Source organism: Cupressus sempervirens, chromosome 8 (genome assembly GCF_028749045.1).
Source record: "Cupressus sempervirens isolate cs-2001-9-10 chromosome 8, ASM2874904v1, whole genome shotgun sequence".
NCBI classification, from domain to species: domain Eukaryota; kingdom Viridiplantae; phylum Streptophyta; class Pinopsida; order Cupressales; family Cupressaceae; genus Cupressus; species Cupressus sempervirens.
The window spans coordinates 492,108,782-492,252,960 of record NC_143125.1 but is presented as its reverse complement, the minus strand read 5'-3'; positions in this window follow the sequence as shown (position 1 = coordinate 492,252,960).

The window sequence follows — 144,179 nt, the reverse complement described above, 5'->3', positions numbered from 1 at the left end:
TCCTATGAAGAAAAGCAAGAATTACTTAAAAGGGTTGCTGCTTTGAAAAAGAAAAATGAGGTAGCAGCTAGTGCTTGGTTGCCTAAAATTGTGGGTCAAGTACAATAGCTTAAAATACAAGAGAAAGAGTTGTTATAGGATCAAGATCTAAACAAAGAGGGTCCTATGATACAACAAATCAAGAGTTATAAGACCTTAGATGTTAAACAAGATGTAGAATGTGCTATTGGCATTCAAGATAAGGGAAAACAAAAGAAAGTTGGTATTAGGATAAATGAACCAACAAAGCCCATCCATATCCATGATGCTTGCTCACCTTTCAATGTTGAGTCAGAAAAAAGAAGAAAGGAGAAGGAAGCTTTGGCTAGGAAATTGGAAATTGCAAAAAATGAGGTAGCCATAGCTAAGATGAATAAGAAAATTAAGTTTCTAGAAAACACTAAGAAGTAGTCTGTATTTTCCCCTGAAGATAAGGATAGAACAAATATTGCAAATCAGAATAATACTAAATTGTCTACTTCCTTCTTATCTTCTTCATCACAAAAAATGAATCCCAGTAAATCTACTATAGATCCTAGTACGAGTAATGCTTTTAATAATAAAGAAAGAAATGTTGTTAATGCTTCTAAGGTTGATTTACAAAGAAGATCTATTTAGTTAGAAGGCTATAGGAAAATATGCTTTGAAGGAATTCCCAATTTTCCTAATCCTATCCCACAAGAAATGAGGAAAAGATTGCCCAAATTTGCTAGAAATAATGTGATTACTTGTGAGGACCACTTGAGAAATTTTCTTGACATGATGAGTGATTATGAGGTTGAGGCTGAAGATGTTATCATGAAATTATTTATTTAGTCATTAACTAAATATGCTAGAGAATGGTTTAAGAGGCTTCTTGAGTCATTCATTGTAGATTGGAAAGATATTGAGTATTTATTTACAGAACAATATGGTGATAAAAAAACCCAAGTTATATTCTAAGCGAGTTCAATAACATTAAGAATGTAAGAAATGATAAGATAGAGCAAGGAACAAGAAACAATCCAAGTAAGTTAGGTGTGAAAAAATGTTACCATGAGATAAGCAAAATCCAAGAGCATACACCAAGATGGTTCAAAATTGAAGACAAGGATTTATAAGGGGAAAGCAAAGAAAACCCCTTGTGAGGATTATGAATGAAGGCAAATGCCTAGAGAAGAGAGAGAGTGTGTGTTGGAGCAAAATAGCTCAATACAATAACATCAAAGTGATAAGAGTCAAGAAGAAAGAAGGAGGAGCATCTCTTATAAAGAGATGAGAAAGGAGTTGCATGTGTAACTCCCATTTCTATGAATGCCACATTCATAATAGGTGTATGCAAAGTGTCACAATCCTCTTAAGGAGGATAATCTAAATTCATTAATAAAGGAATAAAAAAGAGTTGTCCTCACATGTGGAATAAAGGACAAATAATGACATGTCCTCCACATGTGTACAATAGGAAAAACTACATTTAGGGATCCTTGGAATATCCCAATTAATACATCCAAGGGAAGATTAACCTTTCTAACACCCCCCCTTAATCTTTACTTGGGGAGTTTACATCAACGGGTTGTAAACCCAAATTTTTACAATGGAATTGAAATCTCTCTTTAGAAAGTGGTTTGGTTAAAATATCAGCCACTTGATCTTCACCTTTACAATAAAGAAGAGTAATTTGCTTGTCTTCAACTTGTTCTCGAATAAAGTGATGTTGAAGTGAAATATGTTTGGTCCTTGCATGAAAAACTAGATTCTTTGCCAAGGAAATAGCACTTTGATTGTCGCAATGTAGAGGGGTAGGTGATTGTTGAGGTAGACCCAAATCGTCAAGAAGTCTTCTAATCCATAACGCTTCCTTAGCTGCATTGGTACAACCTTTGTATTCAACTTCAATTGAGCAAAGGGAAATAGAGTGTTCTTTTTTGCTTTTTCAAGAAATTGCACCTGAACCAACAAAGAAACAATAGCCACAAGTGGATTTCCCATCATTGGGATCTCCACCTAGATCGGAATTAGTATAGCCATGTAAAATAAATTCAAAATTGGCATCATAGAATAATTCCATATTAATAGTTCCTTTAATGTACCTTAAAATTTGTTTAGCAACTTTAAAATGAGTTTGTTGAAGTTTAGACATAAATCGAGAAACTAAACCAACACTATAAGCAATATCAGGTCTAGTAAGAGTTAAATAATTTAAACTTCCTACCAATTGTCTATACAAAGTTTCATCAACAAAAGGAGTATTCATATCAGCCATTAATTTAGTTCCTAATTCACGTGGAATTGAAACATGGTTAGAATCATTCATCTTAAATTTTTCTAAAAGATCATGAGCATACTTGCTTTGAGAAAGAAAGATACCCTTAGGAGTTTGCCAAATTTGCATACCTAAGAAGTAATGTAAAATACCTAAATCAGTCATCTGAAATTTCTATTTAAGTTGAAACTTGATATCAGAAATCAAAGCATCTGAACTAGAAGTGAGAATTAGATCATCTACATAAACAATAACAATGATAATATCATCGTTAGTATGTTTAATATACAAATTAGGATCATTCTTACTTCTAGAAAAACCTTGAGAAATAAAGAAAGAATTAATTTTAGAATACCATTCTCTAGGTGATTGTTTAAGACCATAAATAGATTTTTTCAATTTGCAAACCAAATTTTCACTACCTTTCTTAACAAATCCAGGAGGTTGAGCCATATAGATTTATTCATGTAAATCACCATTTAAGAAGGCACTTTTAACATCCATTTGATGAATGGGCCAATTCATTTTAGATGCTAAAGCAAGAACTAACTTGATAGTAGGCATTTTAGCAACAGGAGCAAAAGTTTCATTATAGTCTAAACCTTCAATTTGTGAAAAACCTCTAGCAACTAATCTAGCCTTAAATTTACTAATTTCATTATTAGTATTCAATTTTGTTTTGTATAACCATTTACATGAAACTATATTCTTGCCATGAGGTAACTTGACTAAGTCCCAAGTTTGATTAGCAATTAAAGAATCATATTCCTCTTGCATGGCTTTTTGCCAATGAGGGTGAGAGTTAGCTTGATCAAAAGACTTAGGATCATTAGAATTCATAATAGTAGTCATCAAAGCATAATTACAATAATTAATCCTTCTATGTTTAATTCCACCAAATCTAGAAATGTAGTCATCACCTTCATTGATTAAGTTTTGAGCCCATTTAGGTTTATGTTTAGTTGCAATGGAATTATCACTAGAGGAAGAATCATTAGTAATAAAAGTATCATTAGTAGCTACTTGAATCTCATTACTTGTAGGAGCAGAAATAATATGTGGTACTTGAGTTGAAGGGTTAAGAGGAGGAGTAGGGTTAAGAGAAGGAGGTTGGTCCTCCACCAACACAATTTTAGTGCCACTGAATTCTACATCATGTGTAGTAGAACAGTCATGGACTCCATTTTCTACAATACAAACATCTCTAGCAACTTGAACTTTGTTAGTAGTGGAATCATAAACATGATAACCTTTAGTATTTTCATCATAACCAACAAACATATAAGGAGATGACTTAGCATCTAATTTATGCCTTTTCTGTTTAGGAGTATGAACATAAGCAATAGATCCAAAAATCCGCAAATGATGTAAGTCAGGTTTCCTACCAGACCAAGCCTCTTTTGGAGTAATATCCTTGAGAGCTTTGGTAGGAGTCCTATTAAGAAAATAAGTTGCACAAAACATGGCTTCAACCCAAAATTTATAATGCAGATTCTTAGCATGCAACATGCTTCTAGCCATTTCAACAATGGTCCGATGCTTTCTTTCCACCACACCATTTTGTTGTGGTGTATAAGGAATAGTAAGCTCATGTTTAATTCCACATGATTTCAAATAAGAGTGGAAAGCATTATTCACATATTCCTTTCCATTATCAGTTTTGAGAATTTTAAGTTTAAAACCAAATTTCCTTTCAACATATAACTAAAATTCAATGAATATATCAAGAACTTGATCCTTGCTATGCAAAAAATAGATCCAAGTTCGTCTAGAAAAATCATCAACAAAGGTAAATGCATATCGAGAACCTTGGATGGAGTTATTCTCCATGGGGCCCAAAAGATCACTGTGGACAAGATGCAACTTATGAGTTGCCCGCCATGATTTTCCACTTGGAAAGGGCTCCCTATGCATCTTACCACTCATACAACCTGTACAAGTAATCTTAGAAGGAATAATGTGAGGCAAGCCATCAACCATATTATTTTTTTGCATGAAGGTAATATAATCCGAATTTAAATGGCCAAGTCTTTCATGCCATATATTGAAATCAATAGAAGTATGTAAAGAATATCGTGAACTAGAAAATTCATGGAATTTAAATAAGTTGTCATTATCCATTTTAGCATGAGCAATCACTTGTTTAGTTTGAGGATCTATGACATAACATGTATCTTTATAGAATTCAACTTTATAGTCCTAACATAACTATGAAACAGAAAGAAAATTAGTTTTTAGATCAGGTACATACAATACATCATGCAATTTACCATTAGGAATAGTTACATCACCTAAACCTTCAACTTTACAAGTCTGATTATTAGCTAACTGAATAGGAATGTTAGCAATATCAGGTTGCAGAGAATCAAAAATTTCTTTATGAGAAGTTACATGTTGTGATGCACCATTGTCAACAATCCATTCTAAAGGTCTGCAAAGATTAAAGTTACAATTAAAAGCATGACAAGAATTAGAACCAGTAGAGTTACCCTTTTTATGATTTGATTTTTGATTATGGTTACTAATATTCATAGGTTTTTTTATCATTTTTCTTTTTAAAACAGTTATTGACAACATGACCATCTTTTCCACAATAAGAACAATGAGGTTTGGAATTGGAATGATTCCTTTGATTATTAGTATTACGATTGTTATTATGATGATTGTTATTATTGTTATATTTCGCATGAATTTTATTGTTGGAATTATTAGAATTAGTATTATATTGTTTGTTGTTATTATTATTATTATTATTGGAACAAAAATTATTATTTGAATTTCGAGACACAAATGCATGTTCAGTTGATTTAAGGGTACCAAACTGAATTAGCTTAGCTTCTTCCTGTCTTAATAAAGTTTCAAAAATAACATAAGTTAACTGAGTAGTTAAAGTAGGAATAGCAAGTTGTGCATGAATATTAGTTATAAACTGTTGAAACTGTCTAGGAAGACACTTTTTAAGAATAAGATGAATTAAATGAATGTCCTCTAACTGAACACCTAAAGCAATAATTTGGCTTTTAAGAGAATCAAATTTTAATAGAAATTCATCCATACTCTTAAAATTTGTATACCTGAGATCTTCAAGTTGATCCTGCAACTGTATTTTGCAGTATTCATCTCCACTGTCATACTTGGTTTGCAAGATTGACCATGCATCATGAGCTTTAGAACAATGAGCAACTAACACATATAGATCTGGAATAATGGAAATACCCATTAAACCTAAAGCTTCTTCATTTTTTAGTTTTCCAAGTATTTTTTTCATCTTGGGTAGCCGTTGAACCATGTTTAACAGAAGGATCAGTGGCTATCTCGAAGAGGTGTTTAAAATGAAAAATGAATGAAATATGAGTTTTCAAGGAATGATAATTAGAATGACTAAGTTTTATTTTTGGAATTAAGGTTGACATTTTTATGAAAAAAAAATGCGATGATGGAATTATGAATAAGTTTCTGAAAAAAAAATGATATAACTCTGCAACAAAACATTAGCACAAGGATTAATTTAAAATAATAATAAAAAACTGCAAGCAGATGTTAGAAAAAAATGATTAGTCTCAACCAAAAAAAATGTTATATAATGATTAAAAGGAATTTCTTAAAATGGAATGTAATGAGTTATAATAATGACAAGAACTTTATGCTTAACTTGCTAAAGGTAAAAAAAAATTAAGAGATGACAACCTTAAATAGAATTTTTGTTTTAAAAAAATAGTAATTATTTTTCTTAAAGAAAAAATAATATCATGCAAAGTAACTAAAAAAAAATTTTTTTTTAGCAAAGAAAGAGAGACGCAAGAGATTTATACATTTCTCTTTTTAAAAAAAATTAAAAAAACAAAAAAAAATGTTTCTTATAATGTTTTAGCAACAAGTTACTTGGTAACGTGTTCCTTAATTTTTAATGCTAAATACAAGAGAGGCTCTTGTAACTATAATGTGAAACTTGTCTATGTGTTTACAGCTCGAGATGACAATAGGGACAAAAATAGCGCGTACAAGAACTGAAGTAATAAGCAAAACAACCTAATAATTTTAAAGGCACTGACAAACTATTAGTAGATGCCTGATTAGGTGAAATCAGCAGGCCACTCAAAATAAGGTACTTACGCAGAGATACCTGCAGAGATTGGGAATGATACCCTTGACAAAAGTCACTTACTGCAGAAAATGTTATGCCTAATTACCAAAAAATGTTGCATGCACCAACTCAGGCAGGAGCGTTACTCTGCATCTGCTAGATGGATTCAGACTTTGAAATAGTTGATACGTTTTTGCAATGTTTCATTGAGCTAAACGGCAGGCGAGGAGGGAAGAAAGAGCTATGGAAATCAAAATCTTAAGGAGTTGGAATGTTCAAATAATTTTCCTAAGAAGTTTGATAATAAAGTATCAAAAGTAATCACTGTAAGTAATAAGAATCATCAAGGTATCTCTGATATGCATCATGAGAAGAAGGATATGACTATTGATGATTCCTTATGTTCCTCTATAAATATGCTAAATGTTCTATCACAAATCATTGTTAACATTCCCTTGTCTAAATTGTTAAGGATCCTTGAACACATAAATAAAGCCATAGCATGGTTGGGAAATACTGATTTAAAGATAGCAATAAAACTCATGATTCCAAACAAGGAAGAAAAGAAAGGCAAAAAGATAAAGAAACTAAAGTAGTTGTGTCTCAGATTCCTTAGATGTTTTTGGATAACTCTATTAATGAATATTTGGGAAGTGTTGATCCATTTTTCTTGAGTATCATTGTAAATGGTAAAACATTAAAAAATTGCATGATTGATTTTACTGCTTCCAACACTATTATGCCTTTTGAAATAATGAAGGAACTAGGTTTGAAATTTGATACTAGTAAGGGAAGATGTTGTGCCATGGATAAAAGAGAAGTGATAGTCATAGGTACTATTAATGCTTTACCCTATAGATTGATAGCCTATCCAAACAAAGAACTTACTATGAGTGTGTTGGTTGTTGATATTCCACCTTAGTATGGTATGTTATTATCTAGAAAATGGAGTTCTGCCATGGAAGGAAGTTTACAATGTGATCTATCATTTGCTACTTTTAACATTGATGGGAATTTGGTAAAAGTAAATAGAGAACTAAAAAGTTTATATATGATAGAAGAAGATATTGAGGATGATATGACAAACTTTGTGGATATATATGTTAATGCATTTAGGGAAGAAGCTTTGAATTTGAAGAAGGAGAAGAATAATTCTCAAATTGAAGTAGAAGTTGGTACAAAAATAGATAAGGGAGATTTATGGACCATTTTCTTTGATGGTTCTTGTTGCAAAGATGGAGCATGTGCAGGTATTTTGTTGATATCTCTAGTAGGGGTAACATAAAAATTCTCTTTTACTTTAAGTTTCCCTTGTACCAAAAATATAGAAGAATATAAGTCTTTACTATTAGACCTTAGACTAGCTTATAAGCATGGGATAAAATGTTTACATGTTATAGGAGATTATGAATTGGTTTTATCTCAAGTGAGGAATGCTTATGTTTCACAGAATAAAAGATTAAAATAGTACATAAATGTTGTATGGGATATGATTGAATGTTTTGATGCCTTTGGGATAATTTGGAAGGATGGAACTAACAACAAAATGGAAAACTTGCTAGCTAATATAGCAATAAAACCTAATGATATCACATTCGCTGGTGTGTCCAAAGTTGAGACTCAAACTAGACCCTATGTTCCTGATAATGTCTAGAATTAGCAAGTGCTTGAAGATGATAATGATATTTTGAGGTTTTTGAACTATGAGAATATGTTGTCAAGATAAGAAATTGATTGTGCAACTTATGTAGAAAATATAAATGGAAAGGATCATGTTTTTGGACATGAAGTTGTTCAGTTGAAGACAAATAAAATCCCAAAGGGTCTAGCCATTTTTAAAATTATTTTTTATAACCAGGATAGGTCACAAATTAATACTAGTGAATATAATGCCGAAGATCTAGAGGAGGTAAAATTAGGAACTCAAGAAACACCTAAAAAGGTATATATTGGTAAGAAATTGCCTCCTCAAATTAGGGAAGATCCAATAGATCTACTAAGGAAGTATAAACATGTGTTTGCATGGTCATATGATGACTTCAAAGCTTATAGGGAAGATCTATTTCAACATGAGATCCCCTTGAAACCAAACTAAGCCATTTAGACAAAAATAGAGGCCAATAAATCCTACCCTGGCCTCCAAGATGCAAGAGGAATTAATCAAGTCAAGAGATGCTAGGATTATAAAGCCTATCAGGCATTCCTCTTGGGTATCCAATTTAGTCCCTATTAGGAAGAAAAATGGAGACATAAGGTTATATGTTGATTTCAAGAACCTTAATATATCCTCATTGAAAGATAATTATGGATTGCCAAATATGGAAGCCATGTTGCAAAGGGTCACTAGTTCTAAACTAATGTCTATGATGGATGGATTTTTAGGCTATAATCAAGTGGTTGTTAAAGAATTAGAATAGTTCAAGACTACCTTTACTACTCCATGGGGTACTTATGTTTATGTTAGGATTCCTTTTGGGCTTACTAATCTTGGAGCTTCTTTTCAAAGGGCTATGGATGTGGCTTTTGCTGATATTATTGAAAAATTTCTAGTTGTGTATCAAGATGACCTCACTGCTTATTCCAAGGATGAAAAAAATCATTGCATGCACCTTGAAAAGGTATTTATCAGAGCCCTTAAATATGGAATATCTTTAAATCCAAGGAAATGTATCTTTGGTGTTACTGAAGGAAAGTTGTTAGGACATTTAGTTGGCAAGCATGGAGTAAGGATTGAGCTTGAAAGGGTAGAAGCAATAGACAAAATTTAGAAACCCAAAAATGCTAAAGGCATTCAGTCATTCTTTAGATAGATCAACTTTCTTAGGAGATTTGTGACAAATTTTGCAGAAATTAGTAGGCCTATATCAAGGATGCTAAAGAAAGGATCTAAGATAAAATGGGATGGTGAACCTAGTATTGCATTTTAGAAAATTAAGCAAGCTATTAAATATGCCCCTGTTCTCAAAGCTCCAAATTATGATAAACCAATGCATATATTTTATTTTGCCTCATTTCACACTGTTGCTATATTATTGTTACAAAAAAATGAAGAAGGTTATGAGTAGCCCATTGCATTCTTCAGCAAGTCTTTGCAAGCAACATAACTTAGGTATGACACCAAAGAAAAATAGGCATATGCACTGGTGAAAGGAGTCAAGGATTTTAGATGTCACTTAATAGGAGCTATTGTCATCACCTTTGTTCCTATTGCTGCTATGAAGGGCATTTTTTCACAACAAGAGGTATTTGGCAAGAGGTATAGATGGATTACTAGGATACAAGAGTTTAATATTCATATTTAGATTACCAAATTAGTTAGGGATCAAGGTTTGGCCAAATTGATGACAGAAGCCAATCTAGAGGCAAACCAAATTAATCAACTTGATGATACTTGCAAGGATAATCTTTGTAATATGGATACCTTTGATTGGTACAAAGATGTAATTTATTATTTGAAAAAAATCTCCATTAGAGCTAATAAATAACCAAAAAAGATCCCTCAAGTTGCAGGCCATAATGTATGTTATAGTGCAGGGTCAATTGTGGTGGAGAAGTATGGAAGGTGTACTTTTAAAGTGTGTGGATGAGATTGAGTCTAAAATAATTTTGAAAGATACGCATGAAGGTTTTTGTGGGGGTCATTATATGGCTAAAACTACTGCTCATAAAATTCTTAGGGCTAGTTTTTGGTGGCCAACGCTTTTTAGAGATACTCACGAGTTTGTAAAAGTTTGTGATGCTTGTCAAAGGTTTAGTGGAAAGTTAAAATTCTTTGGGAATTTTCCATTGAGACCAATTGAGGTACAGGCACCATTTCAACAATGGGGAATTGATTTTATAAGTGAGATCAAAAATAAATCTAGTGGTGGATATTCATGCATCTTAGTAGCCATTAATTATTTCACCAAATGGGTTGAGGCAGTCCCTACTAAGAATGCAACAAGTAAGGTAGTGATTAATTTCATTCTAAATCATATTGTGACCAGATTTGGATGCCTGGAGAGAATTATAACTGATAATGCTATGTGTTTTAGATCAAAGGAATATAATTTTTTTTGTAACAATTATGGCATTACAACGTACACATCATACCCCTATCATCCCCAAGGAACCTGTTAGGTAGAATCAAGCAAAAAGAGTATATTAAAAATCATCAAGAGGATTTTAGGAGAAAATAAGAAAGCTTGTGATTCAAAATTTCCACTAGCTCTATGGACTGATAGGGTTACTATGAAAAAGGCCATTGGATGTGCTCCAATTGACCTAGTTTATGGTATATAGGCTAGACTTCCATAGAATAACCTAAAAGAGATGTATAAATTTGTTCAGTTATATAAAGATGATATTATTGATGCAATGCAACTCAGAATGGATGATATATTGCAACTAGAGCATGCAAGGAGAGAGTATTCTATTCAAAATGCCAAGTTACAATCACAAATGAAGCATTTATATGACAAAAGAGCCATTGGGAGGAAATTTGAAATAGGTGACATAGTACTGATGTGGAATGCTAGAGTTGAAGATAAAGGAAAGCATGGTAAATTTTACCCCATCTGGCTTGACCCATATAATATTTGTGATACAAATGAAGAAGATTCATATTTCTTGAGAAATCTAACTATAGATATTCTAGAATTTCCAGTTCATGGACAATTCTTGAAGAGATACATTTCTTAAGGTATTTTCTTTTCCATGAATAGTAGTTTAGGGTCTCTTGTACATTTTGTAAATTCTTGGTCTTTGTTCATTTTCTTGTATATAGTCTTCCTGTGTTTTGTTGTTCACCTATGGTGGTTGGTTTGTAGGGAGTCTAGTTGGTTTGCTTCTCCCAGAAATTCTTAGCCCTCATTTGAATCTACATAATTCAATGTCCCCAGGATGAGTTGCTATTGGTTTGATTTTTTGCATGATGAAATTTCCCTAAGATAAGTACTAAAAAATTAGATTGAATCCATCATTGGTAACTAGGGTTTCTTGTTCAGTCTTAAATATTTTGTTTGCCTTTGAAAAATCTTGTTAAACCCTATGTCTCAGTGCTTTTAAAGTCTTGGGTACAAAATCTTTTAAACTTTGGTGAATATTCTTTTTCAAAAATTTTCCATGCCCCGAGCAGTCTTGTTCTCTTATGTCTCTCACTATCTGATTTTGACAAAATCTACAGCTATCACTACTTCACTATGGTGAGTTGTGCACTTCTTATGTATAGTGAGCTAGCAAGTGTCGCAAAACTAAAGAATGACACCATAAAATGGAGATGCGGTAGTCAGAAAATATGTTGCGACTGAAAGTTCAACCACATGCATTTTGTTAGAACTATTAGAGTAGGAAAAGAAACCCAATAAAAGGCAAGCAGAGGATATCATAAAAATATTGATTTTTTTAAATGAGTCACTACTTCACTAATTGAAAAAAACTAAGCATCTTGCCATCAGTGACATAGTGAGTACCCAAAGAATGTATTACATAGCATCCATTAAACTCCCTAGTGATCATTAAGAGTTCCAAGAGGCATAATAAATGATGGTATCATTGTTGTGTCAGAACCAAAAAGTGGATAATTGTGGTGTGACATGCTTGTACTTTCTAGTGTCAAGACTTTTTAAGTCACTGGAGCTCGCTACCTCACTATCAAAAAATTTAGGCATCTTGTTGTTGGTGACATAGTGAGTTGCCTTGAAATGAACAAACAATGGGACCCAAGCAATATGGAAAGGTGACTGGGATTAAAATATGATTTTATTTTTCCAACTGTGTATGATTTATCACGTCATCAGTAACCTGGACCCACACCCCATTCATAAAACACATGAGATTTTCTAATCATTAGATCAAAATGGAATCAACCATCCTCTCTATTTTTCTATGGAAAGATGTGCATTGTTTACTCTATGCAAGATAGCAAATAGGGGATCCACTACTCCTTAAGATGTTCATGCAATTTCCATGCCATCAGATCAAGTTCACATCAACTATTCTTGCTATCTCACTATGAAGACTTGCTCAGAGATTATGTAAAGCGAGATAGCGAACAATGGACCCACCACTATTCTTAGAAGCATTGCAATAATGTGTCTACCATAGGATCAAGATTGAATCAAAGGCTATTGCTACTTTGCTATAGTAAGATGCTTGTTCTTTATGTATATCAAGGTAGTGGCCTATTGACATGTGTCCTTAGTTTTGAATGGGTCAAGACGAAAATGCGATCAGAGAAGGAGTTGTATACATGGCTAGTTCTCATTAGATTGACTAGCCAACTTGTCAAGTGGAATGCTAGTCACCTTTTTCCATATCCCTTGGGTGTAGGATTTCTAAAGATTGATTGTGTAGATTTAAACACAAAAGGTGGTGTCATTGTCAATATTTATTAGATATGAAAGCTTCACATGTGTAAAAAAATAGAGTATACACAAAAGATTTTCTCAGCTCCACCTTGTGCGAACAAAGATTTTGAGTCTTTTCTAAGTAGAAGCAATTAATAAGAAGATGGTTTTGATTTTGGAAAGTGTGTGAAGTAGTTTTTTCAAGGAGAAGTTGTAGAGTTACATAAAATAATAAGAAACAATTTCAAGTTAGTAACTATACTGTAATTTCTATTGTGCTCTAGTCCTATAAAGTATATTCAAAAAATACCTCCAATGGACTCAGTAAATCCTAGGTTATGGATAGTAGAGGGATTGCTTGATGAAGGTAACTGGGTTTGGGATGTTAATACCTCATGAACTAGTTTAATTTTTTTCAAAAGTTGGTTTGTAGAGAAGAAGTTATTTGCTCCACATGCTAGTGTATGGAACTTTGATCGAGGAAGACTAGTAGTCCCGAGTATTTTTATGGATTATGATCTCCTTAAGACTATGGTAAAGAGCTATGATCAAGCCACTAAGGTAGTGAGAAGGGAAAAGGGTGAACTTGGAAAAACTAGAACATTGTTAGCAATAACATCTCTAAAGAATTTTTCAAGAAAGTATTCTCTAATGCCATGGTAGTAGAGATGTATAGGGCTCTGTGCAAAGTTTTCGGAGAGGGTGAAGAAGATTTTATACCCATGAGTTTCATGTGTATAATTGCTCTAAATTTTTGATAATGCATATCTTTTTGTTTCAGGAAGTGACACATTTTGGTAGAGGAATGGTTTTGAATACAAATACGAATAAGGAAGCAAAAAATGCCCATTTTGTTATATTTGACAACCACAGCATGTCCAAGCTCAGCTACTTCATATTAAGTGACAATCCCATGAATCTAAAATGTTAATATAACCAGAGAAGCGTAAAAGGTAAAAGTGACTCTCACAATATAGTATAATGATGGTGAAACCCATGGGTTGAGGTTAGTTTGCAATCATCATAACAGATTTCATCATTGGTGGGATTAGCAATTGCATACATGGAGAAATTAGAGCAGTAGCCAAATTAGTGTAAAGAGATGTAATAGAAAGGGACTCACAAAAGAATATTTGATTTGCATGTCTTTCTATTATTTATAGTTTTGTCTTTTCTAATAGGTGTATGAAAATCTCTTGTGTATAGGATGCCTGTAAATCACATTTGTTAGGGTTCTGGCAACTCATGCCTATATAAGTGAGTTTTCAAGGCATTGTGAGGGTTTGAAAATTTTGTATGTTCTTTTAGTCTTTCAAGAAAATAGATTCAGTCCAGTCTTATGTAGTGTTTTTGAGTTTATTTTTAGTGATGTACTCTTCTGATGACAAATAGAAATGCAAAACCAATATGATCTTCTGGGTTCTTTATTGAGCTCCTATTGGTTATAGTATTAGTCAACAAAAAGGATAATAAAAAGGGGTCTTTACACTAAATATGTGTCACCATTTTCTATCTCCTTTTCATGAGTTTATCAATTTTGAGATCATTTGGATAATGTTCATTTGATTGAATACATTTTGGATGGGGTGTGTATTGGTTATATTATTTCTTTTAATTCAATGAATTATTTAAATGCTTCAATAAGTTAGTAGAAATCATGAGTTATGATGAGGATATCATGTAAGAATGGATATAGGTGATTATAGTTGATAGATTCAATTAAAGTTAATTGAACAAGGTCTCCTACCAATAAGTGATTTTTTATGCCCAATGGATAAGGGATTGGTCTTATAAATTAGAGACGATTGAGAATAAATTCTTCCTCTACATGTTAAAACTATTATAATTTCAAAATCATTCATATTATATTTTGTACAATGTTGTAATGCTGGTCATCATTCATTTACATTTAGCTTTCTAAGTCATAGGTAGCTACTTGTCCTAGAAAAACTTGTAAATTCTAGGAGAATTAAAACCATATATGCTTATAGGGCATGCTTATAAAGGATGAAAATTAGAATAAAACTAAGATAGTTGTAATACATTAGTTTGAATTAGAGTTATCCCTGGGTATACCCACCTTGGTTTAGTAGAGCCTAAAGAGTAAGAAACCATCCTTGGTTTCATTGAAGTTGGGTCTAGATGATCTACATGCATAATTGATTATAGGAATTGGCTAATCTTTATTTTATTTGAGTATTATCATTATGGTATTGAATATTTTGTTGATTTAGTAGTTTTAAACACCAATAGAGGGCACTAATGGAGAGGCCATGGTTGTAATGATGATGAATTCACTTAGGTGGAGATGATGGAGGAATTGCAAAGGTCTAAGCTATCACTATTTGATGGTCAGGGAATAGTGCTCAAGGTAGAGACCTAGTTACTAGTTATGGGTCATTTTTTCTCCTTGATACCATATAGGAAAAGCTCATTTTTTTATCACCTAGTTGAGAGAACATGGTTCTATTTGGTGGGGTGTGGAGAGTGAGAAGCTCCATATTGATGAGGTAGATCTCACTTGGGAGATCTTTGAAGAGAGGTTCAAGGAGTAATTCCTATTGCCACAATACCATGAGGCTCATATTGATAAATTCCATGAGCTTAAGCAATGCTTTATGATAGTGGATCAGTATGAGAAGAAGTTTCTTAGCTTGAGGTAGTATTCAAGCTATCAATATGATGAGGCACTCCTCACTCATCATTTTGTTAGAGGCCTTAGGGATTTTATCATTGAAGATGTTTGTATTCATCAACCTACAATGCTTGTACTTTTCATAGAGAAGGAAAGAATTATTGAGAGTAATGTGACCAGAGGTTCAGTAGTAAACTAGGTTCTTAGAACCAAAGAACATAGAACTTAGGGCAAGATGCACAATTTACTTAGTCTTTAACGAAGGGCCAGGCCTTGTTAGCACCCTCTTAGGGTGGTTATCACCATAAGAATAAGAATAGTTTTTGGAACAAGGGTGGATAGTATTTAAGTAGCTCCGAAAAGAAAGGTGATGACAAGAGTTGTGGGCATAAATCTAAGTAGGATCACCCTCCTTAGAATGGTTAGCAGAACTCTAGCAGGGGTAGTGCACCATATCCTAGTGCTGCACAGGGTGGTCATGGAATGGGTTCCATCTTTGTGGGAAACTATTATTCTTATGGCCGGCCTAGTCATAAATCTTTTGGGTGTCCTATTAGATCATCTTTAGGACCTAGTAAGAGTGTAGATAGATTGCAGCCTACTATGGGAGATGCAGGATGGAGCCATCAAGTCTTTGCAATGATTGACAACTGTCAAGCTAAGCATCAAGGCACCATAGTCAAGGCTATAGGTACATTTCATGGTATTTCATCTACAATATTATTTGACTTTGGTGCTTTATATTCTTTTATCTCACCATCTCTTATTCAGCGATGTGGGCTAGTGGTAACACATTAGGTTGATAGGTGGTAGGTTGAGTTAGCCACCCGATCTAAAGTGGTTGTAGACTCCTTGGTTAGAGGTTGTGTGTTGAGTTTGGGTACCTTCACCACCATAGTAGATCTTTGTATCCTACCTCTAGGATTGTATGATATTTTTTTGTGCATGGACATATATTTTTGATGTAAGTTAGTATAGTGTGTCAATGACATAGGTGAGTAGGTGGAAATTGTAGGGGTTCAAAGACCAGTCTCACTGCAGATGATCTTATCTAATCGGCTAAATTGGAGTTTATGGAAGGGTTGTTAGTCATTTGTTGCTTCTAGTAGTGATCTTGAGGGGGCCAAGAGCCATACACTGACACTTGATCACCACCCACTCCTTCATGAGTATGCAGATGTGTTTCTTGATGAGATACCTAGTATGCCACAACAACATGACATTGATTTTTAGATTGATCTTGTACCAGGAGTGGAGATGATTTCATGAGCTCATTACCACATGACTAATTAGGAGTTGAGTGAACTTAGATTTTAGTTGGAGGAATTTTTTTCCAAGGTCCATATTCATCCAAGTGTATTCATGTGGGGTGCACCAATTATTTTTGTAAAGAAGAAAGATGGATCATTGTGTTTATGCATTGCCTACTAGTAGTTGAATAAGGTGATGGTGCAAAACTAGTATCCTTTGTCAATGATAGATGACTTGTTCAATTAGATGAAGGGAGCATGAGTGTTCTCAAAGATTAATTTTAAGTAAAGATACCATCAACTTTGTATCCATGAGGCTAACATTCATTGGACAACTTTTCATACACAATATGGGAATTATGAGTTCATTCTTGTACCCTTTGGGTTAACCAATGCACCATTAGTGTTCATGTGTTTGATGAATGGGATATTTCAAATGTACCTCAATCAATGTTTCATTGTATTGTTGGATGACATATTGATTTATTCTAAGATTGTGGAGGAACATGAGGTCAATTTATGCCAGCTATTACAGTGTTTACAAGATGATTAGTTGTATGGAAACTTTGGTAAAGGGGGATTCTTCTAGTCAGAGGTAAATTATTTGGAGCATATCATCATTGGTGATGGTATTGTAGTGGATCTAGAGAAAATCTAAGCTATCATGGATTAATCAATACCAACTAATATCTTAGAAGTTTGTAGTTTCATGGGATTGGTGGATTACTATAGTCACTTCATAAAAGATTTCTCTTCAGTAGTTCATCCCATCACTTCTCTTCAATGGAAAGGGAAGAAGTATGTTTGGTCAAATCGTTGTGAGTAGCATTTAATTCTCTTAAGGAGTGTTTGACCAGTGCACTAGTCCTTGCAGTGCCTAATCCTATAGGTAATTTCATGGTTTGTATAGATTCTTCATTGGAAGGTGTGGGTGTGGTGTTGATGTAGGATGGTTACATGATTGCATATGAGTTTAGAAAACTCAAGGACCATGAGCTTAACTACCTCACTCATGATTTGGAACCTACAACCATAATGCATGCTCTTGTTTTTTGGAGGCATTTCCTTTTAGGAAACAGGTTTGAGTTGCATAGCGATCATAGGATCTTGTAGTATATCTTTACTCAACCAAACCTAAATGTACAACAGCATTGCTGGATGGAGTTCCTATGTGAATATGATTTTGATTTTCACTACATTAAGGGGAAAGAGAATGTCATAATAGATTCTTTGAGTAGGAGGTGACATGAGATATCAACGTTGTCATTGAGAGTGGATTTGCAAGGCCATATCTTGGAGGCTTTACCTAGTGACACTTGGTATTAGGAGGTGAGGGTGATGATTGAGTTTCGATGTACCTTTGAGGGGAGATTTTTAGGTTATTTTCTTAAGTTTGATGGACTATTGCAACACTTGGGGCATATCCATGTACCTATGTTAGGTGATCTTTGTACCTTGGCTTTGTCAAAAGCACATCAAGCACCATATTCCACACATCCTAGCATCAACAAGATGTATACCGATCTTAAAAAATTGCATTTTTGGGTAGGGATGAGACACAATGTTTCTAATTTTGTTGCTTGATGTCTCGAGTGCTAGAGAGTCAAGGCAAAGCATAAGCATCTAACGAGTCTTGTTCAGCCACATGATATCCTTGAGTGGAAATGGTATATAATATCTATTTATTTTATCATGGGGTTGCCTATGTCATTACAATGAAGTGATTATATCATAGTGAAAGTGGAAAAGTTGTCCAAGGTAGCACATTTTTCACCCATAAGGACATCCTACACAACTTCTTCTATAGCATATGTTTTCTTGGTAGATATTGTTCATTTTAATGGAATCCCTCATCGGATTATTTTCGATAGAGATCTAGCTTTTACTTCAACACTATGGATGTCTCTCCAAAATGCTTTGGGTGTGCAACTCAATTTTGGTTTGACTTGTCACCTAGAGATTGATGGTCAAATAGAGATAGTTAACCAGGTTTTGGAGGATATGCTCCAAATGTATGTGATGGATAGGTAAGTGAAGTGGGATGATTATTTATACCTTGTTAAGTTTTCCTACAACAATGGATATCATAGTTCTCTTGGCATGTTACCTTTTTAGGTCTTGTATGATAGACCATGTCATACCCCTTTGAGTTGGGATCATTTGGAGGACCAATTTCTTCTAGGTCTAGAGATGCTTTAGGAAATGGAGTAGTAGATTATTCATATTAGGGAGCATTTAGTTACTACTCAAGATAGGCAAAAGAAGTATGTAGATGCCCATAAGTTGCATCATCACTTTTTTGTTGGTGACACGGTGTTTTTGAGAGTGCATTCTAGGAAGAGCCCCATCCGCTATGGGAAAGGCTTTAAGTTGGTGCCATGTTTTGTCAGACCATTTGAGATCCTTGAGATGATTGGTCCTATTTCTTATCAACTAGTGTTTTTACCAAGCCTATCATGCATCCATGAATTTTTAATGTTTCTATTTTACGATAGTATATTCCTAATGTGACCCATGTTCTTGATTGGGATGCTTTATAGGTGGAGAATGAGAAACTTGATTTGGAGCCCATTTGTATCCTTCAGCATTGCAGGCTAACCTTGAGAGGTTAGGGCATAGAGTAGGTAAGGGTCCAGTGGGACCCGAGTGATAAGACTTCTGTGACTTGGGAAGATGCAACACAATTGAGAGATTTGTACCCCTATCTTTTTGTAGGCTTCTAGGAGTAAGCTTATGCCTAGTGGGGGAGGATGTAGTGTCTCTCATGTTTGTGGTATGTACCTTATTTATTTTGATATGAGAGATACTTGTACTTATGTTATTTGTATTTTGAGATGATCAAAGGGTCAAATGTTATACCTTGATTTCTAGTATCTTAGATGTTAGATCTTTATGTTGTTTAGTTGATCATATTTGCATGTTGATGCCATTTTGAGATGGTAGTATGTTTTATGATGATATGTGGTTATCTAGTATTTGGACATATTTTTTATTATGTTATATGTTGTATTTGTTGGCACTCAAAATTGTAGCCTGAATTTTGAGCATTGTTGAGAAAATTGAGCCCTATAAACTCTTTTTGATGCCTATGTACTCATCAATACCTTTGAAACCCATGAGGATTTTAATTTTTCTAAAAAATTCCATTCAGCATCTCCACATGTTCTATGAAGTTAAACTGACATTCCAAACTATTTTGTGAAGTCCTATTTTGAGCATTTGTCAAATCTGTATTTTTCACCTAAGTGTCAAACAGTAACAAGAGGCCATGTTTGCATCTGAATATCTCGCACCCAAATTTTTTTGTGATTCACCACTTTGGGAATGTCTAGTGTCCATACTTAAAATCCTATGTTTCAAATTTTGAGTCATTTTCAGTATGTTTGACTAGGTTTTGAATCCCTCAAAGTTGGTCAGTTATTGTTTTCATGCTGATGCACTTTGCACATAATTCTACAAAGCCTTGTTTGACGAGTTATATCTTTGACCTAGTTGACCAAAATGCTAAATTTCCTTTTGTATTGAATTGTAGATGTCAAAAAAAATTTAGGTTTCAAGTTTCAGCTTATGACGAATCTGTTTGATCAGTTTTCAAACGCGATTCCAAACGCAATTTTTATCTTTTTATTGGTGTCAGCATTTGCAAAATTTGTTGGAACCCCTATTCGTGAAGTTATAACTCCTAATCTATGATTGGTCAAGTCAAATGGATTGTACCCCTATATTGTCCTCTAAAAATACTTTAAGTGTGCCTAGTTTGAAGTCATGATGAATCCATATGCATACTTTTCCAGGTCAATTCCATTTGCAAAAAACACTCTTCTGACATTGTTTCCAGTCTACAAATTTGAGTAGCCCACTTTGACTTTTTCCATTTGTGCCCTGTTATTCATCATAAGCCCAAATCCTAGATTTATACTCTCCCCATGATACTGAAGCAATGCCCCAGTTTTTGTGCCCCCAAGTATCTGCTTTACCTAATTTTCAAAGCCAAATCTGAATGCATTTTATTGTTTTCTGATATGTTTACTTGTAGGTAGTTATAAAGGGTCAACTTTGATGGTCAATATCTTTTGACCCCAAATTTTTCATGAGACAAGATTTGAGGTGGTACAAGTATGCATAGTAGAGATTCAGTGTGACAGATTTTAGAGCTCGGTCAGATGTTTGGATCAGTTTTTAAGACCAGTCAAGGGACCTCCTGGTGCAAAAATGATAGGCTATAAGAAAGTGAACAAATGGGTTTTTAATGACAAATGATTGATCAAACTTGTTTCAAAATAGCATCAAATAGTGAATAGATCAATTTTCTAGTTTGATCATTTGAAAACAAAATTTTTTTAGTCACACCCGTCTTGGGGCCCGACTAAATTTCATTTGATTGATAAGGCATGCTTGAGTTTTCAGAGTGACTAAAATGGGCTAAAATGATTTTGGTGTATTAAAGTATTGCAATGCAAAGGTGGTTTATGAGGAAGCCAATCAAGTTATGAATGATACTGTTGGAAGCATCTAGATTGTTGCTTCCTTCTGTGTGGAAGATATGGTTATCAATCTATACAATGAAAAGTGTACCAACCTAGTACAAAGTGGAGTCAAGCAGACATGTGTAGTAGGATATGGTTTTGGATTGTCAAATTTTGTGATGTTCACTCAATATTCATTTAGTTTTTCGTTGGGGGCTCATTGGGATGGAAAAAAAACTTTTGATAAAGCTCTTTCAATGGTAGCCATAGGAGTCTCTCAATTAGCTAGCCTTGCTCCTGACCTTGCGAAAGTCAAAGCCTTTGTTAATACAGTGTTTAAAATTCTTGACCGCAAATCTATGTTAAATGCAAGGGATCCATATGGGAAAACAACAAGGCAAATAATGTTGTGGTTTGTAAAGGGATTAATATCCCATGTCTTAAGCATGATAAATGCTTAAAATAGCAAGCATAATCCAAGGAAAAACTTGTGGTAAGAAAAGACTAGAACAAAAGTATTAAAAAGAAGCCCCTAATCTTATAAAAATGTAGTCAAATGGAGGCACTATCATGGAAACAGTCATAGCAAGCCACTGCTAAAAGCAAGAGAAGCCAGCTAATAAGAAGGGACTCCATGCAATCTAAGAATAGGGGAACTAATTGGAAAAACAACTCGCAGCATAGAGTTGGCATTGGGAGGTAGTGAGGACTCCATTTGAAGGACAAAATCTATAGGAGAAGCCTGGTAAAGAGGTGTAAATTCAATGGTAAGCCATGAGAAAGCAATTAAAATATCAGACAAAAAAATAAAAAGTAAGAAGCATTGACCATGTAGCATGTGCAAGCAGAATTCCAAGCCTTTTGCCCACAATTTGAATGAGCATGCAGGTATCAAAAGAAAGCCATTCATGCCATTTGAAAAGGGAATAAGCAATGGTCAAAAGTTAAAGCCCCTCAAGAATAAAGCAAGGCATCCACAGTTGCATGTAGGGTGTAGGACAAGAGGATCAGACTACACACGTACTTCTCTATAAAGTTTTTTATGATCAAACTGAGCAAGGAATTACAAAATTTCTCCTAACACTCATTAAATATTTTGACATTCATAAGAAACCTCAAAGTTATTTAGCAGATCTGGTGGAAATGACATACATTATATTGCATCTCATGGAAGCTCTCAAAGAGGCAGATGGAACTTTGGGGGTTCTTAAGAAATCTAGAAGAGGCAGGAAGAAGAAAAAGTTGGCTGATAACCAACAAGAACAAGTGCCTATACAATCCAAAGACAATGGGATCTCATCTCACACCAGTGAAATTGAAAGTGAGAGGAGATTGTAGCATATTCAAAGGATGACAAGCAGTCCCTAGTCATCCACAAAGCCCAAGGGTCACATGAGAAAGTTGTCCAAAAGTCTAATTAGCACTACAATTAAATATAAATCACCCACATTACTTAGAATCTGCAGCAGGACACCCACATTATACCTTGTCTACTTTGCAAAGGAGAATCTACTAGAAGCCCTAGTTCATTCCGATTTAAAAGGAAACAAGTCTCCATGCTTCAACAATGAAGAAAGTCAATGGAGATTGTGCATACATAAAAGATAAGTCCCACGTGTGAAAAGGAAAGCCGTCCATTAAAGAATCATCCCACTAGTCTAAAAATAGCTACCCATGCCTTCAAAGAATAGTGAGCTCATGTAGAAGAGTTTCCAGTGTAGAGAGGGGTAGCATTATCCCACATTTGCCAAACAAGGAGGCTTTTAAGAGTATAAATATAATAGTGCTTCATATGCATTGTGTCTTAAGACACGAGCTCTTTTGAAAAGGAAGTGCATGCAGGTGGGCCTGAATGACGACAGATGGACCTAGTCAATTCATAAATTTTGACCAAGAAAGTGTGCAAACAATAGGATGACATCAACAGATGGAAAGGGTCACTGGAGAAGTCTAAAATCTGGCAATTCACTATCTCGCCATTGAAAAATGTGAGGTTTTCTAATGGCGACATAGTGACCTACCAAAAAAACCTCAAAATTTGGTGAGGTGTTGTTAAAGTAGCATGGGACCCACATAGTGCCATCAGCAAACCATTGAATAACAAGTGGTTGCTAGAAAATGTGTAGTGATTGAGATGCTGACATAGAATCTGGGCTATGAGATGGCACCACATGGATGATTTGATGATCATCACTATCTCGCCAAGTGAAGATGCTCACTAGTTAGCCATAGCAATGATATGGAGTTTGTGACCAACCACAAGGTGCCACATGGCACAAATTTTGAGGTAGGATGATGTGGAAATTAGTTTGCAACAATGCACTAGATCGTGCCATGTGGCATATCCAATGGATGTCACTATATCACCAAAGGAAAGGTGTAGGGAAGATAACATGGTGACATAGCGAGAAGATGACACATGTCACTAACACAGTGGTAGGGTGGAAAAATCTCATGTTGATGTGTATCACCAGGCTAGTCAATAGGTTTGACCCGAATAGAAAATGGTGGGGAATTTGGGAAATTTTAAATTTTAATATTTTTTAATTTTTCCCTCATTTGAAGTCTAAACTCACGTACATCTCTTTTAGTTTGATATAGTCCAAACTTTATAAAAATTCAAATATTTGTGAAATAATGCCATGGAGCCATGAATGGAGACCTAATCTTCAGAGGGCCATATCTGGGGTGATTTTTGTAAAAAATGGGCACTTCAATATACCACCAAAACCAGAACAAGACAAATTTTCTGAATTTGAGGTTGGCTTTTGCACAAGTGCTCACCAATTTGAGCTATAAGACAATTTTTGAATTTTGGGGCATTCTTAATGAAATGAGCAAATTTCAACATTGGTCATCAGAATTGGTTAGAGGGCAGTTATGAAGACTATTTGAAGCCAAAATGTGGAAAAAATGACCTTGAAAAGATTTTGTATTGCATTTTGGAGGCCTTTTAACTGATTTTTGGCTTGACCATGATTTAAAATCTGGCATCAAAAGCAGTTATGATGATTAACCAAATATCTGAGATTCTTTATGCCTTGTAGAGCTAGAATGATGGGATTTGATTTTAAGTAACAAAGAGAAGGTAGAGAGAGGCTTTTGATCTTCTTGGGAAGGAATTCTGATTGTACACATGTTAGTTGCAGATTTAATTTGGGAATTAACTCTTCTCCTATATCAATCTCATTCCTTCTCATTGTAAGGGTTCCAATCTTTTGAAGAAAATTGGCACACTATTGCGATACCATGGTTTTGGTTCCAGTCTTGATGCATTCCCAATACTGAGACACCATATTTTTAAGTAGAATTCTCTTGTATGAATAGTAGTAGAAGGATAATAAAGATAGTTTAGATCTATTAGGTATTTCCATGTTTTTATTTTCATGCATATGACTGCATTAATTTTAAGGAAATAAATGTAAAGAGCAGTAGATGATTGAGTTTCAGTTTAAATCTTGTCTCCATTCTCTGTGAGTTGTGATGTTTTATGGTCTTGGAACAAAGAGTCTAGATCATAGTTATAGTCCTTTAAGGCTATATGTTGTTTCATTGTTGCTGATAATTCAAGGGATTGTGTAAATGCTTCAGAGATTCAATAGGGTTGAAGGTTTGTTGAGAAGGATATCATGTAAGAATTAGGTTTAAGCTAAACATTGATGTCTATTTACAAGTCGAATAGATAAATAATATATCTAAAGATACAAATAGGTATTAGCTATCCACATGTGTGCATTTGATTCTTGGATTTTCCCAATGGTTAAGGCACTGACTAGCTACAAGGTCACTTAGTTCTTGTTGTTGCATATTCGGGGTTTTACTGAATTCAACATTGTTAATCAAATGTTCTTTCCCTTTCACGTTGAAGGACCTAAGTGTTTAACCCTCACTCAACTTATGTGATTCATAGATTTGCATTTAGCTACTATAGATCTATGTCATTTCATGAGTTATTAGGAGATATAAGGGGTTTTCATCTACTTAATAGATTCAAGGATATGTTTTTGCACTAGTACGATATCAATTGAATCTAAGGTCTACCTGCCTAGGTTTAGCAGAGCCTGAAGTAGAAGGATCAAGCCTTATAGTTAGCCTTGTGTCTAAAGTGATATGTTGAGAATGGGAGTTAGCTACCCCTAGATATGTCATATTCTTGTGGGGATAATTGAAAACCCTCCAGTGTTTTTAAACACCAACAAGATTTATTGCTATAGTGATTTACTTCATTCCTTTTTATTATGCTTCATGTGAACTTAAGTGATGTAAATGGATTATTTTATTATATTTTAATAAATTATTAAATTAGGTATTTAATTCATTTATTGATTTGACTATGTTATTATATGCAATTTTACTTGATCATGTGTTTAGTGTGTAAGATTTATATCCCTGGTAGTGGCACCTAAAGATAGTGATTTAGATGTTCATATTTTTACCAATGTTGTCCCTATATGGTTGATGTATCTCATTTAAATGTTAAATTAAAACTTCTAATGATTTGATTAATTTTGAAAACATTTTTGTTATGCAACTCCACGACTGAGTATGCTTTTGCATTTAGTGGTTCCAATTGTCACGAAAGTTGTTAAGGAAATTTCTACAATTTTGGATTTTCAGGCTTTAATTTGTATTGAATTTAATTTTTGGCAGCTTTTCCATAGATGAATTCCAATTTCTTGGAATAACCTATTTTCATTTGGGTTTATTCATGGTCTAACTAGTCCTATTTATTTACCCCAATTGATTATTCACTCAAAAAGTGAATAAGTGGTGAAAGAGAAAATTAATTCCTCACTTTTCACTTTTGCAATTTATAAAATTGAGAGCCTTTTCGAGAATCCTCTTCTAGAGGATCATGTTTCTATTTTTTGTGAGAGTTGGGAGCATGGGATCTTCATGAGGTTAGTTGTGTTGGATTGAGCTTGGGGAGACCATGTTGTGCCATGATTTTTGGTAGCTACTACGGGTTATTTATTTTATTGTCTTGTTTCCTATTTCAACCCCTTTTGCTATTAGGTATGGTTCTCTAGTTTTCATGTTTCAACTCAGTTTCTATATCTAAAATTTGCTAGCTATTTGTTAGGAGCTTGAGAAGCAGTGTTCCCCTCCATTTATGTTTGTTGGTTTTGCCTAGTTAGTTGGCTATAAATATTTTCCTTGTTTTTGGGATGAGGGTTTGGGATTTCATGTTGTTTTGATGGCCATTTTTGCATACGATGTCTAAACCTAAATTTTATTGGATTTTCATGGTTTTTGTGCCCCACGACCAAATGGGTTTTGTTTTTGAAGTTTTCTAATTTTGGGGTTTTACCTCATTTTGCATGTCACCCTATTTTTTTGGGTTTTCTTCACATGATGTTGGTCATGGACTTGGATCAACTATTGGGATGCCAATTAGATCATTGTTGCACTTTTATGTTGCATTGTGATGTGTGCCACATCCATCCTTCTAAATCTATTTCAGTTGAGTGTTTTATTTGCATTGTATTCTCAACCAGTCCTTATGTTATGATCTTGTGATGGTGGTACACCACATACGAGCATGTATGCATGCATTTGTTAGGTGACTTGCGAGGGTCAATCTTCCATGGTAAATTTGGGAGTTATGATCATTTAGGGTTGGGTTGGGAATATGGATGCCTATAGGCACTCATCATTGGATGAGCATGGGTAGGGTAGGGTAGCATATGGAGGGGGCTTCTATCTTGCAACCTAGTGATCACTATGCCTAGAGAGTTGGCAGAGGAAGTTTTAATCAAGTGATAACTAAATAAAACATTGGGTGGTAATAAAACTTTAGGTAACAAAAATATTTTGTGCTATAGCCTTCTATTGAGGAGTTGAATCTGCACAATTTGAGCTTGGGCTTTCCAATGCCAAGCAACTCTCCATGATGTCAACTCCTACATAGCAACCCATTAATTATTTGACCAAGACCTATAGTAATTGCATTGTCTCATGATCTTGGTTTTAGTCATCATTACCATTTAGCATGAATGTTAGCCATAGATATTGTGCTTTATGTATGATGGTTGTTGGATCATTATCTCCATCAGTACATCAGGAGTGGACCTATGGGTTTCACATGGTTGGGATGCATAGCAACCTTCATCAGTACTGGGGACCAATGTACAGAGCAGTCTATTATCCTAGTGCAACTAGTCCTTGTTATTTCACTTGGTACTTCAAGTTCTAGAGTATGTTATCTTGTGATTTATACTTTCATTTGAATGCTTGGATATCATGTTTAGGTATTGTTAGTTTATTTTATGCATTTTGATATTATGATGTTTAACATATGATTATTTAGCGAGTTTTGATAGTTGGAATATCTAATGCTTTAATTTTTAGCATGTTAGATTTCCTTGTTCATATGATGTAGTATGTTTGAGTAGTGATGTCCTTATAAGATAGCTTTGAATGAACTAGTCAGTAGTTTGGGATTTTATGTGTGGGGGATGGCTAGGACCTTTGAGGTCTCATGGTGCTATTATGGTTGGGAGGAACCATGCATGAATTTGGTATCCTTGTACATTGTGATGTTGCTTTTGTATATTGCAATGTTTCTTTATATACATTCTTTTACTACTCTATTTTAGATCGTTACATGTAGTTCCTTCTTGCAGTTATGGTATTTAAGTATCTAAACCTTAATTTGTAGATCTGGTACTCCGTGGTGTGGAGGAAATTCATGTTCTATCTTTTTACCCTAATGTTTTCTAGCTTGCTGATTTTTATCCTCATATGAAATTATACTTTCTCGTGTGAGAATGCAAAAGTTTGTGTGGTGTGCTAAGTTGCCTTGCGTGGTTCATAGTGTTTCCTCAAGGAAACTCCACACTAGTTATCGGTGTTTTGGATGCTAGGCCAAGCATTTCCTTACATTATTTGGTGCATTTCCTCTTGCGAAAGCTAGATCCTTGCATGGTGTATTGTACTTCCTCATGCAAAAAATAGGGGACATCTCCACTAGTTTTTAGGGAACACAATTTTGTGTTTTAAGTACCCTTCGGCTTTTCTTAATTTTCCATGCTTTGATAAATTTGAGATTCTTTTTTCAATTGTCATCTTGGGTTTTGTTTTTGTTTAAGTGTGTCAATTTGGTAGTGGAATTTGGAGATTCATTGGTTTTTGGGCTTGTGATTAAGTCTTCTATTGCAATCTTTGTGATCCTCGTATGTTGAGTGTTGAGTACATCCATACTTGTTTTAATTTTAATTTCTTTTATCTTGGCTTGTATTGAATATTTGTTCCAAGGATCTTTGAGTGAGGCATTACTGTATAGGTGGCCACTTTTTTTCTAAAATCAATAATTTATGAACTTTGACAAGAATTTTAAGATAGTTATGCTCAAAATTTTAATATATGACAAAAATAAAAGTACTAGTCCTTTGAATCTAGTTTCTAAACTACTAATTTTTTTTCCAAAATGGTTTAGTTTTAGGTTGTTAGAAAAAGGGGGCCATAGAAAGTGGTATTATTTTTTTTCAAAAAAATATAACATAGTGCAAAGTGTGGCCCCTCAAAAATTTTAACTTTTTTTTTTGAAATTCTTTAATCACTCTAGTCAAAGTTACCTAACACCATGTATTTTATCCCAATGTTTTTGGTAATTTTATAATGTGTATTTTTTTAATGAATTTTTTTAATTGGACACATCCCAAAACTATGAAATATTGGTGTGCTCTCCTAGAAATGATTGAAAACTAATCTAAAATCAAAACTTCTTTTTTTCAAGGCTTGTAGAACGGAGTATAGTTTCTAAAAAACTAAGTTGTTGCAAAATTTGATCAGTGAGCTAAAATCTACATCCTAATTAGTAGAAGTTGGTTTTTGATAAAAAAAAATGGACATACATTCAAAAGAAATTATAGTTGAAAGGTTGAAATAGTTTAAATTTGAAATAAATTATATGGTTATATAGCTAACACAGAGATCTGCAATGTCATGTAATGTAATTTTATTGATGCTCAACCACAAGGAAACTTGAGGAGAGCACACAAGAAAAATAAATCATTTTTTGTATGTTTCCTATAAAACATGTCGTAGACCAGTTTAGAGACTCCAAACATTTTAGTTGGATCCCAAAGGAAAATCCAAGCCATAGGAATGGTAGAATCCAAAGCTTTAAATAGTGTGTGTGCACTATTTAAATCATTTTCAAATTTAGGCTTACATATTGTGTATGCGCTATAGTGCTCACACACTTTGTAAGCCTAAATTTCAATAGAGAGGGAAGGAGAGAGGGTAGATAATGAGAGAGAGTAGAGGATTGGGAGAGAGTAGGGGATGGGAGGGAGGGAGGGAGGGAGAGAGATGGAGATGGAGAGAGAAGGGGATAGGAGAAGGTGGGATATGGAGAGAGGGATGGAGAAAAGGAGAGAGAGAGAGAGAGAGAGAGAGAGAGAGAGAGAGAGAGAGAGAGAGAGAGAGAGAGATAGTATGGGATGGGAGAGGGAGAGAGTGAGAGAGAGGGAGAGTAGGGGATGGGACAGGGAGAGATTGAGAGAGAAGGATAGTAGGGGATGGGAGAGGGTGTGATAGGGAGTGAGAGAGAGATATGTGTGTCAGAAATATATAGTAAAAGAGAGGAGTGCAAGAGAGATTTAGCTAGAGAAATATGGAGATGAAGATCAAGATAGATACATGAATATACATACATACATACATACATACATACATATATATATATACATATATATATATATATGTATATATATATACATATATATATGTATATATATGTACATATATATACATATATATATATATACGTACATCTATATATACATATATATATATATATATGTATATATATGTACATATATGTACATATATGTATATGTACATATATATACATATATATATGTATATATAGATATAGATAGATAAATATAAATATAAATAAATAAATATATGTATATATATATATATATATATATAGAGAGAGAGAGAGAGAGAGAGAGATCACATAATTTATTGGTATGTATCCTCAAATTCAAATAAGTCAAAGATTTTTTGAGATGGATAAACCTTTTTATGTGAAGATAAATCACACATGAAAAACATGTTGTTGTAGGATACATATTGAATTTTCTAACTATTTTGATTCTTTTGGGCATATATCTGTGTGTTTTTATATTCTAATTTTTTTTTTCAGGATTGCCATGAATGAGCCACCTAAATATTCAAAGGAATTGATATCCAAAATTTTATGTGAAATAGGGGATGGTCAATAATTTTACAAGATGTCATGTTGTGATGGTAGGTGCTTATTTTGTGGTTCTTTGTAGAATTATTCAACTTGTGAACATATATACAATACACATGCAATTAGAAATGAAATAGTAAATTATAGAAAATATAAGACAATGACATATGCTCTAAAAGATGAGAAATATGATAAAAGATGTGATTTAGTCATTGCAAAGATTCCATTGTATGAGTTCATGAAGATTTTTCATGAAAAGATTATTTACAAGTATGCAAGGCATACACATAGAGCTTGATGGTGGAATTTCCAATTCAAGTTGTGCAAGGATACATTTCCACTAGATACCATTGTTTTAGCTATAGAATTCATAAAGAACTACATACTACAACCACAAAATGATGTGCAAGAAAAGTATTATACTTCTCAATAGGTTTCCAATTTTTTTCACATAAGATTCATGCATTCACCTACAAGTACAAAGGATGATAGGAAGATCTTGAAGGAGTACCATTTTTACATCAGCAATGATTGATCAAATTCTACAAAGTTTGTACATGGTTGTTTTCAATTATTTAATGGATATTTAGATAATAGGGGCATACCATATCACCAACATATTATTTGGTTAGACAATTACATACTCAATTCAAGAATGCACAGATGTTCTATGGTTGAGCAGGATGAATATGCTATCTAGAATTTAATATACATGTAATTTCATAGAGGTTGGTCATGAGGAGAGCATGATGGTGTAGGAACAAATGCCAAAATAGATTTATCTTGTGAAGAACTAAAGTACAAAGATGGAAAAAAATTGATATATGCAAAATCCATGATCCAATGGTGTAACACTACAATGGGTCCAGGTAAGGAAGGTGACTCTACAGTTCATAGATTTTTTTGGTTGATAGATAATACTAACATTGCACCATATGAGGATTGTTACACACTAACAATATCAAGTCAGTTACACTCTTTTATAAGCTTTGATATATGTTCATGGAGCATCCACACATGAAAAAATGGCATGGTATTGTCCATCACGTGTAGAGGAAAATTGGGATGACTATGATTCGACTGAGTGGGTGGACAAATGGGATATATGGGTTTTGGACCCAACTGACACCCATCCACCACAAGCACTGGAAATTGTAGAAATGAATTCATCCATTGCCTTTGACCACTTTTTCGATCTAGTGCAACCTATTAATATATATATATATATATATATATATATATATATATATATCTTTGTAAATTCAGTATGTAACTTTATAGCTTTTACCTAAGTATTTGCTGAATTAATGATCACATTTTGTACATTTATCATTCGAGGCCATATTTTTGTTGTTATTTCACCTAAAGACAATGAAGAAAGTAGATATTATTATTTGTGTCATTATGTTCAGGCCAAAATAAATGGATTACTTGGTTATATATGGTGAAGGTTTAGAGTACCATATAGGTGTTGTGGTTGTAATTGGCACATGGCATAGACAATATTCTATGAAGAAGTCTAACTTGTGGTTATTTGAGGATTGGAAAATAGAGAGGAAGATTCTTTATTATTCAAACCTTGTTATCACATCAAATATCCACTTAATAAAATATGGTGGAAAACCACATAATAAGACTCTTTAGGTTGGCAAATTAGACCACAATGCAATACTTGAGACATTAAAATGTAGAGAAAATATAGTTGGTTCATTAGATTGAATATAATTACAAAAAAATGGAATCGTAAGATAAAATTATGTTAGGTTTGGGAAATTAAGGTATTTGGTTACCTAATAGGTCATAGGAATCCCAACTAGTGTCCTAGAATGGTTCTAGATGGACCCATTTGATCAAAAGATGTAAAGAGCAAAAAATGTTCAAAAGTTGGAAAGTTGCTTAAAATGTTGCTTGAGAAACTTTTTATAATTTTTGAAAAAAGTTAAAAATGATAGTTTGGGAATTTTTAACTACCCATGGTCAAATATTTGATCTTGGGGACGAATATTTTGGAAGGTTAGAAGGTTTTCAGCATGGAGAAGCACTCAATTCCTAGGTTGGTCAAAAGTTTCTCAATAGGTTAAAAGTTGTTAGGGATGGGAAACTAAGGTATTTGGTTACCTAATAGGTCCTAGGAATCTTAACTAGGATCCTATAATAGTCCTAAATGCACCCATTTGACGAAAAGATGTAAAGAGCAAAAAATGCTCAAAAGTTACAAAGTTGCTTGAGCAACTTTTGCATTTTTTGCAAAAAGTTGCAAATGGAGGTTTTGGAAGTTGTAACTACCTATGCTCAGATATATGAGCATGGTAAACATATTTTAGAAGATTAGAAGGTTTCTAGTCAGATTTCACACTCCTTTCCAACCAAGTTGCATTTTGAGCAACTTTTACAATTTCACACAAAAAGTGCAACTTTTGCAAAGTTAACTAGATTTTACTTCAAGGACTTGGAAATGGTTCCAAATTATTTTTAAAAAGTTAAAAAATTCTAATCCTAAGATATCTTGGCCAAAAACTCTAAAAGAACCAATTTTTCTTAATTAGCAACTTTTGCTCATATCTTGCACAAAGTGGCCTAAGCATACATATCTTGCTCATATCTCTCTCACCATTCATCATGGTATCATTTTTTTTGCTTTGTTAGATCTAAGTGGTTGGGTAAATGATTTAGTGCATCCTATAACAACCAATTCAATGGGATACATGATGATCACTTTAACATACTTTAAATAAATTCCATACTCAGACATCTCATGATGCAAAACAAAATACTTTCCAATACAAGTTTACTAGTACTTCACTATTTGCATAGTCTGATTTCTATTTGAGAGTATATTTATCATAACTTTTGTTTCTGATATTTTCTTTCCAAAATATTTGGAGGAATTTTTAAAATCTAGGCTTATTAAAAAAAATCCAAACCTTAGTAAAATCCAATACACCAATTAAAACGTATGATCTCTGTACAAAGACACATTTTCACTTTCATTAAATAGAACAAAACTAGTAACCCTTCCTAGGAAATCCCATATCCTTCACAATATGAAACAAAATGATCCTATAAAATATTCATATCAATTATTCTTAAGTATATTTTCCATGTCTATAATCCATTCATTCTTCCAATCTATAAATCATTACATGCAAGAAAATTGAAGATATAAAAAACCCATTTTCCACTAAAATAGTCATTACTTTCATAAATCTTATAGAAAATGATTCAAACCAAAATTAAATGAATTTATATTAACATATATTTCTAATGAATCCAATTTTTAGGTAGTAATTCTTCCATATATGTCAATACCAAGTGTTGAAACATGACTGTTGTCAAGGAATCCAAAATTTGTAAATAACCACGTTCACTAAAATATGCATAAATTCTTCATAACTGAATGAAATTAATCCAAACAAAAATAATAAGAAATAGTATCCATCCTAATATCCAAATATATAGATTTTACATGGTCTCTAGGTTACACACGGTTATACAAGACCTAGAACCAACACAAAAATTAAAAAACCAATCAAAACAACAATATAGAAAAGCCTCCAAAACAAATCCAAAGTGTTGCCTTCTTCTCCTTCTTCTCAATAATTTATTTGGAATTACCATTAAAATGATTTTATGGTTGTTTTTTGTGGTTTATAACTTCCCAACTACCCTATTACATGCTTTTAACCCTTTTTTGCACTTTTTTGACAACTTTACATTTATTTCATTTAGGCATTACCATTGATTCCATTACATGGAATATAACATAAAAACATGTGGATTTACATTAGATAATTAAAATATTTTTTGGGATCATCTCCAATATCTTTATGCTAGGTGCTCTTGCACCATACTCCTAAGCTTCAAAATTTTCCATGTCCCATGGAAATGCTCTGGTGAGAATTTGTAAACAAATTTGTTGCCTCTTTGTCTTCATCACTTGATCAATACCTCCTCCACTTTCTCTATTCCTTTTAAATTATTCCTATTAATTGAGTTTAATTTGGTTTCTTTCAATGTTTCTTCCACAATTTCCTAGTCCAATTGTCCATGCTGCTACACAACTTTTGTCCTTCACTTGGGAGTCCCCTCATGCATCTCTCCCCATGAATGTTGGTGATGCACATGACCATCTCCTATGGTATTTTGTAGACATTTTTGTCCACCTAATGTAGCTAAATGAACTGACACCAATCTACAACCAAAAACTTGCATAACAAGAATCATAACAAACCCAACCACTGCATGGTGTAGATTTCTTTTGATCTACATGCTCAAAATCTTCTGAGCTCTAATACCAATCTAATGCATAGCATCCTATAAATCATCCAATTCAATGGGATACATGTTGATCCCTTCAACATCCTTTAAATAAATTCTATAATTAGACATCTCATGAGGCAAAAAAAAAAAATTCAAATACGAGTTTACCAATACTTCACCATTTACATTGTCTGATTTCTATTTGAGAGTATATTATTCATAACTTTTTTTTTTATAGTTTCTTGCGAATAACTTTAGAAGAATTTTTAAAAGATATTCCTAGTAAAATATAACCAAATATTAGTAAAATCCAAAGCACCAATTAAAATTTATGGTCTTTATACCAAGACACATTTTCACTTTCATAAAATCGAAGCAAAACTAGTAACCCTTCCTAGGGCATCCCATATCTTTTACAATACAAAACCAAATGATCCCAAAAAAAATTTATATTATTTATTCTTTAGTATATATTCCACATCCATAATACATTCATTCTTCTGATCGATAAATCATTACATGCATGCAAATCTATATCTGCAACTCCATTGAAGATTAAAAAAAATCCAATTTCCAGTCAAACATTCATTACAATCTTATTGAAAATGATTCAAACCAGAAGTAAATGAATTAAGATTACCATATATTTCCAATGCATCCATTTAGAGGTAGTAACTCTTCCATATGTGTTAGTAACAAGTGTTGCAACATGACTTCTATCAAGGAATCCAAAATTTGTAGATAAACACTTTCACTAAAATATGCATAACTTCTTCAAAACTAAATGAAATTAATCCAAACCAAAAGAAGAAGGAATATTATTCATCCTAATATCTAAATATACATATTTTATATAGTTTCCAAGCTACACATGGCCATAAAAGACATGGAACCAACACAAAAATTAAAAAATCAATTGAAACAACAATATAGAATAGCCTCCAAAATAGATCCAAAGTATTTTCTTCTTCTCCTTCTCACTCATTTATTTGGAATGACAATTACAATTATTTTATAGTGGTTTTTGCTGATTTATGACTACCCAAAAACCCTATTACATAATTTTAACCCTTTTTGTACATTTTTTGATAAGTTCACATTTATTGCCTTTAGGAATTACCATTAATTCCATTACATGGAATATAACATAAAACATATGGAATTACATTAGATAATTAAAATATTTCTTGGGATTATCTCTAATATCTTTATGACTAGGTGCTCCTACAACAGTAAACCCTAGTTTGAAGCTCATCTTGTCCCATTGACTACTCAAACATTCTCAGGCACACCAAACTAAATTGACCCTAAGAGTCATTAAATTCCATAGGGAAAAGTTCTTTGACAGGGCATATCTTAGAGCTTGTGCAAGGTATGGATGCAATTCTAGGTTCTCCAAGATTGTGTTCCTAACACCTATAGTAACTTATCTCTCTTTTTAGAGATTGGATTCCTTTTTGATTTTGTGGTCACATCTCATGTGATGATGAAACTTGTAGTGTTGGCTAGTACAAAGTTGCCAAAAAATGAATCTCTCTAACTATTCATCATGGGATCAAACTGTGTCTTCTATTAGCTCTAGGTGGAAAGGTAAAACATAGTCCTAAGCTCATCCCATCCTATGGACCTCTCGAACATTCTTGAGCATGCTGAACTGATTTAACCCTAAGAGTCACTAAATGCCATAGGGTAGTGATATTTGATGGGGCATATCTTGGAGATCATGCAAGGTATGGATGAAATTTTAGGCACTATACGATCATGTTTATACCACCTAAAACAACCTCTCTCTCTTTTTAGAGATTGGATTTCATTTTTATTTTGTGGCCCCATCTCGGGTGATGCTGAAACTTGTAGTGTTGGCTAGTACAAAGTTTCTAACTGGTGAATCTCTCTAACCATTCATCATAGAATTAAATTGTCTATTCTATTAGCTCTGGGTGGCTAGGTAAACTCTAGTGCTAAGCTCATCCCACTTTGTTTACTGGTCAAACATTCTTAGGTATGCCAAACCAAATTGACCCAAAGGGTCATTAAATGCCATAGGGAAAAAATATTTGATGGGGCTTATCTCGAAGCTCATGTGAGGCATGGTGCAATTCTAGGTGCTACAAGATTGTGTTATTGACACCTATAACAACCTATCTCTCTTTTTGGAGATTGGATTCTACTGTGATTTTGCAGCCCATCTTAGGTGATGCTAAATCATGTAGTGTTGGTTAGTATAGAGTTTCCAATTGGTGAATCTCTCTAGCTATTCATCATGGGATCAAACTATCTATTATGTTAGCTTTAGGTGGTCAGGTAAACCCTAGTCCCAAGCTTTTCCCATCCCATGGATTTCTTGAACATTCTTAGGTATGCCAAACCAAATTGACCCTAAGAGTCAGGGTAGAAATATTTTATAGGGAATATCTCAAAGCTCATGTGAGGTGTTGATACAATTCTAGGTGCTACATGATAGTTTTACCGAAACCTACAATAACCTCTCTTAGTTTTTGGAGATTGAATTTTTTTTTGGTTTTGTGGTGCCATCTTGGGTGATGCTAAAACTTGTAATTTTTTCTAGTACAAATTTTTCAACTTTTTAATCTCTCTAATTATAAAATAGGGGATCAAACTATATGCTCCATTAGCTCAGGTTGGCCATGTAAACCTTGTGGTGCAGGGAACCTAGGTGGTAACTGGATATTTCATCTCATCCAATGATGGAGAATCATGATATAAGGTAAAGGTGTGATCATACACCTCATTTTGAATATGTTATTTTGGTATGGTAATAAGGCAATCCTTTTTTTTAAGGCAAACGAACTTGAGGTCACCTATAAACCCAAGTTGCTTTAGTCCTAAGGATTTTTTGTTTTTTGTTGTTTTTTCTTAATAATTTGACTCAAGAATGGTTTTGAGAGTCATTACACCTTATATAGGTCCTATGTGTTACCAAAAACAACTTGGTTAAGTTTTAGGAAAATTTAGTGCAAAAATTACATTTTGCAAAAAAAGTTGCTGACAACTTTTTGGCAATTTTATCAATTTTTTTTGGAAAACATTGAAATTAACCTTGTAACTAATCAAAACAACTAGTAATTAGTTGGAATGAATTTAAAATGATTAGAATACACTCTATGAGGTTAGAGGAGACATAAAGTGTATGTTCAAAAATTTTTTAATACCAAATATATAGATTATCTGAGAAATTGCCTACTGTATGGACTTGTATGGATTGGGAGGCCAAATCTAGTTGGATGTTTTGAACTTTTTTTGTCTATATTAATGCAAATTTTGTTTCAAGTTGATTGATTAATTTTCAAGAAAGTTAGAACATTTTCTTTCAAATTAGGTTTCAAAACCCTTAAATTGAGGGTTCCAAGCAAGATGTTGCCCTAACCTGCATTTCTATGGTTGGTTTTCAATAGCCTTCTAGGATTTTTAAAGTTAGGGTAGGTATATTAAGATTCCTAAGTTCAATACTTTTCTTAGATGATCTAAGGGGTTAATGAACATACCCTAGTGTGAAAATATGGTGTTTTTAATCCTTAAAATGTTGATTTTGTGAACAGGGCTTGGAGTTGGGTTATAAAACTTGGAAAAAAAAAATTTACATGTTGGGAAATGTGTAATAAGACAATCTGTAATAGAAATTCAATCCTAAGAACCCATTATTTCATATTCCAAGTGTTCGAGGCTTGCATATGTTGAAAAGTGTTGGAGTAGGTTGGGGAGTTGAAGCTTTAGGGGTTTGTGTAACTCTAAAAAGGGTATCCAAATACCTTTTTTCTTCTAGGTTCAATTGAGAAAAACAAAGTCATTGTCCCAAAATGACAAAAAGGGCTATAAGGGCAATTAGGCATTTTGAGAGAATTTTTTGCAAAATACATGTTAGGAGAGTAAACCAATTGTGGAAACCTCATCATTAGATGTTACTTGAAGTATATAAGGTATTAGTTTTAAGAAAGAAGTTGATTAGGATCCATTTCTCAAATTTGCTCATTTTTTTCTCATTTCTTCCCAAGTCTTGAATAGTGAAAGTGATCAAGTAGTTTTGTGAAGTTGGGTAGAAGTTTGTTTAGTGTTGTAACCAATTTGGAAAGAGTCTTTGAAGACACTTACAAGGGTGGGAATGGTAGTTTTCCTTAAAAGTGTTCTTTTTGGGAATCCACTAGCTTTGGTGTAAGCACTCTACATCATTTTGGATGGAAATTACATTAAAATTAAATACATTAAATTCTTAAAACATAAACAAGAAAAAAAAGAAATATATTATGATAACCAATAATGTCTTAAGTCTAATAATGTCATGGATCAAATATATGTCATACATCAAATATCAAATATCATATATACATAAAATGTATGTTGAATATGTCCACTAGCCTAAAATCCAAGATATATGTCCACTAATGCCTATACATCTATGTCTATCGCTATATCTTCTCCTTCCCATGAGGGGAAGGAAACAAATCCCTAGAGGTCTTTAGTCATTGTGTGGAGGGAGATGATGGGGTCTTCCTCACACACTCACTCGTCCTCTTGTTTAGGCTCCTCTCTAACTAGAGTTGATACAAGCAAAGTATATATGAATCAATAATTTTATACTTTGAAATCAAATATATGTACACACAAAATTAATTATTTTTTTTACCCCCATCAAATAGTCACTTTGTACATCCACCTCAAAGGTTCATAGATGATTGGTAGTAACAAGGCCCTATAACAATTCAATCAATATAATCACTCAATAATACTTATAAATACCATTTGAAATTTCAATACTAACTATTATAAATAACAACTAAAACTATGCAAAGTCTTTCATACCTTAGTCAATGGCTCTAAACTAGCCATTGCTGCAACAACTCCATGATCGATGGACTGACAAAGATGAGGAGTCTTAGAAATCAAAAAATGTGAATCATATAATAAAATTTACATGAAATATGTAACATAAAATAAATATAATAAAATGTATTAAATTAACATGAAACAAATGTACCTCTACGAAACTCATATCATGCCTAGGCTTAAAGTCCCTTGTGAATGTTGATTGTCTAACAGAGAACTAATGCATATGGATAAAAATATTTTTTCAATCCTTCATATGATTACTTAATAAATATTTTTATTAATTTATATGATTAAATCGATATAGCTCTTGACTTGTTGATGGGTCATAAAATGGGGCTAGGAAATTTGTATAGGGCCATCAAAACTCTTACCCTAAACTTTGAACAAAGTTAAGACATGCTAATTAATTCTTCATTCACTATACAAACAAAACGTGGTCAAATTAGTTTATTATAATTGTAATTTATCTATGTGTCAATATCAAATGTATCACTTAAGAACTCATCAGTGACTATCCCATCATCCATAATATCTCCAACATGATTGCAAAATGTCCTTAAGGATCCACATGATTTGTACATGTGATAACAATGCAAAGAAGGCTCCTCCTCAACTAATGGAGTGGCACAATGAATGAGAGCCCATCTCAAAGAATTGATAGTCCATGGAGTATTGGTCTCTACAGATTCCTTCACAACTAAAGGAATAATCACATGCTCACCATGTGGCTTGAAAATAGGTGCCCTAACTATATTAGGGTCATGACATGCCCCTGACCTTTCAAATAATAACCCCCACCTCTACCTTGAGAATCTAAAATATCAAAATAATCAAGGATCTCCCCATGGACAAATTCACAATACAATTTCTTTAAGAAATATATAGGAACCTCATGATTTTTACAAGGAGGGACATTAAAGACCATCCAACATCTATCCCAAATGTTATTTCTAATATCATCATGTATGGACCAATGGATGTAGAACTTTTTAGTTGTATGTTTAACATTGTCTTGTTCTCCAAGCTTTCTAAACAATTCACATATGCTACTTTTTTCCATGTCCCTTTTTCTTACATCTTTTATAGGATAATTTTTTTACATTATATCTTCTTTGTTCTTCTCTCTTAACACACAAAATATCCAACTAACCACTAACAAAAGCTACATGGCTCATAATGGACTCAAGGGAGGATGTCAATTGTGCTCTCATAAGATTAGTTTTTCCACAATCTTTCAACCTACCAATGATTGCTTCTAATTCATTTTTCCTTCTTTCTATTTCATTCTTTATATTGTCTTAGGTGCTAGGAGTAGGTCTTTCAATCGGTGGAAGTTGTGGAATTTCTTGCTCTTATTGTGGAGGGTTTTAATTTTGATCTTGTGGAGGGTTTTGATTTTGATCTTATGGAGGATTTTCATTTTGATCTTGTTGATCAGGTTGAGGATTTGGTAGTTTATTATTCATATTTCTTAATAAGAAACCAATTTAATTTTAAATAAATAAACAAATTTGAAGCAAAAGTAAAAGGAGATACAAAAAAATGCAAAAGGAAGAGTAGAAAACATGCTTGACAATCCCAATCTCGATCTCTAGTGACACAGAGGCATTTTGAGGAGGACAATGAGCCAATTCTTCAAATTCCATAAACTATGTACATGTTGTTGATGAGAAAGAAGACATTAGCACAAATAAATAAGGGAAAATGTAATAGGCCATGGGTTTGCAACCCATTTATAGAGTTTTTTAAAAGCATTCATGCACTATGGTGTATAGACACTTTCAATTGGACTCCACAATTCTAGGGCTTGTGGAGCCCAAGCCAAAGTGCATGCACACTTTTACAAATTTAGAGATTTTAGTTATGTGTCATCTTTCTGGGACCACAACTTGGTGCATTCACCCAGAGAGATCAAGAGTTTCCTTAATATGTTTTTCTTGCAAAGCACTTACACCACCAAAAAGGAGAGTGTCATTTTCAAACAAGGAGTGGATAACTGATATTAAAGATCTATTAATTGAATTCCTTTCAAAAAACCAATAATGTGTTGGAAAGTGGTAATACTACTAAAAGCCTCAACCATCAGAATGAAAGAAGGAGATAAATGATCTTCTTAATGAACCCCTTGAGAAGACTTAAACTACCCAACTAGAGATACATTAATTTTAATTGAGAAATTTAGCCTAGCTATACAATCCTTAATCCATTTATAACATTTATGCGCAAACTCAAATTTTTTAAGGACTCTAATTAGAAAGCACTAGTTTAACCTATCATAAGCCTTCATCATATCTAATTTTATAACAAAAAAAGAGTTTTCTTTTTCTTGATATAGTGGAGGTCTTCATGACAAACTATTTCCCCTTTTGTGGTTTCCTTACTCTGTAAAAACCCACCATGTTTAGGAGAAATAATTGTAGAAAGAATGGGTTGAAGCCTTAAGTAAATGGCTTTCGTGAAAATATTATATATAGTATTGCACAAGAAAATGGGTCTAAAATCTAAAAAATATTGAGGTTACCCAATCTTAGGAATAACAATTATGGTTGAATTAAAGTTTCTAATCATAAAAGCATTCTTTCTACATTCTTCTATAGCCAAAATAATATCTCAGATGATGATATCCCACCATTTTTTATAAAACAAAGTAGTGAACCTGACCAAACCATGATCTTTATTAGAGCTTAAAGAATTGGCAACCATGTAGACTTCTTCTATTAAAAATTAGTATGTTCAAGTTCTTTCTCATGCATTTCTTGCATTTGTATGTATTGTTATTTTGTGATTTTGAGGGTTGGTAAATGGTGTTTTAATCCAATGCAATACTATACGATTGAGATTTTAACATTGCACCCTATAAAATCTATGTGCTTATGTTCTTGTAAAAATAAGATTATGGTTTATTTAACTTATTAAAGTATTCCTTCATAAATTACATATGAATCTTAATGAAATTTTTAGTTGAATTCAATAATATGTTTAAAACCTAGAAACAAAAAAAAATGGAACTATTTAAACATACTCTAATTTAACCTTCCAACTATCATCTTGATCAATAATGTATATTCAAAACTCAAACCCTAAATAATTGTAACCTAATTGTGAAACCTTGAGACTTGAAACTTATAAATTTTCTCATCACATTAACCTATCTACAACTCTTTTAGTGGTAGCACTTAGATAACTTAGCTATAACTATCTTTAAATATAAAGTTCCTAGTTTTTTTTTGCCCTATTTTTGGGGCATAACATTAAAACTTCCCACCTAGTCATAACTAGCATTCAACTAATACTTTTTTCTCATATAACTCTTAAGCTTCTTAATATTCCACTTCATTGACCTTGTACAACAATCTCTCAGTCAAGCTTGGTATTTTACTCAATTTCTTGACTTCTCTTTTAAACATCAATTGAATTATCTTCTCCACTTCATATAGTGATTAAAAAACACATTATTTTGTTAATGACAAAGTGATCAAGTTCCCCTTGTAATTCCCTCATAGTCACTCCTTATCACACTTCAACTTCACTAGTTCATATAATTATCTCTCTTTTCAAATGCTCTCCATCAATCAACTGATATGACATTAAACCTTGTTAGTATATGTCCTACCAAAAAGGATTTGCTTCAATGACAACAATTTTTTTTATTCCAATTGATTGTATTTTCAACAATTTCCCTTTTGTTCATCAATGACCACATGTCAAATTACCTTTCAAATGTAAAATATGTCACTTGATTTTTCACTATCAGCTCCCTCTATAGTTTTTAATAGATATTTATTAATATCCTTAGTTTAATTATGATTCTCATCCATTCCTTCACAAATATGCTTATACTTTTTTAGCTCCCTCTATGGGTGTGAGCACCAAGTTGGTGTACAAAAAGGTGGATACCCCCTCCCCCAATCCCTCCCCCCCTCCAAAAAAAAAAGAAAAAAAAAAACAAAAGAACTTTTTTCAATAACCTAAATGGTTTATTCAAAAGTGAAATACCGGCTAGGCTTGGTATCCATGCCTAGCCATTATACTTTTAAAAACCAGATTGGGTTTTCTAAAACCTAATCTAGTTTTTTGAATTATCTAAGTTAATAAGCCAATCAGGTTTTACAAAACTTGATTGAGTTTTGTAAAGTATAAATTGTGAATATTGTCTACATTTGAGGGCATTTTTATACCCTCAAATGACAACAATATGTGGGATTATTGAGGAGAACACCAAAACCATATTAGGTTTAGCATACAAAATTATTTTTGATTGCATTTCCATCCATGACACCCCACAAATGAGGTAATTCTTCATTCTATTCATCATCTATTTATTTATTTTATCAAATTTTGTAATGTGGTTTTGTAACTTATAAGTTTTGTAATTTTTTAAAATTTTTTTTAATATAGATGCATCAAGGAATCCAAGAAAAGGGGAAGCGAAGAAAAATCAACTCTTGCACAATCAAACCCTTCACCCATCATGACACAACTACAAGATACAACACCCATTGTGACACAACCACAAAACCTTTCACCCATATTGACACAACCACAAAACCCTCCACTCAATGTTCTCATTCAACAACCAACACCTCCTATAAACCATATGTGCATATAGTTTCATCATTTAACTACTATATAAGAGGACCTCATAAACCATCTCTCACAAAATAGTGCTAACATTCCCCAAATGGTCAATAAGTTGTAGTCATCTACACTTTCTCACCACTTAACCCTAACAAATACACTTGAACAAATTGCCCAAAATGCAAATGAGGTGTCTAGGGAGGTTACAAAATGGGGTACATGGAGGGTTAGGTTTCATGCACTTTATGACAATAGGTTCTTATATCAGGAAGTGAAAGTTAAAGACATAAATAAATGTACAATATGTTCTTTTTTCACTAATCCTATATCTGGCAACTCCCTATTACATACAACCTAAAATTTTCCTATTCAATGGTGCACTCATGCTAGGATGAGATGATGTTTTTGGGATAGGTGGTATATGGTATTTGGCCTATCACCATGTAATAATTATGAGATTCCTTTATATTTTTGAGAAAGCTATATTATGAGTTCATCCTTGGTGAGAAGTCAAATTACTTTGACATCTATTAGTTCTAGGGTAGAGAGAGAGGCTAAGGATAGTGATGAATGGTGCTCCCCCTAAAACCATAAACTCATAACAAGAGCAAAGAAACAACAATAAATGCGAGAACAAAATATGGACTTCTTATTTTTGCCACAAATGTAGAATTAAAGAATTCACAAGTACAAAATGCTAACCCGCATGGACACCTTCATTATAGTAATTTGCAAGACTAAGATGTGAACTACCACCCAAAGCTTTCCTAGAAAATGTTTGGGTCATTCTTAAATAAGCAATTTTATGCTGCCCAAGAAGGTTCTAGACATTGAAACTTAATACCTAGGGGTGAGGGACCCTAAAATTACATATAGAGCTGGCCAAATACATCTTTGAAAATTATTTTAGATATATCAACTAGCCAAACTTTGAAAGGCCGTAACTCATGAATTGTTGCTTTGATTTTCTATTATAACCACTTTTCAACAATGCTAGCTCTTGATCTATAGGCTCAAAATCATACAAGTGCCCTTCTGTCAAGTTTTTGGACCTCATCTAGGCACTCTAAGGCCTCCAAGAGTGAGCTTTAAGATTTTTTTGCAAATATTTCCACCAAAAATCTGCAATAACTTCTCTAATACTTAAGCTAGAGAAGTGAGATTTTTATGGTAGGCTTATAACTCTAAAGTGAACCTTCATGTAGAAAATGAGAATATTCCAATCTTGTATGAAAAACTTACTAAAAATAACAAGTTTCCATTAATAGTAACTGCCCTATCTACTAGTCCTTATTAAAATAGAAAAGACTAAAATGAAAATATTTCTGGGTGATGCAAGATTGCTCTTATAATCGGGATGTTCTTGCATCAAATCCCTAAGGTAATTTGGGAATTGAATCCATCATGTCTGACATGTTCAAAGGAAAACCAAGATGATTAACCTCATCCCTTACTGTCCATGATGAATCCTTTAATGGCCTCCCTTTACATTTGACTAGGTATTCCTCATAAGTTTTGTTCCTTGTACTTTTACCAAAACAACTATTCAATATCTCCTCAATCTACTTTGTAGCTAAACTAGCTACTAAAATACTCCACTGCACTTCCACAACTTCATCTTCATCACCTCCTTCATAATACTCTATCAAATTTGAAGTATTCAATATTGGTTTCATAAGCATTTCCTAAATCATGCCTTTTCACTATCTTACATAGTCCAAACTTCTTCATCTTGAGCTTATTATATTTACCCACTAAAAAATGCTCTTTTATTATCTAATCTAAAATTCCTTATACTTCATTTTCACATTTTCCTTAGCTTTATACTATGCATTCATCTATATGATGTGTTTCCTCACCTCCTCATTGATTTTCTTAAAATGTTTAACAAATTGTTCTACTTCATCACTACTTATCTCTCCTTTATCCAACTGGCTCAATTCAAAAGCATTTCTGGGACTACTCCCATATACTATCTAGAATGGTGATTTACTAGTATCTCTATTCATAAAATTATTATATGAAAATTATATCTATGACAAAATCATATCCCATCCTTTTGGCCTATCTCAAACCAAACATCTCAACAAGTTTCCACAACTGCGATTCACAAATTCTATCGATCCATTAGTCTGCGGATGATGTGATGAACTCAACTTCAAATTTTTGTTCAAATTATTCCATAATGTATGTGAGAAATACACAAAAAATTTGGTATCTTGATCTGAAACTATACACTTTGGAAGACCATGTAGTGTCTCCAGTTCTCTAAAAAATAACTATGCTACATGAACAATGTTAGTAGTCTTCTTACAAGGAATACAATATGACATCTTTGAAAACCTATCAACCACCACAAAAATAGAGTCATGCTGAAATGTCCCTTTTATCTAATTTTATATGATATTTCAAGCCTCTAATCAGATCTTTAAGATCAAACAACCAATATTTCAAAGATCTACCAATTTCTCAATAAACCCCAAATCGGGTATGCCGAAAATAGTGCCAAAAACTTCATAACTTCATATATTATTAATAAATTTGAAAGTGGAAATTTTTACAAAAATTTGAGCAGCATAAAAACCTATAAAATGAAATTTCTAGATCTGTATAACATGCACACAATAGCTCCCAAATGGAGGACAAAAACAATGCTCATCGAGCTCCCGAAAATAGCACAAAATAGCCTAGAATCACCATAAAAACTTAATAATCTATCACAAAAGTATATCCAAATAAATATATTCAGCTCTATTTTAAAATTTAAAAGTCTGATATAAAACAGCAACCCAAATTGATATGAAATACTCAACCGGAAACACCAAACTCTTACAAAAAATACACTTGAAAACTCACAAATGTGCACTGTTCAGCACAAAGGCAAACTCTGTATGAGCATGCACATGGAATGGATTCAAATTACTATCCTTAGCCTTCCTAGAAACCTGCAAACTCCCATCTTGGGATCTCCTTCTTCATAGGTTTGGTAGCCTCTGAAGAGCAACAAAGCAATGCGCAAAAATCAAGTTCTGAAATCAGTCCAAAATGCCTCCAAACTCCTTAAAAGAGGGAATAACCCTAACTCACATCCAAGAGGGGTTAATTAAAAATATTTTAAAAATAATTTTCATTTATTAGTCCATTAGCTTCCAAAGATTATTCCCTTTTTCCAAAACTTCACCTTTTTGGGCCTGCCTACCTTTGAAAAGATTATTATTTTTAATTATTTGAAAAGGGGACATGACAAGTCCTCCCCTTCCAAATATTGCTTATCCTTAAGAAATGGCTAAACAATAAACCAATCAATCCACCTGGATCCCAAATGTAGTCATGAACTATACTATTGTCAATTAACACAAGCTCTTGTAATATCCTCTGCAATATAACCAAGAGGAAACCATAATCAAACTAACAATTACTGCTCAACCAAAATCCAAAGTCACAACTTCCACAATCAGAAACCCATGAGAAACAAACTCTTAGAACATCAAAATCCAAGTAAAGTGGATAAATTTTTTTTCCAACATAGTAAATACCATCAACACATCCCACTGGCCTATACGAAATGTACAATCCAACTCTGCAACAATGGTGAATGCTCCTGAATGAAATTGTACCATGTATGAAGAATCCACACACTGTACAATTCCTGTAGTCAACACAACTCTACAGATCACTGGCCACTATCTCATAACCATAACTCCCATGCACCCCTGATGGTGAAAAACCATCACAAGATAAACAGCAAGAATTGGAACCCAAACCAAATTTTCCTGCCATCAACTCCTCAACACAAGGATCAAATGCTAACTGATGTACATACCTTGCAATATAATGTTGATAAAAAAAACCAACCTCAGTTAACAGCTCACCATGAACAAGTGATACAACCCACTGTGACTGATCACCAGCTAAGTTAGGAGATGTCATAGCCAAAGGAGTAGAATCAATAACAACACCCACTGAAGCATCACTCCAAAACTCCTGATCTAAGTCATGTATTATCAAGCTATCAACTACAAAACCTAGCGCCATGTCATGCCCATCACAACTCTCATCCTGAGGCATTAAACCATCCCATAACTAATGATAAGCACTAGGAACCAAAGTACATCTTTGTATCATCATCTCATCAACATGGTCATCAAAGGTAAATTTATGAGCACACCTCACAATGTAATGCTGATAGAATGCACCAATCTTAGTCAGTGGCTCAGATTGCAATCCAAATGTAACTAACTGCAATCGATCACTAACCAAGTTGGAACTGACTACTACCTCTAAAGTCATTGTCAAGGGAGTAGTATTACTAGTAGGAACCATGCGAACTATCGGCTCACCAAAATCACACATGGTCTTTGATACAACATCTCTAGTCTTCATGCCATTAGTGCTAGAGGTCACCACCATGTTAGGCATACCACAACAATCTGCTGTAGCACCCAACTCAACTAAACCCGACTCTAGTGGGGATGAACTCAATATGCCAATGTTAGTATCAAGGATGGATGCATCCCCATCTCCACTACCTTTGACAATCTTGACCATGGACATCCTCGAATCATCAGACACCACAGCTTGTGACTGTATAGAATCTAGTAAAGACTGTAGTTGCTCTAACTCCATGGTCACCTTAGCCAAATGAAATTGTGACTCCTTGAAATCCAACTGTGTACTCTCAAGAATCTTAGAAGTCACCTCAAGCTTCTCAATAAGCTCACTCACCTCATCTTCCTTGGCCAAAAATGCATCATATGTTGTACTACCCCACTCCATAAGATAATCTCTGTCGACTACCAACTGCATATAATTCTATCTCAAAATCTAAATAGCCTCCCATAAAGAGTGGATCTCTATCAAGGAAAGATAATTGCCTTCCTGATCATCATTAGTAGGAGAACCCCATCCATAAACTGCTAACAACTGATCAGCAGCATCAATATGTTGGCAAGTGATAGCAAGGTCTCGATCACTAACTCTCAACTGACTAGACACATGATGGCACTGGCTTGACTATCTCCTACAAACCTCCTTTGATGCACTATCTAAAGGAGTATCCTCAAAGTTTCTAGTCTCTAGAGTATTACCATCCATATCATGTGAATCAACTCTAAAGCTCATATCAAGATGCAGAGTATCAAAAACTGTAGCACTGCTGTCCAACTCCTCTATATCCAAGGAAACTAAGTCTACAAAACTGCCCACTGCATCCTCCTGGATGTCATCAATGCCAATATGATCCTGGGACTCATTTGTAGACACTGCCAAATATGAAAGATCATCAACACATTCTAGTAAGTATGGTCGACTGGATATATGAACAAAGCCCAACACCAGTGTATAAAAACTAATACCAACATTGAACAAGCTACTAGCACAAGAAAAGAAAACACCGTGCAATCTGCTAATCAAATCCATGATAGCACCCAAACAAACACTGCTACCAAAAAGTGTTAAAGATCTCTAGTCAACTGAATCCCAAATGCCAATATAACAATCTCGAGTCCATATCTATAAACTAGAATCAGCTGGTAACACAAGCAAAATCCTCACTTGAGTAATATGACCAATACCAACTAACTCCACATACTTGTCATGATGAGATAATGAAGTCACAATACTATCTTTGTTCACTTTTAGTTGGCTGGAAAAATCATGTGAAGTACTACTAGCCTTAACCTCATGTAACGAAGCATCTAACTATGCCTGGTACTCTTTCTCAGCAAAGTCATGAATGCTCAATGTCTACTCATCTCTACCAGGTTTCTCACCATCATAAACAACAACATCCTCATAATCATCATCTGAACCCACTATGTTGTAGTCACTACCTGTTGTAACTATACCATCCTGAATACCTATGATATCACCCTTTAATGACCTGTATACAATTGTCTCAATTTGAGTATCAAGTTGACCATTACTATCAATCTACATAATATCCTTTCTCACTACCTCCTATGGCAGAGTAGAATCTGAGACCTCTATCTGGCTATAAGCTAGTTTCTCAAACTCCTCATGCAAATTCTTGGTAATTATGTCATCTACCCTGTGAGAAAATCTGCCAAATAGAAATCTAGTCAACTTATCCACCTTAGCTGGGTCGGACAACATTTCATTCATCATACGGTGGTGCTCAACCAACTGTTCAGACATGTCATGGCTTATTTTCCTAAGTTTATCTCGAATGTCTAAATAACCATCCTTTCTACTGTTCTAACTCTGGATATCAATTGTCCAAGATTGTGTCCTCTGAGACTCTGTACTATACCTGTCCATTCTGGATAAAGTAGAGTGTAACCCCAATAGATTATAACTTCTTCAAACACCAAGAAGTAAAATGCAATTTATTAGAAGTAGCATGCATCCATAGATTTTGACATGCAACTGATTAGAAGCAACATGCAACCACCAAATTCACCAAGAACTAACATGAAAATGATTAGAAGTAGCATGCAACTATAGATTTTGACATGCAGCTGATTAGAAGCAACATGCAACCACCAAATTCACCAAGAACTAACATGCAAATGATTAGAAGTAGCATGCAACCATAAATTTTGACATGCAAGATTTGGGTAGTTGTCAAAACTGACATGCAAACTTCTACAAACCCTCAGGCTGGCAAGATCATAGCTTTGATACCACTGAAATGTCACTTTTCTCTGATTTTATATGATATTTCAAGCCTCTAATCAGATCTTTAAGATCAAACAACTAATATTTCAAAGATCTACCAATTTCTCAATAAACCCCAAATTGGGTATGCAGAAAATAGTGCCAAAAACTTCATAGCTTCACATATTATTAATAAATCTGAAAGTGAACATTTTTAAAGAAATTTTAGCAGCATAACATCCTATAAAATTACATTTCTAGATCTGTATAACATGCACACAATAGCTCCCAAACGGAGGACAAAAACAATGCTCATCGGGCTCCCGAAAATAGCACAAAATAGCCGAGAATCACCACAAAAACTTAATAATCTATCACAAAAGTATAATCATATCCAAATACATATATTTAGCTCTATTTTAATATTTAAAAATTTTATATACATCGGAAACCCAAACTGATATGAAATACTCAATCGAAAACACCAAACTCTTACAAAAAATACACTCGAAAACTCACAAATGTGCACTGTTCAGCACAAAGGCAAACTTTGTATGAGCATGCACATGGAATGGCTTCAAAATCCCATCCTTAGCCTTCCTAAAAACCTACAAACTCCCATTCTTGGGTCTCCTTCTTCATAGTTTTGGCAGCCTCTGAAGAGCAACAAAGCAATGCGCAAAAATCAAGTTCTGGAATCAGCCCAAAATGCCTCCAAACTCCTTAAAAGAGGGTATAACCCTATCTCACATACAATAGGGGTTAATTAAACATATTTTAATAATAATTTTCATTTATTAGTCCATTAGCTTCCAAATATTATTCCCTTTTTTCGAAACTTCACCTTTTTGGGCCTGCCTGCCTTAGAAAAGATTATTATTTTTAATTATTTGAAAAGGGGACATGACACATGCCCACATTACATCCTTAGTAATCTAAGAAAAAAATCCATGCTGACATCCTCCCACAGCTTCTTTGGTATAGGTAATAGATGATACAACCCTACATTTTTCTTCACTCCTTTCATCATCTGACATACTCTGCAACTTTCTACAAACTTCTTCACATCTTATTGTAATTGTGGCCAATAATAATTCTTAGCAACCAAAGCAATAGTTTTATCTCTGCAAAAGTGTCCAACCAATCCTCCACTATGCTTCTCCTTGATGAGATTCTCTCTCATTGAACTTCTAGGAATGCACAACTAGCTTCCTTTCAACAACATACTTTCCTAGATCATGAAATCCAATCACTTTGTCCTATCAAGTGTAACAAATTTTGTACAAGCCTTCCACATTTTTCCAAAATTAGGATCATCTAGACATAAAGTAATGAGTTCCTTAAACCCAACCACCTCTATCTATATTTTTGTCAGCAAAAGCTGTCTTCTATTAAGAGCATCTACAACTTTGTTAGACTTTCTACTCTTTTGTTTCAAAATAAATGTATAACTATAAAAAAAATCAATCCACTTCAAATTAATTTGGTTTAATTTTCCTTGACTATTTAAATATTGCAAAGCTTGATGATTAATATCAAAAAAAAAATCCTTAGGAAGAAGATAGTGTGCCACCAACTCCTTTACAAAACTGCACTTCTTCAGGTTTATTAGCAACCTTTCTTTCCTCAAATTATCAAACACCTTGTGAATATGGATGAAATGCTCTTCCAATGTCTTACTAAAAATCAAAATATCATCTAGATAAACAATCAAAAACTTACCCAAGAACTCCTTCAATACCTCATTCATAGGCCACATATTAGGATTAAACTCAAACAAAAATAATAGTTACATGAAAATATAACCAATACCAAAAAATAGTTAATTGCATAAAAGAGAACACATGACACCATGATTTAATGTGGTTCACCCAATCCTTGGGCTGCATCCACCAACAACGAGTCTAAAATTATTATGATCCAGAGATTACAACTTGATTACAATTTGTAATCCCTTACAACTCAATACCACAATAAGAACCAATTTTTGCATCACATCTTATGAAAACCCCTAACCCTAAGCCCTTGTATACAAGCTTTTTTCTACTTACAAAATTAGGGCTAGAATAATACAAAAATAGTAGCTGACACCTTTCACAATATAGGAAATTTTTGGCTTCAAGGGTACTATCCCCCAAAACCCCCTTGATCCCACCTTGTACTATGATAGGGAGCACACCTAGGGTGCTACCCCAGGACCTCACAGGGGTGCTACCCCTTGAATCCATCTTTGGGTTGCTATCCCTTAGCCCCTATAGAAATATTCTAGAGGAAAACTATGTCAAAGAAACCTCTATGTCTAATTAGGCTCCACATCAAAACACCACATCAAAGTGTTTGGTGCATTTGTTAGCCCAAAAGGCAAGACTAACCACTTGTATAGTCCTTTTTTCTTGAAAGCAATCTTCCACTCATCATCTTCTTTGATGTGAATCTAATGGTATCCACTCTTCAAATCAATCTTTGTGAAATACTCAACTCCACTTAAATAGTCTGTAATATCATCCATCCTTGGCAATGGAAATCTATATGTGATTGTGATCTTGTTGATAGCATGAGACTCTATACACATCCTCCATTCTCCATTCTTCTTTGGTGCTAATACTAATCATACAACACATGGGCTCAGACTATCTTGAATCAACCCCTTTTGCAACAACTCATGAACTTGCCTATTCAACTCATCACTTTCTATTGGTGGACCATTTTGTGCATTGCCTAGTTTAGCAAACTGACTCCTGGAACCAAATCCATCTAGTGATCGATCTTCCTCATTGGGCACAATCTATCAGGCACATTATCTCATACAATATTAGAAAACTCTCCCAACATATCTACAATTTCTACAAGTATCTTCTCTACTTCTTCTTTACTATCTTTTTGAATTATAGAAAAACACATATGCTCATTCTTTATACCTTTAAGAAATTTTTCTCCATCAATAAAACATATTTTGGTAGCACTAGATACCTTTTCTTCTTTCTCCTTCAATGGCTTCAACTTATGTTTCACACCCATCATGTATAGCATGCCTATCAAGCTGCCATGACCTACCCAACAAAAATGACATGTCCATAGGTATAATATCACATAGTACCTCATCTTGGTAGCTTCCAATCTTGAACTTCACTGAGCACTTCTCATTGACCATGACCTTGTGGTCATCTTGCACCCAAGCAATACAATATGGATGCAGGTGTTTCTATCTCTTCAACTTCAACTTGGTGAACATCATTTCTAATACCAAATTGTCAATATTTCCACCATCAATGTTCACATGACAAAACTTATCTTCACATCTACACCTTGTGTGAAAGAAGCTCCTTCTTTCATCGGGTTCATTCTCACCATTTAGTAGGACTTTTTTGTTCACTAGGACTTCTCCTCTTTTAGCATTTTCAAAATGTTAGGATCTAGTAGCTTCATCAACATGTGCATCTTTAGGCTAGCCTTTTGTTCTTCAATCCATTCTTCCTTGGCACTAGGAACATTAAAATGCTCTATGCCCTTCTTCTCTATAGATAAAACATTTCCCATGGAAGCCTCCTCATTTAGATCCTTATCCTCTGCCTCTTCCTCTCTAATGTCTATTATTTTGATCATGAAAATGATTGAAATTGTTTCCCCTATGGTTTTGACTACTACTCCTAGCCTCATCTTTTTTCTTCTAATCATCATTATGAACACCATAAGATCATCTACCAAATCTTCCAGTGCAACCTCTTCCACTATTCTTGTTGTCAAACTTCTTGTTTAGTTTCTCCTCAACTTTTATGGCAAACTGGTATGCCTCCTCAATATTGTTCATTCAAACCAAACTTAGCTCATCCTAAATTCTTGGCCTTAACCCATAAAGATAATGGGCCACTTTCTCCTTATCAGCTTTTGCATGGCTAGTTCTAATGAGAACTTGATAGAACTCTTTTGTATACTCTTGGATAGATTTTTCCACTTGCTTCAACCCTTGCATCTTCTTCAATAGACCAAACTCATAATCCAAGGAATTGAATTATCACTTTAGTTTAGCTATCATCCAATCCCATTTAGTGATTTTTTCCTTTCCCTTTGTTTTTTTCTCTAACTAAACTTCCTATCACCAGATCTTTGCATGTCCCTTTAGTTTTGTCCCTTTAATTTATGAAGTTCTATCAAGAATTCAAGTTTTCAAGCATCCAATTCATCAAGGAGATCGATTGTTAGCCATTGAAGGATTCAATCTCTATGGAGCCCTCTTGTTGATGATTCCATCAACATCCATCCAAGCCTTCTTCTATGCAAAGATAAATTCAAGATTGGTGGTGAAGATCTAATGACATTGATTTGAGACATTATACATACATTCTACATACATTTGGAGAATTCATACTTGTGGATTCAAGGATTCGAATCCTCCACAAGGATTTCCACCTAAGAAAGGTGAATTGTTTCATTTAATTTGTTTATGCACATATATTATTTCAATTATATTTCAAGGTTAATTCAAAATTGGGGTTTGACTGAAGCAAATCTCCCAATCAACAAACAAACCATTTTTCTTTCAAATTTAGGTGTGAAATAGTGAATTAGAGAGAAGATCTGGATACCCTTTTGGTCAAACCTATGAGATGCATAAATTTTTTTTTTGTCAGAGTAGTGTAGGTCAAGATCAGCTTTTCAGGGTATAATTGTGCCCCAGGGTAAGATTGTGCCTCGCCAATAGGGTCAAGGTCAACCTCCCTTCAAAAGACAAAATATTTATGGGTTTTCTCCATCTTGACATTTCCAATTTAGAACCAATTGTAGATTTTCTAGAAACATCATATAGACATTAGAAAACAATATGTTCTAGATTCAACACGAGTATTTTACCTTTATCTATTTTAAGTTTTTGGCACATACTCTCCTATAATAGAAATATTATTCATAAAACCCATCTTTCCCCCTATTTTTCATCACTTTATCCATTTCTGCATTGAATACCTTCTTTTGTTTAATCAATTTGGACCATTCCTTTTGAAAGTTAGGGTTATGAAGAGGGTTTTCCATTTTCTTTCTATTCACAAAGATGTAAACCAATCTAAATGAATTTCATATTAATCTAAGAATATTGAATAGAAATTAAACTAAATGAATGCATTTTAGTCCAAATGATGAGCATGTAAAGATAAAGTAAATTCAAATGCAAGAAAGCTTTGAGTAAATGATTCAACACCAATTCTATATGATTCATGTGTCCTCCCAAATGAGAGATTTGAAGGTTTCTTTTATAGAATCTTGAAACCAATCAATGGTAAAGATTGATTTAAGTGTACTGGTCTAGATTAAAGGTAAGATTTAGTTTTCCACTTTGATGAAGTTGAATGAGATGAAATCGAAGATAACCTTGATCCATTCAAATATGTGCTCATAACTATTTTTCTAATTAATTAAATAATCAATTTCAACAATTATGAGAACATAATTGATTTAATCAATATTTTTAATTTCTTTTTTCATATGAGATGAATTAGAAAACAATATTGATATATTCAAACATGACATCCAAATTAGATTTTCTATTCAATTAAATAATTACTTTCAATAATCATGATATATAGATTTAATTAAACCACCATATTTTAAATCCCTATTTATGTGTATTAGCTAAAGAGGGTGGATTTAATTCAATTAAAGTACTTAGGACATATAATTCAATTAATTCAATTAGGAGATTACTTTAGCTAATTTCAATCAATATTTAGGAATTAAATAAAGCATTGGATTAATACATATTAATGATTTTGTACATTTGACACTTAGGTCAAGTAAAGAAGATAAGAATAAAAAATACCTAGTACAATAGGATTTAGTTGATTAACAAAAAGATGTTATGAGATTAATTCACCAAAATCAGTTCAAAATTTCTATATGGCAATTTTGGGTACTACACCTACTACTTGATGGTGAGACAATTGCTAATTTGGTCTAAATGCTATCATGTTTTTAACTGATGAAGAGGATTTGAAAAGAAAGGATAACAAGAGTATTTAGAGAAAGGTTGAGTTATATGGTGTATAAAAGGAGCACTAAGACAAAGTAAGATATTGATGATATAGTGTATTGTTTATCTACTTAAGTTTGCAATGAAAGGATATTTAAGAAAAGATGAGAAGTAGACTAAGTAAAGAAATGTATCTAGCAAGCTTGACCAAGCAAATAGTGAAAGATGAGAAAATTTAGTTCAGGCCGAGAAGAAATTCAGTAGTTGTTGAACAAAGAAAAATATTAGTACTAACTAAGAAAAATATGTGTCGAGCATTAGAGAATGGAAGCAATGGATGAGTGAAGACTTAGTTCATGACCAACAACCTAGTGTTGACCAAGATTGAAAAGACTATTATTGCCAAGTAAAAAACATTTTATTGTTGACTGACTATAAAATGAATTTGATCGAAGATTTGATGAATCTAACCCAACATAGTTGATTTCTTAAATTTTGCTAAGCATGTTGAATATAAGTAAGATGAGCTTGTGGCATAGAATTCAAGATAAACCATTTTGAAGAAAATTGAATAAGAATTATAAGAGAATTTTCTAGAGGAACTAATTGAAAAAGAGGTTAGATTCAATGAATGTGACCTAAACCAAAGATCGATGATTGGGATAAAGAAACAAAAGATTAAAATTCTCTATATAAGGAGATAACATGCCAAAAGAAAAATGTCAAGAGTGCAAACTAGAGATAGACAAGGACTCTAGAGGTTTTGATTCATATAGTGATCAAAGGAATGGATCTATAGTTGGCATACTAAGCAAGAAGACTTAAGGAGTTGAAGGCTTGAAGGGTTAATAAGCTATCAGGATGATGAATGCCACATATAATAGAGGATTGAATGTGAAATATATAATCTGTAAGTGAGTTGCTTTATTATCAAATCAAGTCTTGTTGTTACATTTTAACAATTATATTAGTCTAGATAAATTCTTTGGAGTAAGGTAGACCTAAGCATCACGAGTAAATTCTTCAACCAGGAGACATTCTAATGGAATGTTCTAAAGTTCTCTAACAAGGCTCACTTTTAATAGGGTGATTGAAATCCTTTAATAAGGTCACATTTAATAGTGTTTATTGTAACCTTTAACAATTTTGGCTCCTTAGAGGGATCACTTCATAAGAGTGGAAATTGGTAGCATGCTACTATTGGTTTTCCCAAAGTTAGGTTTCCATGTTGAATCCTTGTATCGAATTGTGTGAATGAGTTTGTGTTAACTTATGTTTACAATTTATCAAAGTTTATTTGACCTACGATAGTAATATACAATGGTTTGAGATATTGGATGACCTAACAAATGTATTCATAGAGATATGTTGAGTACTAAAAAGTTTTATTTTTACATTTGGACCTTGGATAACCAATTCAACCCTCCTTAGTTATTCTAAATTATTCCAACAATTGGTATCAAAGCTTTTAGTGGTTGTGAGGAAATAGTTTGAAGGTAGTAGAAGCTAAAGATCAAGATGTATAAAAAGGAGGTTCCCAAGATTAACAAAGAATTTTTTTAGGAAATTTTTAATGAAGCTACATCTAGGAGGACTTGGAGATCATGCACACTCAACTATCAACACTAAATATGTTGTAGTAAGTAGAGCCTTAACTATTGAAAAACTAATATAGAAGAAAGAACACTATCAGGAAATGTTAGAGATTACATCTACCCTAAGAAATTCAAAGTTTGAACACATCAAAGCATGTACTATTGCTAAAGTAATGTAGGATGAGCTATAGAAAATATATAGAGGAGACAAGAATGCATTGAGAGGCAAAGCAAAAAGTCTAGCAGGAAAAAATTATGAAATGAGAATGCAAGAAGGTAAAACTATAGTCCAGTATTCTACAAGAATAAAACATGTTGTAAATGCAATAAGAGGAGAAAATGGAATTATTGAAGATGAGACTATGATCAGTAAAGTGTTAAGAATCATATTGCTTTTCTATGCTATTATAGTCTCTACTATACAAGAACTGAGTTGTACCCCTAGTAGTGATCTGACCCTTGAAGGAATGGTTGGTAGACTCACTACTTTTGAAGTTTAAAATTTTGATAATTTCAAATCTAAGATTATTGATTCTACTTTCAAAGCACAACTGACACTGAAAGAACCTAAGGATAAGAGAGAACAAGTTCAAAACTATTTCTAGTGATAGTGATATAGATGATGAAGATTTTGAAGAACTTGAAGCACTGTTGGCTAGTTTCACAGGGGCAAAGAAAAATACAAAGGTAAGTTACCCATCATATTTTTCAATTGTAATGAGATTGGTCATATTGCAGCAAGATGTCCTAAAAAGAGAAACAAGAAAAATGAAGAAATGTACACAGGTAGAAAAGATGAGAGCAACAAAGTATATAAATACAAAGGAAAGAAATCCTACTAAATTTATGTATAAGAATCTAATGGTGGATCTGATGATCATGTTGATGAAGTTTTCTATGTTCCTATGAAAGATGATTTTGATGAAGATGAGGGAATTGCATTAGTGTCTTATGTAACCAAAAGTGATAGATGGATCATTAATAGTAGGTTTTCTCATCACATGACTAGAGACAAAAGTAAGTTCATTACTCTTGAGCATTATAATGGAAATCATGTTAGATTTTGTAATGATGCACCTTGTTTAATAAAAGGCAAAGGATCAATAATATTAATAGACAAGATCATGTCTGAAAATGCTTACTATGCTGAAGGACTTAACTATAATCTATTGAGTGTGTCACAATTGAATAGTTTAGGATGGAAATTTGGATTTGGAAACATAAAGGTCAAGATCTATGACACTGATGGGAAACTCATTGGAAGTGAAGATAAAACTAGAGGTAATCTATTTTATCTTGACATGAATGAAGAAACCTATCTTGTTGTACAATTTGATGATGTGTGGCTATGGCATAAAAGGTTATGTCATGTAAATCTTGACAACTTGGTTAGTAGTATTAAGATGAAAAGAGTTAGAGGTTTCCAAAAACTAAAGAAACTTGATAATATGATATAAAAGAAATGTAAGTTAGGAAAGATGAAAAAATATACTTTTAAGAGTAAGATTCATATCTGTAATGAAAATCTAGAATTAGTTCATACTAATCTATGGGGGTTGATTAATGTGCAAAGCTACAAAGGTGACAAATATTTTATTCTCTTTGTTGATGATTACTCTAGAATGATGAAAGTGATGTTTTGAGAGAAAAATATTATGTTTTTCAAATGTTTAAGTGGTATTTGGCAAGAGTTGAAAAGGAAACTAGTAAAAGGTTGACATTTTTGAGATCTGATAGAGGTGGAGAGTTTACATCAAATGAGTTCAACATTTTTTGCAATGATAGAGGAATCAAAAGAAAAACTTCTACACCTAGAACTCCTCCACAAAATGGGATTCCTAAAAGGAAAAATAGATATGTGATGGATTATGCTAGAACAATGATGATGGAGAAGGATATTTCTATGAAATATTAGAGAGAAGTTGTCAATACAATTGTCTATACCATAAATAGAGTACAAGTCAAGAAAGGTACAAATATGACATCTTCTAAATTATGGTATGGTTACTCACCCAATGTTGAATAATTTAAGATATTTGGAAGCAAGTGTTACATTTTAAATGATAACATAGAAGGTAAATTTTGATGCAAAAAGTGATGAAAGTGTATTCCTAGGTTATTCCAAAAGAAGTGAATCTTATAAGTGTTTAAATACTAACACTAACAAAGTTGTGGAAAGTGAAAATGTGAAAGTTGATGAATATTAAGAGGTACATGTAGATGAACAAAAGAAGGAACATAGAAATTACAAAACATTTATGTACTACTATGAAATGGCTACAAACAATGATGATGCTATGAACCAAGTTGCTAATCAACAAGAATTAGTGACTATCAAGTCACATACAATGGATGTCAAGTTGCATTCAAGAGCTAGGTTATAGCTAGAAGCTGAGGTACATTCTGATCATGAGTTTAATTGCATGAAAGGAATGTTGAGTTAACTAATAGAGAAGTGTACAATGAACTTGAGATTGAACTTCATGAAAGATATATTGTTGAAAAAAGAAGAACAAAAAAAATATTATCAAGGTATGTTAGAAGAGATCACCCTACTAAAAAAATCAATAGAGAAAAATAAGATGGACCAATAAAAAGGAATAGGTTAAGAAATGAAACATGTATGTTAAGAATGCATGAACTTAGAATAGTTAAAGATGCACTTGAGAGTGAAAATTAGATTCAATCCATGAATGAATAAATTATTCAAATTGAGAAGAACAAAACCTAGACATTGGTACCTAGACCTGAGAACATGAATGTTATTTGAACCAAGTGGGTGTATAGAAAAAAACTAGATGAGAATGGTGAAGTAACAAGGAATAAGGAAATATTAGTCTACAAAGGGTATGGACAAGAAGAGGGAATTGATTATGGAGAGACATTTTCCTAGTTGTAAGATTGGAAAGAGTAAGAAATTTGTTTGCTTATTTTGTTTATAAAGTATTTAATGTTTATCAAATGGATGTGAATTCAACATTTTTGAATGGTATACTAGAAGAGGAGGTTTACATTGAACAACCTAAAGAATTTGTTGATCCAAACAATAAAAACATAGTGTGTAGAGTGCACAAGGCTTTATATGGTTTAAAGAAAGCTCCCAGAGCATGGTATGAAAGACTTCACATTATCTTGTGAAGATGGGTTTTGAGAAGAATGATGACAAAAAAAACTTATATTTGAAGACAAAAGGAGGTAAAGTAATTTTACTAGTTGAAATATTTGTTGATGATATCATATTTGGAGGACAAAATGCATTGTGGAAGACATTTACAAATAAAATGATGAAATAATTTGAGATTTCTATGTTTAGAGAGATAAAGTTCTTCGTTGGATGGCAACTATATTAGATGAAGCATGGTATTTAAATTACTCAGTCCAATGTGTAAAGGAAAACTTGAAGACTTTTGGTATGGAAGATTCAAAAACACTTAGCACTGGTATGGTGACTGGACATAAACTATCCAAAATTGTTGATTTTGCTAAGGTAAATTAAACATTATACAAGCTTATGATTAAAGAATTGCGTTATGTAGCTCATAGAAGACCTGATATAACACTAGCTATTGGTATTATTGCAAGATTATCTACAAATCCTAAAGAGAATCACGTTATGGCTATTAAAAGAATTATGAGATACTTGAAAGGAGGATAAGAATATGGTCTATACTACAAGAAGAAATTTTATTATTATTTGAGAGCCTATGTGAATGTTGATTGATGTAATGCCTACCCCTAGTTGACTTTTCTTATCATATTGACAAATTCTTTAGGCCAGTTTTCTAATCGTGTTTCATGATAATCAGTACTTGGTTACTGGATTTGATTAAAAGATATTTTATACTTAGTTGATATATGTGATGAGTTACTTAGTTATTTTAGTTATTTTATGTGTTTATGTTTACCCTTTTAATAATGATATAGGCATGCTCAGTTAGTGATTTTAGTTGTCTCATGATGGTTAGATAGATGGATTAATCATATGTGGTTTCTATGGATACTTACCCCATACTTGCATGTGTATAGTGTGTGTGTGTGTATGTTTTATTTATGTTTAATGTTTCTGATGTGGTTGAGGAAGGGAGTCATAGTCACCTACTTGTCGGGATCTACACAATGCACCATTTCCCACCATTTCCTATTTAGTTTAGAATATATGTGTCTATACATATGTGAATTTTATGCATATTTCAAGTACTGGGTATCGACTTCCCTAAATTATCAGGATAAGTGTACCCTACCACAGTATTTCAATGGCATAAGTGGGGACATAACTCTTGAGTCTGAATCCTAAACCCTAAGCAAAGCGTCCTAGAAAGTAGGAAAAGTATCTAAGTTAGTTCACCTTCTTGAATTCGTCAAGCGACATGAATTTGTGATTTTGACCCTGGAGTTTGCTTATGTTCTTTATCTTCAGCTAAGTTGTCACATTTAGTTTTGTAGGTGTGTGATGATTTTTAGTTATAATTAAATCGTATTAAAATATAATTCAACAATTTAATTTAATGGAAATTTTATAAACAAAATTCAATTTTAATTATATTCAATTAATTGAGAAATTAATTACATAAAAGAATTAAATTTAAAAGATTATATTAAAGTTCTATTTTTTATGTATTTATATTTATTTAATTTAATGATAATTATTTATGAGTTTTATTTTAATAATAAACTCTAAATAATGTTATTAACACTAGTAGATTTTTGGAAAATAAATAACCACATGACTAAAAATTTTAGTCACAAGACTAACATTTTAGTCACATGACTAATATTAATAGAATTCTAGTAACATTTTGCAATTTATTATTATAAGTGACTAAATAAATGACTAATTTGGTCATTAGATAAAATCACAAGGTTAGATACAAATAAGTGACTAAATAAATGATCAAATATATGATTAAACAATTGGTCACCCCAAAAATGACTTAAGGAATGATTGACGAGTTTTTATCATATGAATTTGCCAACTCATTTTCACATGCCACAAGAAATTGTATTCAATTGTTGCCTAGGAGAAATGATGATTAATGAGATCTATTCAATGGTTGCCCATTGATATGGATGTTAGGCACTCATTCATATCTTCTCAATGAGATCATGAAGAACAAGAACCATTGAATTCACTTTCATACAATATAGTACTTTAAACTAATATATTATACTTAAATAATATAAATACATTGTACGTATATACAATATGTTAGATATTTATTTTAAAGTAAAATATATATGAATTTTATGTATATACTGAGGTATATCTATATATATGGTCTGCAATATGTTTATATATACTTAATACTCTACATATTCTAGGTAAGGTTTATCTTAACACTTTCTAATATTTATATAAGTTGGTATTAGTATACATATGTAAGACTATAGTAAATGAAATATTATCAACAAATATATTATTGGTTTAAGTATTAATATTTATTTAGAATATATGAACCCATTGTACACTAATTTATATATAAGAATCGATTCAATGATATATATTAGTACGCATATTATTAACTAATATTCATTTAGGTATTGTTAGGGTATATATATAATTATAAATTTAAATTTAATGTAATTATATTTAACTGTCTGATTTCAAAAAAAAATTATATAGAAAAAATAACTTTCTGTATTATAGATAATTTTATAGTCACAATCTCTTTCTCTCTCTTTTTTTAAATATAGTAATCTCAACAATATTATATAAGAAATAACTTTATGAACCACAGGTATATATATTGAAGAAGATTTTAACTTAATATTATTTATGTGCCTATAATATAGCTTAAAAACTAAACCAAGTGCATTTTCCCACAATTTAATTACACATACAAAAATTATTGCAATATTTATAAAGTTAGTTTTGAATCAACTTATCTTTAAAAACTTGTTGAGCATGTTATTCATATAACTTTTTTTTTCTTCTAAATTTATTTCATCTATATTTGTGTATTCGAATCATTTATACAATTAATAAATTACATAAGAAATTGGTTATATTTGTTTGGTTGTTTGTGCAATTTACAATGTTATCATCCTCTCGTTGTTGGGGTTAAATTTCTAACATATCAATCTACCTATCCTTGATTTTGATTTCTTGTTTTTTATCACAAATGATTGAATTCTATATGATCTTATTTACTTAATTTGTTTAAATTTATGAGCACTTGTAATTTGAAAGATGCCAACTTGTTGAATATATTTATTTTCTATTATTCTTTATTTTTGAAGTTAACATAATTCCTTGATTTTACTTTCTAAATATCTTAAGTGCACACAAATGTATGATTATTTGTTTACACTATTGCCTTCTCTCCATAGCTAAGAATCTATGGAGATGTTAGAGGGTGTGACAGTAGATGATTTATGTGCTAACTTTAGAGGTTGTGAATAGGGTATGACATTCCCTAGAAGCTTAATCCAAATTGGGTTTCTATGTGATGTTGCTTTGAATTCTCTCATAGACATGTCTGTAAAATATGGGTGCATAGAAAAGGCATGTTACCTATTTCACAAAATACCTCAAAGAAATGTGCTTTCATGGAATATTATGTAAATTTTGTTAATCTTGGTGAGGCTTTTGAGGTTTTGGAAAGAAATTCCTATAAGAGACGTGGTGTCATGGAACACAATTATTAAGGGACACATTCAAAATGGGTTTGTGGACAAGGTGTTTCACACACTTATGAAAATGCAATTTTCTAGTCTAAAGCCAAACTTGACATCTTTTGCTAGCATCCTTCTAGCTTGTCGTAAAATGAGAACTCTAGAACAAATTATGGATATTATTCATATAATAATAGAGAGTGGAGCTTATCTATATTTCATAGTAGCTAGTGCCTTGGTGGACATGTATGCAATATGTGGAAGCATATGGAAGACAATGAAAGTGTTTGGAAATTTTCCAAAAGAGATGTGTTCTCTTGTAATGTAATGGTTACATGATATACAAAAAGTGGATCTATTAGGATTTTTTAAGCCTTCTCAAAGAAATGTCACATCCATATGTTAGATCACCTTAATTGTTTTTAAGAATGCTATGATTAGTCACCCTACAAATAATGAATAAATGAATGTTTATTACTCCTTTATACTTAAATTTGATAATATCATATAGAAGTTGAATTTCACCAGTAGTCCTTGTTTGTCAATATCTCTAAATGGTAACTATTCTCATAAGAAGGTTGAAAAATTCATCTAAGCATTTTACAATTATAAGCATCATAGAGGCACATATTCAACATAGACATAGTTGTCAATGTGAAACGTATCAAACTCATTAACCAATATTAATTTAGTTTATATATAGAAATTAATAATTAAAAATATTATTAAATTAATAAATCAAATTTTTACTATATATTATATTACTCTTTTATTTATAACCAAATCATATATTTTAAATAAATAATCAATTATTTCTAATTAATAATAAATTATTATTATTTCAATTATGAAATTATTTAGGACATTGAATTTATAATAAGAGTTACATGTAGTACAATAAACATATGACTAAAATTAATGTATGATCTATAATAAAAATAAAAATAAAATTTTAACATTATATAAATTTTATATTTAAATCTTACTAAATTATATAGAAAATACCATCGCGGGTGACTGCATGTTGATTAATGAAAAGTCATAAGGGTTTGCCAATTTTAAGTGGTTTATGGAGGCGATCATAGAGGGTTCCATGCATCCATAGACCATCAGTGGTTTCTCTGCTTGCACATACCAACCCAAACTCTTTACCAAGTTTGATAGGACTCTCACCTCATTCAATATTTTTTTTTTTAAAAACTGTTGTCCAATTTGACCATCTTCACTAGAACTATTGTGCTGCCCACATTGCAACCATTGTTTTTACTTCTTGTATCCTTTACTAAAACTTCCTATGCCAATCACTATTTTGATAGAATTCCCAAAAGAAGTTTCTTGCTGTGGACTCCAATTATTTCATGATATATACAAAATGGGTTTGATGGAAAATATTTAGAAACATAAAGAAAATGCATTTGGTAGGTGTAAAGGCATACTCCACAACCTTTGTCAACATCCTCCACACCCATTTTGAAATGGAAGCTTTTGAATAGGGGATGGGCATCCATAAATGCATAAAGAATATTGGACTTTGGTCATCTTTTTTTGCAACTACATTCGCAGGTATATGTGCAAAATGTGGAAGCATTGAGAAGGCACGTGAACTGTTTGACAAAATACCTCAAAGATATATCATCTCATGGAATGTGCTGATTATAGGATACATACAAAATGGATTGGGATTATAGTCAAAAGGTTCACCTTTATCAATAGAATCAATTTTGACCCAAATATTATAGCTGCCTGTAGAACTATACACAAACAGGCAACTATAGAAATATTATAGTTCATCAGACAACAGTACAATTATGACAAATGCTACATTATTTTTTAGTGTAAGACTTCCAAAATTCTAGTACTAAATATAAGATGCAATTAATGATATAGATGGTTCACAATATTGTAGGAAGTTTTAGGGCCATTGTTATTCCTATCAATTGCCATAGCTTTTGCAAGTTCATCTGAGGAGTTGGAGTGCTCTACAAAAACACAAGCTGATAATTTGATAGCTTTAGATTCAGTTAGTATAGAAAAAATAGACTTTGGTGAAAGGTAGGATTTTATGCTCAATTTGAACTATAGGATAAAGTTTATTTCAAATGAGTTCAGAACAAAGGGCTAGGTCACAAGGAAATGAAGAAAATAAAACAACTCGAAAGTTGTGTATTGGCAAGAAATGATATTGGATCTTGTTGTAATTACTGTAGAATGGTTGCATATGTAATTGGGTTTTCAATTTTTACCTATTCATTGATCATGTTTGGATGTGCTAGGAATAAGGCAAGAAAGAAATAACATTCTAAACATAGATCTTTATTCAAAGAGCCAGGTCACAAGGAAACAAAATTGTAATTACAGTACAATGCTTGCATATATAATTTAGTTCTCATTTGTTCATTGATCAGGTTTGGATGTGTTGGGAATCTAGCAAGAAAGAATAACATTCCAATTATAGATTTTGACCTATAGAAGATAGATAATCTACTATAGAAAATTCAATGTAGTAGTTCAACCCGTTTTACATATCACACTATTAGTATGGTATCTCACTTTTAGAGCTATGCTTTTTGTTGTTCACTTATTAAAGACTCCACTTTTGAAAACTACTTTCTTTGAATTTGGAAATACATGGAAATCTATGCATATAATACAGGTCTTTTTCCATTTTACATATCACACTATTAGTATGGTACCCATAGTAACATGGGGACGTGTCCACCTACTCCATGCGTTGGGGACTTGGGGACTCCCAGTGATGCCACTAGATCCCACCACCTCCACCAAGGATGGGAGGATGTCCCAATGTTAACTATATGTTGATTTGACTATTTATGTTCAATGTTTGATGTTCCTATGTAATGCAATGTTCAAGTATTTACTTTTTTACATCTTTATATCTTATATTGCAATAAATATTTTCATAACTAGAATTTTAAGTACCATATGTATAATATATACAACTCCCTTGGTCTCCTTGTGACTATCCCCCCTAGTCCCCTTGCCATCCCCAAATTAAGGCCCCTCTATCCTTCTATCCTGGAAACTTGTCCCCTTGTCCCCTCCTCCCCCAAGGTGGTGTAACTATGATAGTATCTCACCTTTAGAGTGATGCTTTTTTTTGTATACCTATTATACTTCACTTTTGAAAACCACTTACTATGCATTCGACAATACATGAAAATCTATGCATAAAGTAGAGGTCTTTTTCCTTTTTGCATATCACACTATTAGTATGGTATCTCACCTTTAGAGTGATGCTTTTTGTGGTACACCTATCAAAACCACTTGCTATGCATTTGGAAACACATGGAAATCTATGCATAAGATAGAGGTATTTTGCAAAACTTCTTGATCTCTACACATTATGCCTATTGAGATTGTTGAAGAGTCATAAATATTAAGTTTACATACTTTTATTTATTTTTGATATTTAAATATCATATTTATTTTCTGAATATAATTTATGGGAACTTATTTTTGTTCAAGGCATATATCTAATTGACATAATGACAATGGTTTGATGATGTAATTGCTAGGGACCAGATGGAAATAGTGGAAAATGTGAAGCATCACAATATTTTACAAGCACTAAAGGAGGAATTGGATAAATAAGGTATTGAACTGCCTGAAAGGTAATTTGTTTATAAACTAATTTATTGTATTCCTGAAATTATTTACCATGAAAATGTCCCCTCTTTTGTTTCTCCTATATTCAATATATCTAGGCCATGTTTGGTTTTGTTTTAAGCATCTTACTTTTCTCAAATCTGAGCTTGCATGAGAACCTTTTTTATTTGAGATATAGATATATATAATAGAACTTTGTATGGTACTTTTAGAAATCTCATTGATGTTTTCTAGTGCTCTGAAATGTTTAGGAAACAACTAGAAAAAATGGTGTGGAATTTGTGCCAAATTTTGAAAGAAATTTTAGTATAAATTGGGCATTCTATAATGAAAAATTGGTCATTTGTTACATTTATCTTGCATACTAATTCATGGATAATTTATTATTTTGTGTTAATCATCCTACTTTTCTCAAATATGAGCTTGTGTGACCAAATTTTTGTTTAAGCTATAGATATTTTACTGTTCCTAATTTAACATGTTGTAAGCAAGTAGCTCTAAATTATACTATAGTCTTGCCTAGTTGACTAGTCATTATTTTTTTTTTTCTATGATTTGTATGTGTAGAGGATGAGAGATGGAGGTTTAGTTGGGGTAGGAAAGTAAAGGAAAATTCCTTCTGAGGTCCCTGATGCACAACACCTTTTGCATCTAACAATGCTTGGATCATGAATGAAATGGGGGTTTGTATATTTGTATAAATTTGAGTATATTCAACTTCATTATAGAAATCTTTGAGTTTGGAAACATTTCATGATTTTTTTTAGTAATTTGAAAGAGGTGTTGTCTTCTATTTCCCATCCATGCTTTATTGTTCACATACCCATTGTTAAGGTGTAGAGGATTGTAATGGATGAGGTATTTTTGCATTAATTTGAGGTCACTATAGCTTACATTTCAAGGTTTTTTGGTGAAATTTTTCAAAATAATTATGTACTAGTTGTAAAGAAGAGTTTTGTTCTACAGAGAGATCTAGAGGGCATACTATGGATGTAATTGTGTTTATGATGGAAACAAGATAATAGTGGGAAAGATAACAATTGTGTATGAATAAAAAACATTAGTAACATTTAGAAATATTTTAGCTCTTGATTTGAAAAGGTAGGGTTATGCTTCCAATCTCTATAATATAACACACATTGTGCATGATAAAGATGCTTAAGTGATGCAGGAGCATCGAGAGGTATAAGGGCAATCCTGTGTCACCCAAAAAAAATACCTAGACTTAGTTTTTGTTTCATGTGTTTTCATTTCTAGATACCCATTTGGGTCAAATACAAGTTCCAACTCTCACAGTTCCACTATTAGTGTTATGGGTTATAGTTTTTAAAGCACCTTGGGGTACGTGTAAATGCCAAAAAAATAGGAATATGTAATTGAGCCATAATTATGGTCATTTACAAGGTGTAAATTGGAGGGATGATTAAAATTTTAATTTAGAACATTGTAGAAAAAGAATTAGGTCAAAAGGCTGCATGGTTTGAAAGTTATCACACTTTTTCAATTTTTTGAGACCTCCTAAGAATGCTTCAAAATCAGGTTAGTGGCACAAAATGACCTCATACAGGGCTAAAAAATGGGAGACGAGTGAATCTGGTCCATAGGGCTATAGAGCACTCTGAGAGCTTTCTGAAAATGTAAACGATTTGTCAATTAAAGCTACGGTTCAAAAGTTATGCCTCCCAAAAGTTTGGCTACCATTTCTAGACTCTTCTAATTTTGCACTGACTTCTAAAGCGACATCTAGAGCCTTCCATTTTGGTGGTGGATGCCAACTAGCATTTTCTAGAATGTATTCCTAAACCTTAACCATTTGGGGTCTATTTAAGAACATTTTTGGCACTGTAAGAGGTAGTTCGGAGTGGAGTTTGAGAGGAGGTACTGGGAGAAGAAATTATCTCCAGATTTATACTATTGTAAGTCCATAGGGTATGTTTTGGAATCTATTTTCTCTGCACGAAGTGTATTGGCACATTTTCATAGATAATAAAGTTTTTCCCTTTCTTGTTGTGTCCATTCTATACTTGGGTTGTGTTTCCATCATTAAGGCATAATCATTATAGAAAATAAGCAATATCATGTCTTCTATGCATCATGCGTGGTAAAGGTGCTTCTGGGTAAAATCACTTTTTGATGGTAAAAAATTATTTCTTGATGATTTTAATTACAATGGATTATAAGAAATCTTGTTTTGAATGATTGAAACATGATTTATGTCAAAGGGAATTGTTTGGATGTGTCTTAAAGAGGCTTTGGAACCCTGTCCCACATTTTGTGTTTGTAAAACAATGAAATTTTTTTTTCATATCATTATCCTTACAAAATCTCATGATTTCTATTGATCAAATTTATGTTGTGTGTTTAAATGTTTGTCTATTATTACACCAAGAATTGAACTAGTTGAAGATTGTGTGGAAGCATTTCAAAATGGGTTTGTAATTCCTTTTTTAAGCCATGGATCTATAAAATAAGAAGCATTGTGTTTGTATTTGTACCTCTAAGATGTCATTTGGAAGAATATGACCACCATAACAATGATCAAGAAAGAAAGCTAGGCTAAGAAATGGGTGACTAGTATTGAGGAAAAAATGTGATGCAATGAAGATCATCTACATGAACACTTAATAATTTACTAAATAAACTATTTCACAATCTTGGTAGTGCTACTATTGGTTATGACATCAGTTGGTTTTTTTTAACACTTAACTACTACTATTAATGTTTTTCTTGTTTTGTTCCCAAACATTATTATAATAAGGGGAACAAGTCACACGTAATGAATTTGATAATGAAAAAATTCTCTTGATCTTTATATTATGCATTTAATAACATCGCTATTCTTTAAAGGGTACCAGCTCAATGGAAGAGCACCTACTTTACAAGTAGGAAGATGGTGGTTCAATTCCATCATGTCCTAATATGATTAAATTAATAATTAAATAAACTACCAAATAAAATGCCAAATAAACTACCAAATATACTATCAAATAGACTACCAAATGCAATACCAAATATGATACCAAATAAACTACCAAACATACTACCAAATAAACTACTAAATAAACTATCAGATCAACCACCATATAAACTACTAGATATACCACCAAATATACCACCAAATATACTACTAAAATTACCACATAAACTACCAAATAAATTACCAATGAACAACAATAAAAGACTAAATCAATGACCAAATCAATGATTAAAATAGTTTAGTCATAAATTTGGTTGGGAGATAAATGTCTGGCAATAAACTACCATTGGTCACGTGATCAAAGCTAGTCACATTCTAGAATTCTAAGTAGTTTATTTAGTTATATATTGTTGTTTTTGTACTAGTGTAATTAAGTTAATAAATATATTATTAAAAATGTCTCATGAATTTATTAAAAAAAATAAATAAATTTAAAGATTTTATCAAAGTTCTAATTTAGGCATATTTATATTTATTTAATTTAATAATTGTTATTTAGGAGTTTTATTTTAATAATAAATTCTAATAATATTATTAGTTGAATTAATCAGTATATTATTAAAATGCCTCATAATTAATAAGAGAGAGTGTCGGTGCAAATAAGTATTTACTATTTACACTTTACTTAAGTTTACTTAGGTTAATGCATATTTATATTAGTTTTTGTGTATATACCTAGGAGTTTGCATATTCATATGATTTTTCATGTAGAGAACGTAGTAGTTTGCACTCCAATTGAGCACATCTTGTCTGCTACATCTCTTTATGAGATGCCCCTTTACATTCTTATCCTCTCATTGTTGTACATACATTTGTGCACAATGCAAGATAATCCACTCTTGGTGGATATGTGCTTAGTTGATATGCTTATCTCTTTGCATGACTCCTAATCATCTTGATTTCCTTTATATACAAGGCACTTACATGATGTAATCATCTAATTATCTAATTAATCCATTCTTGATTTGATCATATCTTGTCCCTCTAGTTCTATCTCTTGAGCTTCTAGATCTTGACATTTCATTCTTTCTTTGGAAAAATTCTTACCTGGTATCAAAGCCATATGAGTTTCATTACATAGCCATTGGAGGAATTTTTTTGCATGTCAAGATTGGAGCTTGCTAGTGCAAATCAGATGTTGGCATTGCATTTAGAAGCTCAAAAAATTGCTAAATCGACTCTTGTTTCATCAAAATCAGACATTTGAGGTGAAATCTAGAGTCATTTTTTTTGGAGGTGCGACATTGGCAATTCAGGAAAAATAATTATAGAGGTGATTTTCAAATAGTGATATCTCCCTCATACATAATCCTTTTTTCAAGCAATTTTTTTTTGTTTTGGGGTAGAATTTCTTGATCTACACATTATTGTAGGTTGTTTGTAATCTCTATTCCTAAATTTTTCTAAAAATTGTAAATCCTAATTTTTTCAACTTCAAAGGCTTAGTTTGGGCTCATATGGACATATATTTAGGTGCTTTTTTTTTTAAAGTACATAATTTTTGGAAAAATTATGAGTAGACACACTACTTTTAGTATTTGGTCATTTTTTGCCTATTTTGCCACTTGTAATTAATTAGATCCTTGAGAGGTCTTATGTCTTCTCTTGTTGAGTCATATATAGCTTCATATTTGTTGTAACTATCAAAATCAAAAGTCCACTTTGGTTCATTTTAACAAGTGGAATTTGTACATGTACTAAGTATAAAGTGCCAAAGCATCTATTTTGGGGGGGTTCTTTCTTTTTTTGCATTTTGGAGAGTGCATTGATTTTTTTTCTTGAGATAAGCACATCATAGGTGAAGTCATGGAATTGAAAATTCATCACGCAGATGTATTTTTTATTGGAGATAATTATGCATCATGGGAAAATGGAATCATTATATAATGTAGATGGATAAAATTCTTGCCTAACCTTTATGGACTTATTCTTAAGCCCAAGTCAAAGTTCAAAAAGCTAGCTTGGCTTGATAGGAATATGCATATAAGGAGATTGATTGCTTATAACCTTGGTCCATCTTTCTTCTTTAAAGTTGATAGCAAGCTAGAAGGTATTAAGTGCCTATGCATGCATTGGATTACTATTTGGGAACACTTTAGAGATCCTTGTGTTCCTCCATTACTAGAAGATCTAGGTGCAGATTGTCTCCTTTCACTTGATGATGTTAATAACATTCCCTATGATGAGCATACCTTATGGAAGATTCAAACATTTGTTAATATTGAGTGTCTTGATTATCCATAGACTCCAGTTGTAGCTACTAATTCTCCTATTGATATTTCATCTACTATTATTGCTAATGATTCTTGTATTCACACATTTGTAGATTCACATGATTTAGTACAACAGGATATTCATTGTCTTCTAGAATTAGTTTCATGGGATGACTACTTGATAGACATTGCGAGATGTTTGTGGAGTCCTACATTATAGATTTGGGAGACATTATTGATGATATTCATCTTCTCTTTGGTGAAGATGGATCCTTCTAGAATTGTTGCAAGGGAACACTCTAACCATTATCTTCATTCTCTACTTGATTGGTCTTTCGAGGTTGACATGATGGTAGATCCTTTGATACAATATTTGGAGGAGGTCACTTTATCTTTAGAGGAGACACTTGAGTCTTTGATACATGTTCTACATTCATCCTTAGTTGAGCCTAATTTTTCTTTTTTAGGAGAGTGGCATAATACACATGATTTGAAGGAGGCACCTTTAAGTATTGACATGGGGACACTTGACTAGGTTTCAAAGATTTCATACATTTTGAGGTTTTTTCCTATAGATGTGAGAGGCTTCATTGATACACCTTTGGTTTTGTTTGTTCCTAAGGGTAGGAATGTGTTGGAATTATAGATAAAGTAACTAAGAGGGGGCGGTGAATAAGTTACCTCAAAAAAAAATCTTGATCCCTTAGATGTCTTAAATAACTAGTTACTACTGTCACTCGGTAAACATATCACAGAAATGCTATAACTCGATAGATTAACTTGTTACTGATCTCTAAGCATTCATAATTATTAGTATGCATGCAAAAGTAAATATCATGAACACAAGAGACACAAAATTTAATGTGGAAACCTAATATGGGAAAAACCACCAAGTAACTAGCTACCAATTTTCACTCTTCTGAAGTGAGCCCTGTTAGGAGCCAACCTTATTAAAGGTTATAATACAAATTGCTAGGTGTGACCTTGTTAGAGGATTTAATCACCTTGTTAGGAGTGGCCTTGCTAGAGGTCTTTAGAATAATTCAACTAAACTGTCACCTTGTTAGAGGATTTACAAAATGGTTGTTAAACCAACTCTGTTAAGAGATTTTGAAATCACTGCTACAATGGTTAGAAAGTAACAATGAATTGAATTGAATAAGATGCAACTGAATTTTCTTATTACAGATCTCTATTCTACACCATTAGATCCTCCTCGATCAAATATAGCTTTGCTACTCCTCAATAATCTCTGATCATCCTCCAAAATTTTCCTTCACAATAATTAGTCCTCCTTCATAGTCATATCACATCAAATCCATCACACACTAAGAGTTTGCAACTTGACCTCTTATATATACCATTTAGATTATCAAGTTGACTCATTCAAATGTTACATTTACCAATAAACCATACATCAGTCAACAACAAATATGACATTAAAAAAATAAACTTTATTTCACAAAACAATGAATTCCTTGATTGGTTGACCCTACTCGATAAGCACTGCTTCCGTCTCAACTTGGTTAACACTACAAAATCTGCAAAATCCTTTGGCTGTCTAGTGAACTTGGTAAGAACTAAATTTCCTTTGCTAACCATGAGAGCTTAGTAAGAACTGTCTTTGCCATATTTCGCTTTGATCACTGAGTGAGCTCAGTAAAAATTGTTTGCACAAGATAAAGCCTGAGAATGCTTGGTAGACACTGTAAACCTTCTTTTCTAACCTTCTGAGCTTGATAGACTCTATCTTTTGCCTTTCTAACCAACTGAGCTAGGTAGACTCTATTTGATAACTGATATGACATTTGTGTAATATCAAAGATAAAATGCAGTTGAACAATTGTATCCAACAATCTCCCTCTTTGGCATTGATGGCAACACAACATGTCATAGTAGAATGAAATTTGAAAACAAGTCTTCTATAAAAAAATGCTTCTCCCTCTTATATTTCATTCCACAAAACTCCTCAAATACAATAATCTCCCTCTTTCATAGTAATCTCTCCCTCTTACATAAACTCCCTTTTTTGCAAATTTTAGAAAGATATGATAGTAAACTCTCCCTCTTTGACAACACATGCCAAAGACAACACAAACCAAATGAATAATAATGTACTTTGTGTACTGATTCATATGCAATATTTCCATGACTATTCTACATCAACTAAAAGGTTCTCCTATTGATGCATCACTAGAACTTCATCTTAGTGAGATTTAGATAGGGGAATGACCCCTAACTTACCTCTTAGATACAAGAATGCATCCTTAGCTAAAGGCTTTGTGAATATGTTAGCAATTTGTTCCTTTGTATGAACATATTCCAATCTAATTTCTTTATCTTGCACCAATTCTCTAACAAAGTGATACTTTATAGCAATATGCTTGGTTTTTGAATGCATCACTAGATTCTTGGATATGTTAATTGCACTTGTATTGTCACAAAACTTAACAACAGGTTCTTTGATTTCTTGCTTCATACCTTCCAATAACTATTTAAATCAAACAATGTTTGAACAGTTTACAGCTACTACAACATATTCAGTATTTTCTGTAGATTGGGATGTATAGTTCTTCTTTTTACTTGTCCAAAAAACCAACCTCTTTCGAAGAAAGAAAGCTCCTCCACTTGTACTCTTTCTATCATCAACATTTCCTACCCAATCTGCATCAGTGAACACTTTTAAATCTAAATTTCCTCCAAGTTTATACCATAATCCATAATCTTTAGTTCCTTTTAAATGTCTCATGATCCTTTTGATTTCCATCATGTGATTTTCTTTTGGTTTTACTGAGAACCTTGCTACAACACCTACTACAAGGGAAATGTCTGGTCTTTTATGCACTACATAGTACAACTTTCCAATTATAGATCTATACAATGTCTGATCCACTTCCTTTGATTCATCATCTTTGGTAAGTTTCAATCCAGTACATATAGGAGTTCCAACTGGTTTGTATCTTCCATACCAATCTTTTTTAGTATCTCCTTGATATATTTAGATTGAGTGATGTAGATGCCATTCTTATTCTGATGAATTTGAGGACCAACAAAAAATTTGATCTCACCAAACATTGACATTTCAAATTCCTTGTTCATTTGTTTTGAAAATTCTTTACAAAGATCATCATTTCCTATGAACAATGTATAATCTACAAATATTTCTGCCAAAACAATCTTATTATTTGGTCTTTCCTTGATGTACAAGCTATTGTTATCATTAGTTCTTTGAAAACTAATATGAATAAGATAGTTATGCAATCATTCATACCATGCTCTAAGGGCTTGTTTTAGACCATACAATGCTTTATGTAATTTGCAAACCATGTTCTGTTTGTCTAGATCAACAAAACCTTAAGGTTGTTCAATGCAAACCTCTTCATCCAATATACCATTGAGAAATGTTGACTTGACATCCATCTGATAATTTTTGAATCCTTTGTATGCAACATATGTAAGTAAGGTTCTAACACCTTCCAATCTTGCAACAAGAGAAAAAGTCTCTCCATAGTCTATACCTTCTTCTTGAGATTATCCTTTGCATACCAGTCTAGCTTTGTTCCTTGACACCTTACCATCTTCATTTAACTTATTTTTGAATACCCACTTAGTTTCAATCACATTTTTGTCTTTAGGCCTAGGTACAAGAGTCCATGTTTTATTTTTTTCTATCTATTATATCTCTTCATTCATAGCTTCAATCCAACTTTCATTTTCTAATGCATCTTTGACATTTCTAGGGTCAAAATCAGCAAGTAAACAACTGCCTTTCAACTTACTTGTAATGTCCCGCCAAGGATCCAAAGAATTAACCTAGAATTTTGCTAAGTTTGGTAGCATTTTTTTTTTTAAACATGAAACTAAATACCACATATAACTTATGCACCATAATAGAAGTAATAGCAATGTCCATCTAAAAGTAAACAAAACATACATAACAGATTACATTCTATAAGGATCCCTTAACATTGAATTACATCTAAATCAACTAACATTATTGAATCCATCTAATACAACAACCACATAAAATAATCTTGATAAGTCCAATGTTTATACATTATATTTCTAAATGCTCAATCATCCACTGTACATGTCATAGGGTATGAAAAGATTAAAAGAATATACATATGTGAAATAAGGTACATCATCCTATTCTAATCCATGATACATCAAAGTAAAGATAATCACATGATACACATGATACATCATCATAGAAGATATATACATCCATTATAAAGATTACACATAATAAAATAAGTGCACGATTCCTCCCAACTGTTAGTAGCATCATTAGACCATTGTGGATCCTAGCCATCCCTCCATGCATAACATTCTAAATCACTGAGGAGATCATCAATGTTAACATAGTAGGAATGTCACTCCTAACATATACTATATCATATGTAGAAAGTAATCTAACATAAAAATATAAGAATAAGATAACATCATCTAACATATGCAAATCATTAGTGAAAGGATACATATCCACCATCATGAAGGACGCATCAGCCATGATATCTCAATGGATCTCAAATGATAAGAGTGGAAAAACACTACCACCTGACTGCATGGTACCTAAGTGTTCCACTCCCACCGTGCTGAGGAGATAATCTCAAGTCCCAAACAAGCTATCAAAATCACATAGCATAAGAATACTCTCTAAGTCTCAAAATCTTAGAAGTATACTAACTCAAAGGTTCCATCACACAAAATTGAAATCTAATTCCCAGAGGCACACAATGACATGTAGGAAACCTACTATGCAAGCTTGTAGGAAAGTGTCATTGCATACATCATGTAGAAGTTACCCTGGCAGTTAGCTAAACTCCATGGGTCCCTACTGATCCTCATGCAGCCACTAGTATCATCTCTTATTGACAAGGCATACTATGGAATGCAAGGTCGCAACCATGCATTCTCTCTACTCCCATCCTAGTTTGTACAAGCACTCAAGGCATGGGCAAGAAAAAAACAATTATCTTTTTAGGTTAATTTAGTTAGTATTAGGTGTGAATGTTTTCACTTATTAAACAACTTATAATGAGTTACCCTGGCAGCCTCTTAGGGCCTCGACCCCCATTGCAAGCCACTTCCTGACATTACAAGTAGATAACCTACCCTAAGCTCATGGAATCATAAATCACCCCAGTCCTATACAAGCAACTAGAAAGAAAAGTCAAAAGATAATCCATAATAAGAACATCAAATTTCTACAATAAATGCATCAAATCTCCATGAGCATCTGAAAAGCATCCATCACTAATAATCAAAAGTATCCATTGGTTCTCATTAACCAAAATATAACTCAAGTCATATTGGTCAAAGACTTCAAAATGGCTGAGTCAAAACGTGTCACAACATGACATCATAAATCAACATTTTAGTTCCATCATGGTGACTAGAAAATATCCCAAGGATAATTGATCTATGAATGAAAAATGATTAGGTCAAGTGTCTCATATATAAGAATAACATTCAATAAATACAAGCATTTCATATAGCATTCCATCACATAACCATGGTCGGGTTTACAAAGATAAAAAATAAGACATCATCATGACATCAAAATCATAACCCCCAAGCCTCTAGTAGACCTCCTATAACTGGTCAACACTAGTTAACCCAAAACCCAAAAAAAATAGCATAGAGCAAACACAATGCAAACACACGTTTTGGTTTTGCTAAAATTACATCTTTGAATAGAGTGTGGAGGTCTCAATTTTTATTTCCAATTTTGGATAATGAACGGAGGAACATTTGTACATTTTTCCTAACCCATGTATTTGTTTGATAGATAAAAGTTTCTCTCCCAAAACCATTAGATTCAATTGTCTAATTATATTGTTTATGTAAACGTTGTCCAAGTTGACTCCTATCAAGTTCTAGTAATTGTATAATTCAAGTCTTTAGTTTACAACACATTCTAATGATTAACCTTAATTAAACTAAGTTTAATTAAGTTAATTTATTAATATCTTTCTTTTTAAATAATAATTGACAACTATCATTGGTATTTTAAAACCTTTATCTTTTAAAAGAATGACCCATTAATTCAATCTCTTAAATATAATAATTATTCATAACTAATAAAATATATGTATACATATATACTTATATACATATACATATATATATGTATATACATACATAAATATATATATATATGTATATACATACATAAATATAAATATATATATATATAAACAATAACAATGTTTTAATGAAAAATGAATTACAAAAATCGAATTGCAAACCACGTCCAAACGATGCCATAGCCGTTACCATATATAATATCTGCCATCAATTAAATGGTGTCGTGTGGGCCTATTGTCGCAGGCCTGCAACAATGGTCATAGAGCCTACAACAGTAGTGCCACTGGCCACTGCCGTAGGTATACAGGTGGGGGTACGTTCTCAACCCTCCCCACCCACATATAATATGCAAATCATTTTTCTTTATAAAATTTTATAACGTTTTATAAAAAACGTAAATTGCGATGTGATTAACATTCGATTCTCCAATAAAATATCTATGTTTATATATATATGTATATATGTGTGTATATATATATATACATGCAGAGATTAATTAAGCATTATATATATATACAACATGTACATATATATATTTACAGATCTGAATTAGCATATTCATATAAACACAATTTCCTAAAGGTTTTCAATTTAATGGAATTCATAAAAAAATATTTGTTCTCAAAATTTACTCAATAAATTTTCTAATGGATTTAAAACCCTAGCCTCGTGTTCTCTTCAAATCTATGCATATAAAGTTTTCTCAAATAATTTTTAACTACTCATATTTAGAATACATATAATTAAAATAGGAAAAACCCTCAGAAAGCATATGGAAGACACGAAGAAGACAGGAAGTGCAAGATGTGAAAGTAGCATAAGCAAAATCATAAGAGTCTACCTGGATTCTGATGCTAATTTGCTTCTCCTCAAAAAACCCGCAGAGCAAGCTCCTCCCTTCTCCAAAGTTCCCAAGTCCTCCAATGCTCCAAAATGCTCTCCCATGCTCTCTAAGCTTCTAGGAATGCCTGAATATAAAGAACTCTTAGGAAGCACCTAGAATGTCTCTAGAAACAACTAGAAGGTGTAGACAACTAAGCATGAGTCTATTCCAACTTTCTAGATGAGTCATAAGGTTGTAGACACCATGTGCTTAATTGGTGCACTAACCCCCATGTTGTTGACATATGAGAAATAAAAAGGTGTGTTTACTCCTAGGCAAGCTTATAACTTTTGCTTAATTTTTTTATAACTTTCATTTTAATTTTTATAACTTTTATTATTATTATTAATTTATTACTTTATTATTATTTTATAATTATTATTAATTTTTAATTTTTAATTTTCTTTAATTTAATTCTTTTTCTCAATTAATTCTCATTTCATTAATTATAATCAAAATATCAAAGATCATGATATTATATTAATTTTCTCCAAATAATTAATTTATTAAGACTTAATTAATAGGAAATTCACCATAGACCTCCAAGATAAAATATAAAAACCCATCATAGAACAATTCACACAAAATCAGTCTAAAGGGTTAACAATCATGAATTATGTCATTCGACACATTTGAAAGGTAAAATACCTAGATACTTATCCTACCTCACTAGGACAAATGGTTTTAAGGGTTTGGGATTTGGACTTGAGAATTTATCTCCCTTCTCTTATCATTGAGATAGTGTAATACGGTACGCTCATCCTGGCAATTCAGGGAAGTTGATACCTGGTACTTGCAACTTGCATAAAAACCATGCATGTACATACAATATATATAATGCTAAGCTAAATAGGCAATGACAGGAAGTGGTATATCATGTAGATCCTGACTAGCAAGTGACTATGACTCCCTTCCTTAACCACATCAGAAATGCCATACAATAAGAACAAACACGCAAACCATATTCATGCAAGTATGGGGTAAGTATCCATAATAAAACACATGAGATAATAAACCATCTAACTAATCATCATCAATAACTGAAAGCAATGTAATGATCATCATGCATACATGAAATGTAAATTCTAAATGATCTCATCATATATCAATTGAATCCATAACATAATGTCTGATAGTCTCAAAACAATACCACTAATCCATCAACATAAAACTAGTCTAGCATAGTCTAATAATAATAGCAACAATGTGTCTAGAAAAATGTGAATGAGGGTAGGCACTACATTACTTCTTGTCATTTTTCCTTCAGATTTATCTCCAATGATCTAATCTAGTGCATGATGCTTCCTAACATACTTGGCTAGCACAAGCTCCTTGCCTTTTGAATGACTTGCATTGTTATCCTTTTGAGTTTCAACTTTTGGTTCTGGTTCTGGTTGCTTGGGCTCGATAGCTGTTGATTTGGTAGCTTCTGTTTGCAACTCACGTCCTTGAAACTTGGTAGGCATTAGCTCAGTTTGAATTTCTCGCAACTCGGTTATAGAAGAATCTAGAGTAGAAGATTTCTAAATGATAGGTGCACCTGGCACTATATCAAGTTCAATGAAAACAAATCTCCTATAGTCTTCAGGTTCCCTTTTGCATTCTTCTTCAATTCTTTCTACAAACTCATCAACTTTTACATGTGCACTTTCTATGACTTTGTGAGTAGACAAATTCAAACATCTATATGCTTTACTTATGCAAGAATATCCCAAAAATATTCCTTTATCACCCTTCACATCAAATTTACCTTTTCTAAATTCTTTCAAAATGTAACATTTGCTTCCAAATACTTTTAGGTAATTTACATTGTGTGAGGCTTCGCCCCAACCCATCATAGCATAGTGATACATTACTATTATTTTGATACTCATGACTCGAAATGTCAAGACATTATCTGATGCTTAGAAAATACTATATTATTTCATGTTGTGTAATGTTACTTTCAGATATATTTGATGTTTGTCATTTAATGTGTCATGTTTATGTATGTTGATGAAATTAGTAAATGTAGGATTGATACTTTGATTTAAGAGATTTTAAATGGTTAAGAATTAAGTAGGATGAAGAAACCCTTATTGATGTATGTTTCAATTTATGTGAATTTCTAATACGTATACATATATGTACATGTGATTTTACGGGACTACAAATGTGTGCAATGAGTGTGCAGATATTTTTTCCGAGAAACCCTACAGAGAAATAGAATTGATCTCTATGTGCTAATTTTGGAAACCTTGTTGTTTTTAATTCAAGTATTGTATTGTGAGATGTATGTATGTATCTTTTTGTGCTCAGTGAATGTTAGTGTTCATAACTATGTTCTTTTAGTGTCGCTTGACACTCATAAATTGTTTATGTTTTTCAGTGTGCTGATTAGGGTTAGTTGTGTAACCTTTGGACCTATGTTGGTTTAAGTTAGTGTCAGTTTGCTAATTTGGTTCTTAATCGAGGTTAGTCATCCCTTAATCTAGATTAGTGCTTAATCTGCATTGTTAGAGTTGTTAGATGGTCCTATTTTATTCCTATATTTTGTTTGGCTCTAAACCTTTTCCTATGGCTTAAAACATGAAATTTTTATACCCAAGGGGTATGGGTATGGGTTGGGGGTCTTTTCCAACCCCCAAGCCCCTTTTATTGACTTTTGAGGTCACTCATAAAGTCTCTTTATGCCTTTGTGCGAAAATTAACTATGGTTACCATGACTTGCATCACCCACCTCCATTTAGTGTTTAACCATAGTGTGGGTTGAGTTAGGAGCTTCTAGATTTGTAGGTGGGTGGGTCAAGTTATTGATCCCTTTGGTGGTTGAGTTTGAGGCTTATTTAGAGGCCCTTCTTGGACTAGTGGAGGTTGTTACCGAATCTCTACATTTAGAGAGGAAGTCTTGGAATATTGGAGCAAGGAAGGGAAAAGCTCTACTCAAACTTGTTCATTGCCATTACCTCTTTGTGAAGGTAGGAATTCTCATCTCTCTTGTATAGATTTTCATGTTTGTTTTATGCTTATGCTACTTTGTTGTTATTTGAATTTTTGTATGATTGTGGGTATGTTGGGAAGATTTGAAACCATGTTATTTTGGATGATTTTCTTTCATGTTTATGTTTGCAATTTTGAGATTTTTTTGCATGGATGTTTTGGTATTACTCACCCTTGGATAGGGAAGAAGTGACTAATTTTGGGAAAGGTCTATTTAGTTGGACTCCAACTAGTGTAGAGTCTCTTCTTAGGATGAGAAGAGGGAGAGAGGGTAGGGTGTTATGGGCCCCTACTTGTTAGCACAAACCTCGTATGAGTATGGCATGTTAAAATGGAAGAACGAAAGTTCTTGGTTTATCGATTTTGGTGTTGTGCTTGACTTCTCCTATTGGAAGAATCCACCTTTCCCTAGTCTTGATTCATTGTGAATCAAATTGTGATAACCTTGTATGTATATGCATGTTTGAATTGTTCTTGATCATGCTTGTGGTCACCTGATCAGATTATGTTTCCTCCATGGTTCTTGAAATGTGTTACAGAAATTGTTATGAATCCCTTGATGAGGTTCATGAAGAAAATTCAATTAAATTTTTGTATTTGGGATTGACATCCTATGAAAATTATATTTCAAACTTTGTTGTAATGGCAACAAAGCCAAGTTTTCTTCCTGGTTCTTTCAAGGCTAAGCCTTTGAATCAGGTTTGCCAATAAAAATGGTGATTGAGTATAATTGCTTGTCATGTGATTTAATCATAAATTCTAATTATATGGAGGCACAAAAGAAATAGGATGAAATTTTGATGGTTTAGTTAAGCAAAATTTTCAAGTTTTCCTTATATGTTGAAAGTGAAAACTATGTTTAAAAGAAAAAAGATATGGTTGATATATCTCAATTCAAGTTTGTTTAGGAGATCAAATGAATCTAGTATTAATGTGACACAAACTATTGGATCTATGTTTTAAATCCTTTTAAAAAAATATACTCCTTGAAAAAATATATATATATACATCACTTGTAAATCTATACTTAGAAAAATTTTGACAAAAAAAATGTGCTCCAAGAGAGTAAAAACTCTCTGTTTTTTGTATGGGTTTGAAGATTTAAATGCCTCCTTGCAACAAAGAATATTCTTATTTTTTTAAAATTTAAAGTAAAACAAAATAGAAGGAAAACATAGATATAAATGTTTAAAATAACAAAAGTAATTTCAAAAAAAAAAAACAAAGAATATCTATCTTACCTTTTTAATATCCTTCTCACCTATAAAACTTTATGGGTTTATTACATACCCATCTACCCATGGTGGACGTTAGTTTTGGGATAGGCTTTAAAAAGTATTTTAAGTTTTATCAAAGTCAATTTTGTATTGATGGGAGGGTGACGTAACTTGTCACCACATCCCATCTTCATCACCTTGTTTAGCACGCGCATCCTCTTTTGCCTTTGGGGAAGGCTTTATCAAATTTCATATGACTATTTTTTTAGACTGCCTTTCTCCTTGGGCATCACATCTGAAGACAAAATGAAAAAGGTTTTATTAAAAAGTTTTTAACAAAGTCAGTTTGCCACCACATAGGATGATGTCACCACCCTGTCCCTCCTTATCCATCGTTGACTATGACAAAGAATTTGAATATGTTTAATGTTTTTGCTCCCCTTGCAATTTGACCTCCCATCCACCTTAGCTTGCGCTCATTTCCATTGGGTAGAGCACTGTACTCTGTACCAACACTTGGGAATGCGCAGGGTTGAGGAGTTTAGTTAGGGGTGTTAGTATAGGTGTTAGTAACATGTTAGTTGATGTGTTAGTTTAGTTAGTAATAGTTTAAAATTAAAGTTTTAGTATGTTAATTTTCCTTTTAAAATTTAGTTAGTTTTACATTAAGATAGTTATTAAATTATGTTTGATTAATTGCTTTTTGTTTTGAGTTATTTGTTTAAATTTTAATTTATATTTAGTATTATTAGTTTACTTGCGTGTTTTTAGTTAGTTAGTTTTAATTTTTATTTAAGTGTTAAAGTTAAGTTTTTTTAAAAAAAATTTAGTCACTTATTTTGTATATGGTTAGATCAAATTTAGATTTAGTTAGTTTAGTTTTAAGTTAAATTAGTTACTTGTTAGTTAATTAAACATATGGCTAGTTTAAGATTCACAATTATAACATTTAATTTAATTATTGATATTAGTGTTTTGTTTTAATTATTATAATTGTCTAGTTCATCCTAATTAAATAAAGTGTGGAAAGGGTAATTGCCTATTTAAAATAAGTTTAAATGAAGATTTATTTTTTTCTGAATAGATATTTTTTTAAAAATTAATCTAAAACTGAATTCGTCTCCATTATTATTTAAATAAATTGTACTATAATTTTGTATAAAAGATGTAAGAATGTAACTAACGATCGTTATCAATCTAATAATGAAAGTTTCAAAATCTTATTGATGTATTCCTTCATGAGAGTTAAAAAAAAAAAAAACTTAAGATGTTATGTAGAGAATCTTTTTCTTAAACTGTGATCACAACCTAATTGACTTAGAACATTTTAATTATTTAGAAAAAAAAAATGTGTATTTTTGCCCACGTAGTTTGGGCATGACAAATTGGATTTGTAGCCATACCATAACTCATAGGGGGTTTTGAATGAGTCCTTCTTCAGCTATACTCAATTCAAGGTATGAACTATAGTGCTAATAGCTTCCTTCTAGTATTTGATAGCAATGCTCTTTTCAATCATTAAGGTGCTTGCATATTCCATGATAGATCTGTTCCTTCTTTTGTCTATTCCATTTTGTTGAGGAGTTCCACACAAATTAGTATGCAAAATTTCTAAAATTGCTTCAGACTGATAGTTCTTTCTTTTAAAGCTAGTCTTTCCCATCTTGTCAATTTGACAATTCTTGCATAGACCAACCTCAAGTTTCTTTATGTTAGGATTTCCTCTTACTTTCCTAAATTTACTTACTTTTACCAAGTTATCAAAGTTCACATGACACAACCTCCTATGCCATAACCAACTTTCTTCAACTTCAACAACAAAATATGAACATTCACCAAGTTCAAGATAAAACAAGTTACCTTTTGTTTGAGTGCCTGATCCAATCAGCTTTCCTTTGCCATCCAATAATCTTGCTTTTCCATGCATGAATTCCACTTTGAATCCATTACTAAGTAGTTGTGCCACACTCAACAGATTATTTTTTAGTCCTTCTACCCAATATGCATTATCACATAAAAATTCTTTGGTTAGAGAGATTCTTTCTTTTCCTTTTATGCAACAAAGTTCATTATTACCAAACCTCAAACTACCACCATCATAGTCTTCAAAATATTCAAATTGAGTTTTATCACTAGTCATGTGATGAGAAAAATCACTATCTATAATCCATGTATCATTTTTTCTTACATGAGAAATGAGTGCCATTTCTTCATCATTATCAGATTCATCCTTTACAGTAATGTAAACAATTTCATCTTCTTCTTCATCATCAGAATCATTAGAATCTTTAGACATGAAACATGTTTTCTTACCTTTATCCTTGAATGATTTGAAGTCTTTCTTGCCATTGCACTTGTGACCTTTCTTCTCATCCTTGTTCTATTTATTTGGGCACCTAGCAAAAATATTGCCAATTTCTTCACAAGAAAAATAGATTAGAGGAACTTTACCTTTGTATTTCCCTTTGCTTCTTGAATATTTCCTTACTATCAGAGCTTCAACCACCTCAAGATCACTATTTGAACTCTATTTTGATTCTTCATCACTATCTGACTAAGGATCCTTTATCTTCTTGTCATTCTCCTTGAGTGAAAGTTTGGCTTCAAATGTTGATTCAATGTTCTTGGTAGGTGGAACATAATTATCATAGTTGTCTAGCTCAAATGCAGTCAATCTTCCAACTATCGTCTCTAAATTTATCTTATGATTTGCTTCACATCTTCTTTCTTGAATTGTAGAGACTTTGATTGCTTAAATAGTAAGTAGAGTTCTAAGAAATTTACTTATAACTGTCTCTTCCTTGATATCTTCTCGAGATGCTTTGATTGCACTAACACTTTCTTTAACTCTTTCAACATATTTTTCTATGTTTTCATCCTCTCTCATCCTCATCTGATTAAATTGTCCTCTCAAACTTTTTACTTTGGATTTTCTTACATTATCATCACCTCCATAGATCTCTTTTAGTTTGTTCCACATTTCAAAGGTAGTTTTGCAATCCTTAATATCATCAAATTCTTCATAACTTAGAGTAGTTGCAATATGTATTATCATGTTGCGAGTCTTCTTCTTAGCAATATCATTGATAGATAATGTACTAGTAGGTTCTACATATTTTTCATCAAGGTACTTCAGCCCTGAATCACCAATAGAAGCAAGATGAAGTCTCATCAATCACTACCATGCTAAGAAGTTGTCCATGTTAATTCTTGGGATTTCTCTCTAGTAAGAAATCCTAATCTTTAGCTTAGATCCTTGAAATCTTTTCCTGCAAGCACCAAGAGCTCTGATATCAATTGTTGAAATTGTATCTCTCTTTTTGGAGCGGTATTTTCCCATGTGGTTTTCCTTCTTTCTCTATTTTATGAGAGATTGCATTGCATATCTTTTGCACTTGCATATTGTACATGGGTACCTAACATGGCCCAGTAACTGGGACCCATCTTGCATTATTATCTAGTTTTTTTGAGCTTAATTACATTCTCCTAAGTTTCACTTAAGAGGGGGTGTTTGTGTAAATAAGTATTTATTATTTACACTTTACTTAAGTTTAATTAGGTTAATACATATTCATATTATTTGTCATGTAGACACCTAGGAGTTTTTATATTTATATGAGTTGTCATGTAGACAACACAGTAGTTTGTAATCCAATTGAGCACATATTGTCTACTACATCTCTTTATGAGATACACCTTTACATTCTTATCCTCTCATTGTTGCATGTATATTCATGCACAATGGATGATAATCCACTCTTGGTGGATATGTGCTTGGTTGGTATGCTTATCTCTTTGCATGACTCCTAGTCATCTTGATTGCCTTTATATACAAGGCACTTCTATGAGGTAATCATCCAATTATCTAATTAATCCATTCTCATTTGATCATGTCTTGTCTCTTTTTTCTTGGTTGGTATGCTTATCTCTTGAGCTTCCAGATCTTGGCATTTCATTCTTGTCTCAGGAAAATTCTTATATGGTATCAGAGCTATACCAAATTCTTATAGAGTAAGAAATTATATTATTATATATATATTGAAAATGCATTGGGGAGTTGTTGTTTTGGATTTTTTTTTTTAAATATAATAAATAAATAAATTAAATTTATCTTTGGGTGAGCAGGGGCCGCCACCCGCCAACCCCACTTTCTCCTCCCCATTTCTTATTTGTTGGTGATAGTCTTACTGTTGCTGCATAGCATCTACTACTATATCAGCAAGCTGTGTGGGCCTAAAGCACCTTTCATTTTCTTTTTTAAATTGTAATTTTGTGTTTTTTTAAAAATTTAATTTATTAATTTTTTTTAAATTTATAGTTATATTTAAAGTTTTAGTTTATGATTAATTTAAATTAATTCAATTTAAATTAATTAAATTAGAAGGTATGTTAATATTAAATATGTTAATATTACTCTATTAATTATAGTAATGAGATTATTAATAAATTAAAATTATTTATTAAGAATTGATATTTATTATTATAATAGTTAATATTATTTATTTAATTATAATAAGATAAATTTGAGATTATTGTGTTAGTTATTGAATTGCATGTATCTGGTCAATGGATTTTAGTTTTTGTTATTAATAAGGCATATTGGGATTATTTATTTTTAAATCTATTAGTGATTTAATTAAATAATCATTTATATGTTAAATAGGAATTTGTCAACTTTGGTAAAGTCTAAGACTTAAAATGAAAACTTTATCAATCTGTCATGTTTGTAAAGATGAAAATTGTAATTTGTATGTTTAGTGAATCTTGTATTCTGGAAACAAATTGAACTATGACACTATGTTTAAACAACTTTATATGACTTGTTGAATCATCTAGGATTCTAGTAAACTCAAAAACCATAATAAATATGCTAACTAGAGGAATGGAAACTAAACCCTATTTGAGATCACAAACATTATGAACTATAATATTTGAGAAACAAAAATGAAAACTTGAAAACCTTTAATAAAAATTAGACCATTATGTTTTCTAAACCTAATAATTTTTGGAAGTTACTTTTGTATATGCTTTTTATGATGTGTGATTTTACTATTGGGTGTCAAGTTGACTTAGTATTTTGACCAAATTAGGATGTTTGCTAGAGGCTTGGGAGCTCTATTTTGTGATGTCATGATGATGTTTTTATAATGATCTTTTATACTCAACTATGGTAATGTGTCTTGTATTCTCTATGAGTTATTTTGATATTTTGATTGTTATTGCTTTCCAGTGTTCTTATATGAATCTAAGGTGAATGGTGTGACCTATCTGATATAACCCAAGTCTTTGATTAGTTGTGTTTGGATTTATTTGTAGTCACTTGTATAGTACTGAGGTGTTTACTTGATTTTTTTCTTGGTGATGTCATGTTATGACATGGATTGGTTTATGTGTACTTTCTTGGATCAGTCCTATTAGGATGATCATTTTAGTGATGCTTTTTTGACCAATGATTTTGGTACTTGTTAGTTTCTTGTTTAGGAATTGATGTGCGGTTTATGGTCATATGAGACCTTTTGATTTTATTGAGCTTAGGGTAGGTTATTTTTATGTCACGTTGGGAAGTGGCTTGCAATTGAGGTCAAGGCCCTAAAGAGGTTGACAATAACCCATTGTAGGTTATGTTAATAAATTTTCATTTAAATGGGTTTAAAATGAATTAACAAGATATTGGTACTAAATAAATTCACTAAGGGGATGAAGGATTAAAAGATTAGTTAGGTAACCTTAGAGATGACTTGTTAGTATGCCTTGTTAGTACAAAAGGATACCAGTGCCACATAGAGTCACTAGGGGCTAGAGGATTAACAGACTAGCCAGACAACCTTAGAGTTGGCTCATGTGATGACACTTGCCCACATGCATAATAGATTTCCTACATATTTTTGTTGCCTCTAGGATTAGTTGATACTTGTGTCTTGATACCCTTTGAGATAGTTTTCTTTCAGGTGATTCCTTGAACCTAGATGTTGGTTTTGACTTACGAGTTTGTTATCTTGTTTGGGACTTGAGTTTATCTCCTCGATGTGGTGGGAGTGGACATTTTTGGTTACCATGAGGTATCAACTAGACCTTGTTGTTGCTAGATGTGTTTGTGTGGATGTTCCTTTCTATCTAATATTGTATTTCTATAATGAATGGTTATGCTCTAAGTGTATTGTATTTAATTTCATAGATCTTACAAGATGATGTAATCTATTTCATGATGTATATTATTTTAGCTTCTCATAACCTATGACTTATATAGTGGATCATTGTGCATTATCATTACTGTTAAGTGGCATTCAAGATGACTATATATTATTTAAATTGATTCACACTTTTATATTATTATTTGATGTATATTTATTATATACTAATTTAGTATTAATTAAAATTAAATGTGATTCATCGTCATGCGATCCTTAAGAGTTGTAACTTGTTTATGTGTTGTTTATGTATGAGTGTATGTTAATTTCTTCCACTATATTATATCTATTTTTGTTAACCTATTATCTTTTAAAAATAAAAATTGTTTTCCAAACATAGTAAAACTTTAGGTTAATTTCTTTTGGGTTCCCTAGTAAAGCATTACAATTGAGCTAGAAAAATTGATGACAAAAAAAGCACAAGTGGTGGAGAATTTTTCTTAGGATAGAGATTAGTCTCATGGAATAGTAAGAAATGTAATTGTATTTCACAATCTAATACTAAAGCTAAATATGCATAGTTGTTGTAGTGAATTTTACAAATGTGTTACAAATCAAATAATTACACAAAGGAATGAAGGAAAAAATCACTGAACTTGTGGTAATCTACTATGATAATACAGGTTCTATAAAAATATATAAGAACCCTATAATGTGATTAGGCATATTAATATCTCAAATTTGATATAGTTTTTTTTATAGTTTGAACTTACTCTTTGAGCCTTGTGAAAAACATTTCCAAAACATTTGTTTTAAATATCTTGTGACCTTATGCTGGATATGGCTAGAACTTATTAAAATGATGGATAGTGGCTTGCAAAATACACTACTTCATCATCATGGTCGTTATATCCATCTTTATTTTCCTCATCTACAATGTAGCAAGACTTCTTGCCTTTACCTTTGTAATATCTGTTGTCCTCATCTCTTTTACTTTTGTATTTGTCTCCACTTATATTTTTCTTCTTCTTTGGACATCTAACACCAATATGACCAACCTCATTGCAATTAAAACACATGATGGGTAACTTAACTTTAAGTTTTCCTTTTCTTTTATGAAATCTCCTTACTAGCAATGCTCCAAGTTATTCTACATCCTCCTCATCTATATCATTATCATTAGAAACATATTTGACCTTTTTCTTCTTCTCTTAAGGTTCTTTCAATGATAGTTTAGCTTTGAAAGTAGATTCAACATTCTCAGATTTGAAATTATTAAAATTAGAGAGTTCAAAGGTAGTGAGCCTACCTACCAAACCCTCAAGAGTCAGATTAGAACTTGGTATATATTTGAGTTCTTGTATGGTAGAAATTCTAATAGCATCGATGGGTAGAAATGTTCTCAAATTTTCTTAATACAGTCTCATCATCAATCTTACTGTTAGATCCTCTTATAGCATTATCATCTTTTATTCTAGAGAAATATTGAGAAATACTCTCACATTCTTACATCCTCATGTCAACAAAATTACCTCTAAGACTTCTAGATTTGGCTCTCAAAACATTTGTGTCTCCTCTATAAATAGTGTGAAGATCATCCCACATCTTCTTTGAATTGTCACAACCCTTGATCTCATCGAATTCAAAATAACTTAAGGTAGAGGCAATGTCCAACATTTCCTAATTGTGTTCTTTCTTCTTTTTAAGATCTTTGGTAGTTAGGGCTATACCAAGGTCAATATTATTAGTGGTGATGGTAGATTTTGCATGGTCTCAAAAACCTCCTAGGGGTAGCTTCATTAGACTTTTCCATGCAAGGATGTTCTCCTTATTAATCTTGGGTACCTCTCTTTTAGACATCTTGATCATTTGGTTCTAGCACCTTGAAACTAATCCTCTTAAGAACTATGGTGCTCTGATACCAATTTTTATAATTCTTTAGAATAACTGAGAGGGTGGTGAATCATTTATCCATGGTCTAGATGTAAAAATAAAACTATTCAAGTTTTAGTAGACCCATATGCATAACAGCTTGTTATGCATGCATCCATTAGATTATATGATACTTAAATGTTGTAGGTTAATATCCTAGGTCAAAACAAATTTTCAAAAATGTAAACATGAAACATAATAGATTTGATAACACATTTGACACAAGGATTTTACATGAAAACCTAATTTGGGAAAAGCCACAAGTAACATGCTACTAATTCTCACTCTTTTGAAGTGATGCCCTGTAAAAGGCCAACCCTGTTGAAGGTTACAATACACACTATTAAATATGACCTAGTTAGAGGATTTGAATCAACCTATTATGAGTGAGTCTTGTTAGAGGACTTTAGACCATTTCATTAGAATGTCACCTAGTTAAAGGATTTATAAATGACTATTAGGTCAACCTTAATATAGAGGATTTATCCTAGATTGATACAATGATTAGAAAGTAATAGTAAGGCTTAATCTAATAAAAAATTACAACTCACTTGTAGATTACAGATCTTTGTTTTAGTCCTCAATTCTTCTTGGAATTCACACACATCAACTCTAATAGCTTGTTCACCCTTCAAGAATTCTTACTTTTAAGCCTTCTTTCTTTGCATACCAACTGCAGTCACTTTTGTTTAGCCACTGAATGAAGAAATACCCTAGACTCCTTGTCTTCCTTAGGTTCTTGCACATGATAACCTTTGCTTCCAATAAGATATCTCTATAAATATAGAATGAAGATATTTTATGGATTAACCACAATCATCCATTTTAGGGTTAGGTAGTGTTGGGACTCAAAATTGAAGCCTTGATTTTGAATATCATTCAAAAAATAAGCCCTATAAGTACTTTTTAATGCATGTACTTGACTATCCTTATGAGACCTAAGAGGTGTTTAATGTTTCTAACACCTTTCCTTTAGTTTATCCACTTGTCCCATGAAGATAAATTGCCACTCTGAGCCATTCTGTGAAGTCTCCTTTTGAACAATGTCCAAATCTGTATTTTTGCCGATGTATCAAATAGTGACATAAGGCCTTGTTTGCAATTAAATATCTTGCACCCAGTAATGTTTCATGACTTACCACTATGAAAATGTTTATTTTCCATATTAGAGAACCTATTTTTCAATTTTTAGCTCATATTGAATCAGTTTGACTAGGTTTTGAATCCCTCAAAGTTTGTCATTTATTGTTGTTATGCTGATGCAATTTGTTCAGAATTCTGGGAGGTCCTATTAGACTAGTTATAACTTTGACTTTGTTGAAAAAAATAAGAAAATTTCTTTTTCATTACATCTCAGAGGTTAGAAACTTTCTATGTTTTAGCTTATGATGAATATGTTTGATTAGTTTTTGCACACGATTCCAAGTGCAATTTGTAACTTTTTACTGGTTTCAAGAAAGGAAGATTTGTTGGTACCCGTGTTCATGATGTTATATCTCCAAATCCATTATAGGTGAGATTGAATGGATTAAACCATTGAATTATACTATGAAAATAGTTTAAGTGTGCCAATTTTTAAATCTTGATGAATCTATCTGCACACTTTTCCAAGTTCATTCCATTCTCAAAAAATACTTTTTTGTTAGTGTTTCCATTCTACAAATTCTAAGTAGCCCACTTTGACCATTCACGGAATGCATCTAGTTATTCATCATGAGATATAATCCTAGATTTATGTTGTCCTCATGATAGTGAACCAATTCCCTAGTTTTCATTCTCCCAAGTGTCAATTTACCCAATTTTCAAAGCCAAAACAGAATGTGATTAATTTTTTTCTAAAATGTTTTCTTGTAGATAGTTTTGAGAGGGCAACTTTGACAGTCAATATCTTTGACTAAGAATTTTTCATGAGATGACATTTGATAGGGAGCAAGAATGTCAAATAGATAATCAATATGATTGATCCTATGGCCTGATCAGGTGCTTTTGTCAATTTTTAAGGCCAGTCAAAGGAGCCCTTGGCATGAAATTGAAAAGTCATAGAAAAAGAGTTAAAATGAGTTTTAATTGATTGTTCAGTGGTTGAACTTGATTCTAATTAGTATGAAAAGTTCAATGTACCAGTTTGGAATGTCAAGTATTTGAAAATGAATTTTTTTAGCCAAACCACTAATCCCATCAGAATAATAAGGCATCATGAGATTTTTAGGATAATCAAAAGGGATTTGAATAAATTTGATTTAGGAAAGCATCAAAATCTAAAGATGATATAAATGATGGTAGTACATGATGAAGCCCTAATATGGAAAAAATTAGAGTTTTCCATTTGATTACCATCTCCCGTCATTTTTTTAAAGAATTTACTTATGATGCATTCATTTAGATATATCACAACTTTATTACTGAGCTTCAAACAAAGAAATTGATCCTATGATCCATCCTACAGAGATTAATAAATGTGGATAAAAAATATAAAGGAGCATTATGATTTACAATCTCTTTCCCCTATTTGACTAACCTAAAGATTCAAACTTTGGCACTACTTGTAACAGAGCAAAGGGGAAGCATCTTGGTTGAACTAAAATCAAAATTCCAAGAAAGCAATAGCTAAAAAATAAAGATGTAGAGAGTTGAATTCTATCTTCGAGGACTCATAGAGGCTATATTCTAGAGCAACTACTAAACTGAGAAGCTTTGTGATACTTTTACCCAAATTCGATGGTCAAAAGTTTCTTTCATCTTTTGGCAATCAAACAAGAGTTGTAGGAACAAACTTTTTCCTAACCTTCTCCTCCTTGTGACATCAATAATTTGATGGTTATCCTTGGTTAGCCATTCAACAATCTCTTTCTCATCCCACATTACCACTGGATTACTATCCATGAGCACTCCACTAGAGCTTTCAAGAATTTTTTGAGCCCAAGGTGGTGAAGTGGAAGGTACTAGAAAGAGGTAGCATGTGGAGTGGAAGATGCAGAGGTAGAGGATGATTGCCTCTTAGAATTTAAAAACACTAGAAGTGGCAGGGGAGAGTGCAAGTCAAAACATAGAGGAAACCACTGCATGATAGGGGGGATTTGATGTTTTTATTCCATAACTATTGTGAAGGGGAATTTATGGTGTTTAAATATAACAACACTTCCATAGCTAGTTTTCTTAAAGCAACACCTTTTGAAAGGCAGCAGTGCATGCGGAGGGGCCCGTTGTGGCCAGTGGAAATGAAGTCAAATAAATTTTGACTTAAGGCTAGAAAAGATGCCAGATTATGGTAGTCACCATGTCACCACTAAAAAATTGGAGGATTTCATTGGTAGAGACATGGTAACCTCCCAAATTACTTAAAAAGTGGTGGGGTTTGTGGGACCTAGTAGTGATCAAGATGACCAATTGTGTTTCAACACATGACACTATTTGAGTAGTGAAGGGAGGTATAAGGAGATATAATGAAATAATGAATCCTTTAATTCAATTTTTTTGAGCATTCAAATCTCTAAGAATTAAAAAAAAAATTAAATGATGAATTTTCCATACTTTGGACTACAATGATTTTTAATTTTTTTGCAAACTCATTCATTTAAACTATCCATTTTATAGTCCTAGGATAGTTTTTCAAATGGCTGCTAGAGGGGAGAGATTGAACTGAAATATTGACTTTGATATTCCGTTGGAATTAGCAAGTGATGAGCTATCCATTTTTTGAACTAGTTTTTACACAGGTATTAAGGGATAGATTAAGGGGGGTTTTGTATTTTTAGTGGGATGCTCAGTTGTAGGTAATGATTTCATCAATGGAATTATAGAATTTAGTTTTGATACACTTTGTACATTTGGATGGCTTAGTATGTTCAAAATTTGACACATAATGATGTATTTTGACTCTAGTATTTCACAATTTGCATGCTTTTTTATGAAACTTTTTAGAGATTTTTGTCTTTTTATGTAGGGGATCTTAGTTGATAAACTTAATTGTAAGGCAACCAAGCTAGGTCATCATGTTGGTAGTGACTCTATATTGCAATGGATAAGGCATTGATCACTAAATTAGATGCAAGCTGAGATGAAAGTCATTTGCATAAATCATTTTAATCAAATCAGTTCATTTGTTTGTGTTTTGTAGTGGACTAAAAGGAATTAACACTCACTTAGCTTATGGGTTCATAGGTTATGATTTATAGCTATTTCATTCCTATTTTGTTGCATATGTATCAGAAGATATAAGGGTTTCATCTACTATTAACATGCATAGATTTTATGTTTTAGGACTAGTACCATATATCAGAACCTCGAGGTTAACCTGCCTAGGTTTTGTAGAGCCTAAAATGAAGAAGGGTCTTGCCTTATAGTTGGCCCAAGGTTGCAGTCAAGTGCATCCATAATGGGAATTTTCTAGCCTTAGATGAATTGGTCTAGTTTCTTGGTTATTCTTAAATCTGTTAAATTAGGAGCCAACAAAATGGTGACTCTACTAGGGAGATAAGATGGAAATACACCTTGTCAAAAGGTGAAGAATCTCTTGTGAATTGAATATCTTAGAATTGTTTTTCAGTATGGTATTGCCCATCTGAGTCACCAACAAAATGGTAACTCTATTGGGGAATCTATGAAGGAATTCATTATTAAAAGTACTGGAATCTCTATATAAATATTATTTTTTTGAATATGTATGATAGAAAAACCTTGAGAATTTGAAAAAGATTCAATATAGCAAGAAAAATTTGTTATAGCGGTAGGGTTGTGAGATGTTTTCCATTTCTCTGTTGAAGTTTGATGTTCCTTAGTTAAGTTTTATTCATGGGCAGCATCATGTTGTACGATTGGATGTAAATTGTTTTTTGTAACAATTAGAAGTTAATCTTCAATCAATTTAGTTTTTGCATGTGCTATTGAGAAAGTTTTAGATGTAGGAATTGATTTATGAACTATATTCTCTTTTCAAGATGTTGATGATTTGCAAGTTTTTCATGATGAAAGTTTGGTTTAGAATTTACAAGTGGTAAATTGTTTCAAATCATTTCTCACAAAGTGTGAGTGGTGAATCTAATCTAAATCTCTATACCAATGTATGGTTTTTTTTAATATCAGAGGCTTTCAGTATTTATGGGTAGATCTAGTTTGTTGGGAAAGGGGAAGTATAAGTTTGTTGATTGAGAGTTTAAGGTGTTGTTTGTATCTATTGAAGTAATTGATTTCAAAAAGTGAATCACTACTGTGATTTTATTTTCCTCTTTAAGGAGGTGAAATCTCTACAAAGATTTTATCTATGGTGTGAAGGATTTCATGTTTACACAATGCCAATTAGCAGATTAGGGGTTTCAATCAAACAACATAAAGGTATTTCTAGCTTTCATGTATTTGTCTTTCATGAAATTTGAATGGTAGAAATGGTTGCCTCAATCTAGTAGTTTTAGTACTAAAAAAATAGAGGTAGGATTTTAAAATTTTAAAAGATGGATTCAAAGTCTAGGTCTAAAAGTGATGTGCCAACTCTTGAAAGTGTTCATGCAAATATTTCAAGGCTAAAAAGAAAGATTCATGATAAGAACATCATTCACATAAGGAATGAAATTGGTAATATTGAGGGTCTTAGTAATTTTCAAATTTACATGAAGTTTAAATTAGTAGTTATGAATCTTAATGAGTATTGTAGACCTGAGAAGTATTCATGGCTAATCGTAATCTTAGAAGATTTTATGCCATATTTAGTTGATTTGTCAGCAAAGTCAATGTTAGATAAGATTTTTGAATTCTAATATTTTATCATGGAGATTGAAAGTTATTTGAATGGTAATGATTTGAATGATAATGAATGAAATGAATCCATTGAAAATGACGTTGAACATGAAGATTCTTAGCTTTATGAATCAGGGGATAGTGATCAACAATTTGATGATAGGCATATTGTGAATTCAACTTGTTATGATGATGATTATAAAGAAGAGGAAAAGTGTAACAACAGTAGGAGTCTTTCTTCTAGTGATGAATGTGAATGTGCTAAGATGTTAGTTCTTGAGGTGTTGTCTAAAGAAGAAGATGAATGTGATGATTAGAGTTCTATTTTTTCAAAATGTATTTCTAACAAGTCTATTGTTGTAAGTGTGTCAAGCTATTTGGATAATAATCACAGCTAAGGAGAAGAAACTAGTGATGAAGTCTTGTTAAATGTTGATGAGATTTTAAATTTGTTGGCTCATGATTTTGAAAGGTATGCAAATCTATCCAAGGATGTTTGTACTTTTCCACATTTTTCTTTTTCATATGTTGGAGTCATTTCCCCTAAATTTGATGGTGAAGAAGATATAGCTTCAAAATATGCTATGTCAAGTTTTTGAGGTGTATGTGATGGTAGTTGACACATCAATACACATGATGACTTCTATGTTGAGAAGGAAGATGTAGAGATAAGGTCTATTTCTGGTTCATTTTCTTCTTGTTTTCATGAGGCTAAGATACATTTTGATTGTTCATACAATGAGGAAATGAATAGTAATGAAGCAGTTCATTCTAATGAGTTATTTGAGGAAAACATTGATACAAATCAACATATTGTGAAAATGCAATTTCATGATGATTCTTCTGATTTGGTATCTAACCATTTTTTGGAATGTGAGGAAATTTTAGTGAATGTTTAGTTTCATTTATGGAGTACTAATATTACAAATGAGGAGAAATCAGATTTTACATTCTCTTCATATTTAGATGCACAAGGTGAGTTACAAATTGATTCATGTAACTCGTTGAATGAGGTGGAATACCAAATTTTTGTGTTTCTAGTTGAAGATGTCCATAAGTTAGTTAATGATGATTAGATTCAATTTGATATAAGTGGTTATAATCACACTGATTTGTATTTTCATAGTGAGCATGATGTAGAAGTTAGTGCTGATTTATACATGCACTATGAAAGTGATTGCAAGTGCTGATATGTTGGGTGAAACAAAGGAGAATGAGAATTGTAGTTTACTTCAAGAAGATGTTAATGAGAATTAAGTATATGAGAAAGGTATGGAGATTTGAAGACTTTTCAATGGCCTAGGGCCATTGTTTGTACATAGTAAGAGTAGATTTCTTACTTTCAATAAAGTTGTGCAAGAGAAATTTTGTTGTCAAGTGTGTGGTTAGCTTCTTGTAGAGATCTAAATCCTTGCCATGCCCACAAGGGACATGCATCCCAAGATAGAACCACTATTGGGACTCAAAATTGAAGCCCTGATTTCCAGTATCATTTAAAAAATCAAGCCCTATAAGTGCTTTCAATGCATGTACCCGACTATCCTTGTGAGGCCCAAGACATGTTCAATGTTTCTAACAACTTGATTTTTTTTTATCCACTCATCCCATGAAGATAAATTGTCATTCTGAGCCATTCTGTGAAGTCCCATTTTGAACAATGTCCAAATTTGCATTTTTGTTTAAGCGTCAAGCAATGACATGAGGCCTTGTTTGCAATTGAATATCTTGCACCCAGTAATGTTTCATGAATCACTAGTTTGGAAATGATTAGTGTCTACACTAGAGAACCTATGTTCCAATTTTTAGCTTATTTTTTGAATCCCTCAAAGTTGGTCATGTATTGTTGTTATGCTGATGAAATTTGTTTAGAATTCTAGGAGTCCCTGTTTGACTATTATAACTTTGACCCAATTGACCAAAATGATAAAATTCTTTTTGCATTTCATTCTAAAGGTTAGAGATTTAATATGTGTCAATTTTTAGCTTATGGTGAATTTGTTTGATTAGTTTTTGAGCGCGATTCCAAATGCAATTTGTAACTTTTTACTAGTGTCAAGAAAGGCATATTTGTTAGTACCCCTCTTCATGATGTCATAACTCTGTTGGAAATGATTGAAATGATCATAAGAACAATTGTTAGAATAATATATGGAACTGGTAAAGAATGTCCTCAATCATTGTTTTTTCATTGATGTCAAACTTGCTACTTGTAGGGATGACAATTGCTTTAGTGATCCAAATACTATCAATTAGTTGATTGTCAAGGTGAAGACAATCAATAAGATGTAACTAGAACACCTAGAGAAAGGTTGAAGTTATGATGTTGTAATGAAGTACGAGGATCAGCTAAGCCATTGATGAAAAAGTGTATTGGATGACATACTAAAAGATATGAAGAATGAGCACACTGAAACATATCAAAGATCTAAGGTTTTAGCTAAGTCTTTTGTAAAGCTCAAACTAAGTTCAAGTGCCGAGAAAGCTAGTTAGTGCTGAGCAAGCTAGTAAGAGCTGAGAAAATTCCTAGTTAAGTGCTGAGCAAGTTCAAGTGCTGAGTAGAATCAAGTGCTGAGCAAGTTCAAGTGCCAAGCAGAATCAAGTACCGAGCAAAACCAAGTGCCGAGCAAGTTCAAGTGCCAAGCAGAATCAAGTATCGAGCAAAACCAAGTGCCGAGTAGAATCAAGTGCTGAGAAAAACCAAGTGTTGAGCAGGTATAGGTGCCAAGTAACATAGAGGTGCTGAGCACCAGTAACTCAATAATGTTGAGTTGTTGCATTATTTAGGAAATCAAAGATTTTTCAGATCTAAGTCGACAAAGTTGTTATCTAGAAATCTATGAATTAAAAGGAAGATAAGAATGATGAGTTGGTGGCATATAAAACCATGTAGAACATTTTTTAAGATACAATTGGCGAAGTTTCAAGAAGAAAACTAGATATGGGGTAGATACATTGTATCCTACCTAATCCATTTTGAAACCCTAAAATTGAAGAGGGAGAATTAAGCGGCAAAGGAAAATCAGACTTGTATATAAGAAGACATAAGTTAATGGAGAAATAGAGTAGAATAGAGGGGATAGTCAGAGAGAGAGCCATGGTCAAGCATAAAAGCATGAAATGTTGAAGAATGTGCTAAGGAGAAGATAACATAGGAACTCTGTTTGGATAGACGACCACAAGCATGATTGCATTGGTAGAATGAGTAAGAAGACTCAAGGAGACGAAGCTTGAGAGGGAGACAAGCAGTCAGAGCTGAAGTGATTGAAGCCAAGCATAAGGATTGAACTGAAAGAGTGATCTAAAATCTGCAAAGTATGTTGTAAGTTATATTAGATCAAAAGACTATTATCGTTACTTTCTAGCAATTGTAAGAGTAAGATAAATCCTATGGACTTAGGTTGGTTTAATAGCCATTAGATAAATCCTTTAACAGGTTGACATTCCAAGTGAATGTTCTAAAGACCTTTAACCAGGCCCATTCCTAACAGTTTGGTGAAATCCTCTAACAAGGTCACATTTAACAATGTGTTGTAAGCCTTTAACAGGGCAGGCTTTTAACAGGGCATCACTTCAGAAGAGTGAGAATCAAGTAGCATGTTACTGGTGGTTTTTCCCAAATTGGTTTTCCACGTAACTTATTGTGTCATGTGTTGATCTTGAATGTTTTATCTTTGCATGTTGATTTATAGTAATTTTCTTATATGACTGATTTAAGTTTGAACAGATGAAAAAGGTATGGATCTATTAAAAAAGGTATTAATAGGGCATTTGGACCTTGAATAACTGATTCACCCCCCCCCCCCCCCCCCCCCCCCCCCCCCCTCTCTCAGTTATTCTAAAGAATTCTAACAATTGGTATCAGAGCTTGACTATTGATTTAGTTTAAAGGGACTACTAGCAGAAAAGATCAAAATGCCAAAGAGAGAAGTTCCCAAGCTCAACAAAGACAACTTTTTTGCATGAAAAAGTTTGATGAAGCTACATCTTGGATCCATAGGAGATTATGCCCAAAATTCAATTGTCACTGAACATGTAGATCCAACAGGTGCTCCTACTACTGAAGACATGAAAAAAAAACAAGAACACAACCAGACAATGCTAGAAATTGCCTCTGCACTAAGATGCTTGAATGGTCAACTGGATGAAGATACTATTAATAGTAAGTTCTTAAGAACTTTGCTCCCTATCTATGCTATTAGAGTATCAGCAATACCAGAGCTAAGATGTATACCAGGAAATAATCTAAGCTTTGAAGGTATAATAGGTAGACTCACTACATTTGAGTTATCTAACTTTGACAACTACAAACCTAAAAATGTTGAATCTACTTTTAAGGCCAAGTTATCACTAAAAGATGTCGAACAGGTGAAATCAAGGAAAGGAAGAAAAATGAAGTATGTATCTAGTGACAGTAGCACTGATGAGGAAGATGTGGAACAATTGGAAGCATTTCTTGCTAGAAGATTTCACAGGGGCAAAGGAAAATTCAAAGGTAAGATGCCTATCATTTGTTTCAATTGCAATGAAGTAGGTCATATTGCTGCAAGATGTCCACAGAAAAAAGATTTCAAGGAAGGCAAAAAATACAAGAATAGAAGAGATGATGACAAGAGAGATTACAAAGAAAAAGGTAAGAAGTGTTATATTGTTGACAAAAATTCTGATGACAATGATGATGAAGTTGTTTATGTATCCATGAAGGACCAATTTCATGAAGAAGAAGCCATAGCACTGGTGACATGTATAAACAAGAATGATAGATGGATCATAGATAGTGGATGCTCACATCACATGACAGGAGACAAAAGTAAGTTTGTTAACTTTACTCAGTATGATGGAAACAATGTTAGATTTGGTAATGATGCTCCATGTCAAATCAAAGGAAAAGGTTCCATTAAGCTCATAGACCAAATTTCATGTGACAATGCATACTATGCTGAAGGATTAAACTACAATTTACTGAGTGTCTCACAATTAGGCAATATAGGTTGCAAAGTGGAATTTGAAAGAAAAACTACAAAAATCTACGACAATGATGGTAAACTGGTAGGAAAAGGAGATCAAAGAAAGAGTAATTTGTTTTACCTTGATATGGATGATGTTTCTTGTCTATTTGCAAAATTTGATGATGAATGGTTATGGCATAGAAGATTATGTCATGTCAACTTTGACAATCTAGTCAAAATCAGTAAAATGAAGAAAGTCAAAGGTCTACCAAAATTGAAGAAGCCTGATAATGTCAGCTAGGAAAGATGACAAAGTCAAGTTTCAAAAGAAAAAACTATACATCTAAAGAGATACTTGAGTTAGTTCACACTAACTTATGTGGTCCAATGGAAATACAAAGTTGTAGAGGAGATAAATACATAATGTTATTTGTTGATGACTATTCCAGGATGATGACTATTATGTTCTTAAAACAAAAATCTGATGCTTTTCAAATGTTTATGTGGTATGTGGCCAGAGTTGAAAAGGAAACTGGAAAAATCTTGAAATGTCTAAGATCAGATAGAGGTGGTGAATTTACATCAAATAAATTCGAGATATTCTGTAATGACAATGGAATCAAAAGATAGATGTCAGCTCCTAGAACTCCCCCATAGAATGGAATTGCTGAAAGAAGAAACACATCTATAATTGACTATGCCAGAACATTAATGATGGAAAAGAATGTTGCTCTAAAATACTGGAGAGAAGCTGTAAGCGTAGCTGTTCATACACTGAACCGAGTACAAGTTAAGAAAGGTACAAATACAACCCCTTTTGAATTCTGGTATGGTTACTCATCAAATGTAAAACATTTCAAAGTGTTTGGTTACAAATGTTTTATCCTTAAAGATGTTAGAAATGGAAAATTTGATGCAAAAAGTGATGAAGGTATATTTTTTGGTTACTCCACTAGAAGTAAGGCATATAAGTGTTTGAATATTAACACTAACAAAATTGTGGAAAGTGCAAATGTAAATTTTGATGAGCACATAGAAGTCCAAGCTGAAGAACCAAAGAAAATGGAAGAATATAGAACTTTTGTATATTCTTATGAAAGAATGACTGCTGATGAGGATGATGCCAATAAAATTGAAAGTCAACAACAAGTGTCAGTTTAAGCTAATTCACAACCAATGAATGCTGAGTTGCATTCAGAAGCTGAGTTATAGAATGAAGAAAATGCACAATCCAATTCTAAAGACAACATACATGATGAAGAGCAACCTAACAATGAAGTGCATAGTGATCTTGAATCCGAAAGATCAAACATGGAAAGAAGGATAGAGCCAAGATTATCCAAATATGTAAAAATACATCACCTTATTGAAAAAATAATTGGTGACAAAGATGCAAGACAAATGATAAGGAACAGACTAAGACATGACTATGGAGAAACCTTCACTCCTATTGCTAGAATGGAAGGAGTAAGAACTTTACTTGCATATGCTACCTACAAAGATTTCAAAGTCTATCAGATGGATGTAAAATCCACCTTCTTAGATGGTATACTAGAAGAAGAAGTCTACATTGAAAAAAAAAAAGGATTTTTTGATGAAAACAATAGGGATATGGTGTGTAAGTTACATAAAGCACTCTATGGTTTGAAACAAGCACCTAGAGCATGGTATGAGAGACTTCACAAGTATCTAGTGCAAATTGGATTTGAAAGAACTGATGATAATAGCAACATGTACATCAAAGCAGAAGAAGGTAAAGACATTATTGTATCTAAAAATTTTGTGGATGACATAGTATTTGGTGGTAAGAAAGTACTTTGCAAAGGCTTTGCTGACAAAATGAAACATGAATTTGAGATGTCTATGTTTGGAGAAATCAAATTTTTTGTTGGATTGCAAGTACATCAACTCAAACATGGAATATTTATTACATAATCAAAATACATCAAATAAATTCTTAAAACATTTGGATTGGAGGAATCCAAACCAGTCAGCACACCAATGGCCACAGGAAATAAGCTATCCAAAAATTATGAGTCAGTTGAAGTCAATCAAACAATGTACAAATCCATTATTGGAAAACTACAATATGTTGTACATAGTAGACCAGACATAGCATTAGCAGTTGGAATAATGGCTAGGTTCTCTACTAATCCTAAAGAAAATCATCTCATAGTAGTAAAAAGAATAATGAGATATCTCAAAGGGACTAATGACTTTGGTCTATACTACAAAAAGAATGGAAAATTTGAACTCAATGCATATACAGATGCAGACTAGGGAGGAAACATTGATGACAGAAAAAGCACAAGTGGAGGTGCATTATTTCTAGGCAAAAGGTTGGTTACCTGGACTAGCAAGAAACAAACATGTATATCCCAGTCCACTGTAGAATCAGAATATGTGGAAGCTGCAGTCAATTGTACAAACATTGTATGGCTCACACATCTATTGAATGGAATGAAAGAAGAAGTAACAAAACCGGTGATATTGTATTGTGATAATACAAGTGCTATAAACATATCCAAAAATCTAGTGATGCATGCAAAAACCAAGCATATTGCAATCAAGTGTCATTATGTTAGAGAATTGTTAGAAGACAAACAAGTGAAGTTGGAATACATTCACATAAAGGAACAAACTGCAGATATCTTAACCAAACCATTGCCCAAGGATGCCTATGAATATCTTAGAGGCAAGCTGGGGGTTATACCCCTAAGTCAAGCAATTTAAGGTGACAAGGAAGCTGCCTTGCATCAATAGGAATAAATCATTGAAATATTACCATGTTGATGCAAAGGATGACATCAGGAACAGAAACTCCAAATCAGTCACAAGCATGGTGACAGAGGGAGAAAGACAACAAGAAGCCAAAGCTTATATTTTGTATGATAAAGATGCTACATCTTTGGCATTTATGTCAAAGAGGGAGAAATATGTAGAAATCTGATCAATGCAAAGAAAGAGGGAGATATATATGAAAGAGGGAGATATATGAGATCAGAAGTGAAAATGCAGCAAGCTAACATATACAATCATGGTGGTAACTGAATTGATTACTTTATCAATTTGGTTTGCCATCAATGCCAAAGAGGGAAATTGTTGGAAATGATCATAAAAACAATTGTTGGAATAATATATGGAACTGGTAAAGAATGTCCTCAATCATTGTTTTGTCATTGATGTCAAACTTGCTACTTGCAGGGATGACAATTGCTTTAGTGATCCAAATACTATCAATTAGTTGATTGTCAAGGTGAAGGAAATCAATAAGATGTAACTAGAACACCTAGAGAAAGGTTGAAGTTATGATGTTGTAATGAAGTACAAGGATCAACTAAGCCATTGATGAAAAAGTGTATTGGATGACATACTAAAAGATATGAAGAATGAGCGCACTGAAACATATCAAAGATCTAAGGTTTTAGCTAAGTCTTTTGTAAAGCTCAAACTAAGTTCAAGTGTTGAGCAAGCTAGTAAGTGCCAAGCAAGCTAGTAAGAGCCGAGAAAATTCCTAGGTAAGTGCTGAGAAAGTTCAAGTGCTGAGAAGAATCAAGTGCCGAGCAAGTTCAAGTGCCGAGTAGAATCAAGTACTGAGCAAAACCAAGTGCCAAGCAAGTTCAAGTGCCGAGCAGAATCAAGTATCGAGCAAAACCAAGTGCCGAGTAGAATCAAGTGCTGAGAAAAACCAAGTGTTGAGCAGGTATAGGTGCCAAGTAACACAGAGGTGTCGAGCTCTAGTAACTCAATAATGTCGAGTTGTTGCATTATTTAGGAAATCAAAGATTCATCAGATCTAAGCCGACAAAGTTGTTATCTAGAAATGTGTGAATTAAAAGGAAGATAAGAATGATGAGTTGGTGGCACAAAACACCATGTAGAAAATTTTTTAAGATACAATTGGCAAAGTTTCAAGAAGAAAAAAAGATATGGGGTAGATACATTGTATCCTACCTAATCCATTTTGAAACCCTAAAATTGGAGAGGGAGAATTGAGCGGCAAAGGAAAATCAGACTTGTATATAAGAAGACATAAGTTAATGGAGAAATAGAGCAGAATAGAGGGGATATTGAGAGAGAGAGCCATGGTCAAGCATAAAAGCATAAAATGCTGAAGAATGTGCTAAGGAGAAGATAACACAGGAACTCTGTTTGGATAGATGACCAAAAGCATGATTGCATTGGCAGAATGAGTAAGAAGACTCAAGGAGATGAAGCTTGAGAGGGAGACAAGCAGTCAGAGCTGAAGTGATTGAAGCCAAGCATAAGGATTGAACTAAAAGAGTGATCTAAAATTTGCAAAGTATGTTGTAAGTTATATCAGATCAAAAGACTATTATTGTTACTTTCTAGCAATTGTAACAGTAAGATAAATCCTATGGACTTAGGTTGGTTTAACAACCATTAGATAAATCCTTTAATAGGTTGACATTCCAAGTGAATGTTCTAAAGACCTTTAACCAGGCCCATTCCTAACAGTTTGGTGAAATCCTCTAACAAGGTCACATTTAACAGTTTGTTGTAAGCCTTTAACAGGGTAGGCTTTTAATAGGGCATCACTTCATAAGAGTGAGAATCAAGTAGCATGTTATTGGTGGTTTTTCCCAAATTGGGTTTCCACGTAAATCATTGTGTCATGTGTTGATCTTGAATGTTTTATCTTTGCATGTTGATTTATAGTAATTTGCTTATATGACTTATTTAAGTTTGAACAGATTAAAAGGGTATGGATCTATTAAAAAAGGTATTAATAGGGCATTTGGACCTTGAATAACTGATTCACCCCCCCCTCTCAATTATTCTAAAGAATTCTAACAAACTCCAAATTTGTGAATGGTGAGATTGAATGGATTGTACCATTAATTTATACTCTAAAACTAATTTAAGTGTGCCAATTTTCAAATCTTGACAAATCCATCTACACAATTTCTCAGGTTCATTGCATTCACAAAAGATACTTTTCTACGAGTGTTTCCAGTCTGCAAATTCTAAGTAGTCCAATTTGACCATTCAAAAAACACATCTAGTTATTTTTCATGAGCTCTAATCCCATGTTTATGTTGTCCTTATGATAGTGAACCAATTCCCTAGTTTTCATGCCCCCAAGTGTCAGTTTCCTAGTTTTCAAAGCAAAAATAGAATGTGATTTATTATTTTCTAGCATGTTTGCTTGTAGGTAGTTTTGAGTGGGAAAATTTGACCTACAATATCCTTTGACTAAGAAATTTTCATGAGACGAGATTTGATAGGGTGCAAGAATATGGGATAGAGAATCAGTATGATTGATCCTAGGGCTTGATCAAGTGTTTTTGTTAGTTTTTAAGGCTAGTCAAGGGAACCCTTGACATGAAATTGGAAAGTCATACAAAAAGTGTTAAATGGAGTTTTAAATTGATTGTTTAGTGATAAAAATTGATTCTAATCAGTATGGAAGGTTTAATGTATGAGTTGGAATGTTAGGTTTTTGAAAATGAAATTTTGTTTTTAGCCAAACCCACTTTGGGGCTTGTTTAATCCTATCAAAATGATAAGGCATTGTGAGAATTTTAGGATAATCAAAAGGGATTTGAATAGATTTTATTTATGAAAGCATCAAAATCCAAAGATGATATAAATGATGGTAGTACATGATGAAGCCCTAATATGGAAAAAAAAAGATTTTTTCATTTGATTATTATCTCTCATCATGTTTCTAAAGAATTTTCTTATGAGCCATTTATTTAGATATATCACAACTTTATTACTAAGCTTTAAACAAAGATATTGATCCTACAATCCATCCATACAGAGATCAATAAATGTGGATCAGAAATATAAAGGAGCATTATGATGTACAATCTATTTCCCCTATTTGACCAAGCTAAAGATTCAAACTCTAGCACTATCTATAATAGAGTGAAGGGGAAGCATCTTGGTTCAACTAAAGTCAAATTGCCAACATAGAAATAGTTTTTAAAAAAAAACATGTGTAGAGTTCACTTTTGTCTTCAGAGAGTCTTATCTCCAAGGCTATATGCTGGAGTAGTTGCTGAACTTAGAAGCTTTGTGATACTTCAACCCAAATCTAATGGTCAAAAGTTTCTTTCATCTTTTGGCAATCGAACATGAGTTGCAGTAACAAACTCTTTCCTAACCTTCCCATCCCCATGACATCAATGATTCAATGGTCATCCTTGGTCATCCATTCAACAAACTCTTTCTCATCCCCCATTACCACCAAATTACCATCCATGAGCACTCCACTTGAGCTTTCAAAAATTCTTTGATTCCAAGGTGGTGAAGTGGAAGGTAGTGGCAAGAGGCAACATATGAAGAGGAAGATGTAGAGGAAAAAGATGATTGCCTCTTAGAATTTTAAAAACACTAGAAGTGGCAAGGGAGAGTGCAAGTCAAAACATAGAGGAAGTCACTGCATAAAAGGGGGGATTTGATGTTTTTATCCCACATTTGTTGTAAATAGTCATTTTACAGCGTTCAAATATAACAAAACTCCCATAGTTAGTTGTCTTTAAGACAATGCCTTTTGAAAGGAAGCAATGCATGAGGAGGGACCTATTGTGGCCAGTGGAAATGAAGTCAAACAAATTTTGATTTAAGGAACATTCATTGGAAAAGATGCCAGATTCTAGTGGTTGCCTTGTCACTACTGGAAAATGGGAGGATTTCACTAGTAGAGACATAGAAACCTTCCAAAAAACTTAAAAAGTAGCAAGAGTTGTGGGACCTGACAGTGATCAAGATGACCAATCATGTTTCCACACATGGCACTATTTGAGAGGTTAAGGGAGGTATAAGGAGATATAATGAAATAATGAATATTTTAATTCAAATTTTTTTAGCATTCAAATATCTAAGATTTTTTTTTGATGAATTTTCTATAGTTCAAACTACAAATTTTTTAATTTTTTTTGTAAATTCATTCATTTAAACTATCCATTTTATAGTCTTGGGCTAGTTTTTCAAATGGATACTAGAGGGGTGAGACTAAACCAAAATATGGATTCCAATATACCATTGGAATTGACAAGAGATGAGCTATACATGTTTGGAGCTAGTTTTTGTATTGGTATTAAGGGATAGCTATTATAGGGGGTTTTGTATTTTCAGTCGGATGCTTAGTTGCAAGCAATGATTTCACCAATGTAGTTATATAATTCAATTATGATACACTTGATATGTTTGGATGGCTTAGTATGTTCAAAATATGACACATAATGATGTATTTTGCCTCTTAGTATTTCACAATTTGCATGCTTTTTGATGAAGCTTTTTATAGATTTTTTTCTTTTCCAATCAGTTATGTTTTCCATCCAGTGCTAAAGATATTTTCAACTTTGGAGGAAAAATGAGTGAGGATTTAATTTACTAGTTTTGGGGAGAGATTAGAGAGATGTTCTTAGCTTCTTGGGGAACTTTTCCAAGTAGACACATGGTAGTTGTAGAGAAGATCTAGGAATTCATTCTTTCTATATCTTTCTTTCTCTCATTCAAAAGGTTGTTGGTAGTTTCCTTTGTGAAACCAGTAGGGTTCCAACTTTTACTGTGAGACTAGGTTGTTGGTTTATTTTACTTACTATCTATTGAGAAAAGCTCTAGCAATGTAGACCACACATCCATTCTTGTGTAGGTTTCTAGTTTCATTTCATGTCTTGTTTCTCTAAGATAAATGAAAATTGATGATAGATCATATGACATATCTTGAATTTCATTTAGTGTGACAAAATATTGATGCCATGTACAAGTAAATATGTTAAGTTGAACATATGAAGAATTTGAGTTGACAATTTTATTTTCCTAAAATTTGTTAAGCATATGGAAGATAACTATGATGAGCTAGTCGCAAATTGAAAGGATAAATACTAGATCACTCAGAAAATACTAAAGTTTAATAATGTTGAAAATCAACTAAACTTTACTCAGCATATACTGAAAATCACTCAACTTGCACTATTTTTCATCTTTTCTTGACACCTCTCTTTTTTTTTCACTTAGCTTCCACTTATTTCTTCTTAGCTTGCACTGACTACTCGACAAGGCTCGACAGACACTTTTCATAATTGATCTTCTTCCAATCTTAACTTGAGTAATATTTCATTTTAGACTTTAAGTAGATAAACAATACATTATAGTACCAATGTATTAATTTGTCTTAGTGCTTCTTTCATACCAAATAACTCAACCTTTCTCTAGGTGCTATTATTATCTCCTTTTCTCAAATCATCTTCGTCAATAAACTAAATGATAGCATTCAAACCAAAAAGCAATTGTCTCACCAGAAGATAGCAAGTTTGACATCATTGAAAAATAATGATTGTTCAATTACATATTCTTCACTCCAAAACAATCTTATATCAACACAACTCTACTCAAATATTCCATTATATCATCTATCCTTGGTAATAAAAATATGTACTTGATTTTGATCTTGTTAATAGCATAAGAATATATGTACATCCTCCATTCTCTATGATTATTTGATGCTAACACTATTGGTACAACACATGGACTCAGAGACTTTCAAATCAACCCATTTTGCAACAACTCATGAACTTGTCTGTACAATTATTCACCTTCAATGATATAAAACTGGCATTATTATTTAGAATTTGAAAATGAAGTAAACTAATGAAATGTCAAGTTTTGGATTATAATTTTTAATAATTATTTGGATTAAGAATTGATATATTTTCATAATTTTTATAGATAATTTTTTAGTCACTGAAAAATGCTAAAAATTAGGGGTCTAGTTCCCACCACAAAACTATATGGAAATAAACTTATTTCCTTTTGATCTCAGACTATGTTATAGATAGCATATATATCTAATTCAAAAATAAAAAAATTCTTTAGACTTATATTTTCACTTTTATAATCATTCAAAGTTCAACTTACTAGAAGTCAATAGTTTTTATCTCCCACCACATTTTTAAAAATAAATCTATTCTAAATAGAATAAAAATTATAAATTCTAGAAGAGGACTCTCTCCTCTAGAACGTCATGAAAGTTTTAAATTTTTATGATATGATTTAGTATTTTATTCTTTCTCAAAATTGACATCTTTTTGAGTTTTAAAATATGTCATTGTCGAATTTTTTAATTATAATATACTATATCTAATTAAAACACTATAAACTCTATATGAGAATATTCTTGACTTTGGGCTCTATAAAATGGTGTTTATAAGTTATTAAAAATATCATAAAAAATTGTAAGAGTTATTGAAACGTCAGTTTTCTAAAATAATTATATTTCTTTAGTAATTGGATACAAACTAGTATAAAACATTAGTTTTATAGACATTTCCAATTGGAAAAGTGTTATACAATATATAACTTAGCTAGAATGAATTTATTTAGATCATATATTTGAAAAAAATTTATTTTTAGATAGAAATACTCAAATTTAGTTGTTTTGATTGGTCAACCTGAAAGGTGACACAACTTTGTACTTTTACCCTCATGAACTCTTCACTTTTTGTTGGTGTCATTATGTGCACTACATTGTCTGTAAAACTAGCACCTAGAATCAAATGCATCTGGTGATTAATATTTCTCACTAGGGGTAATCCATCAAGTACATTATTTGACACAATATCAAAAAAATCTCCCAACATATCTTTGACTTCTTTAGGTACCTCATCTACTTCTTCTTTACCATATTTTTGAATTATAGAAAAATACATATGCTCATGCTTCATACCATGGAAAAACTCCTATCAATGAGATATATTCTAGTAGCACTACATACCTTTCATTCTTGCTCCTTTAGTGGAATCAACTTATGTTTCACTCTATCCTTGGTTAGAATGTAGGTATTTTCTCGGCCATCATTTGCATCATGTTGGTCAAACTTTCATGGCCTACCCAACAACATATGACGTATGTACATCGATATGATATCACAAATAATCTCATCCTAGTAGCTTCCAATCTTGAAATTTACTAAGAATTTCTCACTAACCATGACCTTTTACTAATCTTGCACCCAAGCAATATGGTATGGATTCAGTTGTTTCCACCTCTTCATCTTCAACTTTGTGACCATCATTTCTAACACTATATTGTCAATAATTTCACCATCAATGATCACATCATAATAGTTATTTTCACATCTACACCTAGTGCAAAAGAAACTCCTTCTTTGATTGGGTCCAATCTCACCACTTAGCAGAACTCCTCTATTAACTAGGATTTCTCCTCTTTCAAGATCCTTAGATTGTGATGATGTAGAATCTTCATCAATATAAACAACTCTGGTCTAGCCTTTTGTTCTTTGATTGGTCCTTCCTTCATGCTAGGAACATTTGAATTCTATGTGCCCTTCTTCTCCATAGTACAATCATTTTGCATGAAAACCTCTTTTTCCTAATCCTTTCCCTCTTCCTCTTCCTCTTCCTCTTCCTCTTTAATATCTATTATTCTAGTCATGGAACCAATTGGAATTATTTCCCCAAGAAGGTTCTATGCACTCAAAATCAATACCTAGGGTTGACTAAGCCTAACAATATATATATAGAGTTGGCCAAATATACTTTTGACATTTATTTTGGATGTTTTGGTTGGCCCAAATTTAGAAGGCCATAACCCTTAAACTATTTCTCCAATTAGCTATTATAACCAGTTTTTAGAAACCTCAACTCTTGATCTACTAGCTTAGATCTAAGAAAGCACCCATCCATCAAGTTTTCAGACCTCATCCAAGAATTTTTAGCCTCCAACAATGATCCTGAAATTTATATATCAAAATTATAAACCAAAAATTTGCAATAAATCCATGAATATGCATGATATGGCACTATGCATCAGCTGGTAGGCTGATATATCCAAGATGAATATCCACCTCTAAATTTAGGACATTATGAGCTTGAATGACTTAGTTGTTAGCATGAATTTTGATGATACTAAATTGGGGGAGTATCCTTAGCATTGGAGAGAATTGATATGTTGCATTCATGATTGCATTTGTCATTGAAGTCAACATAGTAGTGATTCTGTAAAGATTGGAATAATACTAGTTAGAGATATTATGATGCACAAAATCTAATAAAGGTTTATATAATGCATAGTGAAGGAAATTTTTCTAAGGTTGTCTTGGTGATGTGGTTAAGAGGACTAAGTCTAAGTCAATGGGGTAATGGAAGTCACACTTGATTTACTAGAAGTAGTGCACAAACAAAGTACTAGGAAACAATGTTTTGATGATCTATCACTATCTTTCATCTGAGATATAATGAATAGAGGTGTTGTCACATAGTGGTAGAGGATAGTCATGTGGTGGCATCAGTACGTGTGCAAGATGTGGTATAACATGTATGAAATTTTGTATAGAATGTGATCTAACAATGCTATTGTAGTTGTGAATTAATTAATTATCTTATTTTAATTAATTGGGAAAGCTTCAAGGTAGACTCAAGAAATTATTATGAAGATATGGTATAAAGGAAAGTTATTTTCATTATTTTTAGTGTATCCTGAAGAATAAGATCAAGTGGACTATGAAGCATTAGTGCATAGTGTGAGAAGGAGCAAAGTGCTTACTAAATTTGTGCAAGTCATCCAAGGGATCATTGGATGTGCACTATGGGATCTCATTACAAGATTTGAAGGAGCTAAAGTTTGGTTGATAGGATAGACATAAAGGAAGGAAATACACTTTAGTTATATTATTTTGTGAGGAATAATATAGAGATCATTTGAACAGTGGGTCATTTGATCTTAACCTTGAAGTTGTTTGGGTAGTGGGACCAAATGTCTTCCACAACTCCTAATAGGGTTGGCACAACTCCTAACATGGTTGGAAACTCCTAATAGGGATTCAAAATCTCCTAATAGGGACTCATATGTATTGAATGTTATAACAAACTCCTAACAAGGTCTATCCTCTAATAAGGAATATTTATATTCGTACATCATCTTGTGGGTACCATTATCATCAAGGTTTTCCTTTGATCAAGGGTTTCCCTAGTTAACATATCTGGTGTTAATTATGTATGAGTATCTTTGTTGTGGTTTCAGTTTATATTACTCATATGGTTAAAACTGTTCAAAGAGAATGATAATGATAATATTTGGATAATTGATTCACCTCCCAACTCTTAGTTATATCGATGGAATATATATTCTAACAAGTGGTATTAGAGCATTAGGTCCTTGAAGATAAAGGCTTAAGAGCTTTGGGAGATCAATAAAAAATATTTTTAGGAAAGATAGTCCAAGATTTGGTAGGACTAACTATGATAATTGGAAGAAAAAGATGAAGACTCATCTATTATGAATGGGTCTAGGATATTGGATTTTGGCAAAAGCTAAGAAGGAAATTGTTGAAGAATCAAACCTAGAGGAATGTAGTGAGGGAGAAAGAGATCTATTCATGTGTAACATGAGAGCCAAAGAAGCCCTACTATCATCTCTTCTAGAGAATGAATACAATCAGGTAAAGAAATTTCAAACTTTTCATGAAATATGGAAAGCATTAGAAGTTACTTTTGAAGGGGATGATCATACAAAAAGAATGAGATTGCAAAATTGGATTTACACATTTCAAGATTCTAAAATGATGGAAGGTGAATCTATAAGAAGTTATGTTGGTATAATATCAAAAATTGTTGTAGGTATTTGGTTTCTTGGTGGAACTAAAGAAGATGAGGAGATTATATGGAAGATCTTGGAAATTTTGACAACTCCATTCAAGCAGACAACTCAAATGATTCAGCTAGTAATGCCTTGCACCAAATTTTTCACAAAGGAGACATTGCTTGGAAGGTTAGAGTCTATAGAAGTAGAACTGAGATAGTCTGGAGAATTAGCTAGATTTGAGACAACTTTTAGTGCTCTAAATTTTTTACCTAATCTATCAAGAAGTACAAGTCTAATAGGAGACTTTTCTAGTAGTAGCAAATCTAAAGAAGGTAAAAAGATTGAAGAAGGAATAGCCATTCTAGTAAGAAGAGAGAAAGATGGTAATTAAAATTTTAAGTGTTGGACTTGTAATGAATATGGTCATTATGCATCTAAATGTCCTAAAAGAGATAAAAAGTTTAGAGGAAAGTTTAAGCCTAGAAGAGATAAAGATAGAAATTGGTTATATTATAATGAAGATGAATAATCTGATGAAAGAGATTAGAGTGAAAGTGATGATGAATTAGGATTTGTGGCTATCAAGGAAGATGATCTTGATAGAGAAATTAGAGAAGAGAGAGCTCTAGGTACCCAAGTTGAGAAGAAAGAAAATTGGATAATTGATAGTGGATGTTCACATCACATGACTCATGATATGAAAAAAATTGTTAAGTTCAGAAATCATGACAAAGGTATTGTTATATTTGGTAACAATGGATTGTGTCATATTACATGGATTAGATCTATTACTCTTGATGGTAAAACTAACATTTACAATGTTTATTTTGTTGATGGTTTGAAACATAATCTGTTAAGTGTTGGATAGTTGGTAGACAAATGATATCTATTGTAGTTCACAAAGAAGACTCGCATTATCAAAGACAAAGATGGTAAGTTGATTGGTATTGGAACCATATTCAAAGGTTATGTATTTCAGTTGAATCCTACTAAAATAATATGTTTGGTTGCAAAAGTTGATAACAATTGGTTGTGGCATAGGAGGTTTTGTTATATAAACTTTGATAATATTGTGAAGGCTGTAGTACATTTATAGTGAGGGATCTTTAAGATTTTTAAGCATACTAATGTTGTTTGCAAGGAATGTATTTTGGCTAAGTAGAGGAAAGTATCTTTTCCTAGCAATAAGTTCTCTACTATAGAGAAATTGGAGACCATTCACATAGATCTAAGTAGTCCTACAATAACCAAAGGATTCTATGTTGAAAGGTACTTTATGATTTTTGTTGATGATTTCACTAGAATGATGTGGGTAGCATTTCTTAAAGAGAGGTCTGAAACTTTTGAGGAATTTAAGATATTTAAGATTACAAGTTAAAATGAATTTTGTGTCAAGATTAGATTGAGGAGAAGAGTTCACCTCTAGAAATTTCAACATGTTCTGTGAAGAGAATGGAATTGAAAGATAATTATTTTCACTAAGAACACCTGAACAAAATGGGATTGTTGAAAGAAGGAATAAGGTAGTAGCAAAAGCAACAAGAGAAATGTGAGAATGATGTCTCGAATAAATTTCAATAGAAGTAGTTAACACTATAGTATATACTCTTAACAAAGCATATATAAGAAAAGGTATCAGCAAGACACCCTATGAGTTATGGTTTGGTCACTCACCTTAAGTCAAGTATTTTAGAATATTTGGAAGTAAGTGTTACATAAAAAGAAATGATGATATTGTTAAGTTTGTTCCTAGAAGAAATGAAGCTATGTTTCTTGGTTACTTATTGAAAATTAAAGCATATAGATGTTTCAACTATCAAACTCTCATGCCCAAAAAATTGAAGGCAAAAACACACACACAATTTTTTTTTTGAATTAATAATTAAACATGCCCTAGGTTTGAAATGATTGATAATAGTTTTAGTATAGGTTCTTTACTTTACGTCTTAAGGTTATAAACATGAGGGCGATTACATTGTTAAGATTTTGAAACTTTTGTTACTAGATTGATATCAATCTTAAGTTATGCCATTTAAGAATTAAACATATCAAAAGATATTAACAGTGTAAGTTACACTTAACTTTTGACTAAAAGATAAAGGAAACAATCCAACATTTTCTATTGGTTTTAGCATATGCTAACGTAATGAAATAGATGATAGTTTCAAAATGAGTTTGCTAAAACCTTAAATGTTTAAAATTTATACTAACTATATTAAAATAGATAACCTAAAACCAACTCACAATTAACCAACATAGTTATCAACTAACTTAATAATTAAATGATTATAAAAATTTCAACGTAATAATAACTTAAAACTTTACTAAATTAACCTAAGTACACTTTAACAAATTAGAATATCATTTTAAAACTAACAATTTAAAATTTAAAAACAATATATAAAAAGAAACTAACTAAACTAACATGCTAAAATAAAATAACTTAAAGATTTAAAATAATTAACTAATTACATTCAGAATTTTATCAACTACAAAACAATTTTAATAGACTTAAATTAATCTAAAAATCTAATTAACATTTATAAAATAACTAAATTAACTAAATACTAACATCTTTAGTATACTAATATTAATAACTTAAACTAATAACAACTTACACAACAAATAAATAAACTAACTAACAACAATTTAATAATTTACACTAAATTATAACTACATGCTAACCTGAACTAAATCAAATAACATAAATAAATAATTAAATTAACAATAATTACTAACCCCCTAACCTATTTACTAACCACACCCCTTAACACCTAACTCTACCCTAACCCTACACCCTACCACCTATCCCATCAAACTCCCCTCAAGCCCATGCGCTTCCCTAAGCGCTTGTAAAGCGCGCTGCCAAGTACTGACCTTGTGTCAGTAATACTTCAGCGCAGGGTGGCCGCCCAACATGAATTACATTAAATGTCTTTTTTTTAAACTTTCAAAACACTTTACCCCAAGCCATGGCCAGCGAATGAGGAAGGAGGTATAGGGGGTGACATCATCTTAAATGATGGCAAGTTGACTTGTGAACCAATGCAAGCATAAGTCCTATCAACTCCAATCAAAAAGCTGCATCCCAACTTGAGGATTTGAAAAGGAAACATAAATGCAAAAAGTTTATTAGGTAGATGATAGAAATTTAGGATAATTAAGTTATTAAGGTTTAATAATTTATGCATTTTATTAGATATCATTTATATATATGTTTTTTTTTTCTTTTAAAATTTTTAACACTAAAAGATTCTTAGAATATTCTCTATTGCAAAACAAGGATTATCACATTCTCTCATACAAACTCCAGCATCCTGTAGGTGGATTATTTGATAATTTTTCTACTCTCTCTCTCTCTCTCTCTCTTGAAACTCAATGTATATTTTTCTTTTGCAATTATATTACCACAATAGGTGTTTGCATTCCCTTATAATTTCTAGTTTATCATCTCCATGAACCTCAAATGGCCATGCATTTCAATGAAACCAAATTACATGAAATAACCATCTACGTATTCATTTAACTATCTAATAAAACTGATGGATCAACATAATGACTAAAGTAGTCTTAAGGCAATTGAGAAAATAAGAGGTCAAAATGATAATGCTCCATTCCTTTTGAAAGGAGTATCAAAATACACAAAGTTATTTCTCTATCATGTTTCAATTTTAGCTTGGATCTCTTGACATAATTCTTCCTACATGTTCTTGCAAATTTATTTTCAACACAATCAACCATGAACTAAATCATTTCAAACTTGATAAAGACACCATACATTTACATGGATTAGCAACATCTCTCTCTACCGTCCATATGAAGAGAGGCATCACCATACATCACAAATTGAATAATGTATAATTGAACATCATTGTTGCATCTTATCTTTGATACACATTCATATGACAACATAGAATACGAAAATTTTAAGAGAAGTAAATTTACTCAATCACTTATTTTATTATCAACCTGATTCAAGGCTCAGGCGGGAAAGAATCAGGAAGAAAACTTGGCTTCGTTGCCATATATAATAAGGTTTAAAGAATAAAATTTACAATAGCATCTCAATCCCAATTTTCAATAATCTTATCAAATTTTCTTCATGATCAAAATCAAGGAGTTTGTAATGTCTTCTAAATCTCATTTCAAGAACCATGGAAGAAACCAATAACTGATCGGGTGACAACCAAGCAGAACCAAAAGAACATCAAGCATGCATAATCATACATGGTTTACAAAATAAGATTCACAGTGAATCAAGACTAGGGAGAGGTGGATTCTTCCAACTGGAGAAGTCAAGCACAACACCAATTCAGATGCCCAATTAAGGCCAATAACCAAGAACTTTCGTTCTTCCATTTTAACTTGCCATACTCATACCAAGTTTGTGCTGACAGGTAGGGGCCCATAACACCCTACCCTTTATCCCTCTTCTCATCCTGAGAAGAGACTCTATACAGGTTGGAGTCCAACTAAACAGACCTCTCCCAAAATTGGTCACTTCTGCCCTCTCCTAGGGTGAGTAATACCAAAACACCCATGCAAGGAAACTCAAAATTGCAAACATAAACAAGAAAGGAAAACAACCAAAATAACAAGGTTTACAAATCTTCCCATCATACCCACAACCATACAACAGTAAAACAACAACAAGGTAACAAGAACATGAAACAAAACATAAAAACTGAATAAGGGAGATGGGAGTTTCCTACCTTCTCAAGAGGTAATGGAAATGAACAAATTTGAGTAGAGTATCCCTCCTTCCTTCAAGCTTCAAGAAATCTTCTCTAAATGTAGAGATTGGGTAACCCCACCACTAGACCAAGGAAGGCCTCTAAATAAGCCTCCAACTCAACCACCCAAAAGGAGCAATAACTATTTCCACCCACTAGCCACACTAGAAACTCCTAACTTAACTTACACCATGGTTAAACCCTAAGAGGAGGTGGGGTAAGACAACTCATGACAACCACTTGCAATTTTCGCACAAAGGCAAAAAAGGACTTTCTGAGTGCCCTCAAAAGTCAAAGCTAGGGGCTTAGGGGTTGGAAAAGACCCCTAACCCATACCCATACCCTTAGGTTAGAATAAAAACATGTTAAAAGCCTTAGGAAAGAGGTTTAGAGACAAAATAAAATCTAGGAATAAAATAGGTCCATCTAACAACTCTAACTAGCAAATTAAGCACATAAACATTTTACGAGTGTCAAGCGACACTGAAAAAGCATAATTACGAACAATAGGGTTTCCAAATTTTAGCACATGGAGATCAGTTTTGTTCCTCCGTAGGGTTTCTCGGCTAAATATCTGCACACTCATTGCACACATCAGTAGTCCCATAAAATCACATGTATATAAATGCATATGTATTAGAAATTTTCATAAATTAAAACATACATCAAATAAGATTTTCTTCATCCTACATAATTCTTAACCATTGAAATATCTTAAATCAAATCTCAATTTTACTGATTTCGTCAACATACATATACATGATCATTAAATGACAATCATCAAATATATCTAGAAATAACATCACACAACATGAAATAATAAAATATGTTCTAAGAATCAGATAATGTCTCGACATCTTGATTCACGGATAATGAAAAAAAGAGAGAGTAATGTATCACTATGCTACGATGGGTCGGGGCGAGGCCTCACATCCTCCCCCACTAGGCATGAACTTCCTCCTGGAGTTCATCAAAAAGGTATAGGTACTAAGATTGCATCTGTGCTACATCCTCCCATGAAGCTGTGACCTCATCGTAACAATCCCATTGGACCCTAACCTGGTCCAGCTCTTGGCCTTGAAGTGCTAGGGTCCGTCGGGCAATAATGCTGATAGGCGCCAGTGCTAGCTGTCCATCTGACTCCACCTGTAAAGCATCCCAATCTAGAATATGAGACTCGTCATAAATGTATCCTCTAAGTACTGAAATATGAAACACATCGTGGATGCGTGATAGGCTAGGTGGCAAAGCTAAACAGTATGCAACAGGTCCTATCCTCTCAAGGATCTCGAACGACCCAACAAACTGGGGTGCCAACTTAGAGCCCTTTTCGAAATGAATCAGACTCTTGTGTGGTTGTACCCTCAAGAACACTCTATCACCAACCTGATACTCTCGATCTATCCTCTTCGCATCTGCATACTTCTTCTATCTATCCTGTGCCTCTCTCAGGCAATCTCTAATCAGGGTCACCTGCTGCTCCATCTCCTTTACCAACTGGGGACCAATAGATACTCGATCCTCGATCCTATCCCAACTCAAGGGTGTCCTGCACGATCTCCCATACAAAGCCTCATACGGCAGCATACCTATGGAAGAATGATGCCCATTTTTATAGGCAAAATCGACAAGATGAAGGTATTCCTCCCATTTGACCTGAAGGTCCATCACATACATACGCAACATGTCCTCCAAAACTTGATTCACTCGCTCGGTCTAGCCATCGGTCTGAGGATGGTATGCTGTAATAAAATTGAGCCTAGTGCCCAAAGCTGACTGCAACTCTCTCCAAAATGAAGAAGTGAACAAAGAGTCTCTGTCAGATATGATCTTACGGGGAACACCATGAAGTCTAACAATGTCTCGCAAGAACACCTGAGCTATGTCTCGTGCTGTAAATGTAGTATGCACAGGTGAGAAATGGGAAACCTTGGTCAATGTGTCAACTATCACCAAAATGGCATCATGGCGACGAGATGACATAGGAAGACCAACAATAAAATCCATAGATATAGTGTCCCATTTTCACACTGCAATCTCATGTGGTTGGAGAAGCCCACCAGGATGACGATGCTCCACATTCACCCTCTGGCACTCAAGGCATCTTGCAACTATGCTAGCAATCTACACTCTCATGCCTGGCCAATGATACAACTGCCTCAAATCTGCATGTAACTTCTTAACATTGGGGTGCGCTGCATAGGGTGCTCTGTGAGCCTCAAGTACAATGAGCTCGCACAAACCTCCAATGGAAGGTACATACATACATCCCCTATGACACAAAAGTCCATCGAACTCTAAAGAATATTCTGTAAACTTCCCTTCCAAGGGTCTATGAGAATGTACTAACTGACTTACTTCTGCATAAAGCTCATCAGCTGGTAAGTGCTACAAGATCTGCTCTCTCAAGTCAGTGCAAGTAGTCACAGATGAAAGTTCATGGCGCCTTCTACTTAGGGCATCTGCAACCACATTCTCCTTTCCTTTGATGTAATGAACATCAAAATCATACTCACACAGGAACTCCATCCACCTTCTTTGCCTAGCATTAAGGTTCGGCTGAGAAAATATGTACTGCAAGCTTTGGTGATCAGAATGAAGCTCGAATCTATGACCCAGAAGGAAATGTCACCATCTCACCAAGGCATGAACCACTGCTGCTAGTTCTAGGTCATGAGTAGGATAATTGAGTTCATGAGTCTTCAACTTCCTAGACTCAAAGGAAATAGGTCATCCTTCCTGCATAAGGACCGCTCCTAAACCATCTAAAGATGCATCGGTGCACACCACAAAATCTGCAATAGGATCTGTTACTGCAAGAATTGGTGCACTTGTGAGGGCTCTCTTGAGCTCTTCAAAATCTCTACCACACTCCTCCATCCACTCATACTTCTTCCCCTTCCTCTGAAGAGAAGTGATGGGGTGTGCCAACCTAGAGAATCCTGAAATGAAGTGTCGGTAATAACCTGCTAGCCCCATAAAGCTCCTCACTTCGGTAACACTAGTGGGTGCTGGCCAATCCATGATGGCCCTAATCTTTGATGGGTCTACTGAGACACCATCACTTGATATGACATGACCCAAATAATGTATCTCAGGTCATAAGAATGCACACTTCGACAAGCTGCCAAACAACTGATTCTCTCTCAGCCTCTGCAATACCTGTCTCAGGTGCTCTTCATCCTCTCTCTCATCATGAGAATAAATCAGAATGTCATCAAGAAACAAAATGAAAAACTTATCCAAAAAGGGACGAAATACTCCATTCATGAGGCTCATGAATACAGCTGGAGCATTCGTAAGGCAAAAGTGTACCACGGTGAACTCGTAGTGGCCATACCTAGTACGAAAAGCTATTTTGGGGATATCACTATCCACAATCCTCAACTAATGGTAACCCAACTTTAGGTCAATCTTTGAAAATACTCGGGCACCCTACAACTGGTCAAAGAGATCATCGATTCTGGGAAGAGGATATCAGTTCTTGATGGTCACCTTGTTCAATTGCCAATAATCGATACACAACCTATGTGATCCATCCTTCTTCTTGACGAAAATCACCAGTGCACCCCAAGGTGACACACTAGGTCTTATATGCCCCTTCTCCAAGAGTTCTTCCAACTGAGCCTTTAGCTCACTAAGCTCATGAGTAGTCATCCTATAAGGTGCTCTCGAAACTAGCTCAGCTCCTGGCACTAGGTCTATGTGGAAATCCACTGCCCGCGATGGAGGCATACCAGGAAGCTCTGAGGGAAACACATCTGCAAACTCCTGAAGGATTGGAAAATCATCAAGGGATGGCTCCCTTTTTGATTCTTCCTCTCGGTCACTGATAGTGATAGCAAATAACTGACAACCCTTTCGCATGCACCGTCTAAGCTGCATAGCAGAAATTATACGAAGGGACACTGGCCTCTTCACTCCGAAGATCTCCCTAGAGATACCATCATCATCGACACATTCTACCCTCTTCTGTTGACAATCCACCTTGGCGTTGTGGGCACAAAGCCAATCCATGCCAAGGACAACATCATAAGAACCTAGAGGGGTAATGCGTAGGTCAGTCCTAGTGGACATGTCTCCAATCTGCATCTGACAACTCTGCACCATGGAACTAACTGACACTCTAGCTCCCGAGGCTAACTCTACCTCCCAACTAACATCCTGTCTAACTGCCACTAGCTCGTAATGGTCCACCACAAATGGAGATATAAAAGAGTTAGTAGCTCCAAAATAAAATAAAACTGCAACCATATGGCCCTGTATAATACCTATAGCCTCGATAACTGTGGCCTGATGCTCAGCCTGGTAGTTGTCAACCGCTACAAAAACTCTATGGGATCTACCCATGTCACCAACTGTCGGCTCTGAAAAAAACCTGCTCTGACCACTGGATGCCTGTCCCTGCGGACACTCCCTAGCTATATGACCCATGCCACCACAAGTGTAGCATGGTCCATGAGAATAAGATCGTGCGCCCTGTGACCCAGACTATTGTGGGCCTCCTGATTTGCTAGATCCGTTGAAACCTCCCCTAGAAGACTGCTGAGTCTTCACTGACTGAGACTGTGGGGCCTGTACTTTCTGCTCCTTCCTAGGACCCTGTGACTGCCATTGCTTGGGCTTAGAGCCCTGATAACCCTGAGAAGGTTTCTGTTGCTGCTGCTACTGGGGTTTTGGCTGCTAAGACTGTTGGCCCCTAGAGAACCCTACTGTATAATTCTGATTCCCTTTCCAAGGGGGTTTCTGTTGGAAGGAGTTTTGATTTTGAGGCTGATCCCATGACTCCTGCCTCCCTCGAGTATCCTCAGTAACTAGTGCTATCTCCACTGCCTATCTGAAAGTGGTAGGGAAGGCCATCCTAACTGGGCCTTAAAGAGAGAAATTCAGACCCATGATAAAGCGATGCACCCAAAGTTTCTCATCCTTCATGTATTCCACATAGGGAAGGAGCTCGAGAAACCTACTCTCATACTGAGCCATTGTAAGGCCTCTCTGATAAAGAGAATGGAACTCCTCTATCTGCTTCTGTCAGAAATGCTCTGACAAGTACCTCTCGCAAAATCTTTCTAAGAAAGATTCCCATGTGAGGGTGTCCATCCTCACTCCTCCAATGATCTCCTCTTGATGCCACCAGTTGGAGGCATCCCCTCTCAACTAATGAACTGCTAGTCATGCTTTTAGATTACTCGCATAAGGGCATAACCCAAAGCACCGTTGTAAGCTCTACAACCATGCCTTTGCTACTGAACCCTCAGTGGTACCGGCAAATAATGGTGGTCCAAGTCGAATCAATTCCCTGATGTCATCCCCTACATGTCTAAGAGGTCTGTCAAAAGGGGGTCCTCTCTAGTGTATGGACTCTTCCTCGTGCTCACCTTGACCCTCTATCTATCTCGGTGGGGGACTCCTAGTCCTCTCTCTGACTCTGGGCCCGCCTCCTCCTGGTCCCTCTGCTTCCACTACTGGAATCTGCTGGATTGGCTGAACTATAGGTACCACTCTCTGCTGAACTACACCGATCAAAGTTTGGAGTGCATCAATTATGTCCTAGTTTGGGTTCGGTGGTGGTGGAGGTAGTGGTGGAGGTGGAGGTGGTGGTGGAGGTGGTCCACCTTCCTATCCCACTCTACCACCCCCAGCCTTATGACCCCTGCCTCGCCGGTTGCGAGTAACAGGCGGCATCTACACAATTAAAAGTTTGAGTTAAGTTTAGGAAGCATAATGGTTTAAGGTTCCTAGTGTTGAAACACGGGCTCTGATATCAAAATGTCATGCCCAAAAACTTGAAGGCAAAAACACACACACAATTTTTTTTTTCAATTAATAATTAAACATGCCCTAGGTTTGAAATGATTGATAATAGTTTTAGTACAGGTTCTTTACTTTATGTCTTAAGGTTATAAACATGAGGGCGATTACATTGTTAAGATTTTGAAACTTTTGTTACTAGATTGATATCAATCTTAAGTTATGCCATTTAAGAATTAAACATATCAAAAGATATTAATAGTGTAAGTTACACTTAACTTTTGACTAAAAGATAAAGGAAACAATCCAACATTTTCTATTGGTTTTAGCATATGCTAACGTAATGAAACAGATGATAGTTTCAAAATGAGTTTGCTAAAACCTTAAATGTTTAAAATTTATACTAACTATATTAAAATAGATAACCTAAAACCAACTCACAATTAAACAACATATTTATCAACTAACTTAATAATTAAATGATTATAAAAATTTCAACATAATACTAACTTAAAACTTTACTAAATTAAACTAAGTACACTTTAACAAATTAGAATATCATTTTAAAACTAACAATTTAAAATTTAAAAACAATATATAAAAAGAAACTAACTAAACTAACATGCTAAAATAAAATAACTTAAAGATTTAAACTAATTAACTAATTACATTCAGAATTTTATCAACTAAAAAACAATTTTAATAGACTTAAATTAATCTAAAAATCTAATTAACATTTATAAAATAACTAAATTAACTAAATACTAACATCTTTAATATACTAATATTAATAACTTAAACTAATAACAACTTACACAACAAATAAATAAACTAACTAACAACAATTTAATAATTTACACTAAATTATAACTACATGCTAACCTAAACTAAATCAAATAACATAAATAAGTAATTAAATTAACAATAATTACTAACCCCCTACCCTATTTACTAACCACACCCCTTAACACCTAACTCTACCCTAACCCTACACCCTACCACCTGTCCCATCAAACTCCCCTCAAGCCCATGCGCTTCCCTAAGCGCTTGTAAAGCGCGCTGCCAAGTACTGACCTTGTGTCAGTAATACTTCAGCGCAGGGTGGCCGCCCAACATGAATTACATTAAATGTCTTTTTTTTAAAATTTCAAAACACTTTACCCCAAGCCATGGCCAGTGAATGAGGAAGGAGGGATAGGGGGTGACATCATCTTAAATGATGGCAAGTTGACTTGTGAACCAATGCAAGCATAAGTCCTATCAACTCCAATCAAAAAGTTGCGTCCCGACTTGAGAATTTGAAAAGGAAACATAAATGCAAAAAGTTTATTAGGTAGATGATAGAAATTTAGGATAATTAAGTTATTAAGGTTTAATAATTTATGTATTTTATTAGATATCATTTATATATATGCTTTTGTTTCTTTTAAAATTTTAAACACTAAAAGATTCTTAAAATATTCTCTGTTGCAAAACAAGGATTATCACATTCTCTCATACAAACTCCAGCATCCTGTAGGTGGATTATTTGATAATTTGTCTACTCTCTCTCTCTCTCTCTCTCTCTTGAAACTCAATGTATATTTTTCTTTTGCAATTATATTACCACAATAGGTGTTTGCATTCCCTTATAATTTCTAGTTTATCATCTCCATGAACCTCAAATGGCCATGCATTTCAATGAAACCACATTACATGAAATAACCATCTACGTATTCATTTAACTATCTAATAAAATTGATGGATCAACATAATGACTAAACTAGTCTTAAGGCAATTGAGAAAATAAGAGGTCAAAATGATAATGCTCCATTCCTTTTGAAAGGAGTATCAAAATACACAAAGTTATTTCTCTATCATGTTTCAATTTTAGCTTGGATCTCTTGACATAATTCTTCCTACATGTTCTTACAAATTTATTTTCAACACAATCAACCATGAACTAAATCATTTCAAACTTGATAAAGACACCATACATTTACATGGATTAGCAACATCTCTCTCTACTGTCCATATGAAGCGAGGCATCATCATACATCACAAATTGAATCATGTATAATTGAACATCATTGTTGCATCTTATCTTTGATACACATTCATATGACAACATAGAATACGAAAATCTTAAGAGAAGTAAATTTACTCAATCACTTATTTTATTATTAACCTGATTCAAGGCTCAGTCGAGAAAAAATTAGGGAGAAAACTCGACTTCGTTGCCATATATAATAAGGTTTAAACAATACAATTTACAATAGCATCTCAATCCCAATTTTCAATAATCTTATCAAATTTTCTTCATGATCAAAATCAAGGAGTTTGTAATGTCTTCTAAATCTCATTTCAAGAACCATGGAAGAAACCAATAACTGATTGGGTGACAACCAAGCAGAACCAAAAGAACATCAAGCATGCATAATCATACATGGTTTACACAATAAGATTCACAGTGAATCAAGACTAGGGAGAGGTGGATTCTTCCAACTGGAGAAGTCAAGCACAACACCAATTCAGATGCCCAATCGGGGCCAATAACCAAGAACTTTCATTCTTCCATTTTAATTTGCCATACTCATACCAGGTTTTTGCTAATGGGTAGGGGCCCATAACACCCTACCCTTTATCCCTCTTCTCATCCTGAGAAGAGACACTACACAGGTTGGAGTCCAACTAAACAGACCTCTCCCAAAATTGGTCACTTCTGCCCTCTCCTAGGGTGAGTAATACCAAAACACCCATGCAAGGAAACTCAAAATTGCAAACATAAACAAGAAAGGAAAACAACCAAAATAACAAGGTTTACAAATCTTCCCATCATACCCACAACCATACAACAGTAAAACAACAACAAGGTAACAAGAACATGAAACAAATCATAAAAACTGAATAAGGGAGATGGGAGTTTCCTACCTTCTCAAGAGGTAATGGCAATGAACAAATTTGAGTAGAGTATCCCTCATTCCTTCAAGCTTCAAGAAATCTTCTCTAAATGTAGAGATTGGGTAACCCCACCACTAGACCAAGGAAGGCCTCTAAATAAGCCTCCAACTCAACCACCCAAAAGGAGCAATAACTATTTCCACCCACTAGCCACACTAGAAACTCCTAACTCAACCTACACCATGGTTAAACCCTAAGAGGAGGTGGGGTAAGACAACTCATGACAACCACTTGCAATTTTCGCACAAAGGCAAAAAGGGACTTTTTGAGTGCCCTCAAAAGTCAAAGCTAGGGGCTTAGGGGTTGGAAAAAACCCCTAACCCATACCCATACCCTTAGGTTAGAATAAAAACATGTTAAAAGCTTTAGGAAAGAAGTTTAGAGACAAAATAAAATCTAGGAATAAAATAGGTCCATCTAACAACTCTAACTAGCAAATTAAGCACATAAACATTTTATGAGTGTCACGCGACACTGGAAAAGCATAATTACAAACAATAGGGTTTCCAAATTTTAGTACATGGAGATCAGTTTTGTTCCTCTGTAGGGTTTCTCGGCTAAATATCTGCACACTCATTGCACACATCAGTAGTCCCATAAAATCACATGTATCAGAAATATTCATAAATTAAAACATACATCAAATAAGAGTTTCTTCATCCTACATAATTCTTAACCATTGAAATATCTTAAATGAAATCTCAATTTTACTGATTTCGTCAACATACATATACATGATCATTAAATGATAATCATCAAATATATCTGGAAATAACATCACACAACATGAAATAATAAAATATGTTCTAAGAATCAGATAATGTCTCGACATCTCGAGTCGCGGATAACAAAAAAAAAAAAGAGTAATGTATCACTATGCTACGATGGGTCGAGGCGAGGCCTCACACAAACTAAGACAATAGTTGTGTCTACAAATGTAAAGATTGATGAAAATTTTGGTACTAAAGAGAAGATGGTAGATTATAATTCAGATGAAGAAGAGGATAATACTAGAATTGTTAGATAGAATGTTGAAGTTCTTTTTGAGACTAACAATAATTTACAAAATGATGTATCTATTGATGATGCAATGCAATATTACCATGCAGTGGAAACACAACAAGAAGAAGAAATAATGCAAGATCTAATACCAAATCACAATAATATATTCATAAAATATAACTAATTACATGCAATGTAATAGGCTATAAGGCCTTCTCGGTTATGGCCAAATACAAAGCACGTACTAGTTCTACAAGATCCCTCAATATCCAATCCCAAACCCTAGCTAGTCTAGATCCACACTCTGGTAGAAACCTCCAAGGAAGATGTCAACTTGTGCTCACAAGCCCACCAACAAATCTCCTTGTTTTCCAAGCCACAACTACTAGCTCTACTCCAACTTCATCAAAGTATAAACTACCTCACATTTGATGCTCTGTCTACACATTCACAACTCCATCACAATCCTGCTGTAAACTGCCTCACATTTGGCCCTCTGTTCAAAGACTCAAGAAAACTCGCTCTTCAGCTACTACCCACATCCACTCCTCTTTTGAGTGAATGAATAATGACTAAAGACTTCCCCAAAACCCCTAATTATACCAATATAAGCCACAAATCGGCCCAAAACACAAATTAAATGCAAACACATAAATTAAGTGTCAAAGTTGGCCTCCTACAACAATTAAATTCCCAAAATTGATGTCTTAGAAAAATTTCAATATCTCCTAGCTCTAAATGAATTAGAACTCAAGCTTCAAATTATAGGTAGAAATATAGGCCCTCTTCAATATCTAAAAGTTTCTTCCTTTAACTCATTATTAAAAATTAGTTATATAGCCTAAAATAGACACCAAATTCTCAGACCATGCCGAGCAACCAAAGACCATGTCGAGCTCCATAGACCATGCTAAGCTCCAAAGACCATGCCAAGAAACCAAAGGCCATGTGGAGCTCCCAATACCATGCTGAGCTGCATAGACCATGATGATCTCCCTAGACCATGCCGAGCACCCTAGACCATGCCGAGCTCCATAGACCATGCCGAGCTCCCAAGACCATGTCGAGCTACATAGACCATGTCGAGCTCCCTAGACCATGCCAAGCTCCATAGACCATGCCAAGCTCCCTAGACCATGCTAAGCTCCAATCCTTATTTGATTGAGTACTAGTCCAAACACCCTCCAAAGAAACTACTGAGCCTCCTCCCATGAACTTTAAAGTAGTCACCATGTAAATCCAAGATGCTCCTGCATCAGACTCCCATGGTAAATAGAAAAGTGTGTCACAGACTTTGATGCCTAAAGAAAGAGCAACAACCAACTTCATCTTCACCAAAGGCTTGCACTCCAATAGGGATAAGAAAACCAATTTTCACATCATCCACATCCACATCATTCTGTCAAACACCAGAATCTCATCCAACCAATCATCATGCTCACTCTGAGGAACAAATTGAACATAATGCTTCATCAAAAAACCCCCATCCATATCAAAAACTAGTGAATCCATACCAATAGAAACCAACTCCACATCATTGAAAATATCAAGATCTCCATCAATACATGCCAAACTCTCAACACCAACTATCTCATTTCTCACAACAAGATGCCCTACAACACACAACTCACCACCAACAATAACCATATCATCTACAACCAAGCACTCTGCAATTTCCATGTCAGACTCAACCAACTGATCATGAAGACCAACCTCTATCCTAGCACCAACAAGGTTAGGAATATCTTCAACAAAAACTTCCAACTGTTTTGTAGGTTTTGTATTAGACTCCACAAACTGATCAAAAAAACCAAACTCTTCCACCTCGACCTTGTTATGCCATCTTCTCTCACAAAAAAGTCTCTTAACTAGCCAAACAACTCTCTTCCAGATCAGTAGACTCCAACTCCAAAAATATACAAGGAATTTCTTCCTCACCTCATCCATAACTTCATCAGCCAACCTAGCTTTAAACTAAGCAACTCAATCAGCCAAGCTAGCTTCAAATCAAGTAGTCATCTCAAAAAACCTCCTCTCCACCGCATCATGGAGATTCACAATCTTCTTAGGGTCTAATCCTCTTGGAGCCATCTTCAAAGATCTTTGTAAACCCTCTACAAAAAATCCTTCCCATGCTCCTTGTGACAACCTTGATTTTTTTACAAGTAAGATCGCAACCTGCCACCTTGCATGGACAATCAGGAACCACATCACAAGTCTAGGACCATGGATCTGTAATCCACAAACTCTCTACGATCATGTAAGATCAAACTTCCATCTTCACATCCATCAATCAATTTGCATGTCTTCACAAGGTCCTAGTGTAAATAGCCTCAACTTTGGTGATCTATCTACACACTTAGGAATAATCTTTTCTTTGATACCACTTGATGTAGTGTGATATGACCACACAATGGAAACAAAAAAAACAAGAAGCAACAATGCAAGATTTGATACCAAATCACAATAATATAGTCATAAAATATAACTGATTACATGTAATGTGCCAAGCTATAAGGCCTTCCTAGTTATGGCCAAACACAAAGCAAGTAATAGTTCTACAAGATCCCTCAAGATCTAATCCCAAACCCTAGCTAGTCTAGATCCACACTCTAGTAGAAAACTCCAAGGAAGATCTCAACTTGTGCTCACAAGCCGACCAGGAAATCTCATTATTTTCCAAGCCATAGCTACTAGCTCTACTCCGAATTCATCCAAGTGTAAACTACCTCACATTCAACACTCTATCCACACATTCACAACTCCATCACAATCCTGCTATAAACTACCTCACATTTGGTGCTCTATTCATAGACTCAGAAAAACTCGCTCTTTAGCTACTTCCCACACCCACTCCTCTTTTGAGTGAATGAATAATGACTAAATACTTCCCCAAAACCCCTACTTATACCAATCTAAGCCACAAGTCATCCCAAAACACAAATTAAATGCCAAAGTCGGCCTCCTACAAAAATTAAATTCCCAAAATTGATGTCTTAGAAAAATTGTGATATCTCCTAGATCTAAATGAATTAGAACTCAAACTTTGAATCATAGGTACAAATCTAGGCCCTCTTCAATCTTTAAAACTTTTGTCCTTTAATTCATTATGGAAAATTAGTTATACAGCTTGAAATAGACACCAAATTCTTAGACCGTGTCAAGCAACCAAAAACCATGCCAAGCTCCAAAGACCATGCCAAGCAACCAAGGACCATGTAGAGCTCCCAAGACCATGCCGAGCTCCATAGACCATGCCAAGCTCCCTAGACCATGCTGAGCTCCATAGATGATGTTGAGCTCCCTAGACCATGTCGAGCTCCATTGACCATGTTGAGCTCCCAAGACCATGCCGAGTTGCATAAACCATGCCAAGCTCCCTAGACCATGCTGAGCTTCATAGACCATGTTGAGCTCCCTAGACCATGCTGAGCTCCAATCCTTCTTTTATCAAGTACTAGTACAAACACCCTCCAAAGCAACTACTGTGCCTCCTCCCATGAACTCCAAAGTAGTTACCAAGTAAATCCAAGATGGCCCTACATCAATTGAGCGTAGAGAAGAACAAAGATCTATACCTAGAGAAGAGATAAGATTTGAGATCTCAACTCTTACCTCTACTAGAAACATAAGAAAGAATCACCCTCCAAAGAAGATAATTAGGAGCAAGGATGAATTTGTGATGACAAGGAATAGAGTAAATTAGAAATTATGTTCAATTTCTCAAGTGGAACCTAAGAGCATAGATGAGGCATGTAAGGATGATCACTAGATGCAAGCAATGAAAGAAGAATTAGATTAGATTGTGAAGAATGAGACATGGGAATTAGTTCCTAGACCTAAAGACAAAAATGTTATAGGAACAAAGTGGGTATTTAGAAATAAGATAAATGAGCAAGGAGAAGTTATGAGAAACAAGGCTAGCAAGAAGGCATAGATTATGAGTGAACATATGGGCCTATGGCAAGAGTAGAAGCGTTGAGGATGTTCTTGGCTTGTGCAGCAAGAAAAAATTTCAAGGTTTATTAAATGGATGTCGAGTCAACTTTTTAGAATGGAGAACTCCAAGAAGAAGTCTTCATTGAACAACCTGATGGATTCCCTCTGATACAAGAAAAACAAATTGTATGCAAATTAAAGAAAGCATTGTCTAGTCTGAAGCAAGCATCTAGAACCTAGTATGCAAGGTTGGACAAAAGCTTGTCTAAAGTTGGATTTATTAAAGGCATAATAGATAGTAATATGTACTTAAGGAAAATTGATGATTGTATATTTATCATTGTAATATTTGTGGATGACATAATATTTGGAGGAAATGATAAGGAAACTGATAAGTTTGTTGAAGAAACGAAAAATGAATTTGAAATGAGCATAATAGGAGAAATGGAGTTTTTTATAGGATTAGAGATTGTGTAAAGAAGAGATGGGATATTTATTTCACAACCTGATGATAGAAAGAGAACTAGTGGTGGAGCATTCTTTCTTGGAGGAAGATTGGTTTCTTGGTTGAGCAAGAAATATGACCATATATCTCAAAGTATACTTGAGGCTAAGTATGTTGCAACAACAAATAATTGTAATCAAGTTATGTGGATGAAGGTTGCATCTGATTATGGAATCTAGTATGACAAATCAAATGATTTTAATTTGTGCACATACACTGATGCAGATTGGGTATGCAGTATGGATGATAGAATGAGAACTAGTGGTGGAGCATTCTTTCTTAGAGGAAGATTGGTTTCTTGGTTAAGCAAGAAATAGGACTGTATATCTTAGAGTACAACTGAGGATAAGTATGTTGCAACAAAAACTAACTATAATCATGTTATGTTCAAGGATATTGGGATTGAGTTTATAGAAAATGTTATCAATTACTGTGATAACAAAAATGCAGTAAGTATGTCTCAGAATCCAATATTGCATTCTAATACAAAACAAATATCTATTAAGTATCATGTTTTGAGAGAGAAGGAAGCTAAAAAGGAGATAAGGTTGGAGTATATAAGTACTAAAGGTTAGATTGTAGATATCTTTATGAAGCCTTTTCCTAATGATAATTTTGAGTACCTAAGAGGTATGCTAGGGGTTAGGCCCTTGCCTATTTCAGAGTAGATGATGCAAAGAGTGCATCAATCTAGTGGTATAGACTAGTATGGTTAGACTGGATTGAATGTTGATGCTTCTTGTATGGGGGAGTATCTGGTATGTACTAAGTCATTGAGGACTCTTGGTATTTTGTATTAAATAGCATATTTGGACACTTGAGTTGATTGAAGAGTTGGAAGAAGTATACTCTAACAGTTGGTATTTAACAATTTGTATTGACACCTTTGACATTGGTGTTAATGGAGGAGAGAATATGTACATGAAAAGAATCTCTTAGGAAATTGGGAGAGAAAATATGAAAGAGGCACCTATTGAGATGTCAATAGGGGAGTGTTATCTCTTTAGGGAGATTTGGAAAGATTCATTTAAGTGCATAGAAGAATATCTTTATGGGAAAGATATACAACCAGAAAAGTGTTGTAAGCTTTTTACTATGAACAACTAATGCCAATTCTAGCAGACTTTAGATTGATGAAGAGGATTTGAGAAGATGTCAGTAGAAGCAACATACTACATTTTAGTATTCTAAGGACTTAGATGTTTTTCATCTATGTTCCCATCAATGCCAAATGGGAATATTATTAGCATGAATGTTGATGATAGTACATCGGGGGAGTATCGTAGGCATTGGATAGAATTGATAAGTTGCATTATGACTGCATTTGTCATTGATGTCAACATAGCAGTAATTTTGTAAGGACTGGAAGAATAGAAGTCGAAGATCTTATGATTCACAAAAATTGACAAAGGTTTAGATGATGCACAATGAAGGACATGTTCATAAGGTTATCTTGATGACATGGTTAAGAGGACTAAATCTATGTCAATGGTGTACAAAAGTTACACTTGATTTATTGGAAGTGGTGTAGAAACAAAGTACTAGAAAATAGTGTTTTGATGATCTATCACTATCTTTCATCTAAGATATAATGAATAGATGCATAGTCTTGCAATGATAGAGGATAGTTGTGTGGTGATGTCAACAAGTGTGCAAGATGTGGTATCTCACATGTGAAGTTTTGTATAGACTATAAGGGATAGTGCTATTGTGATTATAAACTAATTAATTATCTTATTTTAGTTAATTTGGAAAGCCTCAAGGATGACTCAAGTAATTATTATGAAGATAAGGTATAAAGGAAAATAGTTTTATTTATTTTTAGTGTATCTTAAAGAAGAAGATCAAGTGGAATACAAAGTATTAGTGTGCAGTGCAATAAGGAGAAAAATGCTTACTAAATGTATGTAAGAAATCCAAGGGATCATTGGATGTGTAGTATGAGATTTGGTTACAAGATATAAAGAAAATGAAGTCTAGTTCACATGACAAAGACAGAGGAAGGAAGTACATTTCAATCCTATTATTCTACAATGAATAATAAATTGATCATTTAGATGGTGGGTTCCTTGATCTTAACCTTGAAGTTGTTTGGGTAGTGGGTCCAACTATCTTCCACAACTCCCAATAGGGTTGGCACAACTCCTAATAGTGTTGGAATCCCTTAATAGGGATTAAAAGTCTCCTAATAGGGACTTATATGTATTGAATGTTGTAACAAATTCCTGATATGGTCTATCGTCTAACAAGGAATACTTATATTAGTACATCATCTTGTGGGTACCATTCCTACTGGGGTTTTCCCTTTGATCAAGGGTTTTCTTAGTTAGCATATATGGTGTTAATTGCACATGAGTATCTTCTTGTGGTTTCAATTTACATTACTCATATGGTTAAGATTGTTTAAAGAGAATGATAGTGATAATAGTTGGATAACTAATTCACACACCCCCTCGCCCAATTATATGGACTATATATTCTAACATAACCTACTAAGTAGCAAGAAACAAGCATCCAAGTCAAAAACTCTACATTAAGGAAACCCTTATTGAAACAACTAAAATGAAATATTTTTTGTTGATGTAGGATTTCTCTTATGCGTAGGATGCTCCTACATCAACTATTGAAGGATTAGTAGCCACTAAGCTATGACTACTGTTATCAAGAAAATGATAAGAATATAAATGATGAACACCATTAACCAAGTAAGAATAGTGTTAACTTAGCTTAATTATTATTGACTAAATGAGAGTAGTGTTAACATGGAAAAGAAAAGATTAAAAATTTATAGAAAATCATTCAATTGGAAGCCAACATTTGATGAAAGTATGAATTAATCAAGAACTTTCTAAGACAAGGATATTTTTGTTTATGAGATCTACAAGTAGAGAACTACAAATAAGATCTAATGATTGGGATTTAACAATTTCAAAAGAATCTCAAAGTTCAAGGTGAAAGTGTGATACCCAAGTGTCTAGATTTAATGTATCTAATTTGGAAGTTCACTAAGCAGTAAAATGTTGGAGAATATGGTGAAATTACAATAAGTTGTCTATTTAAGGGATCAACATATTTTTCATTATTCCAAATAAATTTTATGTCTAATTTATATGCCAAAGGTTTAGCAAGTAGAGGATCATTTTGTAATGTACCAAAGTTCTAAGTTGGTGGGTATGTGAGTGGATCAACAAAGAGAAAGAAACATGCAAAAAAGAGAGCAAATAATTAGTGAAATGGAGATCTAACACAACAAATGCAGTTACATTAATTTGTTGTTATGCTCTAATCATTGTAGCATAAAATCCATTTTTCAGTGGCATTCCATTGAATGTTTGTGAGCCCTCTAAAGAAGGCTTATTATAGTAAGGAGTTATAAGGTCTAGATGATCTTTAGTGAAAATTAAATAACAATGTCACATTAATAGTGTGCATGTAACCTTTAACCTAGATGGATTCCAACCAATCTAACTTCAAGAGAGTGAAATAGTTGGGTTACCAAACCTAGGTGGGTTTTCTCTTAACAAGATTTCCACAATATAATAATTGTGTCAAAATATGTGGATATTGATTGTGCTACAAATTTATTGAAATTTAGTATTTCATGTTGCAAATCTATATATATATATATATATGAATTTTTCTTTGATACTTGATATATATAAGTTAATAGCTTATTGCAATTAGTTTGAATATTATTTTCTAGTTTAATCTTTTTACTAATCTTGTGAGTTGAAATTTGAAGTTGCTAAGTTTCTAAAAGGTATTTAAGGAACTATGGATAACTGATTAACCCCCTCTCTTAGTTATCTAGTAATTGGTATCAAATATAAGTTCTTTAAGGATAAATCTTAATGAGCCCTATGGATAAGTTATTCAAGCCCTCTCTTATTTATCTAACAATTGGTATCTGAGATAAGTGCTTCAAGATGAATGTTTAAAGGGGCCTAAAGCTAACGATTTGGAGATATGTAAGAGAGAGGTTCCTAAGCTAAATAAGGAGAGCTTTTCATCATGGAAAATCATAATTAGATTATACCTATTAGTAATTAGAGAATATGGATTATATTGTCTAGATAACCATTATAATTCACCACCACTTGGCCCAATGAAAGTTGAGCAGGTGAAAAAAAGGTAGAACACAATACCTTAAGGAGAAATATTGATTCTTTTCTTAATGATGCTGAATATGACATGATTTCAAGGATTGTGCTATTGAAAAATAAATACAGGATAAGCTTGAATTAGTTCATTGAGGAGATCATAACACATTGAGACAAAATGATGCGTGCCTAAGAGGAAAGTTTGATGATATGTAAATGAAAGAATTTGAGAAAATTGCACAAGATGGTAACTCAATCAAGGAACTATTTAGTGCAATTAAAGTTGATGAAGGAATCATAATTAATGAATCTATTGTAAGTAAATTAGTAAGAACCTTGATGCCTAATCGTGTTATTATATTTTTATCTATTAAGAAGTTGGAGCAATTCCTAGTAATGTCCTTACTCTACTTTAATAACTAGAATGATTTCTTTTGAGTTGAGTAAATTTTATAATTATTTACCTAAATTAGAAAATACTTTCAAGTCATCCTTAACTATTGGAAGTTCAAGGAAAGATAAGAGTAGAAAAGTTGAGAATGACTCTGATTGAAATGAGAAAGAATATGGAGATATTGAAGCACTATTGGCTAGGAGGTTACTACTTGGTCACAAAATTGATCTAAAAACTAGAGCTTTATAGTCATGACTTATAGATTGGACATCTTTAGGTATCTCATCTAAATACCCTGTTGAACTCATTTAACTTATCAATCAATGATGTATACTTGAAATACTATCTACAAAGTTGTTGCCCCAATTTCAACCCTGTACTCATTTTGAAAAAGTGGAAAAGATTTTGTGTCTTAGTTTGGTCTAGGTATGCCTATGTCTAGTCTTTCCTCCTTAGGTGAAAATATTCTCCATTGGATTTCCCATTATTCCCTTCTCTTGCATTTCATAGTTAGGTGGGTTTCTCCTCGATGTCATATGGGTAGCTTAGTACCTAATTCAATGGAGATTCTTGCATTTCATAATATTGTTCACAAAGTTATTTTCAATGATGGACTTTTTCATGGCTTATCATTTTTTACACATAAAAAGAATGAAGTTTGGGAGAACCAAACATCGCCTTCTCCTCAGCAGGTTTTCAACCCATGAAGGTGATTTTTTGCAAAGGTTAACAAATGTGGCTTACAAACTAAAGCAAGAAGGGAATGAGTTGTTCTATGGATAAGCCTTATTTTTATCATAGTATTCCACCTTGGAAAAAAATTAGGATTCATCATGGTTCTTAGAATCACCTTCAATAGAAAACTCTAAAATGACTTCTCCACAATGGGCTTCCAACTCACGAATTCAATTTTCCACTAAAAGTATTTGTAAAAGAAAAAAAAAGTAAGTGGGGCCCTCTTTGACTTTCACAGTCCTTTTTAGCTTTTTTGAAACTAAAAGGAATACTAACTTGAAGGATAAAGTAAAATTAAAAGCATAGGAAGAAAAATGGAAATCGCCTTCTTCTAGGTGGGTTTTCAACCCATGAAGGTGGCTTTCCGCATTCATGAAGAAATTGACTTTACAAGAAAACTGGGCACACAAATTGCACATCAGACACTTTAAGATAATAATGGAAACAAGATGATCATAATTAGAAAAGTGTAGTGAGTAGAATCTAGCTGGGTGGGTATTTTCTTATAAAGTACTCCATCCTTAATTCTTCGAAACTAGGTGAAAAATGGGAAGGTAAGTATGAAATAGAGGATAGTTACTATTAGGCCAACGAAAATAATGAAAAGACACGCAAATGTCCATTAGAAACTCTCACATTTACTAATCCAATAGATTTATCCTTTAATTCACTCGTGTGGCACAGATCTTGAAGATTAATAGGTGAATTAGGATTTCTATATAGAGGGAAACATAATAGTTTTTCAAATTACTACTTTTTCTGGAACTATTATGTTGTTGAATTGTAGAATGTTTTCAAATCTCTTATACTTGCAAATTCTATCCTCTATGCTTCCTTCAAGTTCAAAGTTTTGATTCATTTATACTTTAGATAAAATGGCAACCAGATTTGCTGGGTTTGATGGAATTAATGGGATAAAATCCACATTGCATAGTTTCAGAGATACCTCACTCCATATCTATGACATGCAAGATTTTCAAAGGAGGCTGAGGTCGGAGCCAATTCACCTTAAAATTGAGAAGCTTTGAGGAAGTGGGTTAGTGGAAGTACTTGGGTTTTTGAAAGTAGTTCAAGCTCTTGATTTAATTGTTGAATGTATAAATCACTACAACCCAGATACTAGACAAATTTTGTTGCTTGATCATACAGTTCTAATCTCTATTGATAGGCAAACTATAGTAAATTGCCTCCAAGTTCTAGAACGTGAGGATTTTTTGAGTTGATAATAGGAGGAGCAATGTCTGAGTTCTCCTTGAAGAAAATAGTGTGGATGAAAGAAATTATCAGGTCTTGGTTCTGAAAGCCATAGGGTGCGAAGAGTTAGGTTCCTAAAACTCTATTCGGTACTGATCTTAAGCTTGAGATCGTAGACATTTTGGTTCTCTTGCATAGATTGAAAGGTGAGGTAGAAGCACTTAATTTTGTTGAACAATATTTCTTTTTGATACAAATATCTATTTAGATACGCAGTATGTTGATTGGGCCTATGAGGTAAGTAAGCATCTATCTAGAGTCCTTAGTGTTGTGAAGTTTTACAACACATTTTTACATGTCTTCTTTCCTGATTTATATGTTTTCTTCTCTACAATTGTGGCCAAGCCTTCCTAGAATAGAAAACTTTCCTGATGATGTGAAAAGCTAAGAGTTCTATCCATTTTTGTAATTGAAGAATAGTTAAATAGAATATGTCAAGGTTAATGACACATTTACAATGAGAATTTGTTGGGAACTCCAAGGATGCTCAAAGAGGAGGTTCAACCCGGAGGTAATGGTGCCTATTAGTTAGTTTGGTAGCTATTTTATCTACTTCTCATCCTTCTCATATTTGTGTCTGGTAGCTTTTGATGGATTTCCTTTGAAGATACCTAGGTATCTGAGTCATATGATCATGCTGATAGAGATCATGAGGCAATGATCTAGGTGAACATGGTGAACACAAGCCTGAAGAAGAAAGGGTATGACTTCCCTATGAAGGTTGGAGCTTACAATTGTGAGTCTTTCTCTGATGCTAAAAATATGCTAAAAGCATTCAAGACTAAATATCAATTGGAGACATATGAGGTCATGAGACCTATGTTTGACCCAAATGAGTATGCAAGAGATGCGTTGCAAATTAGGAGCATGACCAAACATGTTACCATTGTCAAAGACTGTTGGGTAAACTGTAGAGATGAGCTTGAAAGTAGAGATCATGCAATAGCTAGGCTCATAGTGGAGTAAATTAAAATGTATGACATCAACTTTGATGTAGAAGGCTTGGAAGATGATGGCCAAAATACATATAATACTACATATTTAACTAAGTTAAAGGGGATTCCTATCAGTTTAGAGCCTTATGTAGATGTTGAGGGGAATTTTGATATCATGATGGCTAGAATCATCAAGAGAATGGGGAAATAGGTTGAATGGACAACCAAGAGGAGGTAGAGAAAAGGAAGAGCCACTCAACCTTCCCCGGTAGCTACAAAATCTTCTTAATCTTAGAGTGCTACACTAGGCATAACAATAGTGTCCACTTAAGGACCATCTCAACCATCAGGTGGAGGTGATCAACCTTGGGATAAGAATGTCCCTATACCCAAGACTTGTCATGATGGTTCCCTACCAGTCACTAGAACCTTGATTGGTACTGAAGAAAAGAATATGGAGGATCCAAATGATAGCACAACCACCTCAATTCCATCCCCCCATGTCACACTAGTTCCATCACCTCATGTTTCTCTAATTACTTCTCCCCATAGTACTCCAGTTCCCTCTCCTCATCATAGTCCCATTTTTTGAGCAAGTGCTACACTTCTACAACCAAGTGGCTCTTCAATATAGATAGTAGACCCAAGGGATGGAAAGAGCAATAATAGTGAGTCTATTGAGTCTAATGAAGTAGCAAAGAAGACTCTAGAAGTAGATAAAGGTTAGAGTTCTTCTAAGCTTATCTTCCAAAATCCAAAGAATCTTTTTTCTTCAATTTCTGTGATAGCCACCCCATCTAAGAGGAAGATATTTAGCATATAATCACTTGGGATAGCCTCCAAGGTGATAAGTACTAACTCCTAGTTGGAGGATACTTTGGAGAGAAAAAGGAAAAGGAAATATGAGAGCACTTTTGCTAAAGATACTATATCTCTTGCAATCTGCTCTAGATTTGCATTGGCAAAAGTAAAGAAGTAGAAAACCTTGTCCATACTTGCACAAGATGTAGAAATAGATCACCTAACAATGGAGATCACCAAGTACAACAAAGGAGGGAGGATTGAGGACATGACTGCTGATGATTTTACTTTGCACTCTATGGATCTTGGAGAAGCTGGGCATGACACCAAAGTTGGCTTGTGGAAGTCCACCAATGAGGTGATTGAGGGGCAGTTAGAAAGTCTAAAGTTGTCCAAGACCAAAATGAAGGCTGAAAAAGAATAATTCAATAAGTTTATCAGATAGCTAGTCACTCCACTGGCATTCATCTTTGGAGTACCAATGACAAAAAATCCTATTGCTACTGAAGTTTAGGCCCTCATCTCTCAACTCCAAGAAGATACACATTTGGTCAAATTGGTAAAGAATGGATTAAGAATCTCAAATTAGGAGCCACTACTATAGAGTGGATTGGTAATGTTATCTTAAGGTTGGAAATAGAAAAATATAACATTATATCAAATAGCAATACTCTAGCTGGAGAAAGGGTCAAGTGTGATGATTGCATCTCCCTCTTGAAGATGATCATCCAGATGAAGGCCAAGGAAGTGGTTGAAGCAAAAATATTTCCAAAGGGAGACAAACCTCTATTTAAGTGGCTTCAAAACATGTAGTTTAAGATTGAGATGATCTAGTCCATAGAGAAAGGGCTTAGAGAAATAGAGGATAAAGTGAAGAAGACACAAGACAAAGGATTTGAACTTATGAAGGGACTACATATAGATTCCCAGACTAGTGGCCAAGGAAAAGCACTTATCAAGATCAATGTCATGAAGGAGAGCTTTTCCAAATTTCTAGATAGTTTGTCTAATATATCTTCCTATAGTCAAAACAGGGTTGTTGAACTCCAACCACTTAGCAGATGCATAC